Source organism: Pristis pectinata, chromosome 4, assembly GCF_009764475.1.
Source record: "Pristis pectinata isolate sPriPec2 chromosome 4, sPriPec2.1.pri, whole genome shotgun sequence".
NCBI classification, from domain to species: Eukaryota; Metazoa; Chordata; class Chondrichthyes; order Rhinopristiformes; family Pristidae; genus Pristis; species Pristis pectinata.
In genome coordinates this window covers 37,093,081-37,237,259 of record NC_067408.1, presented here as the reverse complement: position 1 = coordinate 37,237,259, position 144,179 = coordinate 37,093,081, and the positions used below count along the sequence as shown (strand labels likewise).

Genomic DNA, 144,179 nt, shown 5'->3' with positions numbered 1-144,179 from the left:
ACCTTCTAGATTTTAAACAACTCTTTCAAAAATCACCCTTAATGTTTTCTGCTCCAAGGAGAAAGAGCTCAGTTTCTCTGGTAATCTTCTAGTGGAATGAGAAGGAGAATTAATATTTTTGGTTGCTGACCTTTCATCAGAATGGAGAAAAGTTAGGGATGAACACGTTTTGAGGTTGCAGAGAAAAGGTAAGGGATGGCAAAGCATGAGGTGGGGGGAGATGGAGAGAACAAAGGGAAAGATTCAGATAGTGGGTTGTAGAAGGGATTAAATGAAAATGGGATGGTGATGCTAGGCAAAAAAGAGTTGTCCTGGGACAAGTAAAACAAACAATATGTTGTTCCAGGGGGAGATGTAAATGACAGCAGTAGATTCATTAATGAAACTGTTGAAGGCTGCGTTGTGCTGAGGTGAAAAATGAGGTGCTGTTTCTCAAGCTTAATGCAACGAAAAGGATGAAGCTAATTTAACATTTTGCAACTGAGGGGAAGTGAAACTCTGCAAAACTAAACTTTTACCACAGGCTTCAGTGGGGTATAACTCCTAATCACTTTCTTCAGTTGGAGACAAGCTTTAGTCATTCAGTGGTTATAATCTGACCTCTGTAAGAATTACCTCATATTTACCTGGTATCTGTTTCTTGTATGTCTCAAGATTCTGCTACCGTGGGAGCACTCAAAGAATATTGAAGGGGTTTGGTTGCTTTTTAGGTGGGTGTAAAGCTTCTTCCTTGGACTATTAAACTGGTAGCTTGGTAATTGTAACATTAATCCAACATTCTAACTTGTAAAATTTGAACAGGAACTATTTTATGAGTTATTTTATTTATCATACAGCATATGTTTAACTCAATAGTAAAAATATTTGTTATTAAACACATACCATACTGAAGCTCACCGCTGATCAAGAAAAATACGCAATGATAAACAGAAGATTTCATATAAAATAAGCTGAAGCTATTTTAGAAGACTCAAGTGATTGTTCTTTAAACATTTGTGTCAGTGGATAATATATACAATTTATTAAAGTAGTTATAAACCAGTCTGATTTGTTTAGAATGATGGAGAAACAGGACCCCTTATTGAACTAGCCAAGTCTTTGAACTTGGTAAAGGCAGACTCTGTATGCAATTATCATTGTAGTTATTTAAAGGTTATATATTGTAGTTTTGACAAATGTCCTTTAAATAGTTATGTAAATTAAAATATACGCATTTTGGAAGAAGAAGATTAAATACTTGAACCAAGAAGTTCCTTTTTTGGTTGTTTTAGAGCCCACTTACATCACCACTCAATTACTTACCTGTTTCAAGGATATTGAATACTCTTTGATTCTACACTGCTTTTCCTAATTCTTAATCTGCATCTCTTTATGTTTGAAATATTGACATTTAAGGTAGTGATTTGCCATCCTTCTGGGAGGAAGCAAGCCATTATACAAAATGCTGAGTGAAATTCCAGGTATTATGGCCTAGTGTTGTACTGCATGCAAATGTACCTGGAAAATTGTTGCTACATTGCTGACCCATTCCTGTTTCATCCAGGGACAAGGAAGTGGTTTTCATGCACTGAAAACCAGTGCATGAAAAGTACTGGTATTTTGTATTTTAATTTTGTTTGTAAAGTACAGAAGTATTTTGTTTGTAACCGGTCTGATCGTTGGCAGTTTGTATGGTTGCATTGACTAACTACATGCAAACTTAACTGCAAGGGGCAGCAGGGGGGTGCAATAGTTAGAGCTGCCTCTGCACAACTTCAGTGACACAGATTTGATTCCTTTGGGTGCTGTCCCTGTGGAGTTTGCACATTTTTCTTCAACCTGTGTGGATTTCCTCCGGCTTCCTCTTGCATCCCAAAAGACATGCTGGTAGATTAATTGGCTGCTGGAATTTGCCCCCATGTGGGTGGGTGGCAGGAGAATCAGGGTGCTGTTGATGAGCATGTGAGAGAAAATGTGATGGGATAATAGACGGGTGAATAGGACTGATGGGAATGTTCTCAGAACTGGCGTCAATGGGCCGAAGTGCAGCCTCCTGTGTCATAAGGGAATATGGAACTTAAATTGCATGATGTGCCAGTAGGTTGGAATGCTTCGGGCAGCAGTTCTCAATGGGACTTGCTGCTGGAAATAGTGAAGAGTGTCAGGTCTGATATGGCAGTGAGTACTTTGCCACTCCAACCTTGGTTGGATAGCAGAAAAAAAGCCAGAAGACTCTGTTGCCAAACGCTAAGCAATCTGGTCCCATTATTTCTTCTGTCGTCAACAATGCCGGCAAGGAGTTCTCAAGCCAACCTACTTTCTTCTATTGTGGTCTGCTTTCATGATCAAGACTCAAGATATTTCCATTTGTGGGTTCCACATCATTTGATGTCAGGATTGCATGTCTGGAGTTATCTTGTGTAGATATGTCATTGTCATGGAAGCGTGTGATTCAAGGTCACCTTACTTGCGCTAGGACATGTTGCTCGTATTTCTTGACCTGTTTGACACTTCAATTGCATATTCCAAAAAAAAAAGCTAGTCTTTTTAATTTCTTGCTGACAAATCAGGTTCTTCATATTAATCTGGTGGAAAGGAGACGTTGGGAAACAGATGGCTTTGTGACTAATAGCATTGCATATTTATTAAGGGCAATTCTTCAACCTCAAGCCATAAGAACAGCTTACAAGCTGACCTTTTAATAGCATAATCTAAATGTTAGAAACTTATCTAAAAAACCTAAATCCCTTTTTCTTTTATATTATAAACTACACAGTTGTTTTGAAATTGCAGCCTGGACTATGGTTAATAACTTTAACCCTTTTCTTTCTTATCTTGTCCTTCTTTGGTTGTTCTGATGTAGCCAAATTCAAAACCAATGGTAGTCATTCTGGTTGATTCTTTTTATCTAGAATTTATATAATTTCCTTTTGCTACCATGAGCTATTTCTCTTCTGGCGTTAAAATATGTTACAAAGTCTTGCTGTTCAAGCATGTCACCTAACTCTTCCAACAGTGTTGCATTCACACAAAACCAGACATTAAATATTTGCCCACATAAAAGGGTCTGCAAGTAAAAAGCCAGGCTGTGGACTCTGCATATTGTATTTATATAATAACTGCTAGAATATTTTGACAGGTCGGGCTATTGTGTCTCAGCTAGACCTGTAGAATCAATTGCTGTCCTTTTCACATGTTATTACTTGGCTATTAAATACTGGTGCTCATTATACAAATATATGATGACAAACAGCCATTTTAGTTATACTGTACATTGTGTTTCATGAAACCTATGTGTTGGAATCACATTGCAATCAAAGTTATCCTGTGTTTACATTCAGTGTTGATATATCTGTAATAACAAAATAGCAATGTAGTTGAGTAATTTACCACATCTATGCCTTAAAACACAGGAAGGTCCATCTATTATCATTTTGCCAATTTGATGTTATCTTTAAAGACTATTTTGAATCATTTGATCAAAAAGAATGTACTTTATATGCAGAAAATGATAAGCTAGATAAATGGGTTTAAATCCTAGAACTCTCCATTCAATACCATGGGAGTCTCTTCTCTGGGACTGCATCGATACCAGGAGATGGGTTTCCACCAGTTTCTCAGGGAAAATAGAGGATTAGTAATAAATGCTAACCTTACCAGTGACCCCAGGCTCCCAAAAATATATATGGATAAAGAGATCCCTGGTTTCATCCATGTATATAGGACACATTATTTTGAAAATCAAAATAAAACTGCTGATGTTGGAAATCCAAAATAAAACGGAAACATTTGACCAGGTCCTTGACCTGAAAGATTTTCCTTTTTCCACACCTACTGCCTGGCCATCTAAATGTTTCCATCCTTTTCTGTTTTATTCCAAATGTTTTCCTCTCCTGTATCAACTCACAGAATAGGTGAACAATAGACAAGGAGGATGATTGAATATAATGTATCATTCATTTTATTACATGAAATCTTGAGTTGGGGTGGGGACTCAATGGAATAAATACTGACCATTTAACTTTCCCGATTTACAGACTATTGTTTGTGTAATTGTTCCTAACAATTTAAGACCATCAGTTGTGATGACCATCTCCCCGGGATGGCATGAGTTATCAAATATGTATTTCACATTGATCCATCTTTGAAGGAGAAGAAATTGACCCTGAATGTGCTCCCTTGTGTTTTACTGTCTGTTTTAGTTGAGCTTCACAGGCTGAAAATACCTACCAGTTAAAAATGAGACATCATTTTATTTTAATATATTAGTGCCTTTTAATGAATATACAAAAAAAGACTTGTATTAATATTCAAAAATCTATAAAACTGCAATGCTGGAAATCGGAAATGAGAACAGAAAATGTTGGAAATACTCAGCAGGTGAGGCCACATCTGTGAAAAAAAAAATAAATTTAAAGTTTTGGGCTGAAGAGCCTTCTTCAGAACTGGTAGATAGAGGGGAAAAAAAGTTAGTAGCAATGTTTCTTTTTCTCTCATTCCAGTTCTGACAAAGGGTCTTTGACCTGAAACATTAACTCTATTTCTCTTTCCACAGAAGCTGCCTGATCCGCTGAATGTTTCCAGCATTTTCTATGTGTATCTTTATTCACCTGGCACATTCTTTTCAGAACATCCCAAAGCAAATTATAGCTAAGAAAGTACTTTTGAAGTGTAGTCACAGCCCTAATGTAGGAAATTGAGTAACCAATTTGTGCACTGAAAGCTCCAAAAACAAAAATATGAAAACCGAATATCAATTGACAGGAATGGTGAATGCATTTCCATATCAGGATAGCGTTTTATTTGGCAGAGAACCTGTAAGTGGTGGTGCTTCCATTTGTTTGTTGCTTCCTTGTAGAACTGATCAGTTTGTTCTGTCAGACAGTAAGCAGATTTTGAGGTTGTTACAACACTTACCAGCATTAATCACGCAAGGACATGATTGAAAGTATTATGAATTTAAGCCAACTAGGTCTTTGATTTGTCAGCTGTTTGGCCAAATTAGCATATCCTTTTAATGTAAAGTTCTTGACAGATGGAAGGGGAACTGAAGGAAAGAATAGTGGGGCAGAGGAGGTTTTCAGGAGATGGGTGCTGAGGAAAAGGACACAGGCAAGAATTTGCAACCATGTATCTACCCTGTATATGTGTATGTGCTAATTCTGTGCAGCAAAACTTGGCCTCCTGTCATCTTGGTTCTCCTTAAAATTGGGCCAAGACCTCAGTCTCTCAAACTTATTGGGTAGCTGCTACCCAATTAAGAGAATTCAAGCACATCATAAGATTTCCTCTCCTCAGAACTTGGTGAAAGCAAGTCATTCTCAGTCCCAGGGCAGAAGAGAAGGAGAGGAAAATCATATTAATATGTCAGATATATTTTATTCAGAAACTAAGGATAGATCTTAGTTTCAAAGGATTTGCAAATCATACAGGATATTTCACAGCAAGGTGGATAATAGGCTGTTAATCTGATATTGGTCTGATTGGAAAAGTTGCACATTATTATATAGGCATCAGTGACAATGCACAAAAAAAACTGGAATGCATTACAATTGTAAGAGGATTATACATGTGTTCCTACTGGCACATGAGACTCAAGCCAGGAAAGATGATGAATGGTTTTCAATATTAAATAGATGTCATGCTGTTAGTACAATGTCAAGGAAATAAAGGCAAGATAATGTGATGGTGTTGTTCATACATGTTTTATGAGAGACTTTTTCTTTGATTGTATAATCTATACAATGAGTTTCAACATGTTGTGGCAAATAATGGCATGCAAATTGAAGAATTTGCCTTTTCTAATACACTTTGTGTCTTCTCATCTGAATGCAGCTCAGCATGACACCAAAAAATTATACCTTTTCATATTTTGCCCACTCGCAAAATGCTTGCAGAAAACAGATGGTGACAATCCCATTTGTGAGTTAAACTAGAGGGTAAAAGAGTGATTCTTTCCTCCCCAAGTCATAAAGAATGTACGTTCTGAAATCATAGAACAGCAGAATGTTATAATAGATCCTTAATTTATATTACGAGAAGTTGGGAAAATTTGGATCAGGCACGTTTTTTAAAAAAAAAAGTTCTTGCTAAAATGTATTTCTTCAATTCCAAAAATGACCACTAATGAAATTCAAAAGAAAGCACTGTCAATTTGTTTTGAACTTTTAAAAGACAAAGACAATGCAAAAGGAAGGTAATTTATCTTGGAGATTTGTTGAGGTTTGTGGAACTAAGGATTTATGAACCCTCCGCAGTGAGAAAAAACAGCAGCTGTCAGTAAAGCCCAACCCTTTTTCATATATAAACCCAGACATAGTAAATTTCAACACCATGAAAGGAAACACTTTCCTCTTCAACTGCCTAAGAGTTCATGTTATTCTTAATTCCAGTCTCCCATTCCAGACATCTTTTCTGCTTTCCCACAGTTGAATCGTGTATCCTGTCTGTAAAAAGTGTGCTGGGATGTGTCATATCTTTGTTGTACTAAGGACAGTATGCAGATAATGTGTGGAGCTTTCAATTCAAGAGTGCCCTGCACTTGTGGTCATTTAACTCCTGGATCTCCTTGTCATTGTTATCAAACCAGTTCTGGTGCTTTCTGGCAGAGAAGCCAAGAGTCTCTTCATAGGTGTTAATTATGGTGAACTTCATGGCAGTTCACAGGCTATGGATACCCTGTGTCTCCTCTTGGAACAGGGTTATCTGTTTTGAAGCTGTATGTGTGGAGCCCATTTGTAGGGTCATTGAGATCTTCAGCATTAGGGTCATACAGCACAGAAAAAAGCCCTTTGGCTCACCATGTCCGTATTAACCATCAAGTACTCATCTGTACTAATCCCATTGTTTTGTATTTGGCCCATTGTCTTCTATGCCTTAGCGATTGAAATGCTTAAATACTTAAATTTTGCAAGTACCTGCCTTCACCAGCCCCTTAGGCAGTGCATTCCATGTTCCAACCATCCTCTGGGTGAAGAAAGTTCTTCCTCAGATCCCTTTTAAATATCTTAGTCCTTACCATAAATCTATGCTTTCTTATTTTAGACACCTCTGCTATAGTGAAAGGTCAAGAATGGAGCACTAATCTTCTCACAAGAATATTCATGTTGATGCAGATATATAGGAACCAAATTGATGGAAATCCAGTACCAGTGATGTGGATATCCTTCCAGTCTTTTACCACTTGGACTGGAATCTTCACCAAGCCTCGGGAAAGAAATGACTCTATTGGCACCTGAAGGCAGAGAAAAACCCGTGACCTGAAGGACAGGTGGTGGATGGAGAGAGCACAGGAGATCCATAAACTCACTGATAACCATAATGTGCATAGATTCTTCAGTGGTGTTCAGGCCATCTATAGCTCAACTTCCAAGATCCCACCCCAAAGAGTGCTTAAAAAAAAGAGATGAACTTATCAAGGATAAGAAGGCAGTTGGTGCATCCTCGAAGGAACAATTCAAAGAAATCCTCAGCTCAGATGATATCCCTTGACTCCATCCCACAGAGAATACTCAGGTCCAATCTCACCACCACCCCTACTGACAAGAATTTAAAACGACCATGGGCTAGCAATAAGGCCTTGGGGACAGTGTCCTATCAATGAAAAGGAACTTCAATCATAAATTTCTCACATCTGGGAAGAGGAGGACATGCCAGGGGAAATTAACTATGACCATCTTCAAGACAGGAGGCAGACCGGATTATGGTAATTACAGAATGGCTTCACTGCTGTCTGACACAGGAAACGTCATCACTAGGGTCCTGCTCAACTATGCTTTTCCAATGGCTGAACATCTGCTTACTGAACTCCAGTAAGGATTCCATTCATCTAGAGGTACAGTGGACATGAGCTTCATCACACATCAACTCCAAGAGAAATGCAGGGAGCAGCACGATGCAATATCTTTTTAAATTGCAAAAGACTGTTTATTTGCCCATAGAAATTCATTTCCATCTTTCATCAGATTCACGATGGCATGCAAACTATGATTTTAACCAATAGGTCCACAACAGACCTAATTGTACAGCAGTCTATTGTCAACTAAGGATGCTTCATTACACCAACAGTTTTCTGAATCTTTCTCAGGACAAATGGGAAACTATTCAATCCGTATCATCTCCATTCCAGAAGTAAGGTCACCCCAATTTCAGTCATCAAGCTACAAAATGTAGCAGGGACATATTACTACAAAAAATACATATCTGTCTGCCCCATCAGTCATCTCCTGTCCCATCTTTGGAAGAGACTTAGGTTCCAACATTAGCCGCCTTAGAACCCACAAAACTGGAATGACAACATACCATCCTTGATTCTGAGGGTCTGCCTAAGAAGAATCTGGATAAAGTCCTCAAATAATTGGAAGAAATTTGAAATATAACCATTTAAAAATACTCTTTCTATTGGATGACTTTTGTCCTTTGGAAAAGACTTTATTAGTTACTCGAAGACATAGCAAAAGAACAACATATTTTGATTATTTTGTTACATCATAGTTATTTTCCAGCTGCGAAAGGATTGAAATTTTACGATTAAGCTAGTGATGCTTAACTTCATTGGATTTATTTACTTGCTGAGCAGTGAAAATGAAAAGCAATGCATATACTCTATGATGCTGTTATTGAATTGGTTCAATCACTTCTGTTGCTGAACAATGAATCCAATTTCTGTTTTGTGGTGCATTGTCACCATCTATCTGGTAATTGGTAATAGGTTTATTATTACCATCTGGACCAATATCAGTGAAAAGCTTTGCTTTGCATGCCATCCAGATAGATCATTCCAAATGTAAGTACATCGAGGTAGTACAAAAAGAAAAAAGAACAATAGCAGAATTCAGAAAATAGTATTACACTTACAGAGAGTGCAGTGCAGGTAGACAAATAAGTTGTAAGGGCCATGGCAAGATAGATTGAGAGATCAAAAATTCACCTTCCTCATGCAAGAGGTCTTTTCTAGAGTCTTATAACAGTGGAATAGAAGCTGTCCTTGAGCCTGGTGGTGTGTGTTTTCAAGCTTTTGTATCTTCTGCCAGATGGAAGTGGGGAGAAGAAAGAATGACTGGGGTGGGAGGGGTCTTTGATTATGTTGGTTGCTTTCCTAAGGTAGTGGGAAGTATAGGCAGAATCCACGGAGGGGAGGCTGGTTTTCGTGATAAGTTGGGCTGTGTTCACAACCGTCTGCGATTTCTTGCGGTCTTGGGCAGAGTAGTTGCCATACCAAGCAGTGATGCATCCAGAAAGGATGCTTTCTATGGTGCATCTGTTGAAATTGGTGAGGGTCACTGGGGACGTGTCAAATTTCCTTAGCCTGCTGAAGAGGTAGAGGTGCTGATGTGCTTTCTTGGCCATAGCATCTATATGGTTGGACCAGGGCAAGCTATTGGTGATATTTATATCTAGGAACTTGAAGCTCTGAACCATCTCCACCTCATTCATATCTACAAAGTATCTAGAAATATTTCTTTCCTTAATAATCATGACACTGGAAGTTGATAACAAGATTTTCAAAAAAATGATTTACTTACAAGGTTTAAAAAAGATTTACTTACTTTGTTTAAAAATAATTTTTAGATGATGAATGATTTTTTATGCCAGGCCCAGTTTGTCAGGAAGGATGTTTGGAGATACATTTTTACATTTGATAAACTTTCTATAATATGTCATTATGTACCAATTACTGTAAAGTTTCTTAATTAAATGCAATCATCTTTGGTAAGTAGGATTCCTGTTTCCCAGAGGAAACTGTTAAAAATCTTTTGCACGATCACTGCAAAATGGGTTGGTCACACCCAACAAAGCTGTAGCATATAAACCACATACAAACAGGGACACGTATTCATTGCTGACATTGCCTTTGAAGAGCATGTCATTGCTATGATTAATGTCACACTATTTTTTAATCTAGGATCATTGATTTCTCTGAGAAATAAATGGGGACATCGTAATTTAGAACTTCAGTCCTGTGACAATCAAGGTGGATTTTGCTTTGTTTATCAAGAATGCCTGTATGCCTCATGCAGGAAGGAGCTCATTTGATATTGAGTGAGAATTGAATGAATATGAATGATGTCATAAATCATGAGCTAAACAGCTAAATAACTTTTCTGGCCTGTTACACTAAATGAATGTTGTATTTTTCCAACAAAAGCAAGGATTTAAAATGTGAATACTTTGAATCAAATATTAACAAGAAATGTTAACGTCTTAATGAAATTTAATTCAATTGAAAGTAAACAAAAAAGGAGGGGAAGATATTTTCACACTTTTGGGTTTGAAATCATCAACACCTAAATTGTTGCTTTATTAGGATTAGGAACCAAGTATTTTACGTGGATTGTTTAAAATCTAGTTCATCATAAGCCTTCTCAGCCTTACTATTCTTACAGCCTTACTGCCCTTAAATTCCTCTTTTTTTTATTATTTTATTCTGCCGACCATTATCTACAGCTCCAGTCCCAAAGGAGAAAGCACAAAAATGTTGAGACAGCAACCGATCAAAGTTCATTTTTGTTGCAAACAATTTCAAAGTCTAATTTACTCACTGGAGATGAACTATTTCTTAAAATTCTCTAACTTTTTTATTGAAAGGCTTGTAGAGTATTTAGCTGCATGGATGAAAATTGACTCCTTGCTATTTGTTTTCTTCCTCATTAACTCAACATCTTGTACTGTGGAGGCTTTCAGGCTCCCTGTGTGATCTTCAGTATTTACATAAAAAACAAAGTTCTGGAAATCTTCAGATCAGGCAGCAATGAAGAGAAAGAAGCAGTATTATCATTTCAGGTCACTGCTTCTCCCCCCTTTTCTCATGTATATATTCCCTGCATCCTCTGTTTTTAATTTCAGATTTCCAGCTTCTGTAGTACTTTTGCCTGTTGTAGGAATAGTTCTCTAAGTGGACATTTATTATCACATATTTAGTAATTATTTGGTTGTCACTCAGCTGTTTCTGAATAATTCCGAATGGGTGTGATTGTCATCCTGCATATCTTTTGCCACAATTCCCCCTCTCTTGAAAATACATGTATTTTACTGAGGGAATATCACATCTTCAAGAAAGAAGTTTGTCACATTGCTGGGTTTTTGAGTAGAGAAAAGATACTGCTTCAAAGAATGCACGATGTGGAACATTAACATCTATAATTGGTATTGTCTAATCTTGCAGCATACCTGGTGAGCTAGTGATAAACTTTCATAACGACATTGTTAGTTTACAGTTCTGATTTTATTGCTGATCTACTGCTTCTCACATCAAAGTTGGACATGATTGTGATTCTACTCTGCCAACTGGATTTGAAATTGAGACTGGAATAGGGTGTCGTATAATTTTGCAATAAAGGGGAGAGCTCTCTTGTCCACTGTAAAGGGCAATGCATTAGTAAATGAAACTGACTGCTTTTCTTATTACAACAAATGTGTACACTCGGTATTAAAGAGGGCCTCTAAACAATGAGCATCACTAATGCAACTGAATGCATCAGGTAGCAATCTGGAATCTCTTCTTTATATCAACAAGGTAGGAGATTCAGTTGAATGGATGCTTATTTCCCCACAAATAAGATTTACAGTTCTAGCAAGATAAAAGTGAAAGTCTCATAATTCATGTGATACATCACATGATTTCTAACTGATTAAGGAAACTAACTGCCCACCTTCCCCAAAAAAGTGTTTGGTACCCTTGGATAGAACTGAAGTTTCTCTAAGTTTTGAAGTATCACACACTATAACCAGTACTCAAATCAATTACTTGTTAGATATGATTTATTTTCATTGCCCTTGGAATTGTTATTTTATGACAGTCATGCAATTCGCTTAGTGTTGTTCCTCATCAATCCTGCAAGGATGCAAAGGTAGTTTTGCCTGCAACATTTTAATGGTGCTGAAAAATGAGGCTTTGACTATTGGCTTGACTGAAAATGAGATCGAAATAGTGAACAACAAGTGATCTAAAAGAGGCAAGTGTGTATAGGGAGAGATGGAAAATTATATTTGGGCAGGGGAAGGGAATTCAGAAACAGTAAAACTAAAGTTTTACCTCAGAGTGCATCTTGAGACTACAGGACTTTGCTGTAATTCCATCTTGTTATACATAAGTACTTTTTCCTATATGGACTAAAGACAAGGCTAAAGTGGCCAGGCTAACTTTTGTAATGCATTTGGCTAGCTGAACCCATTAGAAACAAATCTCCATCTAGGTTGTCAATTTAGACCCAATACCTCTATCTCTCCATGCCAAGATGCCTGGAGTGGGATGTATGCTTGGAGATGGGAATGTGATCACTGAGTCAGACGTTTCTCCGTCCGCATGCAAGTATTCCACAAGAACATGAGACTTTTTTGCAAATATATCATGAAGTGTATGAAATAAATCAAATCCATGAATATGGGCATAATATTAATTATGTTCCTTTGAATGTTAAAGCAATTTATACAGTGTAATCCCATTGTTGCAAATAGTTGAATACACACCAGACGGAATTTAAGATAAAGTAAGCTTTAGATGAAATGATTTTTTACAATAGTTTCATAGTAAAAGTTTAATGATAGCTTTTCCACCTCTATGTCAAAACGTAGATGGTTCAGACCCCACCCTGGATAGCCCCAAGTGAAGGATAGAGTGCAGATGCTAATTACATCTTGTGGAATACTTGCATGCGGACGGAGAAATGTCTGACTCAGTGATCACATTCCCATCTCCAAGCATACATCCCACTCCAGGCATCTTGGCATGGAGAGATAGAGGTATTGGGTCTAAATTGACAACCTAGATGGAGATTTGTTTCTAATGGGTTCAGCTAGCCAAATGCATTACAAAAGTTCACTTTAGCCTTGTCTTTAGTCCATATAGGAAAAAGTACTCAAAACTGAGAGTGGCGATAGATATCCACATTAACCACTTTATCATAGTAGATGGTTCAAAAATCTTTGAGTTGGGACTTGCCCTTATGTTTACAAACGACAGGCAGAAAAACAAGTTGTTAGAAGGGAATTGAATGTCACAATCTCCTAATGTAAAAATTTGTAATCACTGAGTGTGTTTCAGGCACATATTGTATACGTAGGATCCTCACGTCTGAAAAAAATGACATTTTTTGAACATTTGATCTTAAAGCACAGTTTATCATATATATTAAGGGATATATAAACATACATAAGATGCACATTTTTGTGAGGTAAACTATTATTAACATTCTGTATTCCAAGATTGCAGAATTTTTCTCCTGATATATTCAATAGGAAACAACTTCTTTCTTTTAAATTGTAGTTTAAATTTGAGCCCAAAAGACTCCAGTTTCCTTTGCTACATACCAAGTTTATTAACAGTTTGACCAATCATCCGTTGAATCTTGAAACTTTCTGCGTAGCTTGCAGAATATGTTTTCTATTGTATAACATCTGTAAAGTATTTTGTTTTGAAACTAATACCAACACTGAACATTACAAAGTCATATTTTAAGCCAAATAGTTTGTGTTCAAAGCCTTCAACTTCTTTTAAAAAATGTGTTACTTATTGTGTTCATTTACTAGTTTCCCAATCAAAGTTAATCAGTCAACTTGAAATCTACACATGGAACTTACTGTGAAATAATTTTATTAAACCTGTAATTATTCGTTCTGCATGCAATTAAGATACAGTAAAATCAAAATGCACCCTATCAAGTTTTGATCCTAGATAAACAAATTCCTTTTCATTTACAAATTCTTTCCAAGCCTCAGTTTCTCTTCCTTAAATAGTAATTATATTGGCAGTCTTGTCTTTTAATATACATGTATGCGTGTAAGTAATATTTTGCCGAACAAGGCTGTGCAGTTTATGTATGTTTATATATCCCTTAATGGGTGAAAGAACAGATTTAATTTGCTTTTATGTTCATTAGAAAGGATGAAAAGCATTTATAGTCCAAGTTTATTAAGTATGCAGTGTAAGCTATGTTGCAACAAAAATGGACAAGTTGTACAAAAATGCAATAAAAATGAGTCTGGTTCCGATATCAAGGCAGATTATTGATGATCTCATACAAAGCTTAATGTTAACTAAAAATACCATAACATTTTCCATTCTCTGAAAGAAAATCAATTCCATAAATGGTAAAAGCCCGATTCTAGCACCCATGATTCAGAGTGCCTTAATCATGTTATTGGAAAGTTACCAAAGGATCTAGGAATTTGTGGTTTTTACAGGGATAAATTAGAATACCACAACTTGTAAAGCATACAACATGTTAAACTTACAAAACTCAGTGTGACTTTGAAAAGTTTCTGTGCATGGGGTCCGAACAATACCTTTCCTCTGGACATTTTTTTCCCTTTAAATTCTGTCTTCTTTGAAATTGTTGGAGTGAATGCAGAACAATTTTGAATGAATTCAGACAATTTGGTTAGAAAATATTTAGCCCTTGGAACTGTAAAAAGAACAACAAAATACTAAGTTTCTTTGTCCATTCCAGGGCTTTAGTGTTATGTATGGATCTCATTCAAATACAAATGGAATGTTTGTTTCTGATGACTTGCATGGTACCATTGTTTTTTTTCTCTGTGGGATTAACTGGAAATGTAATTTTCTCAGGGAACAAAAGATAGAGCAGGATGTATCTTAACAGTATGTAATTGTAGAAAATGTTGAAAGCCAATTATCCTTGGATATTAAAAATTAGGAGAGATGTAAAACAGACTGCTGATTTGCTATAATTGAATTTACTTTATCTCAAGAGTCATATTCTACCAAATATGCCATACCAATGGAAATGATTCTTTAATACCTGTTACACATTTAATGGATGTTGATCTGATGTAAATGTAGAAAAACCTGTTAATGATTCCATGGTGCAAGGAAAATTAACAAGTCTGAGAAGTCCAGTTTACTAATCAGCCCAAGATATGTTGGTAGGTGCTATTTTATTAAGGTAGAGTAACTCCCATTGGAATAAGGATAAAGTCAGCAAAATGCCATTAACTGGAGGCACTCATGGGGCATCCAGAAGGAATTCTGTGATATATAAAAGCCAAGGCATGAATAATGCAGTAAAGTAGCAATAACTAATGTGATTGAATGTGTGTTTTTCATTAAAAAGTAACATTGATATTGTGAAATGTTATGATGAACATGACAAGCAAGATAATGAAAGCAGCAATAGCAACGATATGCAAATTGTATGACAAAAAACATAATGCTAGGTAAAATAGAGTCAATGTTTCCCAAACAAAAATTTTCACAAGCCAAATTAGTTGCACCATCATTAATCCCAATGTCCTGATATTTAAAGGCTAGCAGAGAAAAATGGTGTTCCAATATCCAATAATGAATACACTATGAGGCAGGATTTGTTGACATTTAAGCAGAAATGTCTGAATGACACTGGCGATTCGAGGAGATATTTGCATGTACCACATTTGAACATGCCAGAGGTAGATAAAACTAGAGAACATAGATTTAGGGTAACGGATAAGAGATTTAGAGATCTGAGGGGGACTTTTTTCACCCAGAGGCTGGTGAGTACGGAATACACTGCCTAAGAGAGTCATGGAAGCACTGACAGCATTTAGGAAGTGTCTAGATGAGTACTTGAATTGCCTTGGCATAGAAGGCTCTGGGCCAAGTGCAGGAAAGTGGGATTAATATAGATGGGTTCCCATGGGCTGTTTCCATGCTGTATGACTGTATGATTGAATCAGAAAAATTCTGATTAATAGAGTCAGAAGTTGCATATTACATTAATATGTCCTTGTATGAAATTTATGAACAAATTTTTGCAATAACAAGGACACAGCCAGTGTTAGTGTAAAATATCATAGAGTCATAAAGCAATACAGCATGAATACAGGCCCTTTGGCCCAACAAGTCCATGCCAACCACTTTGTCCACCTAGCTAGCCCCAATTTCCTGCATTCAGCCCATATCCCTCCAGGCCCCTCCCCTCCATGTACCTATTGAAGTGCTTCTTAAATGATACAAGCATACCTGCCTCAATCACTTCCTCTGGCAGCTTATTCCATATAATCAACACCCGCTGCATGAAAAAGTTGCCCCTCAGGTCCCTTTTAAATCTTGCACCTTTCATCCCATATCTACACCCCCCTCATTTTGGACTTACCTACCCTGGAGAAAAGACTGTTACCATCCACCTTATCTATGCCTCTCATAATTTAAACATTTCTATACTATCACCCCTCATTCTCCTACATTCCAAGGAATAAAGACCTAGCCTGGCCAACCTCCCCCTGTAACTCTAGCCCTCTAGTCCTGGTAACATCCTCGTAAACTGGAAAGAGTGCAGAAAAGATTTACCAATTTACCAATTTATAAATCTTTTCTGCACTCTTTCCAGTTTAACCCCATCTTTCCTATAACAGGGTGACCAAAACTGCACACAGTACTCCAAGCGCAGCCTCACCAATGACTTATACAACTGCAACGTAATGTCCCAACTCCTATACTCAAAGCGCTGACTGATGAAGGCCAGCATGCTAAATGCCTTTTAAACCACCCTGTCTACCTGTGATGCTGCTTTCAAAGTGCACTTTTGTAATCCTTATTTCTTTACAAAGTATGCTCCCATGATCTAAAAAAACACTTCTAAAACTATTAACCTTCATGACCATCTCCTATGAACTCGACTTTGACTTTATAGGTAACTGTTCATAATGGGATGTGGTGGTGAAGAGCACTGGAGGAATTCCAGCATAATGATAGTACTCCTGAGTTAAATTGAGATCTTTGAGGGTCTGGTTTCACAAGGACACTATACAGCGTCATGTAACAGTAATAAGTTCTTACCTGAAACACTGGACTTTGGTGCAATGATCTACCCGGCACAATGGAGGATTGAGGCCTGGGTAAAAATAACTTAAATTATCGATATTGATGTGTAAATCTCTTACTGGTACTGTCATATAGCAAACATTGCTTCAGACACCATCTTATTGGTATATCATATTGACCCATATTGGCTTATTTTCACCTTTGATTGGGGTTCTAACTTCAACACACATAATGGCTAAATTCATTGCTTGGTAAACAGTTACAGACAAATATGAGGAGTATTCCAATGACTCAGCCTTACTTATTGTGAGATGAGGTGGCCTTTCACAGAGAAGCTGATTGACATTTGTATGAACGTTATCATCTAAAGAACTTCAGTAAAGGAAATGCTTGCATTGATTACATGTTATTTATCAGTTTTTGATTCCTTTGTAACCTACCAATTGTAATGGATTCATATATGGATACAACACCATCAATTTGATGATTACTGTGTGGTAACATATTGGCAGTTTAAATTTACTGGCTAAATAAGTTATGTGCATATTTAAGCATAAAATATGTTAATTAATACTTTAAAAAAATATCTTGTCATACCAATCTTTTATTGTAAAGAAAACACATCAACTGCACGCTGATTGATATTATGGTGACCCTTGTAGAAATGTGACAAGTATCTGCAGTACAAAGACTGATGGCTCTGGTGATCTTCAGCACGAATGATGGTGTTTGGTAGATGATTGCCTGTCACTTAGTTTCATTGGCCAAGAGTGTACCTCAAGCACTTGTAGTCTCAATGAGTCTGTGCCCCATCATGCAGTCTTGACTGTTCTGCCATGATAATTGCTGCTACATATTTTGTTTTCTTAAATTTCTCTATGCCCTTGGAAGCTTTTTCTTTCTCTCCTATACTGTACTAATAAAACTGCCAGTGGCAAATATTCCAATGTTTTTGAATAGCACGGAGCAATTTCTATCCACTTTAGCTACTTACAATGCTGTTTCAATATATTCCCTTCCTTAACCTGGTGAAAATTTATTTTCCCATTTATTACCAATTAAATAACAAAAGTCTGAATGTTCAGGAAATAGGTCAATTAAGCAAATTTTACAAAATAACCTTATAGGAAAGCCTTTGGAATGTCTCAGTCTGTGCACTGGGCTTCTAGTTGGGGATAGTTCCAGCTAAAAAACAAAGTAAACTTTTAACAAGAGAACATAGAAGAGTATAGCACAGGAACATGCCCTTTGGGCCACAGTATCTGCACTGAACACAATGCTGAATTAAACTAATTATCTTCTGCCTGCACATGAACCATATCGCTCCATTCCCTGCATATTCTTGTGCCTGTCTAACAGCCTCTTAAACACCACTGTCGTATCTGCTTCCACTACTCCACCCCAGTAGCCCATTCCAGGCACCTACCACTCTTTGTGTAGAAAAACAATACTTGCCCCACACATGTCCTTTTGAACTTTCCCCCTCTCACGTTAAATGCTCATCCTCTAGTACTTGACATTTCTATCCTGGGGAAAAAAAAATTGACTGTTTACCCTATCTATGCCTATCAATCTTCTAACAGGTCTCCCTCAGCCTCCGATGCTCCAGAGAAAACAACCCAAGTTTGTCCAACCCCTCCTTATAGCTTATACACTCTAATCCAGGCAGCATCCTGGTAAACTTCTTTTGCACCTTCTCTAAAGCTTTCACATCCTTCTTATAATGACGTGACCAGAACTGAACACAATACTCCAATTGTGGTCTAACCAGAGTTCCATAGAGCTGCAACATCACCTCGCGGCTCTTGAACTCAATACCCTGACTAATGAAGGCCAACACACCATACGCCTTCTTAACAACCCTTTCAACCCGTGTGGCAACCTTGAAGGATCTATGGACATGGACTCCAAGATCCCTCTGTTCCTCCATCAATAGTATTAAGGGCCCTGCCATTAACTGTACACTTTTCCCCTACATTAGATCTCCCAAAGTATAACACATCCCACTTTTAATATGCAAACCTCCACAAAAAGTAATGAAATCAATAGATATTAAAACAAAATAAAATGTGATAATCAACATGAAAAAAACTGAGAATGCTGGAAATACTCAGAAGGTTGGGCAGCATCTGTGGTAAAAGAAAATGTTAAAGTTTCAGGTTAAAGATTTCCAGCATTTCAGTGTTTTTTTATTTTCAAGAAAGAATGATTATCATAATGAGTATTTTTGAAAGGCCTATCCATAGTAGAAACTTGGAATAAAATCATTCCAGTATTTCAGAAAAGCATTTTATCACAATCAACAATTTCAGAATTTTAGGATTGGTTGTAAAATGCATTTCTAGCAACAGATCAACAACTCCATGACCAGCTATGAAAAGTATTTCAGAGAATAAGTGCAGTAAACCAGATGGTTTAAATCTTCCTAAACTAAATTGTTTTGATGAACTTGAAGGTCAAATATCTGGAATGTAGCTGCTCTTTTTCGGTTAAATTTAAAAGAGAACAGTACATTTTTCTTCTGAAAATGGCTTCAGATCATACAGTTCTTGTGATCAAATAAAATGATGTTTAATTTGGATTTGAAAAATTATATTTACCAATTATATCTACTATACAGCCAAAAACACAGACATAGCACATCGTTACGCTGAAGGATAAATAGGCAATATTGATTTCTAGGTGTGAGGAGTATTCAGTCTTTTTCATAAGAGTAGACCTTCTCAGAACAAAATAACATTCCATAATATATGGATTTATCAATGCATTACCAGAGAAAACTAAAACAACAGTGTATCCACAATGCTATTTAAAAACCCAGATACTTTAAAGAAAGAATTTAGCCTAACTTCTAATACCCTCCCCACTAGAGTTGCTAAGAAATAAGATGTGTAGGGTATCAGTTTCAGTCTAGTCATTCCAGCTATGGTCTGTTATTTGAACTCCAAGTTTAATCTGTAATATGAGACAACATCTGCATGAAGTAATTGGATTTGTGACTGGAAAATAGTTCACTGGTGATAAAAGTGAAGAACATGGGTCAGCATTCCTTTGGAATTTGGATTTACTGACATAAAAAGCTGATGTCCTTTTACTGAATTATTAAAGTCATTGAACTTGAATTTCATTAAGTATTTTGTAATGTAAAATATAAAATTAAAATTAATGTACAATATTATTACATTTCAAGGAAATCACAGATATTGCTCATGTGCACATACATGCCATTTAATATATGGATTTTAGAGAGAATTTGATGATATGCATGAAAATTAAAGGGAATGTAACTTCATGGATAGAAAGATGACTTGGCTATATTAAATTGGTTGTGTCCTGGAATTAGCGACTGATGGTACTTGGATTGATGGTTTGGATTTAGTTATCAAGACTAAAGATATAGAAGTTTGCTGATAATGCCTTAAATAGTGTGACAAACTTAAGGACAAAGGCAGAAGACTGTAGAGAGGCACTGGCAAGTCAGCAAGGTAGACAGATGAGTGTTGATGCATTTCAATGTAGATAATTGTGAAGTATTGCCACTACAACAAATGGAAATATTTACCAATGGAAAACGTCACAGCAGAGTGGAGAGAAAGATGGAGAGAAACAAGTGAGGGCAGAGGGATGAGAAAAGGAGTGGGGAGAAAGGGCGCAAAAAAGAGAGAAGGAGAAAGTACTGGAAATGCTCAATGGATCAGGCAGCCTCTTTTGAGAAAAAAACAGACAATGTTTCAGGTCAATGACCCTTCATTGGTAATCTTTGAAGGTGAGAATGCGGGTAGGCAACATCATAAAATGATAAATGAGATTAAGTAGTTTACGGGCAGATGCATTGAATGGAAATGGACGGAAGTGGTACAGAATTGGATATAGTTATAGGAACCCCGTTATAAGAAAGATATTAGAGCGCTGGAAAAGTAAAGGAAGAGTTTAGAAAATTATAGCAGAATGAGATTAATATATATCGTTACCTAGAATATTGTGACTTTTTCATTTTGTATAATATAGGTTAAAGAATAATTAGAGTTCAAAGCACACTAAAAATATATCAATATTATCACCCACAGTTTACCAAAACAGAAGATTTTCATATTTAACTGGCCATAAAAAAAAGCTATAATTGAACAGAGAGTGAATCAACAAACCACATTTTAGACACAACTTGACATTTGTAAAGTTACTTTACCAGTGTTGGAGCTTTTCCCCAGAAAGGATCCCAGAAGATTGAATATGTATACTTAATATAGACTATTTTAAATTGCTTCCCACAGTATAAATGAGCTGTTAGTTTATGTTCCAACTGTTATTTTGAGAAGGGTTGATAGATTCATGGGGTCTATGTCATGTGGGAGGCCACTTATGATATTTAAATTCCGGTCTAATGATGTAAACCAGACAATAATTGCAAATTTGAGGTACTAAAGGGTGATGATTTGCACATTTGTATCAGGTACTCAGTGGTCTGGCAGAATTTTAAAATGACCACTAGAAACTCCTTACAAAGCAGCCAGCAACTGCCAGTCGAATATTCCTGCCCTTGTTCTCCCTGGGGCCACACCCTCACCGCCCCCACCCATGTCTGCCTGCTCAGCATGGGACTCGAGTGATTTCCTATACTCCCAGAACCTTTTAATTAGTTTCAAAATGGCTTGTGATGTTAAGCAGCAAGGCTAGTTAGACAGAATCTTCTACCTGCCTGTTCTCTGCTTCTGGTTAAGATCAGACCTAATGTCAATGAATTGTTAATAAATGAAAATATTATTTCAGTCCAAGTATTTATTTGAAACTGGCACTGCTAAAAATGACAAAACAAAAATTGGTGAGAATACTCAGTGGGCAGTTAGTAATTTCTTTAATGCAACGGAAGGTTACATCTAAGACGTCAGTTTGTCTATTTACTGAATCTGACTGATACGTCATGTTTCCAGTATTTATTATTTTTGGTTTAAGTTTCCAGCATTTAGAGTTCACTTATGTTGCTTTTTTATAGAACATTAAATGTAACAAAGTTAACAGAACTGACATGTACTTTTGGATTTTATGTTGCACTCTGACCTGGGGAACAAAGCTGTCAATGCTCATATGTGTAATTATCTGTTTGTCAATTGCATTTTAATGATAATGGGAAGCCGGTTCTTTAAAGACATACAATGATTTAAAATTTAGTTTCAAGAGTGAGATTCAAGAAGGTGCCATTGTACTATTTGTCTTCATGTATTGGAGTGATTTTCTTAAGAATTTACAATGCATGTTTCCTTTGAATCAAAGCTTAAACTGCTTATTCAATACAAACTGTATTATATACAGTTTTATATTGTTTTTGCCTCGCATTTCCAATGGGAGTAACCCTATATGTTAAAGTGGAGAGAAGGGGAGACTAAAGGATTTAATTTTTCATTGATTTACAAATGTTAGCTTTGGACATGTATTAGACAATCATGTTATGGATATATATAGAACTGTAGAGATTTGCTCCAAACAATGTACAGCAAATACTGATTGGTAATCTTTTAAAACAAAACAATTAAGACCAAGGGATGTGATTTCCCTTCAGGAAGCCCCACACTATAGAAAACGTTGTAGCATTTTATGTGAATTTTACTGCAGTTTAAGGTTAATTGTTCATTGTTCTTTTGCATGCAACTATGCAGTAAAGAACAAAAAGGAAGTCTGCATGGAGAGAGTTTAATAGAGTACAGAGTTTCTAAATGGCGCTACATTTTCAAATTAGCTTAGTTAGAGTAGGAGTGTGCTTGGGCAATGTCAATAGGTTAAGGGTTGGGCAACAGCAGGGTAAAGGTTACAGCTGATTTTTCAATGATCTATGTTGTGAAGTAACTATGTTCCAGACCAAATGTGTAACCAGTTAGACTAAAACCATTCATTCTAATATTAACCAAGAATTATTCTCAAGGATCTAGCAGTTAGAAATATTGATCTTTATAAAGCATTTTTATTTTAGTTTTTATAAACTAACATTGAACTTCTTGTGCCTGTCTACACTTCTTACTGTTTTGTGAATGTTACAGGAGAAGTTTCATCATTCACAGCAATCAACCTTGTTCTTTGATTAGATGTAGAGGATGTACAATTTTAAGTGGATTCTCATTGGCCTTTTGTGCTTTTAGAATGGTTAAAATAAGAATGTTCTTTTGGTACTGTGAAATACAATAGATTTCTTAGAAATAGGGAAATGATAAGCAGTATAAATTAAACTGAACAGAGAAGAAAATGTATCATTTCCTTTAATGGTACCAGAAAGGAATAGCTGCTTACAGTTGTGCAAGTCACAGGGCCATTTTCTCCATATATTTATTGAATTTATAGTAATTAATTTTAAAACAATTTTTTTGATTGCAAAGTATCATTTTTTTTCAGAACCAAAAATGCATTCTTATTTTAACCATTCAAAAATCCAATGAAATTAAAAAAAAATGTACACTGTCTACAAAGAACAAGGTTATTGCTGTGAAGGATGACATTTCTCCTGTAACATTCACAGAGCAGTGGAAAAGTGTAATGGTTGCATGCACAAAAAGTTCAATGTTACTTCAAAACAAAACAAAAATCTTTTTTTCCTTGGTAGAAATTAGTATAATAAAACTAGATCATTAGAGATTAAGATGTAATTCTGTGACTCCCGAATACAGATTCGAAATTATGTTTATCGAGAGATTGTACTTTGCTATGCTGTAATTTAGAGAAGAATATAAATACCAAAAAATAATATGTGAAAAATTTCATCCAAACAATTAAATTGAAAACAAATTCAAATATGAAAATGAATCAGGTTTATTTTAACACAGCTATTTTTTTTCCAAACATTTTTTAAAAAATGCTCACGCAATTGAATATAATTTAAAACCTTTGATAACAGAAATGGTTTTGGTACCAGGGCTTTGTTAAAGTTGAGCTATTAGTTTCCATGCAAGATTAATTCCAACAATAAAATCTTACTTGTCTTCTTTTTTTAAATCAAAATCAAAATTTGTTGTGAAAAACAAAGTGTTCATTATGTTGGCAAAACATTACAGAGAGATATGTAGACAGAAGTTTGAGCTTATCTGTATTTGTTTTTTGACTGTTCTGAGTACCGATATGTGTTTCTAATGATAAGAACACTATAGTGCAAAGAGTGACCATCCACTAGAAACAGGTAATATAGAAACTGATGTAACTGATGTACAGTGTTAATTGATGGCAATGCTTCCAGACTGCAGCTTAACTTTGCACAGCTGACCACACATGTAGCAAGAAGAAAGATACTGCACCAACATCAGTTAAGGGGATTTTCAGCAAATTACACCTTGGTTGCTACTTGATTTCTTGATATGATCAGATGAGTGTTTATGCTTTATATGATAATTTCAGGTTGCAAAAGTCAACAAAGAATAGTGTGGCAGGCACTGAAGGAATTTTTACCCTTTTCAAAACTTCTGCACAAACCAGTTTTTCTCAGACATGAAGGAATTAGCAGGCATTCCTCTTGAAATACAGTGCAGCTAGGAGAATAAGAGGAGGTGCACTGTTGAATAGGCTCCTGGAAGAGGGAGAAGGAGAAAAGAAAGGTGTGTATGATCAGGAGGTCATATCCAAATAGATATCTCATTCCTGAACTTAAGTGGAAAAACAATGAATGAGATGTCTGTGCTTTACTAAGGACATTCTCACAGAAATTAGCCATCTTTCGCAGACGCTGTTCTATTCTTGGAGCAGGGCAAACACTGAAAAGCAACAATAACAGTGATTTTTCTATATATGTGTTTGACTTTGCCCCAGCTAAATTTGGAGAGATTTGCAGTATCCCTTAACTTACCTTCTGGTCAATGAGGCTGTCTTTCCTGAAAGAAACAATTATATATCATCCCCTCATACCAGAAACCAGTAAGGGAAGAGAGAAAGCAGCTTTGTGGATCTGCAGGAATGTGCCCAATGCAGGGCCCCACTGACTTCATGATGTGTGAGCAATGCTTGTCAACTCTGTCATGTCCCACAAGTGAAAGTGATTAGTTTTCCTCTATGTCTACCTCCGTATAATACCATAGATAGTCAATCATCCAGGTCAGTATCCAGCATCATGTCTTTGTTCTGTAGAAGTCTGCTCTGACAGCTGCAGTAGTCAAACTGAAGGGTAATAAGGGCAATCCACTGTTGTCAAAGCTGACAAATCAAGTGTGTAACCTAATGTGCAGGATGAAAGCCATGTGATCACATACATTTGATTGATTTGCTGCGTGGACTGGTCTGCAGTACTTGGTTGATGGGGTGTGAAGATTCCCAGCAGCCTGCTCAATCCTTGCCACCAGTGTAAAGAGCACATAGCTGGAGGCAAAGTACAGAGTCCATCATGGACTCTCTAACATGTATAATTGCTGTGATCTCAATCCCAATACTCCATTCACCAGGAGTTTTGCAATTTACCTCCTCTCTAATGTTAGACATCACAATGTTTATCTGCCCTCAATGCATAAGTAAAGGCCAAGAGAAAATAAACATTCTCAACCAAAGTTATATATCTAACCATGCCAAACACAATATAAAAGTCCACCAATTACCATTCTGCAACCTCTTTGTGCCTGTCTTCTGACTGTCTTTACAAATGCTAATAATCTTAAGCAATGCTATCCCAATGGCTGCATAAAGTTTAGTGGAAGCTGTTGACTTTAAGTGTAGGTGATTTCAAATGTGACCTTGGACATTGATTGCAAGCAGTTCTTCCTAAAAGGCACAGCCAGAGTTGTCTCATCTCAACCTGGGTGGTAGCAGTCTCATCTGGCCTGCCTGATGGGCAGGAAGTTGGCAGAGTATTGGCGGAGGTGGACAGCCAGTATTACCCCGTGGAGGACAGCAAATTGCCTCTTTCCCAGAACATTACCAGATCAATCTTAGTAATATATTGGAAGATGTGCTGCTGCAGCAACAGCAAGCTGCTTGTTTAAGTGGCCCAAAGTCTGAACTTCCACATTAGCACTGAGACATTAGAAGCTGCTGCTTGTGTTGTGATAGAAGCTATAACTTCATGTAAGACATCTCTATACTCTTCAAGATTGAACGTGGACTCTTTCTCAGGTTTCTCAATGTAAACATTGCATTGTGCCTACAGTGGTCTGCACCATGGAAGTACTGATCTGCAGAACTCTAGTGCTGTGTAACAGAGCTATAGTTTCCCCTCCCTTTGCTGCAGACTACTTGTGGCCAGAGTCTCCTTGCTGGCAGAATCTTGCTCCACACTTTCCTCCATGAAATGTCAATATCTGAGCTGATGCCTGCAAATGTGAAAATCAAGTTGTTGGTATGTTTTCTTCATCTCTATCTTTCCATTCCCATACTGCCTGGCTGGGTTGCTCTCGGAGCATCTAAAGGCACAGGATAAGAGTGTGTTGTGCTAATGGGAGGGAAGGAAGGAGGTGCATTCATATCATTCATTCCTACTTTCAACTTCTTTCACCAAGGTCACAGAGTAATGACTGAAAATCTTGGAGTAATTTCTTTCCCATATCACTTTACAGTATTTCGTGGATCAGATTCCCTTCTGGAATTAATGCCAACTTCTGTCTTGTTGCAATGAAGCTCCACCTTAAGGTGTCCAGGCCTAGCTTCAAGCACTGCAGATTGACTTTAACAAGAGCGAGACAACCATGATATTGGCCCCTGCTGATGTGTACTTCCATTAGACAGCATGGTTAGCATCGACAGGACACCAAATATGGTCACTTACATGTCAGTGTTTTTACTGGTGAGGGACCATAGAGCTTTGAGCTGGTCCATCAGCCAACTCCCATAGCTGTCTGTATACTGTCATTCCCCATTTCCAGCACCTTCTCCCACAACACCAGCCCACCAAAGTACACAATGGATAATCTAGCACGTAATCAAAACAAATTCCATATCTGTAGACCAGTATTTTTACACCTGCAATTAATCTTCTTAAAGTGAAAAGGTGCTAGCAAGGTTGAATACAAAGTTTTAGAATTTAATGAGAGAATGCCAAAATTGCCCCTTGAATGCAGTAGGTCATTAAATCTTCAACAAAAAAAGTATGTCAAACCATAAAAAATAAACTTTCTAGAGATGAGAATCATTCCTCATTTACAATGTGAAATAAAATATGGTAGAAAAAAATAAGTGATCTTAAATGGGTGAGACAATGAAATCAAAATAAATATTCAGGTAATAGGTAAGTTTCTTGTAATCTTATCACTTTTTGCAAGTTTTACTGTCAAACATTATCACGGTGGCTACATTTGACATTGACAAGGTCAGCGGGGAAAAATAAACTTATTTAAATTTATGTGGAAAGTGTCAACAAACTGGATTAGTAATTATAAATCACAATTAACTAAGGAAGGCAAATTAATCTGTGTTTAAACACATTGCCCAGCATAGAGATGCAAATAAAAGCAAATCTACTGCATAGATCTAACCATTGCCTTTTAAGGTATAACTTGCCATTTGATCTGTTGTATTCATCAAGACAGGAATCGGGCTAAATCAGAAGGAGGCCTCTTCGGTTTCCCAGCACATTTCCTGCTTTTACAACAGCATTCTTTGGAATTCAGCTCATTTCCCACTGAAGCTAAAAATGACAAATAAGCCCGCAGTTTTCCAAAGCTATATTTTTTAAGCCTTTTTTGAATCACATAGATGTCAATATCAAATGATAGTCTTTCTTTTGGATAAAGATCAGGAGCACCTAATGTTAAATTGCCTCTAACTGTTACAGTATTTCTTTGTTGTTTCACATCAGTATTGTAACAAAGGATCTTGGCGTTGGAACTAAATAGACTGTGTATAGATTGTATGCTGCCTTCTGAAGTTTCATGAATATTGTTATGAATAACTTCATCTGGCATAACATAACCAAGTTGCCTATTAATGGAATATGTGACTTTTTCATCTTGGCATGTAGTTTAGATTGTGGGAGCAAACATCAATTTACATATTTAAACTGCAGAACAATATGAATTTACAGATTGTGCACAGAAGGATTTTTACTGACCTAATACTTGCCTCCAAAATACTGTCAGTGATCCTGTACTCCCAGATCAAGGAAAGGTACTTAAAGCCATTATCATTCAAGTTCATTCCCATGAAAACATGCATTTTCTTGGAAAGAAAATCAGAATAACTGGAAATCTGAAATAAATACAGAAAGTGCGGGAAGTACTCAGCAAGTGAAACAACATCTGTAGAAAGAGAAATGGCATTCAAGTTTCAGGTCGAGCACCATTCATTAAGACTGGAAAAGAGAAAATTAGTTTTAAGTTGCAAGGAAGGTAGGGGAAGAATAGACGGAACAAAGGGAATGTTCCAGGTTTGCCGTGGGGATAGGTTGTACAGGTCACTGGTAGATATGTTAATGGGGACAGTTAGAGAGAAAATGAACGCAAGCTCTCTGAGATGGCACAGCAACCCTGACCTCACCCTATCAGAGATATTCCCTTTGTCCTATCCATCCCTCCCTATCTTCCCTGTAACTCGTTTTCTCTTTCCCAGTTCTGGCCAAGCATTCCTTTTGTCAGAGATGTTCCCTGACCTGCAGAATAGTTCTGGCATTCTGCTTTTATTTTATTTTGAATTCTTCATAATATTGATCTTATTTTTTTTAATGTATAATTAACTTCCTTCATAGTTTTGTCTATAAACCAAAACAAATCCCATATTCATCCCTACTTTAGATGAGTTAGATGTACAGATACATGGGCTGGCCACATTCCCTGTGGGTTGGAGAAGGCAACGATGAGTGTTTGGCATGATCGAAGTGTTCATCAACCTGGAGTCAACATTTTTGGGCTGGGAAACAATTAACATTAAAATCTTATCAGGACTTTCAAACAAATAATAGTGCAATGGCCTTTGAGCTGATAAGGTGGAAATCCAAGTTAAATAAATTTCTCCCTGTTTTAATATATTATTTATGAAAGTTTATTTCACTTAAAAGTTACAGACAAAGGCACAATTATAAGGATATATTTCATGTATTTGTCCTTTACATGAGTTGCATGGTAATAATTTCAAACTAGTATTGTCACCAAATTTGAAATAGCACATATACCGACTAATTGATTACTTATTTGCCAGTTGAAATGATTTTGAAAACTGAAGTGTTTAATAATATAACAAAAAGAATAGTTTTTATTCTTACTCTCTATGCTATTATAGAGTCAGTCTCTATGTTACCCTCTTCAAGACAAATGAGCAGGATATGAATGTATACCTCAGTGGTATTGTTCTGAGAAGAACACAAGATGATATGGATGGTTAAGTATGTGGCAAGAACATGGCAAATAGAATATTAAAAGGCAATATATGATGTAATTCACTTTTTCAACAAAGAATTTATTTTAAATGATGAGAAATGAAATTTAAATCAAACCAGAATGTCTTCAGCAAGCAATTAGCAAATTAAGTGGTATGTTATCTTTTATCACAAAATGATTGCGGTATAGGAGCTAAGAATTCTCATGGCAATTACATAGAGCTCTGTGAGAACGTACCCGGGATACTGTGTACAATTTTACTTTCCTCACCGAAGGAAATAAGTTCTTGCCATAGAGCAAGTGCACAGAAGGTCGACAAGACAGATTCCTGAAATATGAGATTGAGTAGATGAGGATTGTGTTCCCTCGAGTTAAGAAAAATGAAGGGTGGTCTTATACAAAAACATAACGTTCTTAAGAAGCTTGACAGAATAGACACTAGAAGGTTGTTTTACCTGGCTTGGAGAGTCTAGGATCAGTGTCTCAGAATTAAAAGACAATACAAGGAGAAATCTCTTCATTCAAAATGTTTTGAATTTTTAAAACTTTCTTCTTCAAAAGAATATTAATGTTCTGAGGTTGCATATATTTGAGAGAGAAAGAGAGAGAGACAGTTAAAAGTTTGTAAATAAAAGGGATTGATGGATATGAAGATATTGAAAAAAGGTAGGAATGAGTTAGTTGATCAGTCAAGATCAGAAGCAATGGTGGATTAGGCCTGAAGGTCAGAATATCCTATTAGTGGTCCTGTTTCTTAAGTTCACAGATTTTTATATATTCCATATTGAACAGACGAGCAGTTCTAATTTTTGGTTTCCATAAGATCTAATGTTCTGATGTTCTGGTAAGTTCCACCGAATGTAAGCAGTACCATTTTGATTTGAGGTGAATGCCTTCAATTCTATGGTCCTCGTCTATCCTTCATCTTTTGGGGTTTATTTTTGAGTCTCTGGTTATTGTTAGATATTAATCAATTTATGGGAGTATTTTCAAGTTAAAAATAAAACACTTTTTAATTACCATCCAGTAGAAGTAATGAGAGCTTTCAGTTGCTTGTGTTCACAACAATGCCAGATGCCAAAAGCACCCCTTTGATAATACAGCCTTAACTGCAAGTTTAAAAACTTGTGACCCTGATAACATACCCAGTATTCATCTGTACTGGCTTGGCATCCTTGAAGCAAGACTGATACAAATGTGGCAGCAAAAGAATGAACAACTTGGTTACAAAAAATTAGGCAACCTGAACTAGCTTTACTCTGGATAGGTTTACTGCTAATTTGAGTTATTAAATTTAACCTAAATGCACAACAGTTAAAAGGTAATAGTTATTCAGATTGCAAATGAATTTATGGCCAGTGCATAATCATAACAATCTTCAATCTGGAAGCACATTTTGAGTAAATTCTATAACCTTCATGAGCTCACTAATTTCAGAAAATAAATTCATTTTCCAGTCAAGGATACCCATGTTTAAATGTGTTACTATTTTGTATGCTTGGAGATATTTGCTAACAGTTTTAAACAGGGCTATTTATTTTGTTTCCATTTGACTTTAATATAATTTAACTATTGGCAATAAATTCATTCATTTTTAGCAGGTCAGCTGGCATGCATCTATTAACATATCACGCTTATTAAGCAATTTGTTTTTCACTGACATACGAGAGTAAGCTGCATGGCTTTGCTGAAAATCCAAAATCGTTTCTGCAGACAGCTAGAACCATCTGGAATTAGTATTCTGTTCCAGAGACAACCACCCCTGTGTATTGCATTCTTTGTTAACATAAAAGTTTGCAATAATCACTGAGTGTAAAGATCTTATTTCAGCTAAAACATTACTTTTCCAGATTTTGGGGCTCATTTCGTGTCAACCTATTCATTATCACAAAGCTCTATGTAGGTTTAAATCTAAATTTCTCTAGTATCATAACATAAAGCTGTGCATTAAAGTGTACAATAGTCTGCCTGGTCTGGTTCTGAAAAGCACTTCTGCACTATGCATGTGATGCATAAAACAGATGGGAATCATCAGAGGATTTTTTTGCAGTTCTCAAGTGCTAAACCAGAGGAAAATATGACTCCACATTGGCTAGGAACTAAAGCTGCAATAAAAGCTTGTGGGTATGTGAAATTTGAAAAGGGCTGAATTATTCATTGCTGTAGACATATTGTAAGATTGCATCATCCGACAGAAGTGAGAGAAGAAAATCACTATTTTCTTCATCATCAGTTCAGTAAAAATAGTTTAAAGTTCTTAACACAATTTGCACAGTTTATAAGATTTATTAGTTAAAATTTAAATTTAACAATTTCCTAGATATGACACCATTCAAGAGCACAGATACAAGGATTAATGGTACATACCTCTTGTTGTTGCTGTACTTTGGAGTCACACCTGTTGGAGCTGTTGATAGAGTCTGAATTTCTCTCTTCCCGAATATAAATACAGTCACTGAGGACCAAACAACACTAGAAATTTTTACATGTTGTGGGCCTTTTGAATACTTTTCTGTGCTGCTTCCTTTGGAAAACCCTTTTCTATTACCTTATATGAACTGAAAAGGAGTTAATACTGCTACATGCCACAACTGACAGACCACTGAATGAATCCTATTGGCTGCACTAAGTCATATGAACCCTGCTGTGACCTGTGGCAGTTGAGCACAGGACTTCTTTTACCCACTAAGGAAGCCGTATTTGGCAATTTTCATATTTCTTCTAAATTTGGAGTTTTTGACGATATCGTAGGCTTGGCTTGAGACTCCCCTCATCCATGTGGAAATCATTAAAATTGAGAGGCTCAGTAACCAGTGCCAGCTTTATGCCTGGGAACATGAGTGAACTGCCTGAGAGATTGTTTATAACAACTAACTTCCTCCATCTCCCTGTGGACAATCTCTGGATCTAAAGATTATAGCCACAAAAAGGGAAAGCAGACTGACAAGCTTTAAATTACTTAAGTACATAGAATTCCAATTTGCTTTGGAATCTTACACAGTCAAAATGGTTTCTTTTTGTTACAATACCTTCTCATTATATGTATTGAATTTTCTTTGTGCAACACACAAGAAACAGATTTAAACCCGCAGTTTCTGAAACTGACATTGTTTAGAAAATTAAGTTAAGGCAGAAATCCCGAGCTCCATTGCAGATGTTAGATGCTAGAGCAGTGCCATTTCATGATCCGAAGGATAATATATATTATGCATAATAGAAAAAAAATGCTTTGATGAGATCGGCATTGAAAATCTCTTTAAATAACTATGTCATAAATGTTATCCTTGTGTCTGAGAAAATATCTGAGAAATTAGTAATTCTGGCTTGCTTTGCCCCTTCACATTTGTACGCTATACATGATAACTTTTATTGTGAATTGAGATTTTGGAAATCCGTCAGATTATTTTATTCCTATTGTTTTATTTATATACCTAACGCTGAGTGTTATGAACTAAATTGAAAATAACAAAATATAAATTATATTTTCTAATTGTAAAATATATCCCATTGTATTTTCAGCAGAATGCATAAATAACATTTAATGGGTCATGAGGATCTAATAGTAATCAAATAATCCTCAATGCAGAATTTGTACTGACAATCAAAAATATGTATTTGCTTTTCTAAAACTGTTACAAGAGCAATTGAGCGCAGAAAGAATGCAGAAGTTATGTGTATTTCTTAAACAATAATTATAATTTGTTGCTCATTTTATTGAAGGAAATGGCTGAGAGTTTTTCTGGGTATGGGAATGGGAATCTGAATTAACCATCCATACAGATACATAAAGGGCATCAAATATCTAGTATAAAAAGGTGCACTGAGGTCACTTGGAAGGTGTAATTTTACAGTCATCAGTAGGGGTAGTGTAAAGACGGTCAGAACAAAACCAAAAAAAAAGAAATTCACAACTTCCTCCCCCTTCCTGTATCTCTACCCACACATTTAATGACAGCAAAGAGCTAACCATATCCTGATCTTTTCTGAATCAATAAACACTACTCTGGACAATAATATGAAGAGAACTTTCTAATCTTTCTGCCACTTTCAAAGTAAGTTTCTTACTGCTTCCTTCATTATAGCACAAATATATATTTTTCTTTAGCATCATCTTTATCTCCCATTTCTTCTTTTGTTATTTTCCCTGTTTCCTTAAATTTGTTATCTCTCTTTTTGCTACACAGATCACCTAGCTAGATTTCAATTTTGCAATATTTCATTTTCATTCATTCATAAGCAGTAGCACAAATCAGCAAGCTGTGGAGCTAGGTAGCATTCGGAAACCATCGTGCAAACCCAAAGATTTGGAAGTACATCTTGGCTGTTGGGTTAGTCACTCCTCCGTGGTATTTCCTGCTTTCCAGCAAGAGCAGGAAATGAAAAATTGCATTTACCTGTCAAAGCTGGTATTACTGTAGTTCATTGATGATCAACATTGCATGTTCTAAATAAATTGGAACATTTCAGGTGCAGATCTCTAGACTAATGGCCTCAACCATATTTATACCAGGTCCAACGACCTTCTTTGGTAATTCTGTTTCCCTATTATCCAATGAGTTATTTATATATTCAACCCTTCTTGTCTTTTAATCTGCGTTCCCAAGTGTGAAAGAATTTTCCTCACAACTTAAGCTTTTCCTGCTTGGAATTGGTACTATGTTCACTTCTACAGCCTCCTTTGCCTACTGATTAGAATGATAAGGATACCTCAGATAATTCTGGATAGGGCTGGTTCAGTGCTTTACAACAGCAGTTTGACTGTGAAGGGCATCACTGTCTAACTAGATTAATGTCTTGCTTGCTGTTCTCACAAAATCATTAGCCCTCACCTGTTGAACGAGTTGGATAAACATTATAATCAGGAAATTTGGCCAACTTTTCTCAGTATCATCCAAGGTATTGAGGCCAGTTGTAAATGCACCTTTCTGTGTCTTAAATGGGATCAGTTTATATTGCAGACCGATTTTTAAGCTTAATCCACGTAGCTCAATTTTCTACTGGATAATCATACTGTGTCATCTAGAAACCCTCACACAATCTTCTATGAGCTTGACTTCAGTCTTTGATTGTACCAGAAATTCAAAGTTAGCACAGGGCAATTAATGTCAGGGTATTCCTGCCTTGAAATTATCCAAATATTGTGACTTTGGTGAGGGCTAATGATTTTGTTTTTTTTTATTAGAAACAAGTTAAAGATAATTTGCCAAAATTTATTGTAACATTGTCAGCAGACTAAATTTATTTCATTAGTTTTACACTTTACCATCAAAAGAATAGATTCTGCTTGAAATTTGTTTATGACAGAATTTTATATATTTCTTGGAAATGCTACAATAGTGGGAATCACTGCATACACTTAAAATAATGTTTACCATCTCAGAACAATTACAAAACTGGGTGGTGACAGCAATTCAAACATGCTCTTTTCACCTCTGGGACATGGGTTTGAATGGAGCCCAGTGCAATGGGATGAAAGGCTATATTTTTGATTAGATAAGTGAAAGAAAATATGTTACAGAGTTGATTCTCAGTGTGTTGACAGCACAAGCTGCAATTTGGAATGAATTAGTACTAAATTAGCAAATGCCTTAACCAGAAACTCCTCAGGAAGGCTCAGGTAGAAATGATTTTAAGCACCAAAGATCAGAATTCTGTGCCAAATGTAACAGACGCTTCTACAACACATGAACAACTGTTTCTGAACTGCAGTTTTACAGAATTATGACCTGCTGTACTTGTGCAGCATTTTGATTTCTAGAACATTGAGCTGTTTCACCTTGATAAATAAGCACAAAAATAAATCAGTGCAAGTTTACATGATCTTTGCAGTTGTAACAATGGTGGAGGGAATGTTAATGAAGAGATGGTATTGTAATATTAATCAATCCATTACTGAAATGAGAAGGAAGGATATCTAAGAAAGTTCTTCAAATATGGCTAAATGGGTGAAGCTTAGAAATAAGAAGGGGAAGGCGATCACTTTGCTAGTCCCCAAATGGGCAGCAGGATATAAAGGGACAGACACACTGGGAAATTAGAGAGGATTGTAAAAATATTAGGGTAATAGCAGTAGATTTCAATTTCCCCAATATTAATTGCTTTTGCCTCAGTGTGAAAGGCTTTAAGGGGTCATAATTTTTAAAATGTATCCAGGAGAGCTTTCTAAGCCAGTATGTAGATAGTCCTGCTAAATTAGGGGCAGTAATGGACCTAATCTTTGGAAACATAACTGGACAAGTAGTGGGTGTGTCAGTGGGAAAGCAGGTCAGAAATAGTGACTAGAACTCTAAGTTTTAAGAAGTTTCAATCTGATTACATTCTATTTGGTTAAGTTTCAATTTGGAGAAGGAAAAGGTTAAATTGGAAATTAATGTCATGTATTGGGGGGGGTGGGGGGTATCTGGTGGGAGGAGTCGGTTGATTTCAATCTGATATCAGGACTTGGCAGAAGTAGACTGGGAGCAGCTACTTACAGGCAAGTCTACAGGTCAGTAGAAAGAGGCTTTCAAAAAACTGATAAATTCAGGGCTAACATATCCCTGTGATAGTGAAAGGCAAGGCTGATCAATACAAAGAATCCTGGAGGTCAAGGAATGTTAAGCATTGGATAAAGAAATAGCACAAATGCACAAGATTGAGGAAGACCCTAAACCATTTTATGAGTATGCTAAAGGACAGGAAGGTAGTTAGAGAAAGAGTTGGACCAAAGTGGTAATCTGTCTGTAGAGCCAGAAGAGGTATGAAAGGTCATCTGTATTCACTACAAAAAAGAACATTGGAGAATTTAGGGAGGAAGACACAAAATTCTAGAACAAATTACCATCAAAGAGGTGGTGGTATGTCTTAGCAGGCTTATAAGTGTAAAAAATCTCCAGGACTTGATGAGCTATATCCCAGACAGCTATGGAAGGCAAACGAGGAGGTTGTTGAGACTCTGACAATAAATTTCAAATCTCTGCTGGCCACAGAAGAGGTGCCAAATGACTGGAAGACAATGAATGTGGTTCCCTTACTCAAGAAGGGCAGTAGGGATAAAGAATGTAATTATAAAACAGTGAGTTTAACATCAGGGAAAGGGAAACTAATCCTGTTTTTCCAATAAACTTCAGTTGGACAGACCGGGATTATTCAGCATGGCTTTAGCATGGGGAATTTTGTCTGACTAATTTGACTGAATTTTTTGAAGAAGTAGCCAAGTGTGTCAGTGTGGTTGATGTATTCAGGCCTTTGACAAGGTCCTACACAGGAGTCTTGTTCAAAAGGTAAGAGGCCATGGGATCCAGAGCAATATGGCAAATTGGATCCAAAGTTGCTTGTTGATGGGAGACGGATGCAATGGTTGAGAGTTGTTTTTATGATTGAAAGCCTCTGACCAGTGGTGTAACATAGGTATCAGTGCTATGACTCTTGTCTGTTGTATACATTTTTAATCTGCATGTGAACATGAGGTATGATTAGTAAACTTGCAGGTTACATAAAGAGTGTGGGTGTTGTTGATTGTGAGGGACTAATCTTCAGCTACAGAATGACATTGATGAGTTGATAAGATGGGCAGAGCAATGGCAAATGAAATTTAATCCTGAAAAATAAGAGGTCTAATAATTTGGGAGGACTAATGCGGCTGGGATATACACAATAGGACCCTAGGAAGTATATAAGAACCATCCGAGGATTCCTGAGAGCAGCAGAATGGGTAGATAAGATGGTTAAAAAAGCCTTCGTTAGCCGGGGAATAAAATATAACATCATAGAGGAATGGTATAATACAAAACATTTAATGAAAATTGAAAATGCTGTAAATCTGAAGCAAAAATAGAAAATGCTGAAAACACTCAGTAGATCAGGCAGCATCTGTGGAAAGGGAAATGTGTTATTTCTTGAGCTCGCATTGGGCCTTGCTGAACAGTGCAGGAGGCCACGCAAGGTCAGAATGGGAAGGAGAAAGGATTGAAACTTTTTGATGGGTTAGTTGTGGTTAGAAAGAGAGGGTGTGGAGGTCAGAGGAGCAAGAATTAAGGGCAGGGTCTGAGAGAGGATTAAGACCTGGTTACGTGGGGGTGGTGTTGGAGAGGATTCAGAGAGACAGAATGAAGATCTGAGGTAGGGTCAGAGAAAAGATCAAGAGGTGAGGCAGATTATCTGATGGGATACTTTGACAATTAAGTGAGGGGAAGGTTGGGTTGGATTGGCTTGAAGACACTGGCAGTGATAGGTTTGAAATAACTTCTATGGAGGAAAAGTTAATGAAGGCATTTACCTTGGAATTCCTTGCAGCTGATCAGATAGGGACTGACCCTTTAACCAACATGAACAAGGCTTCAACTCTCTGGCCAAGGGCTGCTTTGATGTTGGAGACTCACATAGTTCATAGGCCTCAATTTCAGAGCAGAGTTTTGCAAAAGTGATGGCCAGTGGGCTTTGTACATCATTTGATGTCACTGCATATGCCCAGCAGCCATTGACATAGAATTGGCAGGAAATATTTTGGCTCGCATTCACCTGCTCTGATCTCAGTATGGCCCAAAGCTTTGGACACCCTCACTGCAGACAAATATCAATAAAATGAGTTTTTTGAAAAAACACATAGTAGGCTGTCCACTGACTGGTTTTTAATTTTGAACCTAAGGGATTTCAAGCCATCCAGTTCACTTATGTCCTTGAGGGAAGGATATATACAACTGTTACACAATTTGGCCCACATGTGTATCTCTCTATGAATTAAATGGTAGGTGACCGAATGAGCTAGCATATTGATTCCCTCAAATATGCCATTTGTGGAAACACTAATTGGACCAAATATGATGGTTTTATACACCCTAATTTGCTTTCTAATTTATTTATATTTTAAGTATATTTGGAAATTCAGCATGCAGTAAATGTTTAAACACGTAAAGATGAAACACATAATATTCTTTGAAGTAACATGATGCAAGAACATATCTAGAGCAAAGTGGTTTGAGGTTTCTCTCTGTATACTAGTGCAAGGATTTTTCCTGTTTTATGTCATGGATATGCACTTGACTTGGTGAGTCTGAGTTTTGTAATAACTGGAATCGTAATCATTAGGCACTGAAATAATGCCATATGGATATTAACATATAAATATTTAATGTCAGTTTCCACTTAGTTTCTGATGGGATTTTTAGAGTTAATATAAATGGCTTAACATCTCAAAACACTAAATTTATTAATTGATCAAGGTTCCAGCTGTACGAGTTTCTCTGTATTGCAAAAATCAAGTGGTTGGTGCCATCAATAAGTTGACACTTTCATGTTCATGATATCATTTTAAGTGAACTGGTCTACTGACAAGTGACAATTAGTGCATTGCAACATACAGCATTTTTAAAATTTCCAGTGAGAATTACTCCTCAAATCCAATTGCAAAAATGAAGAATATTGACAAATCATTAAATAATGCAGTGACTGCTAGTCACGTCTGTAAAATCTCACAATGAATGTGTCATTCTTGCATGTATCCAAGACCTACCCATGACCTCTTTTGGATATTTGTCATGGTTGTAGGCAGATGGAGAATTTGAAAGTGTTTAAAACTTGTTTTGTCTAACTTGGCCATCTTTCACATAATTTCCCATTTTACCAAAAATGTTCAAAACTGCATAATTTGCTGCATTCTCAAAATATCTCAATTTTTCTAATGTATACGTAAAAATTCCTAATCTATTTAAAAAATCCAGAATAGGACATTAGGAATTATGCTATGAATTTTTAAACAAAACATGGAAGATAGAATTTGTGACAAAAATGAAATCTTTCAGTAGTTCAGACTTTACTCTTATTCATGCATTTATTTGTACGTAAATAAGTTCTATACCCATTGCATCTTAAACATTTTGTTGTCCAGGATAATTACATTTAAAGATACTGTTTTTTTGTTTTGCTCTTTCACAAAGTTTCACAGAATGAGCAACAACAGCTTCCACTTGTATAACATCTTCAACACAGTAAAACGTCTAAAGGCTCTTCACGAGAATGATGTCAGAAATATTAGCATAGATGAACAATGAATAGGCAAAGAGACAGGTTTTAAGATGAGCTTTAAAGGGAGAGAGATTCAGAGTGGGAATTATATATTACTTGCAGCTGACCAAGGTCTTTTAGCCCATCATGCCTTTGTCCACTTTAGGAATGAGTATCTAATTAGTCCTATTCTCTTGTTCCTTTCTCATGGCTCTCCAAATGTCTTTCTAAGTATATACAAATTCCCCTTTTGAAAGCTAATTTTCAGGCAATACATTCCATTTAATTAAAAACTCACTATATGGAAAAAAAACCTAAATTCCTCTGTAATTATTTCCCAGTTGTCTTAAATCTGTACCTTTTTTAACCAGATACATTCTCTCAAACTACTTTTCCAAAATCACAATTTTGAACATCTCATAAATTTCCCCTTAAACTCAATACACTGAGGACAATGTGGGCTATTCTAGTCTCCCAACAGAACTGAAATCTCTCGGTCTTGATATCATTATGGAAGCAGTTTGGAACAGACTTACTAAGTTTTTGACGTCTTTGCTACATCAGTTGCAGTGATTTCAACAACTTGCTGTCATTGCTAACTTCTGTAAATAACTGTGACTGATTTAATCTGTGTGAAAGTGCACTGGATCTGTATCATCATTCGAGGGGTATGTACATGTGCATCTGAGGCTATCAAACAATATTATTTCCTTATTTTTGTACATAAATATACACTTCAGTTTAGGGGAACTACTGGTGTGACTTTCAGAGCAGAGATTTATTTTAGACATAAGTGTAAAGAAAAACCACAATCATAACAAAGTTGTTTGAATCAAATTTTAATTTTATTTTCACTTGATTTCTCTAAAAGGGGAAAATATCTAAGAGGAAGTTGTATAAAAATGACCAAAAAAAGCTGAAGTTCTGTATTGTGCTTTGTTAACATCTTCTCATAAGAATAAAATAATTCACTCTATGTGAAATGTTTTGAAAGATTTCTGAAATAATCCACATAAGTATAGGTAGCCCTCTGTTTTGACATGCGATCCCTTTAGGTTTAAGAAATTTGGGTGAAGAGACAACAATTAGGACTAAAATGTTCTGTATAAAGCCTGTGTTTGAAATATCATTCTTGAATAGTAATAGGAAAATAGGTTTTAAACAGGAAGCAATAATCATCAGCCTTATCACTTCACCCACCACTTAAGGGATGTCAAAGCAATTAAGACTAAACAAGTGATTATCGCATATGTTGCTTACAAGGAAAACAAACACAACTTAGTTTTAATTTTCCACCCTTCAAGAAAGGATCTTCAGATTGAAAATTATTTCTGTATTATTCTAAGTTCTGGGATAGAATTTTGTCCTTGCCTTTCAGGTTATCTTACCTTGTAACAATATAGAGAGAAGGTTAAAGAGAGTGATCCCGTTATTCCTATTCTCTCCTTTATTTCTCAATACTCCTGCAACCCAGCCTCCCTCACGTGTGCCCATCAACCCCCCTTTGATTCTTTTAACCTACATGAAGGAATAATTTACAGTAGCTAGTTGATCTACCAGCATGTCTTTGGGATGTGGGAGGAAATCAAAGCACTTGGAGGAAAATGATATGATCATGAAGAGAATATACAAACTTCACACAGACAACGCTAGAGGTCAAGTAGAAACCCAGGTTCCAGGAGCTATGAGGCAGCTGAACTAAATGGTGTTCCATTATGCTGCCCAAGTGCACCCAGGCAGAGTTCCAAAAGGAAAACCAAACTCCTGAAACATTAATTGTTTCTCTCCCTGGAGACGCTGTCTGACCTTCTGCGTAATTCTAGTATCCTCTGCCGCATTTCAGATTACTGTCACTTAGTCTTTCCTGCCTTCCACTTATCAAAGACCTTTCCTTTTGTTGTCACCACACCCACCCCACTACCTGGTGTAAGAAATAGGCAGGTTGAGGATGGATGGACTGTTGAATTAATTCATTTATGATCCTGACTTTCAATCTTCCAGTTTATCTGCAATTTGACATGGCAATCTATGCTTTGCTTTTCTCTCCAGAATCAGTTTAACTGAAGGCTGTTACATATTGAGACTCCATCTTGTGATCTGACATGTTTTAACCATTATGTGAATAGCCTGCTAATTGGGAATATCATTTCAAAAATCTCTAACAATGCATGGGTCTAGTGTTGGGTGAACAGTAAACATGAATGACAGAGTTCAGTGAGACAGAAATTTGACCTTGATCATTTGCTATTGTTAATGTTATTGAAGCCAATGGGACTATATCCTGGATTTGGAAAATAATGCACAGCTGTTCCTTTATTGCACATTTAGCTCAAGTGATAGAGATTGAATTTCTACCCCTAACAGATTAAACTGGATTGTAATTATTTCCCCAATGTTATTTAAATCTAAAGGCCCTGGGTTGATGTCTCATTATGGGGTTTCAGCACATAATCTAGATGAACACCTTAGTCTGGATCTGATGGTATGCTATTTTTCAGATGAAATGTTAAACTTAGGCCTGCTTAGCCTGATTGGAGGGAACATAAATGTTAGGCTTGGTCTGCCTGCTTTGACAGATGTGTAACATCTCTTGGCACTCTTTGAGGAAAAACAGAATTTCTTTTGGTGTCCAAGTTCATGTTTATTTCTGCACTGAAAATATTTAGCTCAGTCCTGTTTGTGTGAATTATATGCCACATTTGTCTACATAACTGAGTATGGTTTAAAAATAATTCACAATCCATAAATTGGTTTGAGGATGTGAAAGATGCTGTTGGGACATTTTTTGCTTATTGCAACCTTCTGAAAATATGAATGCAGGTAGCCTAAGCCACAATCTAGTACAGTATCATCTGGGATTTTGTGTGTAAGGTAAAAACCACAAAAGTAAAAATAAACAAAATATTAGTTTGACCAAAGTATAGTGCTGTGAAGTTTTGGCATCAAACTATTAAAGGAATATTTTAGAAGTTAAATTAGGCCATTCAGGAAATAAAATCAGATTTATTTTAAAATTCATTTACCAATTTTTGCAAGTTTAGTGTCTTCTGGTAACTGCAGGTTCCCCTACTAATTAACCCCTTCCAATCTGGTGCAATTTGCAAATTTATAATAACATAAATTGTGAATAACTGAGAGCCAACATGGCTCCTCATGGGGCAGTAGTTTCTATCTACCATTCTGAACAATTTTTATAACTTCTGTTTTCTATATGGCAGTAATCTAACTATCCACTTTGCTCCTTCTCCCATGTATCTGCATGCTTTAATATTATTCATTAATTTATTATGCAGTGCTTTAGATTTCCAAAAGGCCTTGGGTAGATAAATTATAACTACTCATGCCTACCTTCCTTGTTACAACTTCAAAGCTTTCAAAATGGATTGGTCAAAATCTAATATTGAGTAGTCAACCTGGACTTCAAAAAATGTTTTTTGTTTTTGCTGTTTTATTTTGTTTTCATTACTTTTCTTACCACTGCTGTTAAGTAAAATGGTCTAGAGTTCCCTAAATGTTTTTTTTGCTCTCTTCTTAAATATTGGTATTGGCTTAGCTAAACACCAGTCCAAAAGCACAACAGATTGTTCTCCAAAGTAAAATTATGCATCTGCATTCTCTTCCCCAGAAATCTCTAAATTATTTCATGAGGAACAAAGATTTTATCCTCTTTAACTATGATTAATTTATTTGATATTTTGCACCCTTAAAGATTGGAGTTGATTTCCTTAAATAAGTCTTGTGATGTGTCCAAATGTATTCGCTAAACAAAGAAACAAAAAAAATTACTTTATTTCTGTAATTTCACTATTCCTGCCCATCCTCCCTTCCCTTTCATAAAATGTTCTTGTACAATATTTTATGCTTTTATTTTTTTCCCCTTGATAATTCAATTCCATGTTTCCTCTCTGTCTCCTAATTTTTTGATTTCTCCTACCGTTTTCGATTTCTCTCACTGCCCCTGCTTGCCAAGTACTTAATGTACAACATGTTCTATCCCCTCAACTTTTCCCTTTTGTATTGATGTGTTAATGGTGTCTCATAAGTATTTTGTTTTTTTTCTCATTTTAAAATCAGGAATGTGTTTTTCCTGGACTTCGAACATTGTTTGAAATATTTGCCAATTGCTGTTCCATTGTGTTGTTTGTTGGAATTGTTTACCATTATATTTTCCCAAGTTTTATCCTAGGTCCCCATCAGCGTTTTAACAATCTATTATCCCAAACTTCATTACTATACCCTTCTCATTATCTTAAAGCATTATGTTATTGTCACTGCTGCCTAAATGTTCCCCTATTTTTACTTTTCTAATATCCTCTGGTTCCTTCATTTTCCACACTGCATGTTCATCTATCATAGTCATAGATCTTTTCATTCAGTTTATGGTGACAGTAAGACTGGCCGTCAGAAAGACTCCAAGCGGTGTGCTAAATAGAAACAAAGTGCTGTAATTATTTAGCAGGTAAGCAACTTCTGTGCAGAAAGAAAAAGAGCGAGTTTCAGGTCAATGGTGATGCAGAACTAGGTAAACGAGACTTGCCTCTTCTGGAATTCTAACATTACCCCCATAGAGAATAGCCATGTACTATCAGGACCCATAGGCTCCCTATTTAATATTAGGATATACTAATTCAACATATAATCTTACTAATCTTGTATCTGTTACAAATGTCTTCCAAAAATTAATGCATAAAAAATAATGTGCATAAAAATGGATCCATTTGCACGTTTAGTGTAACTTGTGCGTAAAAATAATTTTGTGGATGTTTGGATGGTGTTTGCACCCATTTCCTGCTTCTGCCCTTTTCATCAGGAAGTTAGTAAATTATAATTGGGACATGATTCACCCAATTATAATTTACATAGTTGTTGATGTCATTGACACGAGGGATAATCATTTGAAAGAAGGTCGCAACCTACAACCTCTATCCTTGAAACAAACTGTAAACAGCAGGGAACCATGGATGAATGAAGGGTTCCCCAGTGCATGTTTTTATAAGTACCAAACTCCCCAGCAAACACTTTTATTTACTTATTTTTTTCACCACAGTAGCACTATCACAATGGCTCTGCACCGTGGCCCATGAGCCCATTGCTTGGGGTCATTCACAGCATGGGCAAAATCAGAGTCCTCCACAGGATAGGAGGGATCTCTGTGAAATTACACCTTCATTAGCCTATGGCTGAATTCTCTCATCATCAGGGAAGCTGCAAACTCAGCCATTTGTACATGCACTGGTCACATGCTACACTTCAAAATATGAGAGAGTCACATTAAACATTTCTTGCAGTGCTGAAGTCCCAATTTTGAGATTTTTTTTTGTTTTGTTTGAATGGCTCCTGCTTTGATCTAAATGCCAGGTACAAAACAACTTTGGATTTTACCTTTATTTGGTGTGCCAATTTTTAGGTAATTATGTACCAGTTAATGTGATTGCCTTTGAACTAGCTGATATTTAAAAATGGAAGGTACATAAATTTTGTTTTGTTTCTATGGATGCCCTGGAATCTGATCCATATTCAATTATGGCATTTCTTTATCCATGATTACGAACTCTAATTCCTAAAGTCTTAAAAATCAAAGAGAAACTATGGAAACTAGTGTACTAACAGACATACAGACTATATTTGGAATTAGATGTTCAGGGATAGGATCCAATCTTTAGTGAAAGAAGCTTGAGGGCCAAACTTCATGTTCCCAGTCTTTCCACTAGAACTATGCAACTAAATCATCCCAAATGGACAAATAAACATGGAACATTCCAGAAAAGTTTGTTAAAAGTCAAAACCAAAAAAAGAGATTGACCAAGAGTTAGACATAACCATCTAGGAATTGTTTACGTAAATCAAACATAATATTATTTATATTGTAAGCAATTTAAGAATAGTATGTCATGTTTCAGAACTGCCTACACTCATGACACCAAGGATTTCTACTTTGCTTTTTGCTGCCCTCTTCTGTCACTTTCTCACAACCCCTTGTGTGAAGAATAGAGCAGGATAATAGGCTCTCCTCCACCAAACCCTGAAGACCTAAGGAGAGCCTCAAAAATGAAGATTTCTTTACCTCGTCTCAATTAATGATGCATGCAAACAAATTTAGGATGCTCCTTGACATACCCGATGTCAGTTCTTAGCCAATTTGAACTCCTCCTGGGGTAGAAGTTTACCTCATTCACAATAAGGTGGCATATTTGGCTTTGATTTAAATTGAATTTCAGAAGCAAGGCCTTATTTCACATGTTTAGTGTTTGCAACAGAAGCTGAATTTCTAAGCCATAATTTTTTTTTACAAACACCAACTTGCATTTTTAATTTGCAGTGCTCTGTGCTTCCATTTTCCTTCAGGCACCTCAGCAGATAAGATCCATTTCTGCTCTGCTTTTTGACTTCGTCCACATCCTCAGAACTCTCAAAACCTGCAATCTTTCAACAGACCGCTGATTTCTCCATATCCACACCATTGAGGCTCTCTTTTTTGCAGATTCCATTCCTATTAAGTCTTTGATGAGCCTAATCATCTCCTGCACCTTGAGATACAAGTTCCCACAGCTCAGAGCTTCATACACTTAGTTCCTACAGCACTCCCTCCACTCCCAGTGACTTTCAAAAACACAAGTTCAAGACCAAAATGGCCCAATGCTCTGTTCTTACTCCAAAGCACAATACTCCTTATATCCATTTTATTTCAGCTTGCAGCTCAATATGCACACTGTAATATCAATCACTATGCTTTTCCTTCCCCATTCTGCAGCCATCATTCCAGCCTCTTAATATCTCTTGTTTCTTCTACATGCACTTCCATTCTGCAAAAGGATCTAGCTACAGTAGAATTGCCCTGTATCCTTTTTGCAGGCACGTTGAGTAGTTGCCAAAAATGAACATAGGTCTCATTTCAATACAGAAACAAGACTTCTAGGTCCACTTCTGACCCAAAAAGCTAACTTTACTGACACTAGTCAGAACTTGACTATTACTGCCAATCCAGTGGGGGAAGAGGTAAAAGCAAGCCAGTACTTTGTACCGCAAACAACATGGCCAATGCAATCAGTACAAATGCGTTAAATTGGCAATGATAGCGATGTGAATGTACTGGTAAGAAATTTGAAACTTTCAGCAATGATAATTAAAGGGATGTCTCAAAAGGAGAAAAATGCATTTTGTTCCTGTCAGACCACCTTCGGCCCCCTCCTATTAACTCCCGTTTCCAGCTTTTCTTTGTGCTAACTGGGTGCCACAGATCAGAGTAGCAAAGGGGACTCAGCTGAAAGTGCCCAGCTGAACTTTCTGATTGGCATGATTTGACTCAAATGTTTGCAAACGTGATTTATTTCATTTTAAGTTGATTTTCAATAACATAATATTGAAGGAAAACAACACTCTGATGAGATTTCAAGGCAGCTCCCTAAAAGTGAAAACACAAGTAGATAAGTTGGTATACTTGCCTTCATCGGTCAGAGTGCTGGGTATAAAGATTGGGAAGCCGTGTTACAGATGTATAAAATTTTGCTTAGGCCACATTTGGAGTGTTGTATGCAGTTCTGGTCACCACATTTGCAGGAAGGATGTGGAGGGTTTGGAGAAGGTGCAGAAAAATTTCACTGGAATGTTGCCTAGATTAGACAGTATTAGCTATAAGGAGGTTGGACCAACTTGGATTGTTTTCTCTGGAGTGTTGGAGGCTGAGGGGAGACCTTATAAAATTATGAGCAGCATCGATAGGATAGATTGTCAGAGTCTTTTTCCCAGGATGGAAATATCAAACGCTGGAGGGAAGAGCTTTAAGTTGAGAGGAGAAAAGTTTAAAGATTTATGAGGCAAGTTTTTCTTAAATAGAGTGGTAGGTGCTTAGAACACGCTCCCGGGGGAGGTAGTGAAACCAAACATAATAGCAACATTTAAGAGGTATTTAGACAGGCACATGAACAAGCAGGGAATGATGGGATATAGACCATGTGCAGGCAGATTAGATTAGTTTAAATTGGCATCACAGTCAGCACAGACATCATTGGCTGAAGGACCTATTCCTGTGCTATTACTGTTCTACAGTTTATTATATAAAGAACATCTTGAATAATTTGTCAGTAATGACCAAGGTCTGCTAATAAAATATTTTTATAATGGTGGCTTCAAATGATAAGGACTGCAAAAGACTAGTTTTCCCAACAAGAGTTTTCATCCAAATAGGGCCTTTGACGTAATAAAAAGTTCTGAATATTTCAAGGGAATGTAATCAGAAAAAAATCTTACATGTGAAGGAATGAGAGATTAGGACAGGAAATTTCAAGCTTGGTCAAAAAGTTTGGTCTTGTAGAAGGATCATAAAGGATCCAAGGGAGGAGGTGAATGGAAGAGTTTCCAGACCTCAGATCACAGATTGTCAAAGGTGCTCAACTGTATTAGAGTTAAAGAATTGGGGGAAGGAAGAGCGGTAATGGAGACACATTGAATTCTTGAAACATTGGAGGGCTGAAGGAGGATACAGAGTCAGGGAAGGTTGAGCCGATTGATCAATCTGAAAATTAGAACTATAAAACAAGATATTCATTCCAGAGCAGCAAACTACAAGTTAAAGGAGAGTGGAAGATTTGAGGCTGGCTAGGACAAACAAGTTTGGAGAAATCAGATGTATGGACATTGTTTTTGCTGTTGAGACCTCTGAGTTATGAAGTCATACACCATGGAAACAGGCCAGTTGGCCCAACTCGTCCATGGTGACCAGTGGGCACCAATCCATCTCAATCTCATCTCCCAGCAATTCAAGTGCTCAACTAGACAATTCTGAAATGCTGCCAGCAACCCAGCTTCAACCATTCTCAGACAGTGCATTCCAGGTACTTGCCACTCTCTGGACGAAGATCCCCCTCATATCCACTCTTTCCCCCTTAACTTGAATCTGTTTTAGCTACGTCTGAAATGGGTAAAGTTTCTTGCAGTCTAACCTATCCATAACCTTCTCCACACCAGGAAAAACAGACTTGACTTCTCCAGTCTCACCTCATAACTGAACTGCTCCATCCTAGTGTCCCCTCTGAACCCTCTCCAGTGCTACTGCATCCTTCCTATACCTTGGTGACCAGAATTGCATGTAGTATTCGACTTGAAGTCTGACCAAGTAGCATAATCTCCCTACTTTTGTATTCAATCCCACAACTAATGAAGGCCAATATCTCATTTGCCTTCCTAATCACATTATCCATCTTTAAACTAAGGCATTGAGTACATCCTCTTTGTTGAAGACCTGCACTAGACTTTCACCTACCCCTTCACTGGATTCTCCAACTACAATGTCTGTTCCCTTTGTGAACACTGATGAGGGATAGTAAATTAAAGCCACAACATCTTTTGCAAACATAATTAGTTTTGTTGGGGAGAAGATTGATGAGGTACATTTTTAAATACTTGTACAACTGAACAATCAATTGAAATCTTGATAAAATGATGCCTTACACTGACTGTTCTGATAAGGTTGTAAATTTACCATTTGTTATTTTTGTGGGTGTACTACAGTTTGTTAATCTGTACTTTAGGTCAAGCTGCTGCAGGAAATCACAGCAGCAGCAAATGTGATTCACCTTCATCAAACTTCCTGCTGGAATGGAGTTAATTCTACAGGACTACTGGGAAATTGTTCAGTCAATGTTGCTTCCGTTCCAAAATAAAGGGCACTCCAACCTCAGTTGTCATGTTGCAGTGAGCAGTTGACACTTGTGCATGCATGTGTTCAGAGACCAATTTAAGGTCACCCATTGTTATATTTGAGAGAATATGGATTGCACTTAGCACGCACAAAAGGTCCACTACCACACAACAATAAAGATCTATAACAAGACACAGGAAAACACCTTTCCACATCTCAGGAGCTACCTCTCATTGCAAGCACACATTGATGCTGAAAATCACTATTTTGAAGGGAATTTGCCAGCACACCCTTTGGCCATCTGAGGAAGAGGGGTTAAAGATTAAGACCTCAAACCCAGCATACAGCTTATGATTTACTAAACAGTGATCTCTGCTCTCCTGTAATGCTTCTGAGACATGGACTATGTACAATTTTTAAGATGGCAATAAAATCCTCAAAACCATTTATGAGGACACAGGAATCCAGTGAAAACAGAAGGAACAGAGTACCTTCCAAACTACCCACCCAGTTAAGAACCTCCTGCCCCAGCTGTGGGAGATTTTGTGGGTTCCCACATCAACCTCATCAGCCAACTCGGGTAGAAATGAGTTTTTTTAAAAAAAATATTATGTAAAATTAATTTGTGTTGTGTTTCTGATTGTAACAAACTTAACTCTCTTAATTCTGTTTCTTTAACTAGTTTATTCACTATAAACTGATCAGCCCGATTAAGAAAGGCATCTACCATATTAGGAATCTTGCTACTGGTGACTACCAGTCCAAAGGAGGAATTAAGTAAAACCACATTCATTAAATCTTACTGAACTGAGATCAGACTTTAATCTTATTTATCAATCAGCTAGAATATCTCCATTTAAATGCAATACCACCTTATACTGGTACATAACGTTTTCTTTCCAGTGTGCTTTCTTTACGAAATGAACAAATGCAAGCGAGGAATCCCAGAAATGTAATAAATTCACAGCACTTGAGTGCAAATTATTAACTGACACCAGACATGTCCTAAATAACCAAGAAATATGCATGTTCTTAAACAGCCCAACTAGCTTTTGCTAGGGTGGTAGACTACAGTCAGCTCTGACACACCAATCACTGTAGTGCTATTCCTGCTCTCAAGATCAGTTGCGTTTCTAAAATTGCTATTTCTGGTGACTGATTACTTACCCATTTCCAAATGATGTTCATTTTTCATGGAAGACTATGTTTAAGAAGTATTAATGAATTACTGCATTCAAGAAAAACTGTCAGGTTTATGAAAACGTAGAAAAACATGCCCAACTTTTGCATTCCAATATTACAGACAAAACCCATTTCTTTCAACAAATTTTAATCTATTACTTACTTTTCTTTGAATAAAAAGGTTTCAGTCATCATTTTGACAATGAAATCTGTTGTCAGATACAAGAAAACAAATGTTAAAATATTACATTTAACTGCAAAAATGAAAAGTGATTTTTCTTCATTTTCAAGGTTGTAATAGACAAAAAAATCTTGTTGATTGGGGAAAAAGACTGTGACCATCCACTATCTACTCCCCTAGTGATTTTATATACCTCTAGAAGGTCATTTCTCAACCTCCAATGCTCCAGTGAAAAAAGGCCTAGCCTATCGAGCCTCTCCTTGTAACTCATGCTCTGCAGTCATGGTAACACCCTTGTGAATCTCTTCTGCACCCTTTCCAGCTTAATGACAGCCTTCCTATAATTGGGCAATCAGAACTGCACTCAATACTTCAAGTGTGGTCTTGCCAAAGATTTGTACAGATGCAAATCTTCATAAGTGAACTTCAACAACTTTGCCGTAAAATCTTACAAGGATGAAATAAATAAGGATTATCAGGGCATATAAATGAATGTAACATTTCTACCGTTCTCAGAATCCACTGGAGAAGGAAAGATGATCAGCCTCCCTGGGGGTCTTAGATTTTCTAATAGGCTATTCCAGCACTACCTCCTTTTGAAATTTGAAGTACAGTTTGTTGCTACAGTAAAAATTCCATTCCACTCTCTTAAACACAACACTGAAGACATGACTGTACCCTGGAAATCTGTGGTGTTACACAAAGTTGGCTCCAATCATGACATGTATGGAGGTTATTAGCAATACTCTTTGGATGTGAAAACACTGTTTTCACTAGAATTAAGCAAAAAGCAGAATGCAGTATTTCCTTTTCCCAAATCATGCTTTGAGAGGAAAAGCAAGTCACAAATAGTTTGATGGAAGGCCAAGAACAGATTGTGGGTGTTAAGGCAAATGTAGAGTGAGATAAAATGTGGCACAGGAGGGGACATTAATGGACAAGATAGAGGTGGTAGTTGATGAAATCCATGGTAATTAAGTGGGGAGGTTGGGTGGAAAGACCAGATGACTAGCACAAAGAGGACAAGGATCAGATGGAAAAGCAGTAGTGGGAGTGGACATAATTAGCATATCCCAGTGTTAAATAAACTGGTCTTCAATCATTTTGGATCTTCATACCATTGGACCAAGACATCTCTGGCAAAATCATATTAGCTGGAGTGCAATTGCCAACCCACATTAAAAATTCAAACTTGTGTGAATTCTCAATCCTGAGTTGCTGCCTGAAACAAGCGCTGGCCAATGTCTGCTCATGTTTTTCATACTCTTAATTCTTGCCACTGCCATAAGCATTCTCTTGTTAAAATGTCCCTTGCACTATGTTCAGCTGAAATTTTCATAGCTGCTTGGCATCCATGATTGCCTACCTGCTAAAGTCACTCTTATCACCCAGTACAAGTGTCTGCAAAGAACCTGGCTCCAATATGTTCAGCAATTCTGAGCCTCTCTGATTGTTAAATCTCACAGAACGTAGAACAGTACAGCACAGGAAAAGGCCCTTCAGCCTACAATGTTGTGCCGCACTAATTAAACTAGTAATTAAATGCATAACTAAACTAGTCCCTCCTTCCTACACAAGGTCCAAATCCCTTCATTCTCTGCATATTCATGTGCTTATCTAAGAGCCTCTTAAATGCCTCTATCATATTTGCCTCCACTACCATTCCTGGCAGCACATTCCAGGCACCCACCACTCTCTGTGTAAAAAAAAACTTGCATCGCACATCTCCTTTGAACTTAGCCCCTCTCACCTTAAATGCATGTCCTCTAATATTAGACATTTCAACCCTGGGAAAAAAGATACCGGCTCTCTTCTCTACGCCTCTCATAATCCTATAAACTTCTATCAGGGCACTCCCCAACCTCCATTGCTCCGGGGAAAACAATCCAAGTTTGTCCAACCTCTCCTCATAGCACATGCCCTCGAATCCAGGCAGCATCATGGTAAACCTCTTCTGCACTCTCCCCAAAGCCTCCACATCCTTCCTATAATAGGGCAGCCAGAATCTCAATAAAATTCTCTAAGAATTGGTTAAACTGCTTCCGCAACTGTCAAAAACAGTGAATATTTAACAAATGTTTCATAACTTAATAACAATTACATTTAAATTAACTCAAATAAAAACATTAAATTACCTGTAACTTGGCTATTTTCTTTACAGCAGTCTCTCTGAAATGGAATTATTAAAGCAGGTTCTGTAGGCAACTTCCAGGCTGTTGGAAGTTCACGCATTATTGGTGAGCTCCTTGGTGCTCGAGATAAAAGCTGATAGCTCCATGCAAATTTTGGGCCACTGCAATGGGTATGGCTTTTCCCATTCACCCTTCCCTTTAATTTTCTCCTGTGACTTTGCACCTTTCTCACGTCTCTTTTCTCCCAAACGATCTGATGCTTATCGAGCATTAAACAAAGAAATAAGATTTATTCTTAACAGGATACATGAACATTAATTAACAATGGTTTTGAGGTGGGAAAATCTATGGGACTAACACTACGATGAGGGAGTAAGAAAGAAAACTTTATGTCTGTATAATAAATATTTACACAGCAGTCTGAAAAACACTTTCTTCAGAAGCTTCACAACATCATGACCCTAACAGTAGGCCCAGCCTTAAAATACGTCATGAGGTACAGAACAAAGGACACGAGAAAAATATTACTGCTTGTCTATTAGTTGAGAGATTTTAACACCAATGTTAGATGCCAAACTTTTGACAATAGAATTTTTTTTTTAGAGAATATGGTATCATTCCTTCAGATTTTAAAGTTGGGTATTAAAATAATAGAACTTTTCTATTTTATCTTGGCTTCTCAATTCCATTTTTATTTGCTTTCTGTATGTAGTTTTACATTTAATTACATATTCCTACTCTCACTTCCCTGGCTTACACTCTAAATTTCAATCAAGATTCTGCCATCTGATTAGTTAGCCCTTGCTTGACCTGTTCACACAGGATCCAGTACCCCATAATAGGGTGTTGCATGAAGTGACTCTTACACAAGATCAAGCAAATGGCAACAAAGTGGGCACCTTCAAGCCTACTGAACAGCAAGTACTATTCATTTACTGTTGACTGTAAATTCCAGGTCATTTATTTAATTCTAAAAGATAATGAGTATTACAAAGGTACAAGCCCTTTCACAAAATAAAGCACTATTGTAGTGCTGGAAAGTTGGAGGAGGATTAATAAAGGCACCAGGCTGTTGAAGTGTGCTAAGTATTCGGAAGTCAGAGTGCACCTGCCTAGAATGAAATAGAAGTAGCCACTGTGGGAATCGAGGCTTAGAGTTGTTCAAAGCAAGAGAAGCATTATCAAATATAATTTGACTAAGTCCTGTAAAATGTAATCAGAAGATAAGCAACAATGGTTTTTCAGGTTAAATATACTGAAAAGCATCTATTTTAGACTAAAAATACCACACATTTAGTCATTTAGCTCCAATAGCAAAATACTATAGCAGTTAAGTGTTTAGCAATATTTAAGTGGTAGTTAAGTATTGTAGCTGGGGTTATTTAATAAAAACTCAGTGTCAAAACTCATGTATGTAAAGGCACTGAATTGTTCCACCATTTTCCATTCATTGCCTCTGTTTATGGCAGCTAATCACAAAAGGGCTGCAAAAATCCATCTAACTGTTATGAAGTGTTTATGGATGCCTGTATCCCAACACTTCAATTGTTTCTATGCCCCCTGATACCAAGGTTTATCAATAGATGAAAACTCAAAGGAAGTTGGACAGGAAATTACATTCTTGTGAATTAATACAATGGAGTTAAGATCGCATTCCATTTGAGTTGTACATCAAGCAGAGTTACTTTTCCTGTACAGGCAACCCCCGTGTTACAGCCGTACAGGTAACAGAATTCATGAATCACTACCCAAAGATTTCAGATATGGAATAAAATTCATTCTTACTGAATCTGTGTGAAAAGGCAGCCAATAAATCAACACAAAATTTATTTTTTTCAACTCATGGTTTCGCGTTACAGAAAATCGCGATATGGACCGTTTGCTTGGAACCCAACATGGGGGTCGCCTGTACTGTTTCTTTCATATATACTTCTGAGAAATGATTTAATTTGTGGATAGAAAGAAGATGGAATAAACAATGTCTGGGAAACACCCATGTAACGTAGAATGTGAAGCCTAACATGAGAATAGAGATGCTGTTATTTAGCGGTAATAAATGCAAAATTGTGATAATACCTAGAGTGAGTTGGCATTTTAAGCTTACTTGCACTTTAAAAGATCTACAATCTGAGAGCTATCATCTTTTGTTGACCTAAAAAGCACCATAAACTAGCTGCAGAACCACAAATATAGAATTGACCACTCCCGGGATTACTCAAAGATCAGGAGTGAAAGGTGGCTAATGACCGGAGGGAAAAAACATGGATCAGTAAACAGCTACAACTCTTGTACAACAATTTGCGATCATCAATTTCAAGGCACTTCACTGAAGCATTGTCAAAAAGCATTTGATGCAGCCGAATAAAGACATATTAGGTCAGGTGGCCAAAAGCTTGGCTGGAGGTAGTTTTGGAGAGCACCTTGAGAGATGTAGATACACGGTGAAAAAATTCCAGAGCTTAGGGTCTGAACAGATTGCCCCCAGCATAGGGAAATTAAAGTCAAGGATATAATAGGCCTGAAGAGGAGGATCTTGGAAGTGTGGGGGTGGTTTGTTTAGAGGTCAGGATAAGATTATATATAACAAGGGGCAAAACTATTGAGGATGAAAATTTAAATGGTTAGGCTGCAGATCACAAGTGGAAGCGTGTGCGAATGGAAAGAAGACATGTTGGTCAAATGCCTTAGGTTACTACAGACTATTCCTCAATGATATTAAAACTGTGAAGTATCTGACATCCATTCTAATAGTGCATTACTATAATGATGAAACAGCCAAACATTTACAAACTGTTGTAGATATGAGAGGTTTGGCAGGTTGAAAACAAACTACAATTGGCATGAACTAAAACTGTGATATCAGCCATAAAGATAATAGATGTGGATAGAAAAATATTTGTTTCTAATCTGTATTCACAATGGGTGTTCACTGCATTGGACATGTTATATAAAACAGATGATACTAGTCAGCACTGGATACCATGATTAGGCCTGGTTTCCTTGACAACTATGATCACTACAGGCTAGTCCTGAAACTATTGTGTTTGCAGTTCAAATGCTCATTCTTAGTTAAATCTCTGGTAGCGGGCTGAAGAGTGAAGAGCGCAGGGGCCAAAAATTAAATTGCCTTTCACCAAATGTGAAAAGTTAGTTAAGGTGCTTGATTAAAATAAGTCAAGCGATACTTTTATCTTTCAGAAAAAAAAATAAAGCATTTTGGTTAATTATAAACCAGAAATTCCAAACAACATATTGGAAAGAGAATAAACCTAATGAAATGTGTATTCAGAAAATGCTTTTTATATTTAAATATTTTATTTATAATAGAATTTCCCTGCCACTTGTTCCTTGGAAGCAGTGCACAACAAAATGCATGTCATTGTATAATAAAAAGCTATTTTTAGTTATTAGACTATTCCCAATCAGGGCAAATGCCTCATAACAAGGCATGAATATAATGTTCAAATTAGATATATATGTATATATATAGTATAAAAGGAAATCCACACAAAGTTCTTGTTTTTCCTCTTTTCTTCATTAACACATTCAAAAGTGTAATTTAAGGGGAAAAGGCACATAGTACCAAAGAAAATTCATTGAGTTAAGTCACTTCTTTACTGGGCTATGAAATATGCCAAAGAATATGGCGTTGGTTAAATTTTTTTTTAAACATTTGCACCTGTTTTGTAACAAAATATCAAAAATGTTCATCTTAGTAATTGTATAAGTTGGGGATATAAATAGCTTCTTTTTAAATTCTATTTATATTCCCTATCAATAACATTAAATGAATTCAATTGTATAAACATATGAAATGATACTGCTTCAGGAAGCTAATTCTTTTAAGAGCATCTCTATACAGAAACCATTTGTACACAAATTTTTTTTTTATATACACAATTATATAATTTCTTCCAAAAGTATTTGGGATATAGTGCAGCTACACAGTGCTGATAATTCAAATCTTGCAGGCTGTCGTCTCTGGCCTTTCAACAGTCATGTGCAAGGAAGGCATAGTCAGATATAATCATCATGAACGGGCTCTCCACTGACATCACAGTAATGTATGAAAATAGCTACAACTCGTGGAAACACACCACTTCTCATCTGCCGACGTTCAGAGATCACCTCACCAATTGTTTCCATACAAATGTCAGCTGACAGTTGTCCTTTTCTCCGTGGAGCATAGATTGTAGCTGCAGAAAAAAATTGCAAAGCAATTACTTATGAAATGGATCAAAACTATTCAACATAACTTGGTTAAATTATATTCTCTCTTTTTTAGGTCCAAAGTGTTATTTTTCCACAACTATACACTGGCTGTGCTTGGATAGTGAAAGGAGTAGGAACCTTAGCTAACATTCCCCTCACTACTGAAGATGGATGACTCAATGTTAAAATTTCAAAGCACATATATATGTTTGACTTCACCCCTGCCTACCTAATACATACAGTATCTAAGTTAACTCCCAGGAATGGCTTTTCCAATGTATTCATGGTTAGCCTGCTTCCTCCCAGCTTGTTTTATTGACTGGAGGCCTTCCAAAACTCTGCTGCCCATGTCCCATCTCTGCAAAGAAATGGTTTAACTTTAAATTTCTCATTTTTGTTTTCAAATCTCTCCAGGGGTTTGTCCTTCCACACTTCAAATCATCTCCAGCCCTATAAGCCTTCAAAATATCGGTATTCTTCCAATCCTGGCCTCCATCATCCCCAAGTTCAAAATGCTCCACCAATGACAGCTGTGCTTCCAGCTGCCAAACCACAAAGCCCTGAATTCCTCTCCCGAATATCCATTTCTCAATCTCTTTTCCTTCAAGACACTCTTTAAAGCCTAACTATTAGAGCTGCTGTCGCACAGTTCCAGTGACCAGGGTTCAATCCTGACCTCTAGTGCTGGCTCTGTAGAGTTTGCACTTCTTCCTGTGACTGCGTGGGTTTCCTCCCACATCCCAAAGATGTGGAGGTTGATGGGTTAATTGCCCATTTTAAATTGCCCACATTTAGGTGACTGGTAGAATCGGAGGAGAGTTAATGGAAAAGTGAGATGAATGATGATTGGTGAAGGCTTGATATAACTATGTTGGACATCTTCTCAAACATGCCATGTGGCTGTGTCGGGTTTAGCCAGAAAGATTCCTGTGAAATCCCTTTCGACTTTTTGCCACATTAAAAAGTACTACATAAATACATGTTGCCATTGCCCTTCTTAAAGAGTTGGAGAAACAGTGCATACTTTATACAGCAACAACAGCTGGAACAAGTATCACAAACCCTGAATAAAGACAACACCATACTCCATGAAGACAGTGGCTTAAAAAAAATTCTTTAAAATAAAGCTTTTGCCTGCTAAGGATGATATTTACTGCACAGCACAGGAGAAGCAGTTATTTGGTAAGCTGGGAGAGTGGGGGTACTAGGTTTAGAAGGTGGCATGCTTTTCTTTTGACTTTTGTTTAAATGGACAAGGTTAGGGTAATGTTCTAATTCTCATTTTATGTGAGACTGTGCTATGGATAGAACTATTGACATCAGGATGACCAGATTATGGGAGAGAAGATTATTTCCCCTGACGTTGATTAATGGACAGCATTTGTCACATCTCACTACGAAGATAAGGAATGAATACTGGATAGAAAAGTGCAGAGCCAGAATAAAGGCATCTATTGTAATTTCATGGATCCTTGGGTGTTAAGTATATCATATAATAGTGAAAATGTACAGAGAGAATACCTACTTCTTTCATCATCTTCAAAGTCATATCTTGCATAGCTGTTTGGTTCTGCAGTACGCAGTGAACGAAGCCATGGGAAATCAGTGATCATAAAGTAAGGGGCTCCATCTACTGTTCCTGTCAAAACAAAACTGTGAGTAGGACATCTCGCACAATTGAGAAAATCTATTTTCTCATAGTGTTAAGATGAAGACACTAAACCTCAATCTATTTGTGAAACTATATTGTACTCCCAATGTATTTATCAAATAAATTTTAAATGAAAATGAAATATTCTGAGTCCTAGGGGCTAAAAGCATGATCATGATACAGCAACCTTTGTTGGAAAGTATACACGTGGAAGGTGAGGGTACCACTATGCTCAAATACAACACATAACTGCATATTCATAAGCACTGTCTGGATTCAAAGTGTGGCATCCATGAAACAAATTTATAGTGGCAAGAAAGGGAAGTACAGTCAATTAGTAAATAGATGTGTGCCTGTGCACATGTGGGTGTACACAAGGAATAGACAAGGTAGCAAGAAATGGCAAGAGAAAAGAAATTAAACAGACAGCCTTAAAATGAAATTTATAGATGGAACAATTGCAGAATTTTACAGCAAAAGTAGGCCAAGTACTTCTTAATTTCATTTCTGTGATTAACATTTCTTCCAATTGTTTTTTTCCTTATTTACATAAGCTCACCCTCTTTACCTCATTTATTCCTAAACAGTAGAGAATTTTCTCATGAATTCTTTTGCTATTTGTGATCGTGTTATACTTTTGGTCTCAGATTTTAGACTGGCAACAAGCATTATCCTCTCTTCTGATACCCCATTAGAGTTCAAAGGGGATCTCTTGGTCCTCCTTTTTTCTAGGACTATTCAGTCTTTACAATTTATCCAGAGTTTTAATCTATGCAGACTATGCTGGATGGTCACAGGGTTCATTGGCTGCCTCACGCTAACTTGCTGAAGGTCATGCTGTATGACCAACATAAGAATTACTCATGACACAGAGAAAAATCAAGGCTCCAATACAGCAAAAGAGTCTCAAGGTTTTCTGTATTCCCTTTAACTGGGAGAACCTTGCCCACAATTTTGCTCTGGGAAAGCCAGGTTAAAACTGGTTCACTTACTGTAGAGTGCAAAGACACAAGTTTTAAGCAGGTGGATTTTCTCTCATAACCCTGCCAATGCTCCAATAACTGACTTCTTCCATCTCTGACCTTGAAAAATGATTAATACCTTGTGCAAATTACTTCTCGCACAGCACAGTCACAACACAGGTAATTCTCTCAAATTCTACATTATATGAAGCAGGATACTCCATCACGTGGAGTTGGAGCACAGGAATGGATATAAATGATTGGCAAGGAGGAGACCAGAATTAAACGTTCAATAACCACAGAGTGCAAGGCCTAACATCATTACACCCAGTCCCTGAACATTGAAACCTCACTTTTGAAGATAATAACTTGCCCTCACTGCTATCCCATTAGCTGAAAATCAGTAAAGTGAATAATTAACTGTATTTAGTCCACGTTCAAAATTTTCCCACAATGGGACCTTCTGGCTCTTTTAAGTGTGAAAATCCCTACTTGAAGAAGAAACAATAAAAAAAATCACTAAATTTTTCCAACACTTACCCTCTAACGTGTAGATATCCCTCCCCCATGGGTACTTCGGATATTTCTTTACATCATCTTCAGTCCGAGTGGCTTCTGGAAAGAACTCATACTTGATCAATTCCCTAGTAAAAAAAAAATTCCTTAAGTTCAAAATCAGCAATCATTGATAAATCTCAAGTTTTACTTCTCAAACAAATTCTAATTTGTATGTCATTCTTTGTAAACTACAAAATATAATTCACCTTTAAGCACATTTTCACATGATAAGAGTACGTTTATAATTTAGCCAGTGGAGCCTTTTGTCATTAAGATCATGACTGATCTGTAACTCGACTCCATTTTCCTGTTCTGAAGGCTTAAAATTATCTATCCATTCTCTCAACTGTCCAAACCCAAAGGAATACAATTCAATTTTGTTCAACTGGTAGTCATTATGGCTTAGATTTGAATTATATATCAGTCAACTGAGCTGCAACAGTCAATATACTCATAATGTAATACCCAAAAGTGAATGCAGCATTCCAGATGGTGACAGACCAAGTTTACTGTACATCTAAATGCATATTTTTCCTCTTCTCTGCATTATAGTCAAGGATAACTCTTGTGATTAGTGAATGTCTGATGTCTGACATGAAAAAGAAAACATTCCCAATTGTCTTTCCTGGATCCAAAATGGATGATCTCATGCTTCCCTAACTGAACTTCATTTGCCATGGTGATGCCCATCTTGTCTATATTCCTCTGCAAGTTCCTGCTCACATCTGCACAAATTGTCTGTGCCTCAATATCTGGATATTACATACAATCTTGGACACTTTTTCCACATCCAATCAGAAGACACAGAGCAAATGTGTTGCTGTTACCTTCACGCACATGGAACGTCACCACAGGACGACCGCTGGGGTTGCATACTCCAATTATAAAGGGATTATGTTCCAGGAAAACATTTTGTTAAGTGAGAATTTGTAAATTGAAAAATATTTCCCATTAGTTTAAGCTCTGGTTGGGTTTGAGAGCTCAAGAATCTCAGTCAAAAAAACTAAACACTTAAAAATACATCAACCCTGCTGATCCCATTGTGTTCGCCTTCTGCTCTCTCTCCCCCTCAGTCTGCGAACTTATTCCCAGTCACATCAAGCTTAAACCCAGGTCATTGCAATGATCAAATTCTTTAAGGTTAATTTCTCCATCTAACTTACAGTATGTGTATTTGGAATATAACACATGTAAATCTCCAGAATTCACATGTGATTAACTATGCATGTATTCCCTGGTACTCTTCCTCACATTCTGAGTGAAGACAGTATTTGTTGGAAATATTTTATACTTTCGTACAAAGGCAATTTAAATATTATTTTTTATTATTCTGGCTTTTTTTTTAAAAAAACAAACAGGGATTTTATTTCTTCTTACAACTTTTGTACCCTGTCCTTTCCCTTTATATTTAAATAATTTCCATCTGATTCCTTCTCCACTGTAACTGGTTCAAATAACTTTTTGCAGTTGTTCTTACTCTTGGTCCCTGCTCACTTCAGATGCAACCTCTCCCAGTGGTATAGCTTTTCCCTGTTGGAGCACTGAGGTCGGTACCCCATGAAATGGAACTCTTTTCCACAACACATTCAACCATGTTTTCCTGACTTCTTTATGTCCAGGCCTACTAATATGTGACTCAAGTAGTAACCTGGAGATTAGCTCTATTGAACTCATGCTTTCTAAGTTTAGCTCCTGACATTCCCCACCACCCCACAAGTTATTATTTTTAAACTGCCTTGAGATATCCTGAACTTAATCCAGACAGACAATTTAGCCTCAACCCTCATTCATAGAGTAATACAGCATGGCCTTTCAGCCCAAGACATCCTTGCTGACCATAGTGCCCACCAAGCTAATCCCATATGTCCGCGTTTGACCCATATCCCTCTAAACCCCTCCTATCCACATACTTAATAAAATATCTTTCCAATCCAAATTCATGACAGGAGTGGATATGCTCAATCTCCTTAATTAACAAATGTCTTAAAATAACACCATTTAGATTCGCATCCTATTCCCCCTTTCTCCACCATTTCAATCTAACTTACTGAATCTGAGATAGAGCGGCACAATGGACACTTCCAAAAGGTAGAATCCTGCAGGACTATGTGCCTCGCTATTGATGTTAACCCCACACTTCCATTAAATAAATTCACTTATCAAACAGAAGTTACTATCTGTCAATTCTTAATGCTAATTAACTCACATTTAACACCATCTTTGCATACAAACAAAAACTGACATTTTTTCGTTTGATTAATTTGGTTTATTTAGAGTATTCCATATAATAGTGACAACATTTCAAAAAGTAATCTATTGGCAAAGTATCATGAAATGTCCTATGGAAGAGAAAGGCACTATAAAACACAATTTACTTTATTTCTTCATAGAACCACAGAACAGTACAGCACAATACAGGTCTTTTATCCCACCATGTTGTGCCGACCTTCAAAGCACACCTAAGACTATCTAACCCCTTCCTCCCACATATCCCCCTATTTTAAATTCCTCCACATGCTTATCTAACAATCTCTTGAATTTGACCAACATACCTGCCTCTACCACTACCCCAGGCAGCGCATTCCATGCACCAATCACTATCTGGGTAAAAAACCTCCCTCTGATATCTCCCTTGAACTTCCCACCCATTACTTTAAAGCCATGCCCTCTTGTTTTGAGCATTGGTGCCCTGGGAAAGAGGCGCTGGCTGTCCACTCTATCTATTCCTCTTAATATCTTGTATACCTCTATCACGTCTCCCCTCATCCTCCTTCTCTCCAAGGAGTAAAGCCCTAGCTCCCTTAGTCTCTCTTCATAATCCATACTCTCCAAACCAGGCAGCATCCTAGTAAATCTCCTCTGCACCCTTTCCAACACTTCCACATCCTTCCTATAATGAGGTGACCAGAACTGGACACAGTACTCCAAGTGTGGTCTAACCAGAGATTTATATAGCTGCATCATTAACTCACGGCTCTTAAACTCGATCCCACGACTAATGAAATCTAACATCCCATAAGCTTTCTTAACTACCCTATCCACCTGTGAGGCAACTTTCAGTGATCTGTGGATATGAACCCCCAGATCCCTCTGCTCCTCCACACTACCCAGAATCCTGCCATTAACCTTGTACTCCGCCTTGGAGTTTGTACTTCAAAAGTGTACCACCTCACACTTCTCCAGATTGAACTCCACCTGCCACTTCTCAGCCCAGCTCTGCATCCTATCGATATCTCTCTGCAATCTTTCACAGTCCTCCACACTATCCACAACACCACCAACCTTTGTGTCGTCTGCACCCTTCTACCCCCTCATCCAAGTCATTAATGAATATCACAAAAAGTAGAGGTCCCAGAACCGATCCTTGTGGGACACCGCTAGTCACAGCCCTCCAATCTGAATGCACTCCCTCCACCACAACCCTCTGCTTTCTACAGGCAAGCCAATTTTGAATCCACACAGCCAAGCCTCCCTGGATCCCATACCCTCTGACCTTCTGAAGAAGCCTACCATGTGGAACCTTGTCAAACGCCTTACTAAAATCCATGTAGACCACATCTACTGCACTACCCTCATCAATCTTCCTGGTCACCTCCTCAAAGAATCCTATCAGGCCTGTGAGACATGATCTTCCCTTCACAAAGCCATGCTGGCTGTCTCTCATCAGTCCATGATTCTTTAAATGCTCATAGATCCTATCTCTAAAATTCCTTTCCAACAGCTTGCCCACCACAGACGTAAGGCTCACTGGTCTATAATTCCCTGGACTATCCCTACTACCTTTTTTGAATAAGGGGACAACATTTGCCACCCTCCAATCCTCCGGTACCATTCCCGTGGACAACGAGGACTCAAAGATCCTAGCCAATGGTTCAGCAATCTCCTCCCTTGCCTCACGGAGCAGCCTGGGGAATATTCTGTCAGGTCCCGAGAACTTATCTGTCCTAATATTTTCTAACAGCTCCAACACATCCTCTCTCTTGATATCTATATGCTCTAGAACATTAACCTTACCAACACTGTCCTCAGCATCATCAAGGCCCCTCTCCTTGGTGAATAATGAAAAGAAGTATTCATTGAGAACCTCACCCACTTCCACAGCTTCCAGGCACATCTTCCCACATTTGTCTCTAATCGGTCCTACCTTTACTCTCGTCATCCTTCTGCTCTTCACATAAGTGAAAAAAGCCATGGGATTTTCCTTAACCCTACTCGCCAAGACCTTTTCATGTCCCCTTCTTGCTCTCCTCAGCTTCTTCTTAAGCTCCTTCCTTGCTACCCTATATTCCTCATAAGACCTATCTGATCCTTGCTGCTTACACCTTATGTATGCTGCCTTCTTCCTCCTAACTAGCTGTTCCACCTCTCGTCACCCATGGTTCCTTCACCCTGCCATTCTTTCTCTGCCTCACCAAGACAAATTTATCTCTAACATCCTGCAAGAGATCCTTGAACAACGACCACATCCCCATAGTACATTTCCCTTCAAAAATGTCATCCCAATTTACTCTCGCAAGTTCTAGCCTTATAGCTTCATAATTTGCCCTTCCCCAATTAAATATCTTCCAGTCCTCTCTGCTCCTATCCTTTTCCATGACAATATTAAAGGTTAGGGAGCGGTGGTCAATGTCCCCCAAATGCTCATCCACCGAGAGATCTGTTACCTGACCTGGTTCATTACCTAATACTAGATCTAATATGGCATTCCCTCTAGTCGGCCTGTCAACATACTGTGACAGGAATCTGTCCGGGACACACTTAACAAACTCTGCCCTGTCTAAACCTTTGGTACTAAGCAGGTGCCAATCGATATTTGGGAAGTTGAAGTCTCCCATGATAACCATAGAACCATAGAACAATACAGCACAATACAGGCCCTTCGGCCCACCATGTTGTGCCGCCCTTCAAACCACACCTAAGACTATTTAACCTCTTCTTCCCACATATCCCTCTATCTTAAATTCCTCCATATGCTTATCTAACAATCTCTTGAACTTGACCAACGTATCAGCCTCCACCACCACCCCAAGGCAGCGCATTCCATGCACCAACCACTCTCTGGGTGAAAAACCTCCCTCTGACATCTTCCTTGAACTTCCCATCCATTATCTTAAAGCCATGTCCTCTTGTTTTGAGCATTGGTGCCCTGGGAAAGAGGCGCTGGCTGTCCGCTCTATCTATTCCTCTTAATATCTCGTATACCTCTATCATGTCTCCCCGCATCCTCCTCCTCTCCAATGAGAACAGCCCCAGCTCCTTTAGTCTCTCCTCATAATCCATACTCTCTAATCCAGGCAGCATCCTGGTAAATCTCCTCTGCACCCTTTCCAACGCCTCCACATCCTTCCTATAATGAGGTGACCAGAACTGGACACAGTACTCTAAGTGTGGTCTAACCAGAGTTTTGTAAAGCTGCATCATTACTTCGCGGCTCTTAAACTCCATCCCACAACTTATGAAAGCTAACATCCCATAAGCTTTCTTAACTACCCTATCCACCTGTGTGGCAACTTTCAGTGATCTGTGGATACGAACCCCCAGATCCCTCTGCTCCTCTACACCGCCCAGAATCCTGCCATTTACCTTGTACTCCGCCTTGGAGTTTGTCCTCACACTTGTGTACTACCTCACACTTCTCTGGATTGAACTCCATCTGCAACTTGTCAGCCCAGCTCTGTATCCTATTAATATCCCTCTGTAAGCTTCGACAGCCCTCCACACTATCCACAACACCGCTGATCTTTGTGTCATCTGCAAACTTGCTAACCCACCCTTCCACCCCCTCAACTAAGTCACTAATAAATCTCACAAAAAGTAGAGGTCCCAGAATCGATCCCTGTGGGAGACCACCAGCCACAGCCCTCCAATCCGAATGCACTCCTTCCACCACAACCCTCTGCTTTCTACAGGCAAGCCAATTCTGAATCCACACGGCCAAGCCTCCCTGGATCCCTTGGACTCTGACCTTCTGAAGAAGCCTACCATGCGGAACCTTATCAAATACCTTACTAAAATCCATGTAGACCACATCCATTGCACTACCCTCATCTATCTTCCTGGTCACCTCCTCAAAGAACCCTATCAGGCTTGTGAGGCAAGATCTCCCCTTCACAAAGCTATGCTGGCTGTCCCTGACCCTGTTATTTTTGCACCTTTCCAAAATCTGCCTCCCAATCCGCTCCTCAGTATCCCTGCTGCTACCTGGGGGCCTATAGAATACTCCCAGTAAAGTAACTGCTCCTTTCTTGTTCCTATCTTCCACCCATACTGACTCTAGAGAGGATCCTTCTACATTATCCACCTTTTTTGCAGCTGTAATAGTATCTCTGACCAGTAGCGCCACCTCCCCCTCCTCTTCTCCCCCCCTTCCTATACCTTTTAAAACAGTGAAATCCAGGAATATTCAATATCCATTCCTGTCCTGGTGACAGCCAAGTCTCTGCAAGATCCACAATATCATAGTCCCATGTACTTATCCAAGCTCTCAGTTCATCACTCTTATTCCTGATACTTCTTGCATTTAAGTAAATGCACTTTAGCCTATCCCCCTTTCTAGTTTTATACCCTATACTCTGCTTCTCCTTCCTCAAAGCCTCTCTACATGTTAGATCTAACTTTTCCCCATCCACTTCTTCCTCTGACCTACCCCTCTGGTTCCCATCCCCCTTGCAAACTAATTTAAACCCTCCCGAACCACACCAGCAAACCTGCCTGCAGGGATATTGGTCCCCCTCGGGTTCAGGTGTAACCCGTCCACTCTGTACAGGTCCCACCTTCCCCAGAAGAGATCCCAATGATCCAAAAATTTAAATCTTTGCCCCCTGCATCAACTCCTCAGCCACACATTCATCTGCCATCTCCTCCTATTCTTACCTTCACTATCACGTGGCACTGGCAGCAATCCTGAGATTGCTACCCTTGAGGTCCCATTCTTCAGCCTTCTGCCTAGCTCCCGAAACTCACTTTTCAGGACCTCAGCCCTCTTCCTATGTTGTTGGTACCAACATGTACCACGACTTCTGGCTTTTGTCCCTCCCGCTCAAGAATGCTGTGGACCCCATCAGAGACATTCTGGACCCTGGCACCTGGGAGGCAACATACCATCCGGGATTCATGCTCACTTCCACAGAAGTCCTCACTAATTTACTCTCCTGTGACCATAGTTCAAGGTGATGGGACCAATGGACCAAATAATCATCTCCTGTACCATAAATTTCTATCATATACTCTGAAGTAATATTTTATGTACCTTTCAGATACAATCCAATGTCAGTAAGTTCCACCCACACACTAATTACCCTCTGACTAGTTGCATGTGACTAATATGGCAAGCTGCCAAATGATTTGAATTTTTATCAAAAAGCAGGTTAAACTGTACCAAAACAACTTCTGTAATAATTATTCATCATCTACCCAACATATAAACAAATTATTTTTTAAAAATTGTGTGATTTTACTCAAGTAATCCCAACTTTGTGAAACAGAAATACTTACTGATTAATATTTGCTATTGTGTCCATCCAACTACGAATGCGAACCTTGTTTCGCACATTTGGTGGGTTGCTAAACTCATGAATAATACAAATGTGATAAGGATATGGTCCACTAAATATGTTCCTTTCCAGTTTTAAAGTATCGATCTGTAATACAATATGAAAAGTAGACAAATGATTGCATTTTTAATATTATTTTCAATAATTGCTTAAAAATCTACAATAAGTAAAATCAAAGTTCTTTCTTAAGTGCATAACTTTCAATTTAAACTGTTTTTCGTAGTTACACGGATTTTCTGTATCTTAGCATTTCCTTAAGGGACCTGCGGTTGAAACTGGTAGAGATAAGGGCTAATGATCTTTAGGCATTATTAAAATACTAAAGTGGAAACATTAATTTACAAGCAAAAATATCTTCAATCCATGAAGAATTCAGCACCAAACTTTGAAATTGCAAAAACCAATCAGCAACATCAAGCAAATATTGCTTGGCATGCTGAGTCCTTTTGGAATATTCATTTCCAATTTTAGATTTCCAAGAGTTGCATGATTTTGTTTTTATTTATTATTCATTCTAGAGATGGGAGCATCAATCGCAGACAACTTTTATTACCATTCCCAAATGCCCGCAAGCTGGTGATGGTGATATTAGTAAGCTGCCATCTTGAACTACTGTAGGCCATGTGGTGAAGGTACTCCCACAGTCCTGTTGTAGAAGTCCAGAATTTTCAGGGAAAGAGCAGGGAAGTTAAACTAATTTGATAAATCTTTCAAAAGATTAGTAAAGACATGACAGTTCCATTTTTCACTATAGGATTCTGTGCTTGCATGTACCACTTCTCAGCTGCAAGTGGAACAAACAAGGTATTATAAGATGTCTTCCTCAGTTCCATGATCTCACCAGTATGGCCACAGAAGACAAACCACATTAGATAGGTCACAAAGACAATGTATATACATGCTCCAAATATCATTGAAGAGGACAACTCTCAATTCATAAACTAAATCTGCTTAAAATACAAATAATAGTTTGACAATCTATCCATTCCACTGTGAGACCATAAGAAATGACCCCAGGAGTAGGGCATTCTGCCGCTCGAGCCTGCACTGCCTTTCAATGTCACAGCTCATTCAACTTTCCCCAAGTCCCTTTTCTTTCCCTATTCCGATAACCCTCAATTCCCTTACTGATTAAAAATCTACATCAGCTTCAAATATATTCAAGGATTCAGCCTCTGTAGCTTCCTGGGCAAGGAATTCCAAAGACTCCCATATACCTTTGAGTGAAGAAATTCTTCCTCATCTCAGTCATAACTAGGCACCCCCTTCCTCTAGAGACTATTTAGCCATGAATGAATGGTGGAGCAGACTCAGTGGGCCGAATGGCCTAATTCTATTCCTATATCTTATGGTCTTACTATGCCCTTTTTGCTAGGCTCTCCTGTGAAGGGAACTATTCTCCCAGCATTAATGGTGTCAAGCTACCTAGGAATGTTATATGTTTAAATTAGAATGCTTTTCATTCTTCTAAACTCCAATGAATACATACCCAATCTGTTCAACCTTTCATAACATAACCCCATGGCTCAGGATCATCTCAGTAAACGTTCTCTGAACTGCCTTCAATGATAAAGTATCTTTCCTTAAAAAAAAGGGGGACCAAAACAATACTCCAGATATAGTCTCAGAAGTGCTTTGTACAGTTACAACTTACCACTTATAAATTCCAATCCCCTTGCAATAAAAGCCAGCATTCCATTAGCCTCCCTAATTACCTGCTGCACCTCCATGCTGGCTGTGCTAACTTAGCTAACTCTATTCCCATTCCTTTATAATTCCCTTATTTAAGTTTAACAATGTTGCTTCAAATCTGAGTTTTTCTTAAGATGTCAACACTGCATACAGTCAAGTCTGTTTATAATTGGTGCAGTTTCCACCTTTAAATGTTTCAGTACCTGGCATCATGTGGCTTAAAAAGAAACACTCATTTACACTTTGAATTTGTGTAATAGATTGTAATAAATAAATTGTTTGGGCTGGATATAAGTACAAAAACAGTTTAGTTCAGAGTACACTACATTTCTGGTTCAATTCAACTTTAGCACATCACCTGTGATGCTTGTCTTCTTTTAGTCATATGAATAACAACCAAACTTAAGGAATAACACATCATCTTACTGGGCACAGCACATCACTGTCTTCTGGACTCAATCTGAGATGAGCATTTCCAGATTTTTCCACTTTCACTTTAGATGGTCAGCATCCACAGTAATTTCCTACTTTAATTTCAGCTCTACCGTCCTGCACTTTCCCCTTTGTTATTTAACCTTTCTATTCAATCTACTCTTTAATGAACCTTTCCTTTTGTTCTCTCTTCCCCCTGCACCTCAAAATTTATTTCTAGCCTTTCCTGGATTCGATGAAAGGGCATTGACCCAAGTCAGGCTGTATTTCTCCACAGATAGAGTCTGACCTGAGTACCTCAGTATTTTCTGTTTTTATTTCATAACAGTTTAATTCAGTGTACAACACATTTCTAGTTCATTCAACTTTAGCAAAATGACCCACGTACCTCAGCAGTTTCCTTTTTTATTAATTAACAGTTTAATAAGAAAAGAAATGCCTGAAGATTCTGAAGATGAATGTTAAATTCTATCAAGGTGTTTTTACTACTTGCAAGGGGATCTTTTACTCTGAGATCATTGATTAAAAGTGCCATATTACATATTACTGGATCCAAAGTAGCCTGTTCCCTGGTTGGCTCCGTAAGATAATACCTGAGGAATCTATCTTGAATGCACTTTATGAATTTCTCTGTGCTAGTATTTCCAATTTGATTAATCTAATTTATATGAAGGTTAAAATCAGCCACGATTAATGTACTATTCTTTTTACATTGTTGCATTATTTCTTGATTCACAGTCTTTCCTAAAGTGTGGCTATTGTTTGACAGGGGAGAGTGGGCATATACTACTCCTACTACTCTTTCTCTTGCTTTTTTTTAAAAAAATCCTTCACCCAAATGAACACCAACCAACATCAAATACATCCATGAAAAGTTGAAACATGTTACCTTGAAGAGATGTACTTATATTAAAACCACTTTAAGATGAAATACTGTATATTTGGAAATATCAAGAGAATTAAAGATAACATTCATTTTAAGGGTATTAAAAGTTAACTGCATTTGCAAGGAAACTCTGTTCATTCACCTGTTGCATTGGCCGGAGATAAATGATACGGTTCCTTTCTGGAGGCATTCGTAAAATCTGGTCAAGAACTTGTTCAATATTGAGCTTCCGACACTGCACGTAGTCAAATCTGTTTACAATTGGTGCATTCTCCACCTTTAAATGTTTCAGTACCCTGCATCGCGTAGCTTAAAAAGAAATACTTATTTACACATTGGATTTATATAACAGATTTTAATAAATGAATCATTTGGGCTAGGTAGCAAGGTGAACACAAAAACAGTTTTGTTCGGTGTACACTACATTTGTGGTTCAATTCAACTTTAGCAACATCACTTGTGATGCTTCTCTTCTTTTAGTAATATCAAATAACAACAAAATCTAAGGAACACACCTCATCTTTCTGGATAAAGCACATCACAGTCTTCAGGACTCAATCCAAGATGATGAGCATTTCCAGAATTTTCTGATTTCACTTCAGATGCTCAGCATCCATGGTATTTTCCCACTGTAATTTCAAATCTACTTTTCTGATTTACACCTCTTCGAGACCAATCATTGTGGATTTACTTGTCCTGAACTTCCCCTTTGCTATTTAACCTCACTCTTCAATCTCTCCTCTCCATGTACCTCAAGGTTTCTAGTCTTTCCTGGATCTGATAAAAGGTCATTGACCTGAAATGTCAGGCTGTGTTTCTTTCTCCACAGATGCAGTATGACCCAAGTACCTCAGTATTTTCTGTTTTTATTACATTAACATTTTAATAAGGAAAAAATCTGAAATTTTTCCTCCAGGGCCCAATGAATAAAATAGCCAGAGGAGGAGATATTAAGACTTGATGAAAGAGTGGGTTTAAAGACTATTTTAGAGAGAGGGGAAGCTGAAGACACTGTGGAGTGAGAGATGGGGTGAGGGGTGATTTAGGAGCTAACGTCCCAGGATTAGGCTACATAGCTTAAGTGGCAGTTACTGACAGTAGAATGAAACAATAATTGGGTGAAAATGTGATTTTTGGAGTCTACAAATTTGATGGCTAATTCCTGTCACTTAAACAGGCAGATAAGAACTTTACTGAGAATGAGAGAGTGCAGTAGATTAGCCAGGGCTCAATACATACAACTTTAAGTACTAAGTAAATAATGAAATCACCTGCTGCTCCGGATGGTGGGCAACAGGTCATTAACAAACGAAAAAGAGGAACTATGAAATTAAATTAACAAGCAACTAAAATATTTTACAGACACTTCAATTCAATAATTTAAATAATAAATTATTTACTTCATTAGTTACTAGGGAGATAGAACAGGTGAATGTAACATTGGAATGATGAGTGAAGTAACAAAATTACGTATTTAAAATAGAAAAATGGAATACATTAAATGATCTCCAAAGATAAAAACCTGTGGTCCAGATAGATTGCATCCATGCATTTTAAAAGAATCCACAGAAGAAAAGCAGAGGGATTGCTACACATTTACTAATTTGTTTGAAAAACAGTTAGTGCCAGAAGATAGATAGCTAACAATGTATCTATACTTGAGAGAGAACACATCCTGGGAATTACCAACAAATTTAACATTGGCAGTAAGAAAAATAATGCAATTCTGCTGAAGGTGAGAACAGAAGAACATCCAGAGACAAAGAGCATAATAATAGAGATATCATGGAATTCAATAGGAAAGTCCTGATTGACCAATGTTATAGTATATTTTTGAGGCAGTAACTGGAGAGTAGATAATGATAGTATTATTAAATGTATTTTATCAATAATTTTTAAAGTCCTTCAATAGAGTACTACACAATAGACAAGATCAGAGAATGCAGAGTCAGAGAACAAGCAGCAGAATGGATTGCTTGCTGGCTTCAGGATAGAGAGAATGGTAGAAGATGGGCAGTGGTAGGACCACTGGTGTTCACAATATACGTTAATGATTTAGAGTCTGGAATCAAAAAACTTCTAAATCTATGGGTGATACCAAATTATGAGGGATAGTAAAAACTGAAAAAGATTGCAACAAATTGCAGAAGGACATTAATAAACCTGTATACTAGGTAAGTAACTGGCAAAAGAAGTTCAGCAATGGTAAATGTGATGCAGTACATTTTGGGAGGAAGAAGATCACTTTATTTGGAAGGTGCAAGTCTGGATGGAGCAGAGGAATAATGGATCTTGGATTATAATGCGCCACTTTGTAAAAGCTGTGCCTCAGGTTAACAAGGCAACTGAAAAGCAACTAAGCACTTGGGTTTCTTTGAGAGATAAAATTGAAAAGTAGGCAAGTTATGCTAATTCTGCATCAAACTTTGGTTAGACCACGCTTAAGATTATTGCATACAATTCTGGTCACCATATTATAATAAAAGACAAAGACAATGGAGAGAGAGCAGAGAAGATATGCAAGGATTATACTCAATATGAGAACATTATCCGAACAGGATGGACAGATTGGGTCTCTTTCCTCTCAAAAAAGGCAGTTGCAGGGTGACTCAGAAGTTTTTAAAATGATAAACAGTTTTGATAGAATGGATGCAGAAAGAATAATTGCACTTGTAAAGAGGATAATAGCAGGCTATCATCATAAGATAAGCCATATGAAATCCTGTAGGAAATTCAGAAGAAAACTTTTAACCCAATTGTAGTAGAAACATGAAACTCATTACCTGAGACCATTTGAATCAAACAAGATACATTTAAAAGGGAGACTGAGCAAGCATACAAGAATAGATGATTATACAGATAGAATTAAACGTGGAAGGATAAAAGATTCCAGTAGAGCATAAGCAACAGTTTCAATTGGTTGAGCTAAATCTCCTCTTTCTGTACCATCAAGTAACCCCATGTAAAACATTGAGCAATGGGTGACTGAGGCTATGTGAAATAGGATACCAACAGCAAAGATGTGAAATGCCTCAAAAGGTAAAATACTACAGAGGCTGGAAATCTGAAATAGAAGGTTCTGATAAAAAAAATCGCTAACCTGACACATCAATTCTGCTTCTCTCTCCACAGATGCTGGCAAACTTGCTCATTATTTTCAAAATTTTTGTCAGAGATTTGCAGAGTGAGAATATGGGAGCTTGTCATATTAAATAACTGAATCTGGAAGAGACTTCAATTTCCACATTAGATACCAGTGCTGGGACAAGTGGACAATGTGTGAAGATGACGTTATGGGGCTAGAAGTTTAGCATTGGATGATATATATGGCAAAACTTCTAAACAAAACTCACTGAACAGAGAAACCGATTTGAAATGGTGACAAATTTGGTGAAAAGAGAATAAAGTTTTTTCCCCCACAGGGTGTGAGGTACCACTACTTGGTGATTGGATCAAATCTTAATTTGTTAGTATTAACAATTCTTGATACAAAGAGATGAAAATGAACACATGAAATTTTGGGTTCTATCAACAAAATTTTTGGAACTTTCATTTAGGCTACTCCTTCCTTGTGCAGAGGAAAAGAATTTCAACTTCACAATTTGTAAGATTTGATAACAGACAAATTAATTCCTTTACTTGTTCTCCTAATCAAGTGCAAACTGGCTGCTGTGCTTCCGTGCAACAATGGCTGCATTCCAAAATAGTTCACTAGCTGTAAAACAATGCCATTGGAATCGATAAAATTGTTACCTCCTTCCCATTTCTTTTCTTACGGTACATTATTGTAAATTACTTCTTTGAGCAAGAAATTAAGTATTTTGGAGTTTCACTGTGAAAACTTGCAAGACAAAAGTTTATAATGTTCGTGAGTTTAGAGACTGATCTGCAATGTATTCTTTCTCTACTTGTTGAACAGCAATTTGGAATGCACTTTGATGCAAATTCAACAAATTGCTGAAAGCTGAAAACTGAAACCAAAAGCGCTCACCATCATACAATTATACAGGGTGGCAATAGTGGTGCAGCAGTAAGCCCTGCTACTTCATTCCTGAGACGTGGATTTAACTCCGACCTCCAGTGTAGTTTGCATGCTCTCCCCATGACTGCATGGATTTATGGTAGTCCTGTTTCCTCCCAAATCCTAAATATATGCTGGTTGATAGGTTAATTGGTGACTGTAGATTACCCCTAATGTGTTTGGGTGGTAGAAAATTCAGGGTAAAGCTGATGGCCATGTACGAGACATGAGGTAATAGGGAAGTATGTGGGAGAATGAGATTGATAAGATTGCTCTGAGAGCTGGCATAGACTCAAAGGGTTGAATGACTTTGTTCTATGTCATGAAAAATATAAAAGTATAAAAAGTGTAATATTAGGAAGAGTGCCACTTGCTTATATTAAAGTTTTCACTTTTGCTTGGATTACAATATCCATAGATGTAAGCTGGATCAGAATACCCATATCTTCACAACATTTTGCTTCTGTTTTGCTATGGATTGTGCTAATCCTCGGTATCAATTTTTACTTCTTAATACTGCTTCATTGTCATTATATATCAATTTCTTTACCTCAATTGTAAAGCTAGCCTTCAAACGCTAAGCATCATTTTGCAAAGAGCACTGATGTTTGGTCTCTGGTTACTCATTCTGAAAAGTGTCTCTTAGGTATAAGCCCAATCTATTCACATTGTGACTTACTCATCTGTCATAAAGTACACTTGCCTTGGATCTGAAGGCTTCCACAGCCACTTCCAAGAAGGACCATAATCTACAATTCCAACTGTCAATGCATTCCCGATTACTTAACCCAAGGATGTTATATCAATTTCTGCCCATTTAGATATCTAATGTGATTGATTAATAAGTGCAAGTACCAATGCAATGTGAATCAGGGATTTAGACTATCAAAAAGGTGCCATGATACAAAACAAAATTCAGTGCACGTTATCAAGGAGCAAGATCAAATTTTTGTAAATGGTGTAACTTGCTAAAAAGCAAAACTTGTTTAACGGTACAACACATAGACCTCACCACTTTTGCCAACTTAGGGATCCGAAAGACTCAGATCAAGTCCAGATGAGTGCAGTCACTTTTGCAGGCAAATACAGCAGCTAATTTACATGCAGAAATGTCTCACAATCACTTGCAACATGGTAAGCATACTTAAATGCTGCCCGTTGAGGATGAAGCAGAAACACCCTTATTCCTTCAGTATTTTCATAAAGCCTTTTGCTTTAATTTAACCAAACAGTCTAAAGAGAATGGAACACTATCAGTACTAAAGTGGAAATTCAAATACAAGTAATTAAATTTGGAATAAGTAGCTGGTATAAGCAGTGGTAGCCATTGCCTTAAAATTGCACCGAGTTCATCAATATTCTTCAGAAGTAAAGATATGTCATCACTACACAGTCTGGCCTATAAGTGACTCCAGATCTACCAAAGTCATTGACTCTTAGCAAATTCATCCGTTTCAGAGGCAATTAGGGATGGGCAATAAATGTAACCCATGAAAAAAAAATTAAAAACTGAAGATTAAGTGTTTAATTCTCTGAGAGAGGAAAAATTGAAGCAAGAGGAGGTTGGGCCTGTGAGCCTACTCAGCCATTCAATACAATCATGGCTGATCTTCTATCTCAATACTATATTACCATTCTCTCCCAATACTCCTTGATGCCTTTTGTGTCTAGAAAGCTGTCTCCTTAGATATGCTCAAAGAGTTGGCCTCCAGTCTACTAGGGTACAGAGTTCCACTGGTTTACCTTCCTCTGATTGACTGTAGATGGCCTCGAACCATTGTACCACTAGACAGACAACTTCATGGATAGAAATTGTACAGAATATATCAATGCATTTACCCAATTAGGTATAATATATTTTATGTATATACTATATACATAAATATTTTGTAAAATTAGTAAATTTATGAAATTTTGTTACACAACAAAATGAATACCAGCAATACTGTTTCATCGCAATGGTCATCATTGATGCCACAGTTCTCAAGTATGGTTATGTCATTAAGCACTACAGGGGAGACTAGAATTCTTTCTGTATGATTTTAAAAAAAAATCATTTTTAGGAATATGGACATTGCTGGCCATAGCAAATTGTCTATCTAATTTTGTTCCTCAGAAAGTGATTATGGGCAGTCTTGAACAGATGCAATTTGAGATATCAGAAATACAAGACAATGACTTAAAATTAAATAAGTGATTTGGAAGAAACTTCATTATTCAATCATTAGAATGTGGAACTAGGCATATAGGGGTTGAGATGAAGATTGTGTATGAATTTGAGAGTTAAGTACTAAGTACACAAAGAAAAGACAATCAAAAGAGGGGATAAGATGCCATAAAGTAGAAGAAAGCTTGTATGGAAATCTAAACATTGGCATTTACCTACTGGGTCAAATGGCCTGTTTCTTTTCTGTAAGTATAATTTTATGTTTGGTTTACCCACAATGGTGTTATCATGATTATGACCCAGTGACATCCAAAATAAAAACAGACTGAAACACTGTGCACCTCGTGACAGCATTGTTTAAATCCATTGTTTAAAGTTTCAAACCATTTATAATGGTGTATCCAGGTTCTGTATATTTGCATATACTTCAGCCATGCTATCAACTGCTTTCCCATTTCTTGTCAGTGAACACTGCCCTCAAGAGGATCTCATATAATGTTGGAGAGACTATGCATATGATATTTTAAAAACTGTCCCAATGTATCATTATAATGAACTAGCCAAAAATAATTAAAGTACTTACCATGGATAAACATCATCTTGGGACAATCTCTGAGCAGTAAATCTGTAATTCCGCAATTAGTAAGTGTAATCCCAACCAAATTTTTGGATTTCAGATTAAGAACCTGTAATACATATTACTTATTAATTACTCAAGATGCAAAAATGGCAGCTATGTAATTTTTAAAAAATATACTCAAAAGTTGACCATAACAAAGGTCAATTTGATCAATGCATTCTCATCCATAGTTTAAGTGGAAGCTGAACTGCACATCGTTGGAAGATTCCAGGTCTGTGCCATCACCGCAACCGAAGTGGTAGCATGGTTATATCTCCTGTTAGCTATGTGCTTGAGAATGGTGAGTGCCAATTTTCCACATTATTACATTGTTTCTGACATTCATTGTTAAGGCTCACACATGAGAAATGGCCTCTTAACCTTGCTGTCAAGGGGCGCCCACAAAAGGCTCAAAATAGAGGCAAAATATTTAGATGAACTTTAAAAAGGAAAATTTATTTAAAAAGATGCAAAAAACAACTGGGAGTTCTTTGCACTAATAATATTATTTTTATATTCAAGGAATGTGGGCTTTGCAGGCTGAGCCAGCACTTAATTGCCATTCCTAGTTGCTCAAGAAGGTGGTGGTGAGCTGCCTTCTTGAACCGCTACATTCCTTGAGGTGTGGGCATGCCCACAATGCTGTTAGGGAGAGAGTTCCAGGATTTTGACTCAGTGACAGTGAAGGAACTGAAATATTTCCAAATCAGGATGGCGTGTGGCTTAGAGGGCAACTTCCAGATTATTGCGTGCCCATGCTTTTGTTGTCCTTGTCCTTCTAGCTGGTAGAGATCATGGGTTTGGAAGGTGCTGTCTAAGTAGTCTTGGTGAGTGGCTGCAGTGCATCTGTAGATAGTACAAACTACTGCTACTGTGTATTACTGGTGGAGTGAGTGAATGGTTGTGATGGGGTGCCTGTCAAGCAGGCCGCTATGTCCTGTATGGTGTTAAGCTTCTTGAGTGTTGTTCAAGCTGTACCAGTTGTTCCAGGCAAGTGGAGAGTATTCCGTCACATTCCTGACTTGAGCCTTGTATAAGGTAGACAGGTTTTGGGGAGTTAGGATGCGAGTTCACAGGATTCCTCACCTTTGACCTGCTCTTGTAGCAATATTGGGTATATGGCTACTGCAGCTCACTTTCTGGTCAATAATACCCCCAGGATATTGATAGTGGGGGATTCAGTGATGTTAATGCCACTGAGTGTCAGTGGGCGATAGCTGGATTTTTTCTTTTTGGATATATTAAATAAACAGCAAGCAATTTTTAAGAACTAATCTCATATTTCACCTGAACATGATCATCCTCAATGACGGGATCACTGGTGCTTGTGGATTTATCTGCAGTTCGTTTCCGTTTGACAGTTTGCCTGGGCTTAGGTTTAGAAATATCTGGAAAAAAAGTTAGTTCATCAAAATAAGAAGACTGGAACCTTAAGCAAGGCAAAGTAAGTGAATAGGAATAAATTTAATAACTGCATTTTGGAGAATCTAAGAGGGAATCAGGGTAGTTGCAACATATCACATGACCTACATCTGGGCCACTGAAAATTTACAGTTATCACAAGAGAAATACTCTTCCAAATTAAGGCAGTGTCAGGCCTTCTCCCTATTTTTACACAAGGAATGATCTGCTTTCAGTAGCAAAACCCTGTGTTCTGAATTTGTGGACTATTTATTCACAATTCTGCACAAATTAAAGTATGTGAGCTACAAGTTCATCCATGGAACCAGAAGTACTGTTAACGATGCAAAAAATTTAGCAATGAAATAGTAGCCTTGTGCAAAAGAAAAATAGTCTTCACCTATCACAATTAAAGTTTCTGCCAAAACATGAAATAGCTAGCTGAAAACAAAATTCACCATTCAACCAAGACTGGCAATTTGGTCTGAACTATAGTTAACGAGTCCAGGGTCAAAAAGTACAGCTGGCATAGCACACCACTGCTTGGGGCAGCATAAGCATCTACCCACCTCACTTCCTCTGCTGCATGTGCTTAGAAGGTGCAAGACTAAGACTTAAAGAATTGATGAGCTAAATTCAATTTTAGATTTTGGAGTTGTTAAGGTTTGCAAAATGGATTTCCACCATCGTAAATTTACATGTCTAAATCAATACTGCCATCAGTGGGAATATATAAGTGGATGATAGATGAGGCTGAATAATCTTTTCCTTTGCTCCACTGGAGTACTCACAGCATCAAAGAACATGTTTTCTTTCACTGAAAGGTATTGTTTGATGGTTTCACATTGTCAAGTTTTGTCCTGGCTTTCTCAAGATCACACCTGGGGTCTCTTAAATTCTTCTTTAAAAAAATCAGCTATAATTCTCTAACATTTGAGTTGTTTTACATCTAATGATATACACAAATTAATGCCGAGTTTAGTTCATTACAATTTGGAAAACAATGTTATCTTGTTGATTAAATTTTCATTAATGCATATTGGATATCTTTCATATCCTCATTCAGTTAAACGAAGAGTCACTTGAAATTCCATCCTTTATTCTCATTCTTGGGTCATGACAAACATTACTGCAGAGATAATTTTAAAACTTTGGCTGACACGTCACCTGCATGCTGTACAATCACAGATATTCAATACATTTTACTAAACAGCAAAAATGCAATAAAGAAAAGGCCACCTTGCCCTAAACGCATGCTTTGTTCCATCAGGACAAACACAATTTGAAGCATCATGGATTCTCTGCAATTACAACATTTTATGAAAAGTAATATTGCCATGAATTGAAAATATTTATAGGGTCGAATTGTCTCTCTCTGTGCCATAATGTTTCTGAGATTCTATTTTTACAGCCTTGTAATTTCTAGTAAATGAAGTGCACTGAATAAATTAAAAGCTATTAAATAATACATTCAAAAGGGGAGATGTCGCTGTGGTCACTGGTCAGTTTCCTAGTGTGCTTTGGAATTTTGAGTTGGGCCACAATGAAGAAATTCATTGCAATGGACAGTATTCAGGATCCAATATCATACCAATGGTGCATACAGGTTTTTTTTTAAGATTTGAAAACAGGTGAATTCATAAAGGGCAACAAAAGTTGAAAGATTGAGTTGATCAGTGCAGAGGGCGAAAAGAAGTGAGGGTATGTGGGGCATGCAATAGTGAACAATTTAGAAAGGGAAAAGCAAAAGAAACTGCAAATGTTGGAGATGTGAATGAAAAACAGACAATGCTGGAGTTATTCATGCTTCAGACACCCTTTCAGGATGATGATGATCATTTATCAGTTCTGATTAAGATCATCAATCTGAAACATTCTTTCTCTCTCCACAAATGCTGCCTGACCTGCTGTACATCTCCAGAATTTTCTGTCTTTATTTTAGAAAAGGGAAGGGGTCTGGAACTAAAGGAAGTACTTGCAAGTGAATATTTCAATTATCTCTACATCTGTCTTGAAGTCAAAACTATTAGTTCTCCAACAATAGAGAAATATACTCAGTAAAATACTTCTGACGCTATAACAAGTTTCTTTTTCCCCTACTAGCAGTTCTTGAAGAATTAAGCTCTGTTAGCCACAAAGCTGTTCTATTTAATACTATTTGATGAATTTTTGTCCTTAGCATTTACAGAACCTGACAGTAAAGAACAAAGTTTATAAGTGGCACAGCAAGGTTAACTACTTAGCCCTCAAAGTGAGTGAAAACAAGACAACATTATCTACTTCTGTTACTGATGGTCAGATGATGGGAACAAGAACAAGTTGAACATCACAATGAACAGCAATAAATTTCATATAGGATGTTGTAGCCAAAATGAATTAGCTGTCTTCTAAGTGCAACTGATTTCAGAACACATGCCAACTTATTCAAAGCTACTCCTGAATTTCTTCTTGATTGTCTTCAACAATATTCAATGATAATTAGGGCTAATGGTACTTAAGACTTTGGGTCAGAAGACCATCAAAAGCATCAGCTTTGCCTTTGAAAGAACTTCCAGTAACACAACATGAAAATGCTTTATTTAAAAGTCATCGAAGTTTTTTCCTGTACATTAGGCTTGTTCAAAACTTATCTTTATTTGGAGTAAAGGTATTATCAACCCTGCCTGAAAATAACTGAGAATACAAGTGCTGATCACTGTTGAAAAGATGACAGGCCAGATCATGCTTGTTCTAACCCACTCCGCTCCCTAAGTGCACTATTTCCTGTGGCTGGGCTTACTTTTTGTGGTCCACATCCCCCCAGGCCTCATACTGTGATAATGCCACAAAGCAGACACAGGCCCAAGGGTGGTGATTAAGTCTCAGGCAGTGAACTCAATCCCCAGATTGCTCTTTTGGCCCTTTGACAGCTGAATACTGCAAAGGTCTTAAGAACAACCATTTAGAAACTGCTGATATAGAATTGAATCATTAAAACTGGAAAAAAAAATCCTTAAAAACACAAGCAATAGAAATTTTTTAAAAATGTTAAATAAAAACAACTACTTGCCTGCACAATTTTCCATCCAAGCTGGCAACTCCATTCAAATGAATGGGGCTATGCTAGAAATGCCAGTCATGGGTGGCATAAAGCCTAGGAGCCAGACGTGATATGAATTTGGCCACTCAGCTTAGCATGTATAAACCTAGCATCAGAGTGGGACCATCAGACACTCCAATATCTGATCTTCAGCTTGTTCCTGAATTCCATGTGGCAACGTACAGTCAAATTAGGCAGAAACAAACGGATCCGTACACTTCAGCTAGTAAGTGGAACACTATGGAACCACCAGTGTAGTGATCAGAATTATCAGGCTCAGTGGCATAAATCATGCTGGAAGATATCAGTAGCTCTGGCCATTTAGCTATTTTAAACTAGGTCTGAGATTTTCATGCGGGTGCTGTTGAGTATGTTATCTATCAAGTCCCAAGTAACAGATAGCATCTAAGTTCTGTCACTCAACTCTATATTGTCTCTAGCACCAGGACCAAGCATTACAGGAAGTCAGGTCAAATTCAAGATATCATTAATTAGGAGGCAAAGGAGACATTTATTTAATAAGATAATTATTGTTTTAAATGTAAATGTTTTAAAATCATTTATATCCATTTTAGTAGTTTTAAATGCCTAAAAATCACAGGCATTAGAAAATATTAAAACCTGTAACAGCTTTGACAGAAGGCAAAGACCCTCACCAAGCTTTGGGGACATCACAAGAGTTGGGCACGTGGCATTTCATCACTTGAGGCCCAGTCACTGCCAAGACCCAAGAATGTAGATTGCAGAGAGTTAAAGAGATTGGCCTTCTGCATCCAGCCATGAAAGGACCAGTGACTCCAGGTAGCAAACTGTGGCTGCCATTTTCAAATCAAAATGTTTAGGCAAATTATTTGGGTACTAGGGATGGGTGGGAAAGAGGCTTATTTTCCAATAGTTCAGCAGAGTGAACCTCAATGTACCGATGTGATGAAATGATCTATATGGATGGCCTACGAAACAAAGATTTTCACTATACCTCAGTACATGTGACAATAACAAACCAATTTACTTTTACATGTACAGAGCAGAAATACATGGACCAAGAATCAACTGGCATGACTGTTGCAATATTATGTAAAACAATAATTTCAGTTAATAACTCTTCTAAGCTCCATTTCAAGTTTGAAACTCTAATCCAAGACCGACAATTTATTGCAATACCAAGTGTGCACTAACAGGCCTATCATCTTTAACCAGATAAAACTGAGGCCCACTTGCTCTGAACAGTTCAAGCTTGAACAGGAAATCCTTCTACTTTTCAGTCACAAAAATAGGTGATCCGATAATTCAATCGTTTGCCATTTGTAGAACACTATTAAATCGGTGGCAGGTTTATCTGAATAATAATCAAGCACAACTTCAAAATTCATCACTTGAATTTAAAGCACTTTGGGATCTTCTGAACCTCTGAAAAACCCTATTAAAACAGCGGTACCTTTGTCAAGCTTAACACTAGTAAGGCAGCAAGGGGCAATGTTTCATACAGACAAATAGCGATCAGCAACACAGAAATAGACTGGTGTGGGGGAAGGGAGGTGACAAGGATGAACTAAGTTGCTTTCTTATTCCAAATTTATCTTGCAGAAAAGATTCTCAACAGTTGGTACCATTTAGTACAAAGCATTGTAAAAGATTTACAGTTATATTTGCTTTACCTGGCTCTGCGATCAATGGAATCTGGCTAAATTTGCTGCTCGATCTTGTCACAGGTCTACGTGGATAGTCTTCATGCTGGGCTCCTTTGGAGCACATGGGATGATGATTCATATTCTCTGTGTCTCTGGCAACACCACACTCACCATTAGTCCTCCCATTATCAATATTCTGTTGTTCTTGGGTGCAAACTGAAGATTTCCTCTGTGAAGATTCTGATGCAGTTGAAGCTGTTTTACAGCGTCCCTTTAAGTCACAATTCTCAGAAGATGCCCTACTTGTGGAAGGTTCTTCAGGCTCTGAGCATCCACATGTCCTCCTTTCATTTACCTGAGTTGTGCTGCACATGCAGCAAGTAGGAACCGAGCCATTCCTTGAGTTTTGCTCATTGCTATTAGATGAATCTCCAATACTACGTGTAGAACATGAACAGGTATGAATTCCACTATCAAATTGTGATGAATATGTTGCATTATAATGTCTGCAGCCTCCATTCATAGTGTCTGTCCCCTTAGATTCCATACTCTGAGAAGATGTAACAATGTTTGAGTTGGCAGCTTCTGATGGACTAGAACAAATTCCAGTTGTGGAAGAAACATCTTTGCCTTTATTCCTCTCTGGGATATCACTGGCTGCTTTCATATCAGCTTTTATTTGTTCACTGGTCACTTGACAGCTTTTCTCGCAACTGCTTTCATCCACTAGGGATGGTCTTGGCAAACCGGACTGATTAACTGGGCTTTTTTTCCGTAATGGGGCCTTGCCTTTACCACAAATGCCTGCAAATAAAAACTGCATTAATCTAGCATCAAATGTATAACTTCACATTATGCCCAAGTTGTTTCAAATTGTGCGTATTATTTACAATTGTACAAAACATATTAGTTTAACAAAATAAGCTGTTACCTTCTGCAATTGAGAAAACGGCAAAAGATGAAAATAACATTCAAAAGACAAAAGTAGCTTCAAATGAATGTATATTGCATCAAAAGAATTGACTTGGATCAAATACCTCCAGTTATGCTTTGGAAAAAATGGAATGAAACAGGCCACCAGATATTAGGAAAAACAGTGATAAATAAAGTTAACATTCTTAAGACAGATTCACACGTGATTTTCCTCATGTGCTTAAATGGGCTTTTCTGCAAAAAGCAGAATACTTCTAGAAATACAGCATGAATAATTATCAGAGAGCTGGAAAAACTGGGGAAAACTGAATTTTAATGTGCGGAGGGAAAATTTTAATTGAAAACTCCAGTCAGAAACATTAGTCCCAATTAGTTTGAGAACACACAATCTTACTGGCCCATATAGCAAACAATAAAAATTAGATACTCATTTTAAACTGGGAATCATTTTTGAATTACTAAATGTAATTTAATGTTCAACGCATCATATCACTCAACACAAAATGTTCAAGTGACAATTAAAATCCTGATGATGTTCAGATAATTTTCAAATAAGAGCTTATGAGAAAAAAAATACAAGCACAGTTCTGTACACCAACTTCAATACTCACCAGTTCCTTCACAAAGTACATGTGCACTTTTTCTCCCCTCATCTGAAAAATTATCCCCATCATCACGTCCATTCCAATTCCCAGAAGTATCTATATTATATTCATCGTCATCTTCACTATCTGAATCATGTACAATTACTGGATTTACTTTGACAGTTGGCTGCAGTCCACTTGGTCCTAAATAAACAAGGTTTCACATTGCTCACAGTAAATGTAATGCTCAAAGGAAGTAAATACCAAAATATTTATGGGATTAAAATGTACAAAGCAAATCTACAATTACTGGAAACAAAAGGACTTGCATTTATTAAGAAAATTAGTCATCTCTTGATGGTTTAACATACATTTGCAATTTATTAACAACACAAAATCTTAGCGCTTTTAACAGAGATAATTCTTAAGAGCATTAAACAAAATTTGACAAGCCACGCAAGATATTAGGCCAGGTGACCAAAAGCTTTGTTAACATAATTGATGCATGTTAAAGGAAGAAAGTAGGGGGATAGAAGTTCAGTGACTGAATTTCAGAATGATAGAGCCCAGGGAGCTGAACACAGCAGATAATAGTGGAGTAATTAAGATGTGCAAGGGGTCAAAATCGAGGGAGTGCAGAAATCTTGGAAGGGTAGTGCATTCCTACAGCACCATATTGAACTGTCAACCTAAATTATAAGTTCAAATCCCAGAATTAAACTACTCCAATTCAAAAATCCTCAAACCCAGTCTGATTGGATGTCTTGAAATCAGGGCTCCACTTTATATCAAATAACCAATAAACTTAAGTGAAGCTGGTAATTCCTGTAGAAAATATCTGGTATCCTGACAACAAAAGTGTCACAAGCTTATATTGCAGATCTGTTTTAAGAGTTATTAAGTATTAACTTGGATGTCTGACTGCCATCAAAACTGGCTGATGTTGGTAGAGAACTAAAGAACATTACAGCTGAAAAACAGTTATGCAACAAATGTTGCATGCAATCGTTAGTCACAATTCAGCAATGTACTAGGACCTTCAAACAATAATGAGGAAAGGATGGTGAGCAGCCAACAAGCTAAAATCATAACACTAGCATATGTAACTAAGCTAAAACACTGAAGTCCATCCACATTCAGAAAAGATTTGGCTTTTTGGCTCAAGTGATAATAACAACTTGTTAGTGCCTCTGGAAGTGCTATAGAATAATAGTCTCCATTGGTGTCAATTTACAGATTCAGTTCTTTCACTTTATCCATCTTATAAAGCTCCAAAATAAAAGTAGCAAATTGTTAATTTAGCATACAGGGAACTCCACACGCAAACCTGCATTTTAATCACATTGCAGCATGCAGAGCAATAAAATACTGAATTTTAAGATCTTTCTTAACTGAAATGCCAACACTACAGGGCAGGTGAGTCTTGCACTTACAGATAGGGAAATTATTGGTGAATATCCTTAGGTATAGGATTTATGTACATTTGGAAAGTCAGGGGCTGATCAAGGATAGTCTGCATGGTGGAAGAGGATTTCAGCAGAAGACCTGAGGTTGATGGTGTTAAGGACTGTAACAACAGGGGAAATAGGTGGTCTTCACATGGGCTGAATACATGGTCCAAAATTCATCATGGGGCCAAATTTTACCCTAAGGTTATGGACAGTCCAGTTCAGTTTTAAACAGATGGACAATGTCTTGGCTCTTCCTAAAATTTAATTGAAAGAAATTCTGCTCATCCAAGCCTTAGATTGAACCTCCTATCACTACAGTGCCCTCATTTTCTGCATTGAGCTTGACTTCAATGACAACTTTCAACCAAACAATCTACTGACCACTAAATGCAGAATCCACCAGCCAAACTTGGCAAGTACCTCTGTTGAGTTCAAATGAGTCAAACTATCATTCCAAACAAAATATTCTTTGATTGTCATTGTTTATTTTGACATCCCATCCAAGCTTTAATCCATAGCTTCCAGCTTTGTGAATTTGACCCATGGACACTCTCTGACCAATGTCCAAACACCTAAAACTTGACTGATGTATAAAGTGTGTAATTTTCACTTTGTCCAGTAATAATCAGTCATAATTATAGGAAATACTAATAAAAACTACACTTGAGCGAAACTTCACCCAATAGCTTATTACAATCATTTCCTCTAACATGACTGAAAGACTAGTATTTACAATTTGCAAATTGCAGTTTCCTATCAAGGTTGCATTAATGTAACCTCAAGCCAAAATCTCTTGCCAGGAGGGGAGCTGCAGGTGCAGGGAGACACCAAAGGCTTCAACTTGCACATTTTCCTTATGTGGACATTCAATCATTACTTCACTGCTGGGTCAAAGGCTTGGAACATTCCACTCTTCATTGTAGGAGCGCTTTCACCTCAAGAAGGAAGCCCATCACTACATCAAGGTAAACAGGTGCTGGGCAATAAACACTAGTTCATCTGTAGAACTGCATACTAAAAAAAAGTACAACAAGATCACACCAAAACAATGGTAATTAATCTACGATGGTTTCCTTGTGTCAAAGGCACCCCAGATCCAACATCATTTCTTTTAAAAAAAAGTACAACACTAAAATTATTTTTACCACTGAGCTTCGTCAGTAGATATTTTATGACAAAGGGTATTGGTTGAGGTTAAACTACTTATTATTCAACATCAAGAGGAACTAAGGTGGCAAGTGCAAGAGGCATAAACAAAGAACTAAAGTGACAGGGCTGTCCTCTGTCGACCATCCTACATTCTCATACCTGCTTGCTCTTCATCAACATCCATGGAAGTCACAGACTGTTCACCATTCTGGTTAGAATTACAATCAGCACCATCTGGCCTGCTATCCTCTACTGCCTCCTGAAGTCCGTGTTCTGAAACAACAGAAGACCTCAAATGAACTAACATATAGAAAGCAAAATTACACGCAGCACTGTGTATTACTAATTGATAAGCGGTACAAAGAAAATGTCACCACAACATCTGAAAATGCCTGTGAAATGAGCATCTCTTATTTATTTAAATGATGTTAAGGATCAATACTTGGTCTAACTGCAGCAACACACCAACCTCAAACAATCGCCATACCACAATGATCCAGATTTTGAGAAGAGCTGCTCATGCTCTCCATTGATCTCTGGACCAAATTCAACATTTCTTCATTTGCATACTACTGAGAGAACTTGAGAGGAAGCCAACCACAAATTTACAAGTGGTATCTGGCGCACCAGCATAGTGTAAATCCCATCATAGGGCAGAGAGGTGGTGGGCAGAATAAGCTGAAGATACTACTGAAAAATTGTCATCTGGCAAAACCATGCCCCTGGTTTAGCCATGCATGGTGGTCTAGCTAGTAGAGGTGGTGGTTCACAGCTCCAGTGCCACAGGTTTAAGTCCTGAGCTCTGATGCTGTGTGAAGTTTGCATGTTCTCATGACTGTGTGGGTTTCCTTCAGGTGCCCCAGTTTCATCCCACATCCCAAAGATGTACTGGTTGGTTGGTTAATTGGCCACCGTAAATTGTCCCAAGTGTGTGTGTGTGAGTGGAAGAATTGGGATGAGTTGATGGGAATGTGCAGAGAATAAAAGATAGGCTCAGTCTAAATGAATATTTGATGCTCTGTGTGGAGTCTATATATGAAGGACCTGTTGCCGTACCATATGTGCAAATGAATCTTATATTTCAAAACATTCAGAATAAAATTCCAAATTAAATCAAAATATAAAGTAAACAGATAATCGCTTAAAACATTCCAATACAGTCAAACAACTAGAACAAAAAAACAAAACAGTAACACTTTAACCCAATACACCCTAATACTTTTTTTCTATTGAATTCAACATGGAGAACTCCCCATGCCAGGTACAATCTACTGCAGGATCATCCAGTGACAAATTAGTGCTCTGATATTGGACTACTCGTGAAGAGCAGTCAGTGAACAACTGTCAGCAACTTCAGAACTTCTCCATTCATGTATATCTGTGTGGAAATCCCAAACTTTCTGATGCATGGGGAAAATGCAAAATTCAGCCAAATTTTTTTTTGAAAACATAAGTTTCACATCATCTAAACTTACAAAAATAAACACTAAAACCGCACAACCTGCATACAACATTCACAAACAAGAGAAATGCTAGCAGAACCCTGAAGGAATTACTAAAAGTGAAAAATGACAATAGAAACATATTAACATCAATATTTACCATACAATATAGAATGAGCTTCCATGCATCAGGCAAATCTACCCTTCATGCAATGCTTTTTTTGATAACTTCCAGAATATTGCCAAACAAGTTACCATCCTGGGTGTCTCCATCTAAAACAACTGCCATAACTCAATTGAGTTTCTCCTAAGCAGCTAGAAATATTTTTTAAACAGTGAACTGTCAATATGAGAAAGCTGAACAAGTCCATTAGTTTGGACAACATATAGAAAACATATCCAGTTGTTTCAGATGCTAAATAACCGTTTTTTTTAAAGAAATGAAATACATGATGTAAATCCAGCACCCAAGATTGATAATTAAATATCTGATAATATGGATCTTACAAGTTCAGTATAAGTTTGTTAAAAACTTACCATTCACTGGGTTCGGGAGGTCGGCTGCTACTCTCTCTTGTTGGGCATCATTTTCCTCATTATTGTTGTTATTGATATTAGCATGATTATTTTGGTGGTTTTCATCATTGTTGGAGTTTTGATTGCTAACAAGAGCAGAAGAAACACCGATTCCTGTGCCAGCACTCAACCCTACACGAGCACAGCCCTGAAGCGATGGATAAGAAAAACAGTAACTTACAATTTCATTCTAAGCTTTCTTTCTTGCACTAGACAATTTGCAGAAACATGAGCAAAACTTGAGTGACAGAAATTGATATACTCAGCTGACTATAGTCAGGAAAAACATTTTTCTTCTATCCTTCAAATATATTACATAAAATGTATGGAAAGTTGGATGCTGGTTCAGCAAGCTCATTAGAGACAATTTTTTCAGGATGGCAAGCAAACTAATAGGGTGCCACAGGGAACAGTACAGAAACCTCATGTACTTACAAATCCATACCAGTGATTTAGACATGGGGACTGGGTGTATTGTATTGAAGTTTGCTGATGATACAAAGGTGAGTGGGAGAGTAAATTCTAAGAAGGGGACAAAGTTTGTAAAGGGATATAGACAGGTTAAGTGAGTGCACAAAATTATGGTATAGTGTGGAGAAATGTGATATTATTTATCGTATGCAAACAGTGGAAGACTATTGAATGAATACACTTAGATCTTGGGAGTCCTCATACAATAAACACAAATTTGGCAAATAGGTGCAGAAAGCCATTAAGAAAACACATGGAATGCTGGCTTTTATTAAAAAGGGAATGGAACACAAAAGTAGGGAAGTTCTGCTACTGGATTTAAGAGATTGAAGTACAATTGTAATCTCATTACTTAGTGAGGTTACACATATATTGAGGCAGTGAAACAAAGGATTGCTGGATTTCTTCCATGTATGCAAGGATTGTCTTATGATTAAACATATTGGGCCTCTACTCTCTGGAATGTAAAAGAGTGAGTGGTGATCTATTGAAACATATTTAAAGAAAGCTTCTTAAATGATGTTGTCACTGGTGTGGGAATCTGGAATATGCTAGCTTGGAAATCAGTTCCATAAATCTCAGAATACTGCATGTGAATGGAAATTCAGAAAAAAAATAGTGCATATTAAGGTTGGAGACCACACAGTCAAGCCAGCAGTTTACAAGAAGTATCCATTGATTCCTTTGCTCTTATAAAATCAATAATCACACCTTTGGAGGTTCCCGGAACATTTGATCCAATGAAATAAACTCCAAACTTGGTAACATTTCTACAAATTGACTGAATGATTCCAATTTAATGGCATGGCAACGAACAAGTGTAAGATCCACTAAGCGACTCCACCTTGAATGATCTATAAAATATCAAAAGATTACATGTACAATGAGTTCCTTTTTTTTTTAAAACATAATTTAAACAAATAAACATGATAAATGCTATTCTGTACATGCAATATAAATTTCAGTAATTAGCCAACATTAAAGCACCATAGTGTAATTGGTGCTATAATTTGAATTCCTATTTGCATGAGACTATACAATTAAGAAAAATAAATCAATCATTAAAGAAAAGTGGTTAAAGTCATGCTCCTTCATTTACAATCTTCAAATTTATTTATCAGTGTTACAGTATTTTAAACTAATTCAGTGTAAATGAAATCCCCTGAATATGTCATTTGAGGCACTTGCAGCCTAGACCTTCTTTATTATGATCCAACTTATCATCTTTTCAGATACTGTTTGAAAGGAAGCAGCTACATGATTTGGGAGCTATCATATACAAATTATACCAATTTAACAGTAAATATTCTTTTTAAAAAATGACATCCTACTGGTATCACTAGCCCTTTTGTATACCACTTTCTGACAACTATTCAATGATACCATTAACTTAGTGAATTTAGTGAACTAAAGAAGAGGTATATTGACATTTTTTCTGCTTTCAAAGTTACTTTAGTATAATGAAATTGTGCCTATTGTGCTATATTATTTGGAAAATTAGCCACAATGACCAGTTATCATTGAAATTGGCAGCCTTAGCTTTTTTGATTACCTTAAACCATTTTTATCTTAATTCCAAATGGCAATTTCATACAACTGGAGTATCCTCAGTCAATTTATGTTCTGATAATTATAGTCTAAGTCACTTATCCAAAATAAAATATTATCAATAATATAATTGCAGACCTTATAAAATTTCAATCTACCTGTTATCCAGTTGTGTGCATTGTGGAGATGTGGACAGTTATAAATAAGTAAATATTTGATGCATGGAAATACTTCATTTACTGCTTTCATCCCAATATCTGTAATGATACCAGGATTTTCTACCACATCTGCCAAACCGTGCTTCACTAATTCGGCATTGTTCATTTTACCTAGTAAAAATAGAATAATACCTTGTAAATCATACATCATAGTTCTAGTATACAGAAATAATTAAAATTTTCTTTCCAAACAAGCAGTCATATCTCTTTTATCAAACAAACGTTATATACTAGCAACAAATCAGCACGTTTAAGAAAACGAAAGAGAATGTTAGCTTCTTACACTGCAATAAAAATTCATCAACATATCCAAGGTGTAGAGTTTCAAACTGGGGAAATTCCAGCTCTGCCATCTTTAGTGCTGAGAAAACACCATCTTTGGTTAGTGAAGGTTGAATGCGAACTTCGTGTAACCTGAAGTACAACAAACAGAACAATTCTTCCATTAGTAAATTTAATAGTTTGTTAAAACATAAATATTTTTAGCTCCCACTATACCAATAGCTCACAGCACAAAGTGAAACAGTATTGCCTTGTTGTACAAGGTATTTTGTTAGTTCTTTTTGCTTTGGCAGTAAAGCTATTTCTTTTATTTCTATTGTATTTGTCTTTGCTTATTGGTGCACTGCACATCCAAGATGAATATTTGAGGACTCCTCATTTCTTTAAAAAAAAGTTTAGCTAAGTTTTTATTTTATTTCACTGTGTATTTACATTTTGTACTTAATTAACAGTAGTTTCCTGTGTTAACTAAATGCTGTGCTAAATGGATTGGCTGGATCTGACAGTTATTGCTACGAGTGACTGCCATGCTTGAAGAACAACTGCAGAATAGAAGCATCAAGGTCATTGGCAGATGTGCAGTCCTCAAAGAGCTGCACTGCTGCAGGGCTAGTATGGGCCAGATAAAGCACTACCTGTGCCACTGTGTCAATCAGCAAAAGCTGACCAACCTGCCACATTAGTGTGCAATATGCAGCTTTAGGCGCCCCTTAACAGAAAAATAGTCAAGCTATGGAAATAATACAATGCAGAATCACTAGAATAAAACTGTAGGTTATAGTAATTAGTCACAAGCATTAAAAATTTGGGCAGGATTCACTACTGTAGCACTTAAGGGGAACACTTGGAAGCATTCAAAACTGAAAAAGTTTGAGAAATTTATGTAAAAATAGAAATAAATTTTGCAAATAGATTTGGGATACGAGGTCTGGAAGAGGAGGTTATTGGTATAGCAAGAGATTAAGTAAAGGAAGTTGAGAATGAGAATTTTAAACGAGGCAACTTTGGACTGCAAATGAGTGAAAAGAAGAGAGCAAGATAGATCAATATGGTCCAGGACAAGCTTAAATTCATGAAGTGCAAAAAGTCAGATGTCAAAACTAAAGGCCAACTACATCGTGGATGGAGGTTTTCGGTAAAGATATTAAGGAGACCAATCTTTCCAATACTAAATCAAAGGAAGTTTCTATTGCAATACAGGATCTTGAACCACCAGTCTGAGGGGAAAATTATGATAATGTCACTTGGTAACTCTACCTCTTCCCATGTGTTGGAATGATGTTTGACTAACGAATATATTAATGACATGAAAGATTCTTCCATTTACTCATAAATTAGTAATATAGCCCATAAGTTTAGAACCCATAGTATACGGTGTGCAGAAAAAATTTCCAATTAATTTTTCATGCAAAGCAATAAAATGTGAGCATATTACTTTTCAGTAGCAAGTTAACAGTGCAATACACATTAGAAGTGGACTTGATAAATACCCAAATACAACATGAAAGAGACAATGGCAAAAAACAAGATTAGACCAAGATTTCTGTGATTTTATGATGCACCAATATTTCCTAATTCCTAAAGCTACATTTTACCCAAACTCAAAGAGACAGCACAAGAAGCTCAATTTATACTTTGTATCCAAATATTATTATTATATGCACTGAATTTTCATGAACTTTTTAATCCCATCAGGTTTATAGGTATTTTTTTCCCAAATCTGTTTGTCCTACAAATTTATGTTACAAATGTACTACTTTCATTTTCTTTTGCCTTTTGTTAACCATCTGACAAGATCACAAGACAAGGGAGCAGAAGCAGGCCATTCGGCCCATCGAGTCTGCTCCAAGGAAAGGGAAATAGAAATGAGAAATGGGGAATGGGGGAAGAAGAAAAAAACTATTCTAATCCCAATTTCCGGCCTTGTCCCCATATCCCTTGATATCCTGACTATTTAGATATCTATCTATCTCCTCCTTGAACGCCCCCACTGATCTGGCCTCCGCTGCTGTACGTGGCAAGGAGTTCCACAAATTCACCACCCTCTGGCTAAAGAAATTTTTCCTCATCTCTGTTTTGAAACTGTACCCTCTAATTCTAAAATTGTGCCCTCTGGTCCTGGACTCACCCACCAAGGGAAACAGCCTAGCCACATTTACTCTGTCCTTTCCTATCAATATTTTAAATGTCGCTATGAGGTCCCCTCTCATTCTTCTGTACTCCAGTGAGTACAGTCCAAGAGCCGACAAACGCTCCTCATATGTAAGCCCTTTCATTCCTGGAATCATCCTTGTAAATCTCCTCTGAACCCTCTCCAACGTCAACACATCCTTCCTAAGATGTGGGGCCCAAAACTGCGCACAATATTCCAAATGAGGCCTCACTAGTGCCCTGTAGAGCCTCATCAACATTTCCTTACTTTTATACACTATACCTCTCGAAATGAATGCCAACATAGCATTCGCTTTCTTTACCACTGATCCGACCTGGTGGTTAACCTTTAAGGTATCCTGCACGAGTACCCCCAAGTCCCTTTGTACTTCCGTGCTTTGGATTTTCTCTCCTCCTAGATAATAATCTGCCTGCTTATTTCTGCTTCCAAAGTGTACAACTGCACATTTCCCTACATTGAATCTCATCTGCCATTTCCTTGCCCATTCTCCTAAACTGTCTAGGTCCCTCTGCAACCTTCCTATCTCTTCACTACTCCCTACTCCTCCCCCTATCTTGGTGTCATCCGCAAACTTAGCCACGAAACCATTTATTCCATCATCCAAATCGTTAATGTACAAGGTAAAAAGGAGCAGTCCCAACACCGACCCCTGCGGCACACCACTAGTAACCGGTAAACAACCAGAACGAGATCCTTTTATTTCCACTCTTTGCTTTCTGTCAACCAGCCAATGCTCCACCCATTCTGTTATCCTACCCGTAATTCCATGACCTCTCATCTTATTAATCAGTCTCTTGTGAGGCACCTTATCAAAGGCCTTTTGAAAGTCTAAATACACAACATCTACCGCCTCTCCCTTATCCACTTTACCTGTGATTTCTTCAAAAATCTCCAATAGGTTGGTCAGGCAGGATCTTCCCTTCACAAAACCATGTTGGCTAGGACCTATCTTGCCTTGTGCCTCTAGGTATTCCGTAACCCCGTCTTTGAGGATAGATTCCAATAACTTTCCCACCACTGACGTCAGACTAATAGGTCTGTAATTTCCTTTATGCTGCCTCTCACCTTTCTTATACAACGGAACTACATTTGCGACTCTCCAGTCCTCCGGAACCACGCCGGAATCTATCGATTTCTGGAAAATTATCGCCAATGCCTCCGCTATCTCTAAAGCCACCTCTTTCAGAACCCGGGGATGCACTTCATCCGGTCCGGGAGACTTATCAGTCTTTAGCCCATTTAGTTTTCCTAGCACCTTCTCTCTAGTAATCTTAACTGAACTCAATTCCATTTCGTGAGACTCCTGACTAACCGGCACATTGCTGATGTCCTCCACGGTGAAGACCGATGCAAAATATTCATTCAATTCCTCTGTCATCTCTCTATCGTCCATTATAATAGCTCCCGCACCGTTATCAATTGGTCCTATATCAACCCGTGTCTCTCTTTTACACCTTATGTATTTAAAAAAACTCTTAGTATCCTTTCGAATGTTATCTGCCAACTTCCTTTCATAATCCATCTTTTCTTTCCTAATGACCTTCTTAGTTTCTCTCTGCAGGTTTTTAAAAGCTTCCCAGTCTTCTGTTTTCCTACTAATTTTTGCTTCTTTGTACGCCGCCCCTTTTGCTTTTATTTTAGCCTTCATCTCTCTCGTTATCCACATTTGTGCCTTTTTTCCATTAAAAACCTTTTTTCTTGGAATATATCTATCCTGCAATTTACTTATTTCCTGTAGAAATTCCTTCCATTTCTCCTCTGCCGTCCCTCCAGCCAGCTTACTCTTCCAATCAATTAGGGCCAACTCCTCTCTCATACCATTGTAATTTCCTTTGTTCCACTGAAATATCGATACACCAGTTATCAATTTCTCCTTCTCAAACTTGAAACTGAACTCAATCATATTGTGATCACTGGTTCCCAGTGGTTCCTTTACCTTTTGTTCCCTAATCACCTCTGGTTCATTACACAGCACCCAATCCAAATTCTTTCCTGTAGTGTCACAACATAATTGAATTCTTAATGTTTCTTACTTAATGACATTGCACAGGAAATTAACTTATGAAACCTCTAGCATACAAAAATCATCTACAACGTTTCACATGGCAACTCTCTTCCAAATTGTACCAACATACAATTATTCTATATGTTAATAAAACTGCACCAAAAATATCACATATAAAACAAGCATGATAGCTTTAAAATAAAAATAAGTGTACAGGAATGTATTTCTTTCCTTCACACCTCAATATATTTGTTACATCTTTGTTTTTTTTAAAAAGGAAATGGAATTTGAAATGAATAAAGCAAAAAATCATGAAATGCAAGTCTGTCCAAAAAAGCACATACTATTTCCAGTCACGCAATGCACCTCAGGATGATTATGGAATATATTTCATAAACTTACCTACGTGCAGCAGTAATAATGAGGTAGCCAAGGTCCACTTCAAGTGCATTTTTGCATGCTCCAAATACAATAGTATGCAGATTTCTGAAACCACCTATGATGAAGAAATGTAATGTTTATAGAGGCCCAATTCTGAAGTGGCATAAGCAGTGGCTCAGTTATTCAAGTTTCTTTTGTTTAAAAGTGGTCTTTTCTAACTTTTATACCCCAGATCATACAGTCATAGAATTATAAAGCATAAAGACAGGGCCTTTGGCCCAACAGGTCCATGCTGACCAAGTTGATTTCCTGAGCTAGTTCCATTTGCCTGTGTTTGGCCCATATCCCTCTAAAACATTTCTATCCAAGTACCCGTCTAAATGTCTTTTAAATGTTGTAATTGTACCACCTCAACAGCTTCCCCGGCAGTTCACGGTAGCATAGTGGTTAGCGCGACGCTATTACAGCACCAGCGATCGGGTTTCGATTCCCATCGCTGTCTGTAAGGAGTTTGTACGTTCTCTCGTGTCTGCGTGGGTTTCCTCCGGGTGCTCCGGTTTCCTCCCATATTCCAAAGATGTACAGGTAGGTTAATTTGGGTTTAAAATGGGCGGTGCAGACTTGTTGGGCCGGAAGGGCCTGTTACCATGCTGTAAATAAAATTTAAATTTAAATTCATTCCATATACCCACCTCTCTGTCCCTTTTAAATCTTTCCTCTTGCACCTTAAATCCATGCCCTCTATTTTTAGACTCCCCTACCCTGGAAAAAAGACTGTGACCATCCGAATTCTTAGATTATTGTTAAGGGAGAATTCCATCATCACATACCTTTCAGATTGCCTAACCTTAACCCGAGATCCAAGCAAGTGTTTAGTAAAGCACCTGAGCAGAAAATCCTGCTGAGTAATTGCACTTAGGTACTGGACTATTTTATGCCTTCGCAAAATCTCATTTCAATCTTTAAGAGCTGCAGAGCATCACACCAAACCTCATTTAAAGGTTAAAATAAAAAGTGAACTTATTTATAGTGAAATAAAAATTTAACAAATATATAGTTATATATTTACAATCTACCTCCTGGGGTAAACAAAAGTAACCAAGTCTGCAACTTTAAAGAACTAAAATCCTTTGGAAATTATTTTGCTGTAATTCTATTTAAGAAAATGAGACTAAACCTTGGCAAAGACAGAAAATGGATGGAGTGTTGCATCTGGCACTAATGATGCACTTCACACTGGGATAAGGATATTGGGCTGAATACGTTATGAATGGCCAAGCCATTTCTTCCAATCTTGCATCACCACTGAAGCTGAAATTCATCTGGGTGTTTCTCCTATCTCTCGGGAACACCAACCCATTTCCTCTAAAATTACAAAGCTGTTCTCGCTATGGACATGTAGAAGAGCCCAGTATAGATTCCATTAAATTGGTGCTCTTTCAAACAAAGCAATACAAATATATTTCAATCTGTTATCTCTGCAATTCCAAATCTTTCAGCTAAATAAAAGTCTTTGTGCTTTGTATATTCATAGCTAGTTATAACTGAAGTTTTGCACTAAGACTATTTTTCTGTGGAAACAATAAACCAAATCAAAACTTTTGACATTTTAACCCCAGTGCATGATGACAAGTCAGTACCTGATCTTGAGCTGTCCTCAACTACATGTTGAATCAATCCTCCAAGAAAAGGTACGCGAACCAGTTCCAGATGTTCCAAGTTCCTGGCTGAAGCTAACCCAGTCACCAGTGGAACATACTTTAAGGAATTCGTGGGACCTATAAAATACAACAAACACATGGATTTTAATTTAGAAATCTTTGAACAAATTAAGCCTTAGTGCTAAAATACATAAACTATGACTTACAATATAGTTTATAAAAGTACATTTTCAGCAACTCAAAATAAAAATTACAGAAAAAAACATGTTCAAATTATTCTTAGTACCTGCACAATTCCTCATAACAAAAGTGCGTAAACTGACACAGAGAAAGTCTTTGAAAGGCTGAGGTTTGATTAGTCGCACCCACTGCAAATACAGGTTTCTCAACATTGGGATACAAGGAATTTCTGGAACATTTACTCCTAGAAGAAAAATAAATTAATTAATGCAAGTTTACTGGGTTCTTTCAAATAGCAGATTTAAAAACAAAAATTCCTCATTTCCGACAGCAAACAACACACAAGAGAAAGGGCTCACCAACTAGATGAAGAGTTTGTATCTTCACTCCTACTGGAATTGTTAATTTATTTTCTGGAGGGACTGGGAAAGCACCATTACGATTTCGAAATTTTCCCAAGATGTGGACCTGTGGCATGTAATTCCAGATGGCTTCAACTAATTCTAAATGGGAAGTTTCTACACCCTATCAAAGTAAAAACAAAATTATGATGGTATGGAGGAAACAAAAAATATAGCAACATAATTAACTGCCAAAACTCTCAAGGTTTGCTTTGATCTGTATAGCCCTTAACCATCACAATCATAAAACACATAATGGTAAATCATACATTTCAGCCGAAGTATATTTCCACATTTGTCAGCAAAATTCTTGGAAATTCATTCAGGGCTTTCTGCAAGGAGGAAAATGAGATTTATTTTTCTTATTTAACTATTCCAGCGATGATTACTTTGAACATAAATTGCTGCTTTCCCATCACTTACTAGTGAAATTTTTTATTGACTACAGCTCTACCATCAATATTATAATTCCAAGCAAACCCACCTCCAAACTCCTAGACCTGAGACTCAACACCTTCCTTTACAACTGGATCTTCGACTTCCTGACCAACAGACTACAATCAGTAAGGATAGGCAGCAACACCTCTGCCAAGATTACCCTCAATACTGGTGTCCCACAGATGGCATGTGTCCTCAGCCCCCTATTTTACTCCCGATACAATGACGACTGTGTGGCCAGATTCTGCTCCAACTCAGTCTGCAAGTTTGCTGATGAACCACCATAGTGACCCAAGTCTCAAGTAATGATGAGTTGGAGTACAGGAAGGAGATAGAGAGCTGAGTGGCATGATGTCATAACAACAACCTTCCCCTTAATGTCAGAAAAACAAAATAGCTGGTCATTGACTTCAGGATGGGGGGTGGTGCACATGCTTCTGTTTACATCAACAGTGCTGAGGTCAAGAGGTTTGAGAGCTTCAAGTTCCTAGGAGTGAACATCATCAATAGCCTGTCTTGGTCCAACCACATAGACACCATGGCCAAAGAAGTGCACTAGCGCCTCTACTTCCTCAGGAGGCTAAAGAAATTTGGCATGTCCCCTTTGACCCTCACCTACTCTTATCAATTCACCATAGAAAGCGCCGTTTCATAATGCATCACGGCTTGGTATGACAGCTACTCTGCCCAAGACCACAAGAAACTGCAGAGAGTTGTGGACACAGCTCAGCACACCAGCCTCCCCTCTACGGACTCCGTCTACACTTCTCGCTGCCTCGGTAAAGCAGCCAACATAATCAAAGACACCACCCACCCAGACATTCTTCCTTCTCCCCCCACCCATCTGGCAGAAGATACAGAAGCCTGAAAGCATGCATCACCAAGCTCAGGGACAGCTTCTATCCCGCAGTTATAAGACTATTGGATAGTCCCCTAGTATGATAAAAATGGACTTCTGATCTCACAATCTACTTCGTTATGGCCTTGCACCTTATCGTCTACCTGCACTGTACCACTGTATTTTCTCTGTATCTTTAACACTTTATTCTGCATTCTGTTATTGCTTTTCCCTTGCATTACCTCAATGCACTGATGTGATGAAATGATCTGTATGGATGGCATGCAAAACAAAGTTTTTCACTGTACTTTGGTACATGCGACAATAATAAACCAATTTAATCAATTTACTCAAATTGCAGAAGAATAACATCTATATTTGAAATTTATTGAAAAAGATTTAATCAACAACAAGCTCAGACAAATGACAGTGAAACAAGGATTTTTAGGTTGTCATCTGTTTCACTGTGATTTCCAGTTTTATTTTGGTCTGTTGTACTGATAAAATGACAAATCACCAGAATGTTGAAAGCAGGTTCTTGGAAAATGATTAATATAAAAACAGATAGAATATATTCACTATTTAATGTCCATTCCTTTAACCCTCAAGGTGTAAAAAGGACTCCAGGTCCTTGTGAAGAAAGTACTCCAAAATGCTGTTAAGTAGAACAATCCAAGCTTTTGACCCATTAGTAGGTGGTGCATCATTTGCTGAAGAAAAAAGTCTCTGACCTGCTCTTGCATTTATATCCAATTAAATTTCTTGTCATCACATCCCCCATACCAGAATATTGATTTTTTGAGAGTTCAGCAATAGTATCGCTTTTGAAAATACAGGAGAGGCGGTTCAAATTTATCTTGTCAGAAACTGCCATCATTTAGCACTTCTGTGCTGGTGCCACATACAGGTGACGCATCAGCCATGCCCAGATGCTCTCTAGCTCTTGTTGCACTTAGGCTCAGAATATTGCACTGAGGAACTGTGAATGGAACTGAACCCTATGCAATCAATAGCCAGCATTCTCACTTCTGCCCTTATTTTTAAACCTTCTAAACTATATCATTTACTAAAGGTTAGTTTTACTTACTAATAGATTAGGACAGGCCTGTAAAGCTTCAAGAACACCTGGAATGCTGAATGCATCGTGCCCTCTTACTCGCCGCCGTTCTAAATGTCGAGGATGCAACCCATACAGTTGTTCTAAATCAGGCATTTTCTTTAACAATGTTAAAAAACTGGCATCGATGAATCCTGGTATTGAATACACAGAATGAGTTTGTATTTCACTTGCATATATTGAAAACTATAAACATTAAATATAACAATGTAATAAAATTTTAGTTAAACACTTTGAGAACGATACGCATCTTCAATAATAGCTGATTAACAGATGTATGACACAAAATTATGCAGATACATAGCATTAGTATAATAAGTGTAGGAGATAGGTCAATTCACCCAATTTTAGTAAGCTATCGGGAGCAGCAATCCAATATAGCACATTATGGTATATTTAAATCAAATATTAACACCAAAGCAATGCATAAACCAACACTTTATTTTTATATTTGACCTACCTGATGGCATGTACTCCCACCAGCACCCAGCACACAAATCAACAACCTTCACTACTCGCATGTATACTGTAACAGCCTCCTTCAACTTCCGGGACAAGCATTCCATACACATGATATCTTTTAGGGGAAGATACCTGCAAAAATATTGGGATGTTCAGCTAATGTCTGTGGTCAATAATAGTTTTTTTCCTGGAAAATAGACAAGGCTGTGCATGCTATGTTAATAGTTCAAGGTTAGAGAGAATGCTGATGGAATAATGGAGAATGAATTTTGGAATGATGGGATTTCCCCCAGGCTGCTTTGAGAGGCCAGGGAGGAGATTGTCGAACCGCTGGTAAGGATCTTTGAGTCCTCGTTGTCCACGGGGATGGTGCCAGAGGATTGGAGGGTTGCAAATGTTGTCCCCTTGTTCAAAAAAGGCAATAGGGATAGTCCAGGGAATTATAGACCAGTGAGTGTCACGTCTGTGGTGGTAAGCTGTTAGAAAGGATTCTAAGGGATAGGATTTATGAACACCTAGAGAATCATGGACTGATTAGGGACAGCCAGCATGGCTTTGTGAAGGGAATATCTTGCCTCACAAGCCTGATAGAGTTCTTTGAGGAGGTGACCAGGAAGATTGATGAGGGTAGTGCGGTGGATGTGGTCTACATGGATTTTAGTAAGGCGTTTGATAAGGTTCCTCATGGTAGGCTTCTTCAGAAGGTCAGAGGCCAAGGGATCCAGGGAAGCTTGGCTGTGTGGATTAGGAATTGGCTTGCATGTAGAAAGCAGAGGGTTGTGGTGGAAGGAGTGCCCTTGGATTGGAGGGCAGTGACTAGTGGTGTCCCGCAGGGATCGGTTCTGGGACCTCTACTTTTTGTGATATTTATAGATGACTTAGATGAGGGGGTGGAAGGCTGGGTTAGTAAGTTTGCGGACGACGCTAAGATCGGCGGTGTTGTGAATAGTGTGGAGGGCTGTCGGAGCTTACAAAGGGATATTGATAGGATGCAGAGCTGGGCTGACAAGTGGCAGATGGAGTTCAATCCGGAGAAGTGTGAGGTGGTACACTTTGGAACGACAAACACCAGGGCAGAGTACAGGGTAAACGGCAAGGTACTTGGCAGTGTGGAGGAGCAGAGGGATCTGGGGGTTCATATTCACAGTTCATTGAAAGTTGCCTCACAGGTGGAAAGAGCAGTTAAGAAGGCCAATAGGATGTTGGCTTTCATAAGTCGCGGGATTGAGCTTAAGAGCTGCGAAGTGATGATGCAGCTTTACAAAACTCTAGTTAGGCCACACTTGGAGTACTGTGTTCAGTTCTGGTCGCCTCATTATAGGAAGGATGTGGAGGCGTTGGAGAGGGTGCAGAGGAGATTTACCAGGATGCTGCCTGGATTAGAGCGTATCGAATATGAGGAGAGGCTTAAGGTGCTAGGGCTTTATTCACTGGAAAGGAGGAGGATGAGAGGAGACATGATAGAGGTATATAAAATATTGAGAGGAATAGATAGAGTAGACAGTCAGCGCCTCCTTCCCAGGGCACCAATGCTCAAGACGAGAGGGCATGGTTTTAAGGTTATGGGTGGGAGGTTCAGGGGAGATGTCAGGGGGAGGTTTTTCACCCAGAGAGTGGTTGGTGCATGGAATGCACTGCCTGGGGTGGTGGTGGAGGCAGATACATTGGACAGGTTCAAGAGCTTGTTGGATAGGCATATGGAGGAATGTGAGATAGAGGGATATGCGGGAGGAAAGGGTTAGGTAGTGTGAGAGTGGTTTGATGGACGGCACAACATGGTGGGCCGAAGGGCCTGTTTTGTGCTGTATGGTTCTATGGAATATTGCTGGAAAACCCAGAAATGAACACAACACAGGGGTAGGTCAACAAAAGCACATTGTTATAGAAACAAAATTAGCCTTCTCTCACCCTTCACTTCTGTCTCTTGTCATTCGGTAAATGGTGCAATACCAGCAGATTTACAGAATAAGAGAACCTGACTAGATCAGTTAACAGCAGTAACTAACACAAGAACCATACGTAGCTACATTGTTAGCAGTTTAAGACAAATAGGATCAAAAGAGCGTGAGGTAGGTCCGACTAACAAAAGCTTGAGAGAGAGAATAAAGAATTGGGGAAATATGCAAGTTCAGGGCCAAGGTAGGAATCAACCATAGGAAGTTTGACTTTATGACCCGAGATAGCGAATAAAGCAAAGACAACAGAACAATTTAATCTTAAGAAGTCAATGAGCTCCTTACCTGTGTTGAAGGCAAGATTGGTAGGGAACAGGAGATGAGCATTTATGAGTGATTTGCAACAGAGAAAAGAATTAGGCATTTATCTTTGCATTTTGAGTTTATTCTGGAATTGAAAGACAGCAGGGTTCATAGTAGTGGTCATAGAGTTGAACAGCACAGAAACAGACCCTTCAGCCCACCACATCCATGCTGACCCCTTTGCCCATCTACACTAATCACATTTGCCCAAAGTGTATCCTCCTATGCTTTTTCTGTTCAAATGATTGTATCTGATTCCACCATCAGTCAGCGAGTTCTGGATATCAAGCACACACAGTACAAAAAACTTTCCTCTCAAATCCCCTCTAAAGTGCTTTGCTCTCACCTTAAAGCCATGCCCTCCTGTTTTTGATATCTCTACCATGGGAAGCAGATTCTGAATATTACCCTATATTGCCTCATTTTCTTTTTACATATATATACCTCTAGCAGGTCACCCCTCAGCCTCCTTCACTCCTGGGATAAAAGTACAGCCTATCCAATCTCTTTCCATAACTTAAGTCCTCCAATCTAGTCAACATCCTGATGGATCTCCTCTGCACTCTCTCCAGCGCAATGAGATCATTCCCAAAGTGTGGCAACCAGAATTGCACACAATACTGTAAGCACGGTCTAAACAGGGTTTGTAAAGCTGCAACATAAGGTCCCAACTTTTATATTTTGTGCTGACTGATGAAGGCAAACATGCAATATGCTTTCTGCACCACCCTATCTACCTGTGTTGCAACTTTCAAGGAACTAGGGACTTGAACCCCAAGATCCCCCTGTTCATCAACATTCTTTAACACCCTGCCGTTTACTGTACATGTCCTACCCCTACCTGGCTTCCCAAAATGCATCACCTCGCACTTATCAGAATTAAATACCATCTTCCAACACGCCCTCCCCCCAACTTTCCATCTGATTTATACCACGTTGTAGCCTTAAACAACTTCCATCATATTCACAACACTGCTAACTTTCACGTCATCCACAAACTTGCTAATCATTCCTCCTACGTTCATATCCAAGTAATTAAACTGTCTTTCCAAATGTGCATAAGTCCTATCCCTTACAATTTTCTCCAATAATTTCTCTATCACTGATGTAAGGCTCACCAGCCTGTAGTTACTAGGCTTATCCCTGTTGCCCTTCTTAAATAAAGGAACAACATTAGCTACCTTCCAGTCTACCTCACTTGTGGCTAACAAGGATGCAAAAATCTCCATCAGGGCCCCAGCTATCTCCTCCCTTGCTTCCCATAGCATCCTGGGATAGAGTTAATCTTGCCCTGGGGATGCATCAACTCTTACATGTTCCATAACATCTATCACCTCAGCCTTCTTAATACTGATATGCTCCAGATTATCCATGTACCCCCTCCCGAACTCACTATCTTCCACATCCTTCTCCTCGATGAATACAGATGAGAAGTATTCATTTATGACCTTTGGTCCCTAACTGGACCTACCTTACTCCTGGCTACACTCTTGCTCCTGATAATACAGTATGTATAGAATGTCTTGGGATATTTCATGGACCTTTTTTGCCCTGCTAATTTCTTTCCTAAATTCTCTCCTACATCCTCCATATTCTTCAAGAAACTCACTCTATTCCAGTTGCATATACCCATTATACGCTTCCTTTTTTTAAAACCTGATCAAAGCTTCAATATCCTGTCATCCAAAGTTTCCTAATCTTGCTATCTTTGCCTTTTTCCCTTACCAGAACATGCTGGCTTTGAACTCCTACTAATTATTCTGAAGGACTCCCACTTGTCAGATGCCATTTTACCCACAAGCATCTGCTCCCAACCTGCTTTCACCAGGTCCTCTCTTACACCATTGAAATTAGTCTTCCCTCTTGAGGACCAGCCTTATCCCTTTCCACAATGACCTTAAAACTTACAGAATTATGGTCACTGTTCCCACAACCAACACTTCTACCACAAGCCTAGTTTCATTTCCTAAGATAAGGTCAAGTACTGCCCTTGTCTTATTCTTAAGTTCGGCCCACATGGCAACTTTGTTAAGTTCAAGACAGGTTTTCGAGGTTATCATCTTGAAATAAAGGTTTTCAAGGTTATCATCTCGAAAACCTCTCTTGAACTTAACAAATTCTGCCGCATCTAAGTCCCTTGCATTAAGGAAATCCTAGTCAATATTGGGAAAGTTAAAATCCCCCACTACTATAACCCTACTGCTCTTATACCTTTCTGCCATTTGCTTACATATCTCTTTACTCTAATTCCCATTGACTATGGGAGGTCTATAGTATAAACCCAGCAAAGTGATTGCCCCTCTCTTATTCTTAAGTTCTACCCACATGGCATCATTGGATACCCTCTATAAGTACTGTCATGATGTCCTTCCTAATTAGTGTGACTCACTTTCCTCTTTTGCATCCCCTATTGTCACGCATGAAATTTCTATGGTTACTGGCTAAAATAAACTTTCCCCATAATTGAGTACCAGGTCGAATTGAGAACATGGTTGAGTGGATCAGCAGCTGCAAAACTACTGTTGTGAACAGTCAATGGATAGATTAATAGCCTGAGTGTAAGTAACTTAGAACAGAGAATTTTTTCCAAGAGGGCAAAACAGAAAGTAACAGGACAGGAAGAAAGATTGGTATATGGATGCAAATTGATACAAAGTCTTCAGAGATGTATGGCCTAATCTATGTTTTTAACCACAAAAAAACTTGAGCTGTCAAAGTCAAAAATGTGACTTCAATTGAGATTGAACAGCTAATAGATTTAATCAGGCTTGGGAAATCAGTGAAATTAGAGAGGAGGGCAAGTGTGATGAATTGAGATAGAGGTTAAAGTGAAAATTATAAATTGCAGTGCAGAAGTTAAGGGAAACTATGCAGTGAGAAAATTTTCAAGGAACTTGCATGAATAGTAGAGAAACAGGATTTCAAATGAGTCAAAGGAAGAACACAAGATGCTCAAGATAAAAGTGCCAGAGGGTAGTTGTTTGGGTTGGAGGGAGGAGAAATGGGAAGTATTGGAAACAAATTAGGGTGTGATTTGGTGATAAGAGTCATATCACCAGTGCAACAGTGTGAGTATGATAAATGGTAGAAAGTACAGCAATACTGAAAAGCTTCATTTGAGGAGATGTCATCATCTCCCATGATAACCTCATGGATGGCAGGCCATTATTTCCAAGTGAATGGACATTCTAAACATATGTAGAGGAGAACAGTGACAGCAGAGCCATTTGCAGAATTATTGATCAGCATCGAGTCAGATGGTATGGAAAAAAGAGACTCTCATGATTCACCTTCAGACGGCATGCTTGGTGAAGAAGTTGATAAGTATCCTCAACTGGGCAGTTGGAGATTGCTGTTCATAAGGAGGCAGTGACAAACATCTTGATAAGCACACACCAAGTTAAATGGTTTTCTCTTGCCACACTAAAATAGTAAAGTCTTATATGCACACACCTGAATATATGACACAGCACTTCATGCGAGAAATGATTCATATAATCCCTTGGCTCATCTTCCTTCACAACTTCTCCTACTTTATTCAAATTTGAACATGTTTTGATAATTTTTCGTCGAGGTCCCATCTTCAGCTAGTACCTCTTCAAGTATGCTCCTTTATAAAGTCACTGAAAATCCAAACACATAACATTTTCAGGAAATAATCAGCAAGTTAGGGTCAGATGATGAATTAATGAAGATGGCTTGTCATTGACCTAGTATCTCTGATCCCATCCACACTGATAAAATTATACTACCCATTGGCTACGAGTATCCTACATGAAATAAATTCAAACAGGCCAAGTTTCTAATTGACAAGGACCGGCAGCAAAAATAAAACACAGCAATTTAGCACCAAGTGACAATCTCATTCAAGTGGCCATGGTGTATATTTTGTCAAGAACATTTCTGCGTCATTTCCAATCCCCAGTAGGAAACAACAAAATGAAAAAAGATGAGCAGACAGCTTGTGTTATAAACAATTAGGAACTCAAAAATGAATTCAAAGGTCATGTGGTTTGCTTCTTCACGTGTGTTTAGCTATATGACGACAAGTGTCAACAAGTCACTGTACCTAACTGGTCTGTGGCAGAGAGATGGTAAATATATGCTCTATCTTTTCATGAATCGCATGTGCCATGTAGATGTATATTCCTCATGTGCAAACTATAATATACTGTGCATTGATAAGATGAACACACAGTATGCAACTACTATGGAAATATTTTCTCCCCAGGGTCCAAATTCCTCCTCCAACAAAACAAAACTCCCTAAAGTGATGGCAGGAGTGAGATGGGGAAGCACAGATGAGCGTCATTGTACAGCACCATACAGGCCCTTCGGCCCATGATGTTGTGCCAACCTATATAAACCTACTCCACGATCAATCTAACCCTTCCCTCCCACACAGCCCATAACCCTCCATTTTTCTTACATCCATGTGCCTATCCAAGAGTCTTTCAAATGTCCCTATTGTATCAGCCTCTACTACCGCCCCCAGCAGTGCATTCCAGGCACCCACCACTCCTAGTAAAAAAAAACCTACCTCTAACATCTCTCCTAAACTTCCCTCCACTCACCTTAAACTGATGTCCTCTGGTATTGGCCATTGGCATCCTAGAAAAAAGGTGCTGGCTGTTCACTCTATCTATGCCTCTCATAATCTTATACACCTTTATCAAGTCGGCTCTCATCCTCTGTTGCTCCAAAGAGAAAAGCCCTAGCTCATTCAACCTTTCCTCATAAGACATGCTCTCCAAACCAGGCAGCATCCTGGTAAATCTCCTCTGCACCCTCTCTAAAGTTTCCACATCCTTCCTATAATGAGGCGACCAGAAATGAACACAGTACTCCAAGTGTGGTCTAAGCAGAGTTTTATAGAGCTACATCATTATCTGGTGGCTCTTGAACTCAATACCCCGACTAATGAAGGCCAACACACCATATGCCTTCTTAACAACCCTATCGACCTGCGCGGCAACCTTGAGGGATCTATGGACTTGGGCCCAAAGATCCCTCTGTTCCTCCACATGGCTAAGAGTACTGCCATTAACCTTGTACTCTGCCTTCAAGTTCAATCTTCCAAAGCGTATCACTTCATACTTTTCCAGATTGAATTCCATCTACCACTTCTCTGCCCAGCTCTGCATCCTCTCTATATCCCATTGTAACCTATGACAACCTTCTACACCATCTACATCACCTTCAACTTCCATGTCATCTGCAAATTTACTAACCCACCCTTCCACTTCCTCATCCAAGTAATTTATAAAAATCACAAAGAGCAGGGGTCCCAGAACAGATCCCTGCTGAACACCACGAGTCACTGACCTCCAGGGAGAATACGCTCCATCTACCACCCTCTGCCTTCTGTGAGCAAGCTTATTCCAAATCCATGCAGCCAAGTTTCTAGGGATCCCATGTCTCATGACTTTCTGGTTGAGCCTACCATGGGGAATCTTGTCAAACACCTTACTAAAATCCATATACACCATATCCACCACTCTACCTTCATCAATTTGTTTTGTCACCTCCTCAAAAAACTCAATTAGGCTCGTGAGGCACAACCTGCCCCTCACAAAGCCATGCTGATTATCACTAATGAGACCATTCTTCTCCAAATGCTCGCAAATCCTGTCCCAATAGTTTGCCCACCACTGACATAAGACCCACTGTCTATAATTCCCAGGATTATTCCTATTACCTTTCTTGAGCAACGGAACATTTACCACCCTCCAATCCTCTGGTACCACTCCTGTGGCCAGGGAGGAGGCAAGGATTATCATCAACGCCCCAGCAATCTCTTCCCTCACTTCCCATATATCCTGCCCGGCCCCGGGGACTTATCTATCCTAATGTTTTTCAGAAGCTCCAACACTGCTTCTTTCTTAACCTCAACATGCTCCAGCAGATTAGTCTGTTCTACATTGACCTCACATTCGTCTAAGTCCCTCTCCCTGGTGAACACTTCATTAAGGACCTCCCCTACCTTCTCCACCTCCAGGCATGTTTCCACCTTTATCCCTGAGCAGTCCTACCCTCACCCTAATCATCCTCCTGTTCTTCACATACACATAAAATGCCTTGGGGTTTTCCTTAATCCTACTCGCCAAAGCCTTCTCTTGTCCACTTCTAGCTCTCCTAAGTCCCTTCTTAAGTTCCTTCCTGGCTACCTTGAAGTTAAGGTGGCTTCCTGGCTACCTCTCAAGAGCCCTGTATGATTGTTGCTTCCTAAACCTTAAGTATGATACCTTCTACTTAACTAAATGTTTCACCTCTCTTGTCAACCATGGTTCCTTCACCATACTATCCTTTCCCTGTCTCAGTAGGACAAGCCTATCCAGAACACCATGCAAGTAGTACCTAAACAACCTCCACATTTCTGCTGTACATTCCCCTGAAAACATCTGTTCCTAATTTACGCTCCCAAGTTCCTGCCTAATACATTCATAATTAGCCCTCCCCCAATTAAATACTTTCCCATAACATCTGCTCCTATCCTCAACCACAGCTATGCTAAAGGTCAGGAAGTTGTAGTCACTATCTCCGAAATGCTTGCCCACCAAGAGGTCTGTCATGTCACACATTTACTAAAGATGGCAGTTGAGTGAACTTCAACAGATCATTCTGCCCATCAAATTTAGCATTCCTCAGAGGCCAGTGTGTAAAGTCGTGAGAAGGAAATATGGTTGAGGCTGTCTGTAGGAGGAGAAGGTACAACAAGTTTAAGTAGATGATGGAAAGAGGGTAGATAACAAAGATTGCGGTGAATCTGAAATCAGTGCTCCTAATCTGAATAAAGGAAACCATAAAGGCAATTTGGCTGCGATAAACTAGGCAAATAAATTAAAAGGCATGATGGTAAACATGCAATGGCTAAGTTTTAAAGAGTTAATATAGTTTCACAAGTCAGCTATATGTCCTTAAAACAAAAAGTAAACCTAACAGAAAAGGTTGTCCAAACTTGGCAATTGAGAAGTTAACAACACTATTAGATCAAAGATGAAACAGCAAACTTTGCAAAAGAAAAAGCAGTAGGCCCGAAAGTTGGTAACTTCATAATTCAAAGGAGAAATAAGGAATTAATAAGGAAACACAAACAAAAACAGAAGAATAGCTGAGAAAAAATAACAAACTGTAAGAGAACCTATAGATACGTAAAAAGGATTAACTAAAGTTAATATGAATCCCTTAAAATGGGAGAAATCAAATTGAGAAATACAGATGCTGTTCTTCTGCAATTTGAGTAAATTGGTTTATTATTGTCACATGTACTGAGGTACAGTGAAAAACTTTGTTTTGCATGCCATCTATACAGATCATTCAGATCATTTCATCACATCAGTACATCAAGGTAGTACAAGGGAAAAACAAAGAGTGCAGAATATAGTGTTAAGAATAAGGAAACGACAGACAAATTAAACAAATATTTTGTGCTTGGCAGAAGTACTGGAGAATTATAGGCCTACAGTGAACACAACAACATAGGAGTAGGCCACCAGGCCCCTCAAGACCACCCACCCCGCGCCCCCCCCTCCCCAATTCAATATAATTATGTCTGATCTATGCTTGCCTCAAGCTCTTCTCTGCCAGTTCCCCATAACCCTCAATGCATCCATCTTTCAAATTTTTATTCATGCCACCTTTAAAATACTTAACAATCTAGCCTCCACCACCCTCAGGGGCAATGAGTTCCAGAGATTTACTACTCTCTGAGAAGAAATTCTTCACACAGCACTTTTAAATGAATGGCCTCTTATCTTGTTGTTATGTCCCCTTGTTCGTGATTTTCACTTGTGGGAGAACATCTCAACATCTACCCCGTCAAGCCCCAATAGGATCTTGTCTGTTTGAATAAGGTTACCCATCATTCCTCAAAACTCCCAAGGAATACAGACAGACCCAAACTGTATGGCGTCTCCTGACAGGACAACTCCTAATCCCAGTAATTAGCCTGTGAATATCCTTGGGACTGTCTCCAATGCTACTATATCCATTTTTAGGCAAGGATACCAAAACTGCACACAGAATTCCAAGTGTGGCCTCACCAACACCCTGTATAACTGCAACAAACATCCCTCATCAGGAAGGCCTTAAGGCTCTGTTTCTTTCTCCGTCATCCACCATCAGGGAGGCCTTAAGGCTTTCTGTTTCTCCACTTTCTCCAAACTAAAGGTGTAGCCATGGGCACTCACATGGCCCCAGCTATGACTGCCTCTTTGTTGGCTACATTGAACAATCTATGTTCCAAGCCTACACCGGTAACTCCCCCCCCCAACTCTTTCTCGCTACATTGATGACTGCATTGGGGCTGCTTCCTGCACCCATGCTGAGCTCGTCAATTTCATCAACTTTGCCTCCAACTTCTACCCTGCCCTCAGATTCACTTGGTCCATCTCCGACACCTCTCTCCCCTTTCTGGATCTCTGTCTCCATCTCCAGAGACAGATTAACCACAGACATCTTCTACAAACCCACTGACTCCCACAGTTACTTTAACTACACCTCTTCCCATCCTGTCACTCGTAAGGATACCATCCCCTTCTCCCAGTTCCTCCACCGCATCTGCTCCCATGATGAGGCTTTCCATTCTAGGACATCAGAGATGTCCTCCTTTTTCAGTAACCGGGGTTTTCCTTCCATCACAGTCAATGCTGCCCTTACCCGTGTCTCCTCCACTTCCTACACGTCTACCCTCACCCCTTCCCCCTGCCAACATGACAGGGTTCCCCTTGTCCTCACCTACCACCCCACGAGCCTCCATATCCAACACATCATTCTCTGCAACTTCCACCACCAGGCACATCTTCCCATCGCCCACTCTCTCCGCTTTCCGAAGGGACAGCTCTCTCCGCGACTCCCTTGTCCACTCATCCCTCCCCACCGATAACCCCCCTGGCACTTATGCCTGCAACCGCACCAAGTGCTACACCTGTCCCTACACCTCCTCCCTCACCACCATTCAGGGTCCCAGACAATCCCTCCAGGTGAGGCAGTGCTTCACCTGTGAGCCAAGGGTGTCATTTTTTGCATCCGATGCTCCTGTTCTGGCCTCCTGTACATCGGTGAGACCCAACACAGACTGGGTGACCGCTTCGTCGAGCACCTTTGCTCTGTCTACCACAACAGCCAGGACCTCCCCGTGGCCACCCACTTCAATTCCACAGCCCACTCCCATACTGACATGTCTAACCATGGCCTCCCCTGCTGCCACTTTGAGGCCAGGCGCAGGCTGGAGGAACAGCGCCTCATATTCTGTCTTGGGAGTCTCCAATCTGATGGCAACATCGATTTCCCTAACTTTCGGTAACCCCACCCCTTCTTTTTTCTCCCCCCACTCCTTTGTCTTCCCTTATTCTTATGGCTCCCTGCCCCCGCCTTGATGACCTGCCCATCTCCTCTCCTCCCCAATCCTTTATTCCATGGTCCATTGCCCTCTCCTACCGGATTCCTCCTTCTTCAGCCCTTGGCCTCTTCTACCTATCACCTCTCAGCTTATTACATCTTCTCCCGCTCCCCCACCCAGCTACCTTGCTGCCTCACCTGGAATTGCTTATCACCTGAACTCACCTATCCCCTGCCAGCGTGTACTCCTCCTCCTCCTCCCCCACCTCCTTAATCTGGCTTCTGCCCTCTTCCTTTCCAGCCATGATGAAGGGTCTCAGCCCAAAACGTCGACTGTGTATTTCCCTCCATGGATGCCACCTGACCTGCTGAGTTCCTCCAGCACTTTTTGTGTGTTGCTCCAGATTTCAGCATCTGCAGAATTTCTTGTGTTTCCTTATTATTAAATACCAAGCCCTTTGCAATAAAGGCCAACATGCCACTAGCCTTCTTGGACCTGCCTGCCAATAACTACTTCTGATTCACACACTAGAACACCTCGATCCCTCTGAACTTTACTCCTTTGCAATCTCTCTCTTACCAAAGTGCACAGCTTCCCCACATTAAACTCCACTTGCTAGGTTTTTGCCCAGTAACTCAATCTATCTAGACTCCATTGCAGAACCACAATGACATCATCATGACATGGCCTTCCACCTATTTTCATATCAGCAGCAAATTTGGAAACTTTACAATTTGTTTGTTCCTCCAGGTCATTAATAATAATCAAGTCAAGTCAAGAACTGATCTCTGAGGCACTCTACCACTTACATCCCTCCAGATGGAAAAGGATTCATTTATTCCAACTCTTTGTATTCTATGTGATTTCCAGTTTTCAATCCATGCAAACACACTTCTCCCAATACCTTGGGCACTTAATTTATGCAGCAGCCCCTTATGTGGCACTTTGTCAAATGCCTTTTAGAAATCTAACTATACTGCATCTACAGGTTCCCCTCCATCAAATGACCAGAATATGATGAATAATGACCTGCATTCTTGGGTTTTGAAGTCACTGTGGGGATATGGAATGCAGTTTGTCATTTTCAAAAACTACAATGCTTCCAGAACAGAACCCACATACTGCAAGATAGCAAATATAATTCCACTATTTAACAAATATAATTCCACTATTTAACAAAGTGTGAAATAAGAGGGAAACATGGAACAATTAACCTGGCATAAGTAGCAAGGGATGGATTATAAATACAATCTGTAGGGAGGGATGTGTCTTGATGCAGGTGAGGGGGAAGAAACAAAACAGATGCCTGTAGACCAGTGTGGGGGAAGGAAAGAAGGCTGACCACAGTTCGAGGTGGACACAGCTGATCTTGGTCCTGCGGGTGACAGGGATCTTTAGGATTGCTGAGGAGGAAAAAAAAAAGGGCTGATTATAGGGTTGTGGAAAGGAGGGCAGGAACAGGCATGTCCAGGACACTGGGTGGGGATTGGAAGGGGGGGGCAGGAATTAGGCAAGGATGTCTGTAGGAGACCAAAGAGACTGCAGATGCTGTAATCTGGAGGGAAAAAAAAACTGCTGGAGGAGCTCAGTGGGTCAAGCAGCATCTGTGGAAGCAACGTTTCGGGTCAAGACCCTACATCAGGACTGCAAGTGTAGAAGGGAGATAGCTAGTAAAGGGGGGGGGGGGGATTGGTGAGGTAGCGGCTGACAGGCAATAGGTAGAACTAGGTGACGACAGGGATGATGGGCAGATGGGGCCAAGTGGGGTAGGAGAGGGTGGTGATACGTAGACACAAGAGGTGATAGAAGTGGGAGTGAGAGAACCTGGATGGATCAGAAGGAGAAGGACATGGAGGACAGGGAGATCAGTGTGGAGCATGCTAATATGCTAGGGCATTTCGAAATAAAGGAGGAGGTAGTGTTGGGTCTCTTAGAGTATTAAGGTGGATAAGTCCCTAGGGTCTGATGGGATATACCCCAGGTTATTGAGAGAGGCAAGAGATTAGACTGCTGGGGCCTTGACCAATATCTTCCTGTCCTCTCTAGCCACAGGCGATGTCCCGGAGGACTGGCAAGTAGCTAATGTTGTTCTATTATTCACGAAGGGAAACAGGGATAATCCTGATAACTATAGATCGGTGAGTCTCATATCAGTGGGAGAGAAGTTATTGGAGAGGATTCTTAGGGATAGGATTTATGAGCATTTGGAAAACGATAGCCTAATTAGAGCCAGTCAGCATGGTTATGTGCAGGGTAAGTCATGCCTTACTAACTTAATTGAGTTTTTTTTGATGAGGTGACGAGGGTGATTGATGAAAGTAGAGCTGTGGATGTTGTCCACATGGATTTTAGTAAGGTCCCTCATGGGAAGCTCACCCAGGAGATTAAGATGCATGGGATCCATGGTGAATTGGCCATTTGGATTCAGAACTGGCTTGCCTGCAGAAGACAGAGGGTAGAGGTCGATGGGACTTATTCTAGCTCGAGGTTTGTGACTAGTGCTGTTCCTCAGGGATCCGTACTGGGACCTCTGCTGTTTGTGATGGACATAAATGACCTGGATGAAAATGTACATGGGTGGGTTAATAAGTTTGCAGATGATACGAAGATTGGTGGTATTGTGGATGATGTAGAAGACTGGTAAAGGATACATTGGGATATAGATCAGTTGCAGATATGGACAGAAAAATGGCAGATGGAGTTCAACTCAGCCAAATGTGAAGTGTTGCCACTTGGAAATCAAATGTAAAGAGACAGTACACTGTCAATGGCAAGACCCTTAACAGTGTTGATGAGCAGAAGGATCTTGGGGTCCAAGTTCATAGTTCCCTGAAAGTAGCTACACAAGTTGATAGGGCAGTAAAGAAGGCATATGATAAACACTATGATGCCGGAGGAACTCAGCAGGCCAGGCAGCATCCGTGGAGAAAAGCAGGCAGTCAACATTTCGGGTCAGGACCCTTCTTCAAGACTGAAGATAGGAAAAGGGGAAGCCCAATATATAGGAGGGAAAAGTGGAGCAAGTGATAGGTGGACAAAAGCAGGGAGGCAGGGTGTGCACAAAGTGGTGATAGGTAGGTGCAGGTAAGAGATAGTGATAGGCAGGTGCAGCAGCCAATCACTGAGAGGCAGCACCTATCACTGCTCTGCTTTTCCCTCCTATATATTGGGTTTCCCCTTTTTCTATCTTCAGTCCTGAAGAAGGGTCCTGACCCGAAACGTTGACTGCCTGCTTTTCTCCACGGATGCTGCCTGGCCTACTGAGTTCCTCTGGCATCATAGTGTTTTTCATCTAGATTCCAGCATCTGCAGTCATTTGTTTCTCTAAAGGCGGCATATGGCATGCCTGCCTTCATTAGTCAAGGCACTGAGTTCAAGAGTCAGGAAGTTATGCTGCAGCTTTATAAAACTTCAGTTAGGCCGCATCTGGAGTACTGCATTCAGTTCTGGTTGCCCCATTATAGGAAGGATGTCGAGGCTTTGGAGAGGGTGCAGAAGAGGTTTACCAAGATGCTGCCTGGATTAGAGTGCATGTACTATGAGGATAGAACATTACAGCACAGTGCAGGCCCTTCAGTCCACGATGTTGTGCCGACATTTTATCTTGCTCTAAGATCTAGCTAACCCTTCCTTCCCACGTAGCCCTGCATTTTTCTATCATTCATGTGCACATCTAAGAGTCTCTTAAATGTCCCTAATGTATCTGCCTCACCACCTCTGCCAGCAGTGCATTCCACGAACCCACCACTCTCTGTGTAAAAAAAAACTTGCCTCTGACATCCTCCAATCACCTTAAAATTATGCCCCTCTTGTGTGAGCCATTTTCACCCTGGGAAAAAGTCTCTAACTGTCCACTCGATCTATGCCTCTTATCATCTTGTACACCTCTATCAGGTCACCTCTCATCCTCCTTTGCTCCAAAGAGAAAAGGCTTAGCTCACTTAACCTATCCTTATAAGACATGCTCTCCAAACCAGGCAGCATCCTGGTAAATCTCCTCTGCATCCCCTCTAAAGCTTCCACATCCTTCCTCTAATGAGGCGATCAGAACTGAACACAGTACTCCAAGTGTGGTCTGACCAGAGTTTTATAGAGCTGCAACATTACCTGGTGGCTCTTGAACTCAATACCCCAACTAATGAAGGCCAACACACCATACACCTTCTTGACCACCCTATCAACCTGTACAGCAACCTTGAGGGATCTATGGACATGGACGCCAAGATCCCTCTGTTCCTCCACACTACTAAGAGTCCTGCCATTAACCTTGTATTCTGCCTTCAAATCTGATCTTTCAAAGTGTATCACTTCACACTTTTCCTTGTTGAACTTCATCTGCCACTTCTCAGCTCAGGTCTGCATCCTATCAATGTCCTGTTGTAACCTACAGCAACCTTCTAACTATCCACAACACCACCAACCTTCATGTCATCTCCAAACTTACTAACCCACCCTTCCACATCCTCATCCAAGTCATTTATAAAAATCACAAAGAGCAGGGGTCCCAGAACAGATCCCTGCGGAACACCACTGGTCACCGACTTCCAGTCAGAATATGCTCCATCTACAACCAGCCTCTGTCCACTATGGGCGAGCCAATTCTGAATCCACTCAGCCAAGTTTCCCTGGATCCCATGCCTCCTGACTTTCTGAATGAGCCTTGCATGAGGAACCTTATCAAACGCCTTACTGAAATCCACATACCACATCTACTGCTCTACCTTCATCAATGTGTTTTGTCACATCCTCGAAGAATTCAATCAGGCTTGTGAGCCATGACCTGCCCCTCACAAAGCCATGCTGACTGTCCCTAATCAGCCTATACTTCTCCAAATGGCCATAAATCCTGTTTCTAAGAATCTCCTCCAGTAATTTGTCCACCACTGAAGTAAGACTCATTGGCCAGCAAGTCTTAGGGTTATTCCTACTCCCCTTCTTGAACAAAGGAACAACATTTTCCATCCTTCAATCATCTGGCACTACTCCTGTCACCCATGATGATGCAAAGATCATTGCCAAAGGCGCAGCAATCTCTCTCTCACTTCCTGTAATAACCTTGGATATATCCTGTCTGGCCCCGGTGACTTATCTATCCTAATGTTTTTCAAAAGTTCCAGCGTATCCTCTTTCCTCACGTCGACATGCCCTAGTGTATCAGCCTGTTGTATGCCATCCTCACAAACATTAAGGTCTCTCTCACCGGTGAATACTGAAGCAAAGTATTCATTAAGGACCTCCCCTCCCCCTTCCGACTCCAGGTACATTTTCTCTTTAATCCTACCTTCACTCTAGTCATCCTCCTATTCTTCACATACGTGTAGAACGCCTTGGGGTTTTCCTTGATCCTACTCACCAAGGACTTCTCAAGCACCCTTCTAGCTCTCCTAAGTCCATTCTTAAGCTCCCTCCTAGCTACCTTGTAACTCTCCAGAGCCCTGTCTGATCCTTGCTTTCTAAACCTTAGGTGAGCTTCTTTCTTCCTCTTGATAAGATGTTCTATAACTCTTGTCAACCATGGTTCCTTCACTCTACCATCTTTACCCTGCCTCAATGGGACAAACCTATCCAGAACCTCTAACCAACCTCCACACTTCTGCTATGCAGTTCCCCAAGAACATCTGTTCCCAATTTATGCTTCCAAGTTCCTGCCTAATAGCATCATAATTCCCCCTCCCCCAATTAAATACTTTCCCATATCATCTGCTCCTATCCCTCTCTATGGCTATGGTAAAGGTTAAGGGGTTATGGTCACTGTCTCCAAAACGCTCTCCCACCGAGAGATCCGAAACCTGATCAGGCTCATTGCCTAGTACCAGGTCATGGTCTATCGTCTAGTTGGCCTGTCCACATACTGGACCGCAGAGGTGAGACAAACTTGGGTTGTTCTCTCTGAAGCAGTGGAGGCTCAGGGGAGATCTGATATAGGTTTATAAGATTATGAGAAGCATAGAGTAGGCAGCAGCATCTTTTCCCCAGGATTGAAATGTCTAATACCAGAGGGCATGCACTTAAGATGTTAGTGAGTAAGGTATTAAGTTCAAAGGAGATGTGCAGGGCAATTTTTTCTTTTACACAGAGTGCTGGGTGCCTGGTATGCACTGCCTGGGGTGGTGGTGGAGGGAAATGCAATAGGGGTGTTCAAGAAGCTCCTAGCTAGGCACATGAATGTGAGGGAAATGGTAGGATATGGATATTGTGTAGGCAGAAGGGATTAGTTTAGTTGGGCATTTTATTACTAATGTAATTGGTTCGGCACAACATTGTGGGCTGAAGGGCCTGTTCCTGTGTTGTACTGTTTGACGTTCTGAGAGAGAAAGGAGCACAGGGGGTGCAGGTTACCTGAACCTGGAAAATTCAATGTTCATACCATTAGGTTATAGACTACCGTTGTACGTCTGTAAGGCTTTGGTGGACTGTGTAGAATGGTAGGGGTGGTGGGAATGATGGCAACCTAAGTTGTCTGTAAGACTGTGGAGGGTAAGAATGGGGCTGACAGTAGCATGAGGGTTGGGGGGGGGGGGGGGGGGGGGGAGTCGAGACTTTGGGGAGGAGATAGCGCCATCTGCCTGCATGGGGCAGAAATGGGGCTGTCCATCTGTTGGAGGGGAGATGAGGCTGTCTGTGGGGTGGGGGGGGGAAGATGAGAACACGGTTGTCCGTGTGGGGGCAGCATCTGCTTGTGGGGGAGGAGACGGTGCTGTCTGCCTGCGAGGGCATACTGGAGGGGAGCGAGGGTGGGGGCTGTCCATCTGTTGGGGAGAAGATGAGGCTCTCTCTGAGTGTGGGGTGGAGACAGGGCTGTCAGCCTTTTGGGGGGGACTATCTGCATGTAGGGGGAGGGGGGAGTGGACAGGACTGTCTGTGTTGGGGGGAGGTGGGGGCTGTCTGCCTGTTTGGGGGGGGGGGAAGGTGGGGACTGTCTGCCTGTGGGGGGGGGGGGAAGGTGGGGACTGTCTGCCTGTGGGGGGGGGGGGAGGTGGGGACTGTCTGCCTGTGGGGGGGGGGAGGTGGGGACTGTCTGCCTGGGGGGGGGGAGGTGGGGACTGTCTGCCTGGGGGGGGGGGGAGGTGGGGACTGTCTGCCTGGGGGGGGGAGGTGGGGGGACTGTCGGCCTGTGGGGGGGGGGGAGGTGTGGGGACTGTCGGCCTGTGGGGGGGAGGGGGGAGGTGTGGGGACTGTCGGCCTGTGGGGGGGAGGGGGGAGGTGTGGGGACTGTCGGCCTGTGGGGGGGAGGGGGGAGGTGTGGGGACTGTCGGCCTGTGGGGGGGAGGGGGGAGGTGTGGGGACTGTCGGCCTGTGGGGGGGAGGGGGGAGGTGTGGGGACTGTCGGCCTGTGGGGGGGAGGGGGGAGGTGTGGGGACTGTCGGCCTGTGGGGGGGAGGGGGGAGGTGTGGGGACTGTCGGCCTGTGGGGGGGGGGGAGGTGTGGGGACTGTCGGCCTGTGGGGGGGGGGGAGGTGTGGGGACTGTCGGCCTTGGGGGAGAGGTGTGGGGACTGTCGGCCTGTCTGGGGAGGGGGGGTAGGGACTGTCTGCCTGCCTCTGGGGGGAGGTGGGGACTGTCTGCCTCTGGGGGGAGGGCTGGTCTGGGGAGCTCTGCTGTAACCCCCGGCCAGTTGGTCATCAGGCCCGGTGGCAGCGCCTTTGCCGATCGGCAGCCCCGCCGCACCCCGGGGGGAGGGGGCGGCCGGCCTCCGCTTGGCCCCGCCGCCAGTTGTTGTGGCGGCCGCCACTCCCCCCTACATTTCTTCCCCCGGCCGGCCAGCCGTTACCCCCTCCTTCCTTCCTTCCTTCCTCCCTCCCTCCCTCCGTCCGTCCGTCCCTCCATCCCCCTCCCCTTCACCTGGTCCAAGGAGCCGCCGCTCTGGGAGCCCGAGCCCGGCGACTTCAACATCCGTCACCTTCCCCACTGTCCGCCGGCCGCCACTGCGCATGCTCGCCAGCGACGGCGAGCCGGCCGTGCCAAACAAACCTCCGCTCTCTTCTCCCCAACTTTGGAAACGCGTTTCCCTTCTTACCCGGGCCTGTCTGGCTCGGAGTTCCCCATGTTAACTCTGATCTCGGCATTGGAAGAATATTAGAACTATGAATGTATTGGTTTGATGACACATTGGACATAAAGAAAGACTTGATTGCATTGTTTTTTTCTTTCTGGACAAAACACAATGTAAAATATATCAGCTCTCAAGAGGAATCTTGAAAATGAATATGACCCCCTTATGCTGAAATGGGGTTGTGATCAGCCTCAAAACAAGCTGCTGAGTGTTTCTAGCATTTTCTGTTTTTATTTGTGATCAATCTCACTCTTTTTTGCACCTACCACATCTGAACACTCATTATGATAAAAGGTGCAATTTAACGTACCAGAACACCATTGGGATGTGGGATGAAACCAGAGCACCTGGCAGACATGCAGAGAATGTGCAAGGATTCAGGATTGAACATGGGTAACAAGCAGTCACCTGGATGAACGAACAGGTCAATCAGCATCTGGGGGGAGGGGGGGAAAGGAATTGTCGACATTTCGGATTGAAACCCCACATCAGGTTCTAATGCAGGGTTTCAACTGAAAACATTCTTCCAGAAAATTGTTTGTTGGCCCTATATTCTAGCATCTGCAGTCTCTTGTGTCTCGAACATGGGTCCCTGGAGCTGTGAGTCAGCAGCACTAACTGCTGTGGTGCAATGTGCCCAGATCTTTGGAATTATTCACCTGAGGGAGTTTGATTTAGATTTTTAGAAACCAAGAAAATCAAAGGATATAGGGAAAGGGAAGGAAAGCTGTGTAGATCATTCTCACTGAAAGATAGAGCAGACTTAAGGGCTCTTGTAACCTTCATCCACCTACTTATACTCTATCAAAACTCTTCATTGATGTTGCAGCTCAGGGCTAGTTAAAGGGACATCCTACTACACATTGGACTCTTAGCCAGGAAAACAAAATCTTCTGGGCCTCAGGGTCTGATTTAATATGGAGTCTGGGATTTTCTGGTGAGAATTACTTTAAAACATTCATCGTCTTGAAAAGAAAACTTGAAAAGAAGTCAGGAGAGTTTTAAGTTGATATCCAATCCTCTACCTCACAGCAGTTAAAAACAGTATAGAGGGACCTGGAATGCTCATACACAGAGCTGGGTGAATTACCAGGTTAAGTGGATTACGCAGAGTGGGGAAAAGATTTTGGTGATCATTAAAATACCATGGTGAGAAGTTTTTTTTATATTTAAAAATAAATTTTATTCATAAAAATATGTACAGGAAATACAATCAATACGTATCTTTTTTTACATTCATTGTGTCATTAAGTCAAAATTTTCGTAATATTTTGAAATCAATATATTCATGGTGTCATCAAGTCAATACATTCTATTTACAAAGCACTAATGCCACCTATGTGGCCTCTTTGAACAATACACCAAGTGTTTGAGAAGCTGTTACACAGGACCCAGCCCCTAATGTCCAGTGGCAGTACGACCTTATATTACAGTCCTTCGTTATTTATCCATAGGTTGAGAAGTTGAAAGTAACATTTTGCACTACACAGGTCTAGACATTGCCTATTTCCAACAAGAGAAAATGTAGTCATCTCTCCTCGATATTCAATGTATTTTTTAAAATCATCAAATCCCACCAGCCATCAACATTCTCAGGTTAAATAAATGAGCCAGTCATATAATAACTAGGCTGTTGCAGCAGTTCTGAAGCTGGACATCCTGCAGCAAGCAACTCACCTCCTGACTCTCAAAAGTCTTTCCAACATCTACAAGGTACAAGTCAGGACGAAGATCCTAATTTGACTGATTCAGTGCAGCACTGAAGAAACTCAGACCTTAAGGCAAAAGACCCATCTACTGCCCTCAGCATTTACTCAGTATACTCATGGCACACCATAGCTTGCAGTGTGTTCCATCCACAGGATGAACTGCAAAAAGCTACTTTGTCTGTACCTCCCAAACACATCTCATCTAATAACCAGATTCTCTTCCATGACTCAGTCCACCTTAATTTGGAAATGCATTACCATTCTATAATTTTTGGTGCTTAAAAATGGCTTCAGTTTTGCTCTGAGATGACTGAACACTGCCAGCTCCCTGATAGCCGCAAAATATATATACTTTCCCAGCAAGGACCATGGGAAGGTTCAACCCCCATCCATAGCAGTATTGCTAAAGGAGTTAAGTGTCCCTGTTTGACAGCTGGCCAGGCCAGGAGCTTCACTTGGTTGGCTGTCTCGAAATGAAAGGGGATGCTGATGCTAGATGAGAGAGTGAGAGTGGAAAATTGAGAGAAGGAAAAAGGGATGGAAAGAGGAAAGGAGAAAAGGGAAAAGAGAGAAATGGAGGAGAATGAAGTGAGGGCTAGGGAAAAGAAAGGTGGGAGAGAGAACAAAGGAAAGGAGGGGTAGAGGATGGGAAGGTGATGGAGGAGAAAGAGCAGCAAGGAAGGAAAGGAGAGAAGGAGTGAGAGGAGAAGGAATAGGAGCAAGGAAGGGGGTCTGATAAAGAGAAAGGGAAGGAGAGGGGAGGGTAGGTGAAGAAGAGAGAAAGAGGAAGGAAAAGGATGGAAGAAAGGGAAAGGGAGGGGAATGGAAATGGAGGTCAAAAAGGGAGAGAGGAATAAGGACAGGAAGATGGAGGGGAGGAGCTCAGAGGGAGCAAGGGAAGTGTAACGAGCAAAGAGAGAGGAGGATTATGATTCCCAACACTCCTAACATGAACAAAATCCACTGTATTCAAATGGAAATTGGCTGCTCCACACAATATCAGAATAGGATGAGCATTTTCCTTTATAATTTTCCCCGTCCCGGATTGCAATCTAATAGGAGAGGCCTGCACCACTATTTGACCCTTCAAACAGAAGGGTCTGGTCTTTGCAGTCAGCAGCAAGCAAACTAATTGAAACCTACATTGACGTGTCACCTTCCAGGAACAGCCAGAATTCCACCCCTTAAGGCAAGCAAGGCCTGTCTGCAACTTGACCCATCCAAACTTCTTCACATTTAGAATGCAATGTCGGCAACACTAACCTAACCTCAACCCTCATAAGCCTGAGGCTGGGTGCATATACACATGCCCATGGACAAGCTCAGATGCAACTTCATGCCTCTACAGTCATCCGCAATATCATGGGTCGCATGCGCAGGCCCAAAGTTGAGCAATCCACAGTTTACATTGAAATCCCCACAGGTTCAGTCATCTTCATCTGAAATCAGAGACCCCTGGTCACATTCGGAATCTTCACAATTGTGCTCTACGCGTAGACAGATTTCAGGAACAGGAACATGGATGGTAGAAGAGGAATGCAATGGAGGAATCCTCTTGAAGTTCAATACTCTCAAACCTGTTCACGACAATGAATACCAGTTAGAGTGATAATGTCCCAAAACAGTACAAAATAGACAAGCACTGTGAAGCAAAGTACTTCAATGATAACGAAGCCCAGTGAGGGGAATTCAATCGCCTTGGAGTATGGGCACAGATTGGTACTTGGCTATCACCAGTGTGAATCATATTTAGTATATTGGCTCTCTAATACCAAAGGATGCAAAATATTGTGTGAAGTGAAGAAACAGAGGCAGATCTGGAAATCATGATGCAAAGATATAGAGTGTAAGATCGTTGAAGCCTTGCCCTTGAGGGTTGAAAGAGCTATGGAGGAGATTGTAAAGCAGGCCCTGAAAAATAGTAATGGTCTAAATTATTCCCAGTAACACTCAATGGGAAGTATAGAAATAGGACGATGGAGCAGAATTATGCATAATCATGAGATAGGTGCAGAAGGGGAGTCCTTCCGACTTCTGGTGTATCACTTTGGCAGAGAATGTAAACTAATTCCACAAGAGTTGGTCCTTAGATGTGATGTGAATGGTTGAAACAAGATGAACCGAGGACTAGAAACAAATCAGAATGAGGTGTGATTTTAATAGATACAAATAAATAGATTAGGTTTGGATTGCAATTCTGTTTTATTATTCAGTTACTAAAATTGGTGTTGCTGCCAAGGCATCCATTTAATGCCCTTCCCGAATTTCCCTCAAGAAGGTTTTGACGTTTCACCTTTTTCAATCTCCTTCTGGTGATGGTACTCCAACGATGCTGTTGGTTTGTGAGTTCCAGCAAAGATGAAGGAACAGCAATATACTTTCAAGTCAGGACGGAATGCAACTTGTAAAGGAACTTGTCAGTGACCATGTTCCCATTTGTCTATTGGCCTTCTCCTTCTTGGTGATATTTGCAAGATCATCTGAGCACACCTGAGTCTGGTAACTAAGTTGATTCCAGGTATTCTGTCTGGTTTTACTCATATCTTGCTTCAGCACAATTGATACAATTTAACAACTTGCTCGGCTCTTTCAGAGAGCAGTTATATGTTGTTGTGGGTTTGGAGTTACATATAGGCCAACTTGGGTAAATGCATCAGATATTTGCCTCTTAAGGATTAAGGTCACCACGTGTTAAATAAATGTGGGAATTGTGGATGTTCAAAGTCAAAGATCAGTTTATTGTCATATGTACAAGTACATGTATACACACGTGCAATGAATAACTCACTTGCAGCAGCATCACAGGCACCTACCATCATATAAGCAGCATTCACAAGGAAATCATAAATTAACATAAATTATACACTTTTTTTTACATGAAAGAACACAATTAAAACAAAAAAGTCTATTTTAGTGCAAAGTGATCAAAGTGGTTATAGTGTTGCTAAACTGTAGCAATTAGGGTTGTGCCAGAACTAAATGGTTGAAGAGAAGTAGCTGTTCTTGAACCTGTTGGTGTGGGGCTTTAGGCTTCTGTATCTCCTGCCTAGAGGTAGCTGCGGGAAGATGGCATGGCCTGGATGGTGGAAATCTTTGATGATGGAGGTAGACTTCTTGAGGCAGCGCCTCCTGTAGGCACTACTGATGGTGGGGAGGGATGTTCCCGTGATGCATTGAGCAGAGTCCACTGCTCTCTGCAGCTTCTTACATTCCTGTGCATTCAAATTGCCGTACCAGACCATGATGCAACCAGTCAGCTGAGGTCATAAAAAGCCATGTGAGAATAAGAGGAGGTGGTGATACAAAGAATAGGCTCCAAAAAATGGAGGACTGGCTGTTAAATATTCCTGGATACAAAATATTTTGGAAAGGTAGGAAAAAAAGGGGTAAAAATTTTGACAGAAAATCATTATAATGTTGAAACGACAGAGGCCAAGAGACAGCTTTACTACTTGTCGACACCATTAACAGTGTTGTATGTTACCTAAAGCTATTTTTTTTTAACAAGTCCTATAAACAATGCATTCCTTTATTGAGAAGTTCCCTGAACAGCAATGTCAGGTTTCCTGTGAAATCCCACATTATGTCATCTTCAGCATGAGCTATTGTTTTGATCAATTGCTGAAGCTGTCAGTACTTAAGTTCACAGCTCCAACTTCATCTGCCAGCCCCTAAAGAGACATACAACAATACAAGCAGCTCTCATCCAGCTACAGGGCATCCCTGGGTTATGAACGCCCAACTTACGGACACCCTTACATATGAACCAGCTCTCATAATATTAATAAATTCAAAAGTCCAACATGTTTGATCCTAAGAACGACAGAATTAGTTTCCTCTCACTCTTCACATTTAGTAATTCTTCTTTCAAATCAGTCTGATGTGCTTTAGATGCAATCCTTTACAATACTGTGGAGGTATGGTTACCATCTTAAGTGTTTATTTGTGTGTATTTTCCAACTTATAGACAGAATCGACTTAAGGATGGCCGTAAAAACAGAACACAATCATTACCTGGGGACCACCTTTACTGGAGAATTTCACTGCTTAAATAATGATTGCAGCAACACGAGAGTGGTAAGCAGGGAGTTGTGGGGGTGAGGGTGGAGGAGGGGAATGCTGTTGCAAGGGAGCAGCTTAGAAGGTGCTCTCAAGGAATCAGAGGGATCTGGATAGGCTGGTGAAGAACAGTGCCCAAAAGTGATATGTTTCCTGTGACATAGGCCACAGATCTTCCAGGGCTACAACCAAGTGCTCCTGGTTGGATCCACCAGGGATGTCACTGTGAGGAGCAGCACTGCATGAGTGTAGGCCATGAATGCCTGCACCTTGGGGAAGACTGATGCAGGTACATGACCATGTCCATTCTTCCTTCAGACAGGAGGAACAGGCAAAGTGGATAAAGTCTGGATGTAGCAGTGAACAGCAAATGGTGAGATATGGCAGAGATCAGCAGTAGCAGTCTGGAATGATGGAATCCACACAGGACCATGAGTGTAAACCTTGTTCTTTCACTTCCTCCCGGACTACCATGCAGATCTCTAAATGCTCCTTTGGAATCAAGTAGAAGTTTATTTTACAATAAATGAAAATCAGTGAGATACCTTCCCAAACAACTTTTCACGACAGCAACCCTGGTCTCAACTTCAGAAATACTCCCCTTTTCTTATCTGTCCCATTCCTACCATCCCTGTTGTGGAAAACTAATCTGTTTTCTCTTTCTCAGTTCTGAAATGTTATCTCTGTTTCTCTTTCCATAGATGCTGCCTGACCTACAGAAGGTTTCCAGCCTTTTCTGGTTTTATTTCAGATTTCCAGTATCTGTTTAGTAAACTTTCATTTGGAATTAGAAAAGATTAATTCCATTACTTAATAATTCTGGTATTTGCAATTCAGGTTTTCAGCATTCAATTAACATTTATCTAGTAATTTCAGGTAATTATTCACCATTTAAACCCATTCTAGACCATCATCTATTCTCTCTTACTACCTTCTTTCAATTTTACTCTCTCCTGCATTCCAACCTATTGTAAACCGACTTTTTTGTTTGCTAAGTATTTCCTAGGATGTGTGGTAGGGAGGGGATTGTGGGAATAGGTCATGGGTGATTGTCCTAGTGAATGAAATGAAGGAAGCTGGGCCTATACTCTCTAGAGTGGAGATGAATGAGCCATAATCTCGAAATCCACAGGGCTGGCATTTCCCTGGCTGGACTGTCTAGACCCAGAGGTCAGTGTTTCAAAACAAGGGGTCAGCTATTCAGAGCTGAGATGTGAAAACAAATTCTTCACCCAATGGACAGTAAATTCTCTCCTCAAGAGAGATGAGGTTCAGGTACTGAGAATATTCAAGACAGACATTACTAGGTTTTTATATATTAAATGAATCAATGGATTATAGAATTAGTGGTGAAAAGTGGACTGAAATGAAAGATTAGGTCTGATATTTTTGAATGGTGGAACAGGTGCAAAGAGCTGAATAGCCTATTGCTGCTTCCTACTTTTTTGCTTCAATTTCTATCTTCCCCTGCATCTTAAAACTCTATTAAGTCTCTAAAGGTTCCCACTTCAGGCAAAAGGCAATCAACCTGAAATGTTAACTGTATCTTGCCCTCTCTACAGATCCTGTGCAAACTAGCATTTTCTGTTTTACTGCAGATTTTCAGCACCTGCGAGTTTTTAATTATTAGCTCCTACTAGTCCCATTCCTTCCTCAGATCACAAGCGCCCGACCTAATCATATTCAGTGCATAATGTATTCTGTTTCCAGAGAAAAGTCTCCTTAAAACCTTACTTGTGCCTAAAAGAAAGACTCAGATTCTGTGCTAATCTGACATTATACTCTATGCAGCTAGACACGTTGGCACAATGTTCAAATGGTGCCAACACCTTGTGTTGCTCATAGAATTTGATTATCTCTTTGCTATGTATTGTCCTTAATCAGATTTTTTGTGTGTCCAAATATTTATTCATTTTCTTTTAAACATTTCTTTCTTCTCTTGAAGATGGTGACTAACACTATTGATGTTAGTTGTCCTCTGGCATTCATTTAAATACTCAGTAGGAGTGGGCAGACAGAGTCAGCTCTGACAGACTTATTAACCCTATAGGGGAAGAGATTGGCTCACAGCAAATCTACAGTCAACATTAAAATTGACATGGAATCCAACAGGGATGAATGACCCATCACTATGCAGCACAAATTAAGGTGACTGGCAACAAATGTACTGTTGATATGGGGAAAAAATTTTTTTTATACACGTTGAGTCGCTTGAGCCATTATTGTTCAGATGTCACTACAGTTACAACACGATGTGAAAAATTGCCCAGGTGTGTCCTGTTCACAAAAAAACAGGACAAATCCTATCCAGCTATTACCACCAATCAATCTACTCTGAATCATCAGCAAAGTAATGGAAGGAGTCATCAACAGTGCAATCAAGCTGTACTTGCTCACCAATAACCTACTCACCAAACCCTGACTTACTCCTAACAGAGGCCAAAGAGCTGAATTCCACAGGTGAGGTGAGAGTGAGTGTCCTTGGCACTGAGGCAGCATTTGACTGAGTGTGGCATCAAGTAACGCCAGTAAAATTGAAATCAATGGCATCAAAACAAAAACACTCCACCTACTTCATTGTAAGGTCAGAAGTGGGGATGCTTGCTGATGATTGCACAATGTTCAATTTTATTGGCAAATCTTCAGCAAATGAAGCAGCCTGTGCCTGCATGCAGTAAGACCTAGACAACATACAGATATAGGCTGATATGTGGTAAGAAACATTTGTCCCACTTCTAGGCAACGATTGTCTGCAACAAGAGAGAGTCTACCCATTGGCCCGTGAAATTCAATGGCATCACCATCATGTTCCCACCATCAACATCCTGGAGGGCATCATTGATTAGAAACTTAATTGGACCAGACATAGAAATACTGGGGCTACAAGAACAAGTCCAAGTCACCCACCATTCTAGTCCAAATCCTTAAACTCTCTACCCAACATCACTTTGGGAGTACCTTCACCAGAAGCAGTGTCGTGGCTCAACGTGGTGGTTCAACACTGCCTTCTCAAGGTCAATTAGTGATGAGAAATAAATACTGGCCTTGCCTGTGACACTCAGATCCTGAAAATGAATGAAAAATGTACCACCTGATATCATAGTGGATGTAGATTCCTTTGTAGCCTTCTAAGGAAAGTGGATAACCTTATTGTCTACCTGCAATGAACTTCCCTGTAACTGTGACACTTTACTCTGTATTCTGTTATTGTTTTTCTCCTGTACTACCTCAATGCACTGTTTAATGAATTGATCTGTACAAAAATTATGCAAGACAAGTTTTTCCACTGTACCTTGGTACAAGTGACAATAATACCAATACCAAATAACTTCAGGGAAAAGTTGCAGATTATATGGGGAAATAAAAGTGAGAGAGGATAATGATGGATGCTCATTGAAAAAGCCGGGTTAGAGTCAATGAGCTGAATGGGTGCTTCTGTGCTGTACTCTTCTAATGGTCAAATAAACTGCTTACATTGTGCATGTTATCCACTACAATCAAATTTTGAAACCTATATCATAGCTGCCACTAATGTTAGTTTCTGTAGCAATGACTTGTTTTGTAGTGTCAGTCTCTCTGAACTCATTGTGTTGAAGAGAAGATGCATATATCTGCAAAATATATTCCAAATCATCCACACCAATCTCTCCAGGTTTCTCAAATTATTTATTCTTGTCAGTTTTTATTTAGTATTGTACTTCTTTTGCAATGGAAAGTCTGAGCCAAGCATACTTCCTTCATCTTAATAAATATTTTTATCAAAATAAACTTTGTACTACCTGCAACTTTGTTTGAATCTCAGCTGCCATTTTGTTTCTGTTTTACTATGAATGTAAAATAAACCAAACTTTAACAAAATTCAGATGATTAATTTCCAGGTGTTAATCTGTTTAATCTGCATGATTTCATCTGACAATTTATTGAATCGTTTGCTTACTACTGTCAGCAAATCAACATTAAAATACTAAATCACATGTTAATGCTTGAATGTCTAATGAGGTAATCATTTCCATTTACTATGCAAATACCTACAGACAATTTAATCAAATGCACTTCTGTGATGGAGTTTCAGTACAATAACAATTTTAGTTAGAAAATATCATTTCTGTTTGCATTGGCAAAAAGATATTAGCATTGCTTCAATTTCTCTGATTGAATCCATTCATAAAGCAACAGAATGCCAAAAGGTACATATGAACTGAAAACTGCTTTGAAAAGATTAAGTATGGGTTGGCACAGTGATTAGATTCTTCACAGCATTTAGAAACTTTGAACTTTTTATTTTTTCCTTTTATGTTTTTTTTTGCTCAGCACAGTATGATAACCAAACCTAAAATTTTAAATTAAAGTGTATTTCATTTTGAAATAGATCCTTGAAAGTAGACCAGATCTAATTAATGTGACTGAAAATACTGTTTTCTTATTAACTGCATTGCGACAAGAGGCTCTCACCTATAAATTTTTAATGTTTGAAGTGTGTACTTCTGATGAGGCTTTGCAGTGTAGAGCTTAATTTCTGCCACTAGATGTTGCAACATCCAAATCCAAAATGTGGAATAGTAAATTATTGTATCAACTCTCTATGAAGGACATTTCTATTAATACTGATACAATCCTCAAAAGAGATTATTGAGCCTGTGTTTGGAATGGTAAAATGTTTCAGATTCAAATTCATTTGAGGACTGTCAGCTTGGATTGATGAAACCTTTAAAATGATGCTTAAATACATAATCAAATATCACCCATTCCAGCTTGAGACTGGCAGTTGAAAGTTTTCCATTATAATTTGAGACTAGGATACAATTCTTGAAAATTGCAATGGGGCAGAAAAACATGGCAGTGATTTTAAAACTGACTGATAGTCATATTTACAGGCTACATAATGGTTTGCATCTTCATTCCATAAAGTAGAATCGGGTGATCTCACAGCCTCAGGTTCCAGATCAGCAATGGTTTGTCATCATTTTGTAAGCACGTATAAACTACTTGTGTACTGATGAGTATTAATTTCAATGCACTGTCTAAGATGTGTGTTTCAGGAAAACCTATTTTGGCTACAGCATACACAGTAAAACTTAAAAGCAATAGAGTGGCAGTAAAAGGTAATTGCCTAGAAATCACACCATGTAGTGTTGTGCTTTTAAGTGCTAGGTGACTGACTAGAATGTCTTTTGAAAAAATTGTGTGAATAAAGTTAATCTGAGAATCACAAGTCATAAAATCTGATGGGGCACCTTCCAGTCGCAGTGCATGCTAGCGCACACCAGGCTTTAGACAGGTGGGACACGCATGGAGGGGTGTTATCTGTTGTGCAATACTAATTCAGAATGTTGGTGGGTGACATGGTCACATATTTCTGGATTAGAAAGACCACTCTCATCTCTCTCCATTTACAGTAGCATTATTTTTACACACTCATGGGAATGGCTCACTGAAAGAATGCCCAGGTCAAGTGCTAATACAGCTTGTCTGTGGGGACAATTATCCAATAAATAGCCACACCTGGAGAGGTGCACATTTGGAGCAGACACATGGGTAAGAGATCTATGAGGAATTAGTCTTTGGTGACAAGGGCCCCAATATCTTGATTTTTTTTCACTTCTTCCTATCTCACCAAGCAAGGCATCATTTTCATCATTAGGGTCAGAAACTGTAGCAAGTCTTAATAGTTTTAATGCTCCTGACAAGGACAACCACTGTTACAATTCCATGTAAACTGTGGTACAGTTTCTGCCCCCAATCATGAAAATGATGCCTTGCTTGGTGAGATGGGAAGCAGTCCCACAACAGCGTACGGGACTACCATGGTTACATACATACGTAACATAGGATACCACTGATTAGAAACACCTCATTTGTACCAGTGCAAGAGCAGGAGTCCCGAGAAAAGTCTCGTGTTCAAAATTTTGCTGGCTAAATACTTCATGTCATCTGTTATATTTCTTCTCTTCATGGAGAGCTGCATCTTGGAAGATTAGCAGTCTTAATCCTTATCTTGGCTCTGAGTGTTGTCCATGCTGCCCTAAGGCAGCAGAATGTATTAATAATGATTGTCATGGACCACTAGGAACTTATAGGAAAATACCACTGTGGAAGCTCAGGGAGTAATTCCAATGCACTGCTCTGGGGCTGCTGCCTGCAGTGTTCTCCAATGTTATCATTTGCAGTCTCACAACAAAACCGGTTAGCAGGAGGATTCAGCCTTTACCTCAGTTACTCCAGCAGATGGAGGAGGAGGTAGTAGTAGAGGAAGCAATGGAGGAAGTGAATGAATAGACAAAGCAAGTAGTGGAGTGGGAGGATGAAGGCATATGGCAGCAAAGAGAAGCCCTTTCTAGATGTTCTATCAGGTCCAATATGATTACTATGAGATTCTCCCCAGGAATCCACTCCACAAGCCCCACATGTACAGGGAGGGTAGTTATGTGGGGAAATGACTCATTGCCCTCATTACTTGATTATGGTATTCAATTCTCAAAATCCCAGGCTGAGAAATTACTGTCCTACTTACACTCAGCACTATACACTCAGTTGTATAGTGTACCTCACATTCAACTGCTTCTGAAAGCCCAGAGTTCTGCTACAAGCATGTACAAAGCTGCCAATGACAGATGCCAGTGTTCAGCCTGCACATTGCCAATATCTAAGAAAATGCTTAATAGCCTCGAGTCAAAGACATGGTGTCTTCCTTCTCTTCCTCCACTCGCTCTGTGGAGTGGTGTTCCTGCGTACTGTGGAGAAGGGGCAGGGTGGGGCTGGTGACTAACAATATGGTGTCTACTGAGGTTCTGCAATGATAAAAGCAAAAAGAGCATGGTACTGGTAAGTGAGTAGCACTGTTTAGTGATGTGACCAGCGCACATGCAGATACATGTTGACTAAGCAGTCATTGCTATGAGGGAAGGTGGTATAGAGAAGGTACCTTCAGATACCAATCACATCCTCAAACTTCAACAGGGATAACACACCAGGTGGTTCAAAGCCTATAAGGAGGGTGATCTTCTGAACCTTCAGGGCTGGAAGTCTCCCCCTTTCATTTGTTTGGATTGGTGCAGGTCACTAATTACTTCATCCTCAAGGACACCGGGGAAAGTTAATTTTGAAATGGCACAATGACATGTTAGTCATTGTTCAATTGTTGTGACTGTGTGTGATGAGAGCTTAGAGGGTTACTGTAAAGAGCTAAGGTGGTGAAAAGTGCAAGAGAACAGTTGAAGAGATGGCTTCCATTGTGGAATAGGTGCCTATGTGTGAGTGGTAGTGTTGTATACATTTGAAAGTGGCGTAACTGAGGCACCATTCAAGTATCAGAACACTAACCTTGGGTTATCTTGTATAGTCACAGAATTTCTTTCTATATTGCTCCAAAGGCAGTCAAAGCTAGTTATAGAGGTGATCTAAGTACACACATCAAGTGGCTTAATTCAGAATGTTCTTTAAGTCAGGGACCCTGATATCAATTCACCAGGGATGGATGAGAAGGTGTACTGTATTGAGCCACAAATTTACATGACTCATGCATTAAGGCAGCTTTGTGTACTCAAACCACAGATATTTTCAACAGCATTGTGATCAAATGCTGCATCAAGCTTACACCAGCATGAATAGCCACTGGCTAACCATACAAAGAAGGTTTGTGCTTTGGAGCAAACTAATTTTTAAACAATAAGAATCAGCTGATAATGGTGATTTGTGTCATGTCTTTAAATTTAAACCCTTACACCAGTCGTTACATTAAAATACCACAAATACAGATGAAGATGTGAGTCACTGGTATTGGGCATTTGTGTAAGGTCATTCTTTTGGGATGAAACCACATTTCATATTGAAATATGCTGCTGATGTACACTGGTTGATCAACTATCAGAAGACCAGCTGATTGCTGTCAAGATCATGTGGCATTGGGGGTAAAATTGTTGCTGTTTCTCCAACTGTTTATTCAAAGATCTAAGGGAAAGGATAAACAAGAGTGACTTCAAATAGTGCATTTTTACAAGTAAATTTTCCTTTTCACCACGCAGATGATTAGAAAGGCAGAGTGGTAATAGAAATGTGTCTCAATGGATTTCACCCTCTTTGGAGAGCGAAATATTGTTGCATTGAACACTATGCTGGGCCTCTTACAAGAAATTGTAAATTTAAACTAAAAACAACTTGCAATGGTAATAGTGGGTTTTACACCCAGAGAGAAGCTCTAAAACATGACCTGCACAGTTCTCAACATGACCATCCTAAATTCAGCATAGTTGCCAACACTGCTGAGTAGAAATCAGAAGGGATTCAACCTATAAAGGCACACTCCTCATGTAGTCAGACAGCAGCAATGCATACTATAGCTGCCATGAAGGAAAGAGCCTACAAGGGACAGGGAGGCTGTTTACAGAGAGGGACCACACAAGTGCCAGGAGAGGTGTGTGATACCCAGGGAGGAGCAATAGGCATGCACAGGAGATCCCCAGGGCTACCAGAAGGAAAAAAAGAGCATGGCAACTTGTGGCTTATGTTGTCTCCTCTGGGAGTGAGTCTCCTCTGATCAATGGGGAAGTGTTGTAATAAATTTCAGGATTGGGTGCACCAGCCAGCAGAGTCAGGGGAAGAAAAATTATGTAAGAAAAATTAAAGAAAAATAAATGCAAAAGAACAATAAGAAATGAAGAATGCAGTTTACATTATGCCAGTTTAAGGATTTTACAGGGATAAGTGCAAATGAAAATGATATAATGACTAAATTTGTTCTTTTATGAATGCATGTGAATGCTCAAGAGTTTGATGACTGAATTTGGTGAACTACTGCCATGTGGGAATATGATGTTGTAGTGATCCTAGAGACTTGGCTCAAAAAGCAGCAGTACTGGGCTTTAAATTCTCCTGGACACAGTGTTCAGGAAGGATACAGAAGGCAAGAAACAAGGATAACAATGCTGATATAGAGAATATTATAATGCTGGAAAGAGGGGGCTCAAAGGTGGAATCTAATTGGTTTGAGCTAAGAAACAGAGGGAACATTATATTTCAGCATGCATTCCATAGGTCACTACTGAGTGGGAGAAATATGGAGGATCAAATATGCAGAGGGATTCAAAAATTATAGGTAGTTATAATAAAGGTTTAAACTATCTCAGACTTGCAAGGTAATAGTGTTAAGGGCAGAGAAGGTGAAGAGTTTCTAATATGAGCGCAGGATAATTTTCTGTAGTAGTATGTTTTTGGTCTAACAAGGAAAGAGGCATTACTTGATCTGGTGGGCCAAATGCATTTAGTTTGAGTGAGGGAACATTTAGGAGATAGTAATCATACCATAAAACTTAGATTATCTATAGAGAAGGAGAAGGAACAATGAAGTAAAGATAATTGGAGGAAAACCAAATTTAATGGGACGAGAAGGAATCTGATTTAAGTAAACTAGAGCAAGTTGACAGGCAAAACTAACAGAACAATGGGGTGCCTTGAAGAGATGGTTCAGGTACAGTTGAGGAACATTCACATGAGGGGCAAAGGAAGAACAAAACTCCATAGCTCCCTGAATGAGCAAAGTGATACTGAGGAAGAGAAAGCAAAAAAAGGCTGCTTACTTAAATCCCAGTGAGAACCAGGCTGATTGCAAAAATGTCAAAGGGAAAGTGAAAACTAAATGGGAGTCAGGGTTACTCAAGCTAGACTCACACCCTGTCCTCCACTTACAAACCACTAATGACATTCTTACTTCCCTCCTCATATTAGTCAAGTCTCAAATGTAAGATAATGAAAAGATTCCTTAATGTCCAGAAAAAAGCTAACAATCAGTTTCTAGACAAATGAATGCTTCTCTCTTTTAGTCATTAGTGTTTGAATCAAAGCTACTCATTAACTACAACCATCTTCCTCCTGCACACTGCTGCTTTACTAGACATAAATTAGATATTCTTGCCCTGTTTATTCTTCCTCAGGTATGTTATTGTGTGTCTCGTCTTCAATTTGTGTGCCAAATCATCTAGTTTGTCCTTTCCTCCTCAAGGAGGAGGATGGCCATAATTGAGAAAGCAAATACCATGTTGAGCTTCTGTTTAGGGCTTCCATTAAATCTGTATAGTCTAACCCTGTAGGAAGTATGACCTATCCCTCAGTACATGCAACCTACTTAACTCTTTTGAAATCCAACCCAACTTAAATATATAAGCAGACTAAATATAAGCAGACCATGCCAAAACTACACAGCAAGTCAAGCAGATGGAGAAAGAAACAAAAGTTATGTTTCAGACCAAAGTCATCCCATCAGGACTGGAAAACATTAATGATGAGCAGAATTGAATCACATTGAATGCAAGGGAAAGGAGAAGCTGCATTTAGATGTGTCCAAGGATAAAGGGGCAGCCAGTAATAGCTCTGGCAGTGTTGGACAGGAGGAAAATTGTAACTGATGTAGACAAGTTGGTCTCATAGCTTTAGTAGAATGATTTAAATTACCAGATATCTTTTGACGTCTGTAGAGAGAAAGTTGGAGTTCAGTCGATTAATTTAAAAGGTCTCTTTGAATTTTATCCACAGCTCATGGCACAGATGTGATTCATACCACTAAAAATTGCACAGCACCAGCTCCCTGCACTGGGACCATTTCAGAACAGCCAGAAGGTTTTAGCTTCTGAGATTATTGACTTTTGTTCTTGGCAAGCAGTATGTAGAAAAGCATTGTGTATTTCAATCTGTTTAAAACCTGTTTTATTATTCTATGAAGATTCAGCACAAGTACTTTAAATTTTATCAATGTTATCAGTTGTGACATCTTTTATTGGTATTGTGATCTCTAAATGCAAGTCATAAGATACTGTACAAGATATCTTTCATCACATGTACATCAAAACAGTGAAATGCATCTCTTGCATAGTGTTCTGGGGGCAGCCCACAAGTGTTGCCACACTTCTGGCACCAATCTAGCATGCCCACAACTTCCTAACCTGTATGTCTTTGGAATGTGGGAGGAAATCAGAGCGCCCAGAGGAAACCCACACAGACATAGGGAAAACGTACAAACCTACAGACAGTGGCCGGAATTGAACCTGGGTTGCTGGTGCTGTAATAGCATTATGCTAACTGCTACACTAGTGTGCCTGCCCATAATCATCATAAAATTTACACCTGCAAGAAAAGAAATTATTCAAACTGTGGTACCATTGGCAATGGTATTTATATTAAACACTTACACATTACACCTCCAGAGCACAACAGCTGGACATCAAGGCAGCAATTTGTCATATGTAGCTTCTGAGGGTTATATACAGGATGTCATTCAAAATATGAATACACAAGTTGTATCTACCTACCATGCTAGTCAATATCATTGAGATAGGTTAAGAAATTATCATTTCTGCAGAAGAATTCTCTAATGAAGAATAGCAAACTGCAGTTCTGATATAAAGTTGTCAATGTGTAATGTTAATTCTGTTTTTTCCCCTCCCCAGATGCTACCTTTTCTTCTGGGTATTTCTAGCATTCTCTTTAATACCAGATTTCCAGCAACAACTGTGTTCTGTATTTCACAGTTCCAGCACTGTTTTTTTTCCTTTCATCTGTTCTTATTCATGTCTTTTTCCACTTCCTCCTGACAGATCAGCTGTAATTATTAAACCTTCATCACGCCCTCTCAGCAAGGACCAAGAACTTCCAATTTCTAGGCATGTTACTATCTCATTATAGCCGCAATTTCCAAAAGAGCCTTTCCTAATATCTAAGGTGGCATTATCTTCCATGTTGTGCAATACATGGTACACAATCATTATAACACTGTACTATTTAATTGCATATGATATTTTAGCCATGTTCTAGACAAAGGAAAATAGCAAAATGAACCCTGAACATTCTTTTCTTACCATTCAGGAATGAATTGCAGAGAGGACTCTGGTCCTCCATCATAACTTTGGTCAAAGAATTGTGGAAAATTGGTGTACATGAAGTTTATCATTTTTTCTGGGAAACCATTGTTCCTTTAGTAGAATGGAGATTTTCCATTGAAATGTACCCACTTAACCACTGCAGCTGGTTCAAGATCATGCATTCTATAATATATATGAAAGAAGAAAGAACTTTCATCCTGCATTTCCCTTCCCAAAACTGAAGATGAAATAATTGGAAGTGAAAACTATTCCTAGTTTTTAAAATCTTAATCCAGCAACAACAAATTACAAGAATACTGTTACGGACTCAGTGAAAGTCCCTTTAAGATAGAGAGTGTGTGTGTATGTGTGTGTGGGGCGTGCTTACGTCAATAGAAGATAAAGGACGTAATGACGTTGTTGAAGAAGCAGAAGAAGAGGAAAGAAAGAGAGAGAGAGAAGAAGAGAAGAGAGAGAGAAGGGAGAGAGACACCAGCCTGCTAGTTTTCTCTATCGATGGATGAGAAACAATAACTGTGTCTACCAATGAAATCCATGTATGGAAGTTGGAAGTAATCCGGTGGAGTTCACTTTGTTGCTGACCTGTAGAAGGAAACAGGTACTTGTGTGTGGACGACCACGATTCGGATGCTTTTCGGGGTGAGGAAGTCACTACCGAGTAAACACTGAAGTGTCGTTTGGGTTCCATCGTGGAAAATTTGGATTTCGTAGTTACTCTCCCTATGTTTCTCTACGTTTACGTCTTATCTTCAGACAATGGTGGTTGTTGAAGAAGCCCTTGCTCATGTTTCACCTTATGGCTTGCGGAACTGAACTTTAAGAACCATTCCTGAACTTGGAGTTTGGGACTTTGCCACACGCACACACGAAGAGTTTAGTTTTTGGGGTTAACTTTCGAGGTTTAACATTTTTGAATTCTAACATACTAACATTTTTACTTTTATTTTACGTATTATCATAAGTAGTGATTAATAAAATAGTTTTTAACACTGAATCATGCTCAGTGTGTTTCTTTTGTTGCTGGTTCGTGACAATACCCACTGCAATTTAATGAAACCAATTGGCTATCATTAATTTGTACATAACAGTAAGTTATGAATTATGGTACATCAGAAAGAATAATGATTGTTTTTAGTTTATAGTTAAAGTTTCTCAACATTGCTTTCATTTCCTTTCTGTTGACTTCTTTCCCATTGTGATGAAACAGTTGAATTATCATTCATTTTTATTTCTGCATCATATTGTATATCATTATTAAATTGCCATTATAATGAATGGGATTTTGTACTCAAACGAATGGAAAATTTGGAAGTCTGAAGCTACTGTGTGATCACTGTGCTTCTGGACCAAAAGAAAATGCATTCTATGAGCCTCAAATAGCACCATAAGAACCATGTTCTCCATGCTTACTAATCAACAAAGGAAGTCTTTATTTTATGTAAAACTTTCTACTTTGTCCCCTCAAATTAACCACATACTTAAATCCACTGCCTTTGAGATTATTTCCTTTTTTTAATCTGTGGGAATCCTTGGCCTATGTTCCTGTGAAATCAGGGAGTAAATTTTCATTGGTCCCTTAAACTAATAACCAGAGACCGAAGAAAATCAGCCAACAATGGAAGGCTAAATTTTAATGATATCCAAGACTGAGCCTTTTAGTTACCAGACTGCATACCAGATCATTTGTTATGATTGATTTTTCTTTTAATTTGTGATGCATCAGACTGAAAGACCATAGTCAGCCTAGCAAACTGTCTACCATCAATTTTGCATTTTCTCATTGAAGTGGAGCAGCAAAGGCACTTGTAAAATTTCTGTACTGAACATTAATTATTGAACTTTTTTAGATGTTTGTCTTCAAATTTATTATCTTACTAGCCAACATTCAAAGAAATGGTATGGATTACCAACTTAAATTGTTCAGAAAGATCTTTATAGTCAATAAAAGACTTACTGATTTCTATTTATATATAATCAATTTATGGATTTGTTCAGAAAGCTTGTGTTGTCTGTATTCTTTCAGCTAAACATGGTGAAGGTGATCTACTGATGGAGCAGGGGTTCCAATGGATTAGCATCAAGAGTAGGTCACTCAGTCCCTCAAACCTCTTCCATTTAATACACTCATGGGTAATCTGATTGTAACCTCAACTCTGCATTCCCACCTCCATGATAATGCCTTTGTTTATCAACAGTCTGTGTACATCTGCTTTATAGATATTTAGGACTGTCTTTGTTGGGGGGGGGGTGTGGGGGGATGGAAACAACACTCAGAAAAGTCTCATCTCTGCTTTAAATGGATGATTCCTCATTTTTAAACAGTAACTCCTAGTTCTAGATCCTCACAGGAGGAAACATCCTCTTCATATCCTGCCTGTCGAAACCCCCAGAATCTTATGTTTCAACCAAGTTCTCTCTTCTAAACTCTGGATGCAAGCCTAATCTGTAAACCTTTCTTCAAAAACTCCACTATTCCAGGTAGTAATCCGGTAAACTTTCTCAGATCTGCTTTCAATGCATTAATATCTTTCTTAAATGAGGAGACCACTACATACACTGCAGTCCAGATGTGGTCTCGCCAATACTCAGAGGAATTGGTATCTGACCACCAGCTCATTTCTGATTAACATACAACATTACAGCACAGTACAGGCCCTTTGGCCCACAATGTTGTGCCAACATTTTATCCTGCTCTAACATCTATCTAACCCTTACCTCCCGCATAGCCCTCCATTTCTCTATCATTCATGTGGCTATCTAAGATTCTCTTAATGTCCCTAATGTATCTGCCCCCACAACTTCTGCCAGCAGTGCATTCTATGCACCCACCACTCAAAAAAAAACTTACCTTTACATCATGCTTTTATCTTCCTCCAATCGCCTTAAAATTGTGCCCCCTCATATTAGCCATTGTCACCCTGGGGAAAAAGTCTGACTGTCCACTTGATCTGCACCTCTTATCTTGTACACCTCCATCTCTCATCCTCCTTCTCACCAAGGAGAAAAGCCCTAGCTCACTCAGCCCATCCTCATAAGACATGCTCTCCAATTCAGGCAACATCCTGGTAAATCTCTTCTGCACCCTCTCTAAAGCTTCCACATCCTTTCAATAAGGAGGCAACCAGAACTGAACACAATACTCCAGGTGTGGTCTAACCAGAGTTCTACAGAGCTGCAACATTACCTGATGGATCTTGAATGCAATACCCCAAATACTGAAGGTCAACACATCATACGCCTTCTTAACAACGCTATTGACATGCACGGCAACCTTGAGGGATCTATGGACCTGGACCCTAAGATCCCTCTGTTCCTCCGTGCTGCTAGAGTCCTGCCATTAACCTTGTATTCTGCCTTCAAATTCGATCTCCTGAAGTGTGTCACTTCACACTTTTCTGTGTTGAACTCCATCTGCCACTTCTCAGCCCAGGTCTGCATTCTATCAATATCCTGTTGTAACCTACAGCAACCTTCTACATGATCCACAACACCACCAACCTTTGTATCATTAGCAAACTCACTAATCCACCCTTCCACATCCTCATCCAAGTCATTTATAAAAATCACAAAAAGGTAGGGTCCCAGAACAGATCCCTGCAGAACACCACTAGTCACTGAACTCCAGGCAGAATATGCACCATCTACCACCACTGCCTGTCTTGTGAGTGAGCCAATTCTGAATCCACACAGCCAAGTTTCCCTGGCTCCCTTATCTCATGACCTTCTGAATGAGCTTTCCATGAGAAACCTTATCAAACACCTTACTGAAATCCATGTACACTGCATCCATTGCTCTACCTTCATCAATGTGCTTTGTCACATCCTCAAAGAATTCAATCAGGCTAGTGAGGCACGACCTGCTCCTCACAAAGCCATGCTGACTGTCCCTAATCAGCCTATACTTCTCCAAATGGCCATAAATCCTGTCTCTAAGAACATTCTCCAGTAATTTTCCCACCACTGAAGTAAGACTCACTGGTCTGTAATTCCCAGGGTTATCCCTAATTCCTTTCTTAAAGGAAGGAACATTTGCCACCCTCCAATCATCTGGCACTACTCCTGTCACCCATGATGATGCAAAGATCATCGCTAAAGGCTCAGCAATCTCTCCCTCACTTCCTGTAATAACCTTGGATATATTCTGTCTGGCCCCAGTGACTTATCTATCCTAATGTTTTTCAAAAGTTCCAGCACATCCTTTCCTCACGTCGACATGCCCTAGCGTATCAGCCTGTCATACGTCATCCTCACAAACGTCAAGGTCTCTGTCGAATACTGAAGCAAAGTATTCATTGACCTCCCCTACCTCTTCTGATTCCAGGCACATTTTTCCTTTTACCCCTGATCAGTTGTACCCTTGTTCTAGTCATCCTCCTATTCTTCACAGATGTATAATGCCTTGGGGTTTTCCTTGATTCTACTCACCAAGGACTTCTCATACACCCTTCTAGTTCTCCTAAGTCCATTGTTAAGCTCCCTCCTGGCTACCTTGTAACTGTCCAGGGCCCTGTCTGATTCATGCTTTCTAAACTTCAGGTAAGCTTCTTTCTTCCTCTTGACAAGATATTCTACATCTCTTGTCAACCACAGCTCCTTCACTCTACCATCCTTACCCTGCCTCAATGGGACAAACCTATCCAGAACCCCATGCAACTACTCCCTAAACCACCTCCACATTTCTGCTGTGCACTTCCCCAAGAACATCTATTCCCAATTTCCACTCCCAAGTTCCTGCCTAATAGAATCATACTCCCCCCTTCCCCCAGTTAAATACTTTCCCATATTGTCTGCTCCTATCCCACTCCAAGGCTATGGTAAAGGTCAAGGGGTTATGGTCACTATCTCCAAAATGTTCTCCTACCGAGAGATCTGAAACCTGATCAGGCTCATTGCCTAGTACCAGGTCCACAATGACCTCTCCTCCAGTTGGCCTGTCCACATACTGTGTCAGGAATCCCTCCTGGACACCTAACAAACTCTGCCCCATCTATCCCCTTTACACTAAGGAGGTGCCAATCAATATTAGGGAAGTTGAAAATCTGCCTCCCGATCTGCTCCTCAGCATCTCTGATACTATTGGAGGGTCTGCAGAATACTCCCAATAGAGTGGTTTCTCCCTTCCTGTTTCTGACTTCCACCCACACTGACTCAGTGGACAATTCCTCCAGGATATCCTCCCTTTCTACAGCTGTGACACTGTCACTGATCAGCAAAGCCACTTCCCCACCTCTTACCTGTCCCTCTACCTATCCTTCCTCAGTCTTTCTACACTCTGCATCTACTTGTACACTAAAGGCACCAACCTTTGACCCATCACTCTGGTTCCCATCCCCCCCAAACTAGTTTAAACCCTCCTGTTTTGAGACAAGTTTGAGGTCTCGAAGGACGAGGACTCTGGACACAACCTTAGAATTAACTGATTTATTTATGAAGATAAACGCAGGGAAAAGGTAACGGGGTGACACACACACACACACACCGATGATAGAGAGGATGGGAAAATCTCAACAAGGGTAAAATACACACAAAAAACTAGGTACAAACAATCAAGGAAAAGCAATACACTACCTGCCACCCCTTGACTCAGTGCAGGCACAGCTCTATGCTCCCAG

At 39.1% G+C, this 144,179-nt stretch overlaps 1 protein-coding gene across 2 annotated transcripts; it reads right to left on the bottom strand.

Moving 5' to 3' along the window:
• Positions 1 to 55,453: 55,453 nt before the first annotated feature.
• Positions 55,454 to 120,819, bottom strand: fbxo38 (F-box protein 38). Of its 2 annotated transcripts, none has more exons than XM_052014065.1 (22): positions 120,722 to 120,819; positions 106,994 to 107,163; positions 101,281 to 101,414; positions 100,791 to 100,954; positions 98,386 to 98,551; positions 98,133 to 98,270; positions 97,826 to 97,963; positions 96,207 to 96,300; positions 91,628 to 91,758; positions 91,285 to 91,455; positions 90,290 to 90,432; positions 89,069 to 89,255; positions 87,249 to 87,362; positions 84,517 to 84,693; positions 83,000 to 83,776; positions 78,152 to 78,252; positions 76,829 to 76,931; positions 70,200 to 70,366; positions 66,989 to 67,134; positions 59,477 to 59,580; positions 57,849 to 57,962; positions 55,454 to 56,307 (listed from the first exon to the last, which is right to left on the bottom strand). In XM_052014065.1, the coding sequence occupies exons 2-22, from the start codon at positions 107,119 to 107,121 to the stop codon at positions 56,129 to 56,131; spliced, it is 3,576 nt and encodes a 1,191-aa protein (XP_051870025.1). In that variant the 5' UTR covers positions 107,122 to 107,163; positions 120,722 to 120,819; the 3' UTR covers positions 55,454 to 56,128. The 2 variants fall into 2 exon arrangements, with proteins under 2 accessions (XP_051870025.1, XP_051870026.1); XM_052014066.1 differs by having other exon boundaries at positions 57,849 to 57,956; positions 120,722 to 120,810.
• Positions 120,820 to 144,179: the final 23,360 nt, after the last annotated feature.

Excerpts from the sequence above, each read along its gene's own strand:
- fbxo38 (XM_052014065.1), bottom strand. The coding sequence starts at position 107,121 with ATGGGACCTCGACGAAAAATTATCAAAACATGTTCAAATTTGAATAAA. Across the intron at positions 84,694-87,248 it reads TGTTGATGAAGAGCAAGCAG|GACCAAGTGGACTGCAGCCA; the intron begins GTATGAGAATGT and ends TTGTTTATTTAG. Across the intron at positions 67,135-70,199 it reads ATCTCCGGCCAATGCAACAG|ATCGATACTTTAAAACTGGA; the intron begins GTGAATGAACAG and ends ATTGTATTACAG.